The 144,179-nt window shown below is 35.3% G+C and overlaps 1 protein-coding gene across 2 annotated transcripts; it reads left to right on the forward strand.

Annotated features, from left to right (window-relative positions):
• Nucleotides 1-6,640: 6,640 nt before the first annotated feature.
• LOC145673522 (uncharacterized) lies at nucleotides 6,641-54,962 on the forward strand. 2 transcript variants are annotated; one of them, XM_081743300.1, is made up of 3 exons: nucleotides 6,641-6,821; nucleotides 21,691-22,243; nucleotides 51,130-54,962. In XM_081743300.1, exons 2-3 carry the CDS (start codon nucleotides 21,765-21,767, stop codon nucleotides 51,710-51,712), a joined length of 1,062 nt encoding a protein of 353 aa, XP_081599426.1. In that variant the 5' UTR covers nucleotides 6,641-6,821; nucleotides 21,691-21,764; the 3' UTR covers nucleotides 51,713-54,962. The 2 variants fall into 2 exon arrangements, with proteins under 2 accessions (XP_081599426.1, XP_081599425.1); XM_081743299.1 differs by lacking the exon at nucleotides 6,641-6,821 and adding an exon at nucleotides 6,849-7,140.
• The last annotated feature ends 89,217 nt before the right edge of the window (nucleotides 54,963-144,179 follow it).

Raw genomic sequence — 144,179 nt, forward strand, 5'->3', positions numbered from 1 at the left:
ATCAGTAATCTTGGTAAATGATTTCATCACATCACGCGTGTTTAGAAACTGCAGACAAGTAGCCATGATGATGTTGTCATGAATACTAACTCGAACGATGATGAAAAACTGATGACGTTGCATTATCATGTTCTGACGTGTACTATTGCACCACAATGTTGCCAGAGGTTTTTGCTCTAAACAGTTCCGGTTCTTTACTAATGAGTGCACAAACTTTTAAAAATGTCAAACCGAACTTTGAAACAAAAATTTAGAACAAAAAATCTTTGAAACAAAATTTTGAAACGAAAAAAATTCAAACAAAAAATTTCAAACGAAAAAAATTCAAACAAAATTTTGAAGCGAAAAAATTTTCAAACAAAATTTTGAAACAAAAAATTTCAAACAAAAAATATGGAAACGAAAAATTTCAAACAAAAAAATTTTAAACAAAATTTTCGAACAAAAATTTTCAAACAAAAAATTTCAAACGAAAAAAATTTTCAAACAAAAATTTCAAACGAAAAAATCCCAAACAAAATTTTGAAAATTTTCAAACAAACAATTTTTAAAACGAAAAATTTCAAACCAAAGTTTCAAACAAAAAAAATTCAAAAACTTTTTAAATGTTAAAACAAAACTGAATGCAGAAAAAGATTTAAAACTCATCAACCTATCAGATTGCACGAAAGATAGTGATCAACCAATCAGATTGCAGGAAAGATAGTGATCATCCAATCAAATTGCATTAACAATAACTTTGCTAGTGTCAGATTACATCACCTTATGATTAAATTTCAAACTGTTGTAGCACGTATTGCCTTTCGTCTATGAGTCATAAGATTCAATAAGGTTAGCTATCAGATTTCAAATCAATCACCACCAATGATCTTAGACTATGAGCTGTGACTAAAGTTCAATGTATTGTTTCAAATTTCGCACCTTATGTTAAAATTCTGTTTATCACCATTCCCAAATTTAAAGAATACTTCTCTTGATATACCTAAGTCTTAGAGTTAATCATATCATTATATGTTCAATAAGGTCAATAATGTCCGTCAATTGTTTACCTGAGTAGAACCAACTGTTTTCTAGAAGTGTGTGTGTACTCAAACTTAAGAAGTACCACAACAAAGGAAATGAATCCCTGTACACTACCTCATCAAGGACAATCACGTGGTACAACGTCTTGCTTACGTTTATATTTGGCGGGAATAATCAAAACCAATGACGCATTCTCAAATTATCCTACAAAGTTTCAATGTACCAATGTTCTGGACTCCTAATCCCATCATAGGTTAATAACTGATCACGTGATCATAATGATTTACCCAATGAATGAGATACTATCCAATTACCAATTATTGATATGACAATAAGAAATGTACCTCCTCCCAAAATTTAAGATTGGTACACAAATACACCTGTGTCTTATGAATAAGTAATAAATCCTGTACTTATTCAATAATAAAGCCGGTCAATAACCTTTAAATTTTGAATATTTGGTCATAAGAGGAACACCAATGGGTCCTAGAAAACGTTTACCAAAATTCCCAAATTTAAAAGGGAACATAAACATATAAAGGTAATAAACCATATAACGTGCTAAATAGGTGTCAATAAGCTCCGAAATTTGATTTTTTGTTAGTTCTTTACCCATGAAAGGGAACGATATGGACCATCCAAATTTATAGTGGTACATATTGAAGTCCTGTACTATGATACCAAATGCTTATATTAAACAATTTCTAAAACCGAGTGGATGAGCCAAGATACCCCTCCCAAATTTTTAAAGGGTGCGTCAATGTACCCATGTCTTATGATAGGAAATGAACCCATATACATGACCATATAACCATATAAGGTAATAGAACCTCATCAAAGGGGAGAAATTGGGCCAAAAACCAAACACGTGGTACAACGTATTGCTTATGTTTATATTTTGGCAATTTTGTACCCCTAAAAGGGAACGAGGTGGACCACCCAAATTTATCATGATACATGTTGAGGCATGTACTATGATACCGAATGCTCAAATTGGAAAATTTCCAAAATTTAAGGGGTTGGCCATGGTACCCCTTCCAAAAATTTAAAGGATGCATCAATGTACCCATGTCTTATAATAGGAAATGGACCAATATATACATGACAATATAACCATATAAGGTAATAGGACCTCATACAAGGGGATAAATTGAGCCAAAACCAAACACGTGGTTGTACTAAAATTTGGCAATTGTGTACCCATGAAAGGGAACGAGGTGGACCACCAAAATTTATAGTAATTTATATTAGGGTCCTATACTATAATACCAAACATATAAAAGGGACAATTTCCAAAATTAAAGGGGTGGGTCAAAGTACCCCTCCCGGGTGCACAAATGTACCTATGGCTTATGATAGGAAGTGAATCCCCATACGTGACCATATAACGTATAAGGTAATAGGACCTCGTCCAATGGAATAGATTAGGTAAAAAAACGAAACACGTGGTACAACGTATTGCTTACATTTATATTTTGGCAATTTTGTACCCCTAAAAGGGAACGAAATTACATTAATATATATTAGGGGCCTATACTATTATACCGAATGTTTAAATTGGGCAATTTCCAAAATTAAAGGGTGGTCCAAGGTACTCCTCCTGGGGGTGCATTAATATACCCATATCTTATGAAAGGTAATGAACCCCTGTATACGCCCATATAACGATATAGGATAATAACACCTCATCAAAGGTGTTAAATTAGGTCAAAAGACCAAACACGTGGTTGTACTAAAATTTGGCAATTGTGTACCCATGAAAGGGAACAAGGTGGACCACCCAAATTTATAGTGATACATACTAGGGCTCTATACTATTATACCAAATGTTGAAATTGGGCAATTTCTAAAATTGAAGGGGTGGGCCAAGGTACCCCTCCCGGGGGTGCACCAATATATCCATGTCTTATGAAAGGTAAAAGACTCCTGTATACGCTCATATAAACATATAAGGTAATAGGACCTCATCCAAGGGGATAAATTAGGTCAAAACCAAACACGTGGTACTACGTATTGCTTACGTTTATATTTTGGCAATTTGGTACCCCTAAAAGGGAACGAGGTGGACCATTCAAATTTATCATGATACATATTAGGGTCCTATACTATAATACCAAATGTTTAAATTGGGCAATTTCCAAAACTAAAGGGGTGGGCCAAGGTACCCCTCCCAAATTTTTCAATGGGTGCATTAATATACCCATGTCTTATGAAAGGTAATGGACCCCTGTATACGCCCATATAACTATATAGGGTAATAACACCTCATCCAAGGGGATAAATTAGGTCAGAAACCTCCGAAATGTGAATTTTTGGCAATTTTTTACCCATGAAAGGGAACGACATTGACCCCCAATACTGATAGAGGTACATACTGTGGTCCTAGGCTACCATACCAAATTTTTAGATTTGGCAATTTATAAAATTTAAGGGGTGGGCCAAGGTACCCCTCCCAAATTTTTCAAGGGGTGCATTAATATACCCATGTCTTATGAAAGGGAATGGACCCCTGTATACGCCCATATAACCATATAGGGTAATAACACCTCATCCAAGGGGATAAATTAGGTCAAAAGCCCCCGAAATTTGACTTTTTGGCAATTTTTTACCCATGAAAGGGAACGACATCGACACCCAATACTGATAGAGGTACATACTATGGTCCTAGGTTACCATACCAAATTTTTAGATTTGGCAATTTCCAAAATCTAAGGTGGGTGGTCCTATGTACCCCTGCCAAAATTTAGGGGGTGGGCCATGGTACCCCTGTCAAAATTTAGAGGGGGTGGTCCTATGTACCCCTTGGTCATTGACCCCCGCCAGGGACCATGGGTCCTCAGGCAGGGACCCAGGGGCCAAAAAGTGTCCTGAAGTAACCCCCTTACTACTCTCCTATTCCAATTTCCTGGTATATCAACAAACCAAAGCCACTACGACCCGTATTCTTCAACAAACCCGTCGTAATGCCTGGCGCCAATTTTGTTCCAACCTACGTTATGGTTCCTCTTTATCCTCCATTTGGAAATTTTACCGGTCCCTTCGTAACAAGACATGTCGTCCTCCCTCTGGTGAATCTATTTCCTCTCCCTGGCTTCGTCAATTCCATTCCCAGTTAGCACCATCCACATGTCTCTTCCCTCCTCTCTGGCTTTCTCCTCTATATTCTCCAGAACCATCAACTCCTATCCATCTTCCTTTCACTATGTCTGAACTTTCTCCCATCTTATCCCGTCTACCCAACTCCTCATCTGGCAAAGACGGTATACATTACCGCCACCTACAACATCTTCCTCCACTGTACCAGAACTTCCTACTCACCTTATATAACACTGTATGGTTTTCTGAACGAATTCCCCCTCCGTGGAAAGATTATGTTTTTATTCCCATCCTCAAACCCACAAAACAACCAGGTATCGCTGAACATTATCGTCCTATTGCCCTCTCCTCATGTCTTTTAAAGGTCTTCGAACATCTCCTGAAACAACGCCTCCAATGGTTCTGTGAACACCACCTTTTATTTTACAAACAACAATACGGCTGTCGACTAGGTTCCAGTGTTTCTGACTGTCTGTCTGTTCTTATCTCTGATATTTGGCTTGCTTTTTCCCGTACCCAGTTTGTTTTTGCCGTATTTATTGACCTTTCTCAGGCTTATGACTCTGTTCCCTTTATGATCTCATAGATATACTTTGGCAACAAGGCATTCCTTCGAAATATCTCCGCATCATTTACAACCTTCTGGTCCAACGTATCTTGTATCTTCGCCTCGGTTCCCAACTCTCTGAAGGTCGCAGCACTTCCCAAGGTCTTCCTCAAGGTTCTGTATTATCTCCTCTTTTGTTCAATCTCTTCCTGGCCCCGATTCTTCGCCAAACCAGTAACACTGTCCGGGTTCTTTCCTATTGTGATGATTTAGTCTTCTATATTACTTCTCCCTCCCCTCAACTAGCTATACCTCCACTCATTTCAGCTCTCACCACTTTCTCCACCTGGTGTTCTACACATGGCTTAAGAATAAACTGGACCAAAACTTTCTTTCTAGTCTTTACTCGCAAACGCTCTCCCGCCCTACCCTCCCTTACTTTCACCGGTATCACTCTTCCTCGCCGTCCTTCAGTTAAATACCTTGGAATCGTTTTAGACTCTTCTTCACGTTGGACCCACCATTATCATCTTCCACATCAAAAAACATCATCCTTCTTACGTTTAATTCGTTCTATTTCTGCTTCTACTTGGTCTACAGATTTTCGTATTCTCCTCCTGTTATATAAACAGGTTTACTTACCTATTTTAACGTATGGTGGTTTCTTTCTATCTCCATCTCCTCGAATCTTTCAAAAATTCCAATCCCTTCAATATACTACTCTCTGCCGTACTCTTAGTCTCCCTTCCACCACTGCTGCCACTGCGCTTTATTCTGAGACCCGAGTTCCACCTTTAGCAATTCACTTGAAACACCTCTCAAACAAATTGTCTTCAACGTTTCCAATTTACACGATCCTCTCTCCTCCCTAAACTCACTCTGCTTCGACAGCTTCATACAGGCCACAAACGTTCTCCATATCTCGCATCTCTCCCTTTCATATACTCCAGTTATCTAGATCTTGCACCACATCTATTACACATCCAGCGCACGCATACTCTCCCTTGCTACTTGCATGACTATCCAGTTCTTTCCCAATCTTTTTCTATAATTTTTCCCCCATACCCTTCTACCCACCTTTTCCCTCCCGCAACTTACCAACATTGCTTTTCCTCATCCATTCCTCCTCTCCCTCAGGACACTGTTCATTTGTACTGCGATGGTTCTGGCCAGGGCGTGCATTTGGGATCAGCCTTCTACGATTCCTCTCTTCAACAATGTTTCAGCTTTCAACTGCCCCATTATGTCTCTACCTTTCTAACTGAAGCTTATGCCTTGTTTGCGACTCTTCTTCACTCTCTTCAGCATCAGTATACATCTATCTGTATCGCCACTGATTCTAAATCTCTCCTCCAATCCTTACAATCTTCCCCCTGGACTTCAAAATCCTCCTGGATTCTTTATGAAATCCGTTTTCTTTTATACCGCCGGACTTCCCTCAACTATACTACTTGCTTAATTTGGTCCAAAGGCCATGTCAAAATCCTCGGGAATTCTCTTGCCGATGCCGCCGCCCGTTTCGGAGCCCTGGATGGCACTCCCATAGATCTTTCAGCCTCGCCTATTGACCTTTTTCCACGACTTATTACACTTCATTATCAACGCTGGACTGCTTATAATGCCTCCTGTACAAAGGCACGTTGGTACTGGTACCATCCTTGCTCTCTCCGCTCTCCATCTTGGTTTATTCAACATCCTTTCTCTCCCTCCTACCTCCATTTTCTGCTCCGTAACAGACTTCACATTCTGTATACTCCCCACCGCTTATATCTTCTCCGAAAACGTATTACTCCACTTTGTAATTGTGGTCTCGATACTGGCTCTATCGATCATCTCATTTTCTCTTGCCCTCTCTATCAACAATATCGCCCGCCATTTCTCTCTATTCTTCATAAGTTTCACGGTTCTGGCCCTTTTAATGTAGATTCGTTCATTTTCACCTTATCCTCACCTGTTCTTACTGCCTATTATCTTTATTTACAAAGAACTAAGTTATTTAGCATCTTATAAGCATCTCTCAAGATTCATCTCAATTCTTCGTCCTTTTCTTTTCATCATACCGTATATAATTGCCGGGAGAGCGATCTTCGCTAAGGCAAGTTACAACCGCAGAGGAAGACGAAGAGGGTGAAGATGCAGAAGAGTTGAGTATTAGGTAATTGCACTCGATCACATGGACAATTTACTTTTAATTTTAAAAACCTCCTTGTGAGATACACAAAAGTAATTTTAAATTTGCTGCTTATAGGATGTGTCTCTGAGGGTCATATTTTGTTAATTGTTACTGTTTTCGGAGAAAAAAAAAAAAAAAACAAGGAAATATTCTGACGTGAATTTAAATTATTTATAAATCAAGTTAGTGATTCACTGGAAAGATTTCTTACTCTTAACGGTCCCCGCGCTTCCCATTTAGGAAAGGACGAGAAACGCCATACTTTTAGGAATTATTCATTAAGTATCTAGCATGTTAAAAAGTAGGTAACAGAGTGAGTTCTAATTAGTTAATGAGTGATTCGAAATAAAATAAGATGTGTGTGTATTCTGCTCTCGTTGTGTTTTGAAGTTTGTTTTGCCCTTGTACTTAATGTATGAATATGTGTGGGGGCAATTGAACGCATATCGCACGTTCCGTGCACGTGGATACTTCTTACTGTTGTACTAGCTACAAAATTGATTCTATTTGGTGTACAAGTGGTAATACAACACATAAGAAACACAGATCACGCTGTATTCTGACTCCATATTGGTGTGTGAATACAACATGATCTGGGTTTCTTATGTGTTGTATTACCATTTATACATCAAATAGAATCAGTCTTGTAGCTAGTGCAACACTAAGAAGTATCCTCGTGCACCGGAGATGAGAAGTAGCTGTTCATGAGGATTACCTTCCATAGAATTTGTGGTGCAGTTTCGCTATAGGGATCCATGGATTGTAAAATGCACAGAAAAATGTGGGGAATTGTTTATCTTGCCCATTTTATTTCGCCAGCAGAATCCAACAAGCCGTTGCGGGTTTTCTAACCCGTTCCTACTCCTAGCTATACTACCCGTACTTCTACTACTACTTATACTATGGATGTGTATAGTAAAAACTGCAGGGAATATTTTCCGCTGAGATACATGGGAATATCCTACTTAATATAAATGAAATTTACAGTATCCACCAGAACTAATGGTTAAATAATAATTTTTAACTATTTAGTGGGTACACTATTCACAAAATAATATTGGGTTCAATAATAATAATAATAAAGAGGGTGGCTTTTCCTTTCTCTCCCGATCTTGCACGTGTAAGATCTTTGGTTTTCCTTACTTCAGAAAATACAGCTGAGCGAGTGAAAGCGGTTAGAAGGCCCGCAGGTCTCGTTGTGTTCTACCATTATCTCGAATCTTGAAGTGTTATCCGATAAGAAACTTAAATTTGCTTCTCTCATCACTTTTACTGTTAAGAGTGCTATGAGAATACTGTGTGCTGTGTAAAGGTTTACTGAAATGCGCGATCAAAAATCACTCAGTATTTCCTTCGAAGTCTTTGTATGTCTTAAAATTGAATATTGCTCACCTACATGGAATATGGGCTGTGCTTCAAATTTATTCCGTTTTGATTCTGTCCTTAATTTTTTTCCCTTGCCATTGCCAAACAAAGAGTTCCTTCAGTGCGTAGTCTTAAACAGAGCTCCTGAACAAACTCAATATTCAGACTACAGTGAATTAACACATATGCAGGCGGAGTTTCTTTTCCTTCATAAAATCATCAAAAGGAGAATTAGTTCCAAATTGGTGGTCTCCGTTCGCAACATTCACCTAATTTCCCGCTTTACTCACAGTTACTTGCATATGTAACACCTAGATTATCAATTATACAAAGTTCCTTATCCCTTAGGCTATCATCGTTGTATAATATTTTGTCAATGTTGATACTGACGGAAGATTATTTGAATACAATTTAAAGTCTCTGTAACTATGGTACATGTCCTATGTATATATAAGGGTGATTCCACGAAAAAGGGAAATTTTCACTTGGAAAATTTTTGTTCCGTTGATGGTCGCCTATTTCGAAAAAAATATCAGATGCACTTACTACTACTAAGTACATGTTAATTAGGTATTCAGCAGAGCTGAATCGTTATTGGTCTAGTAAATAAAAAATAATAAACTTTTCAGCACCCACGGAGTTGAGACCATAGGTCACGGAGTTGAGATTAGTTAACACGGAGTTGAAAACTGCTGTGGAGTTGAGAAACGTGATACATCTGGGTGATAAGTTTTGGTTTATAAGTGATTAAGCTTATAATTTACATAAAAATTGAAATAATTTTCCAATAGTTTTTGTAAGTTAGAATTATTCTCCTTATGTTGAATAAAATTCTAACAAAGTAGATGACACGTAATTTGTTATACAAAAATACTCCAGAAAATACTGCAAACATATGAAAATATATCTAATGAAGGTTCAAAAATTGAGTATATATATATATATATATATATATATATATATATGTGACGCAAATAAGAAAAAAGAAATACACATACACTTATCGAATATTGAAAAATTATTGCGCTTTCAATATGTTGACTATCATATGGAGAGGATAAACTTTTCACATCAGCTTACGAAACTGACGAAGTAGTCACTAAACCTGTCTATTGTCTACTTCATTTGTTTTCTGAGCTTATGTAAACCGTCCGTCTTCTCTGTGCGATCAAGTCAACACGTCGAAAGTGCAATACTTTTTCAACATTTGGTAAGTGTATTTGTATATTTGGTATATATACAAGGTGTTTCAAAACAATTCACACTCGTTTGGGAGCTGATTCCTGACACCAAGATAAGACGAAAAGTATAGACAACTGGGTGCACAAATGCTTCCTTTCGGAGTTATAGGCTGCCGAAAACATGAAAAAATGAACTTTAAAGGTCCATAGCTCCAAAACTATGAGACCTGCCGTAGTCGGGTCACGAATCCACTTAGGAACTAATATGTGCACTATCCAAAAATATGTTTCAGAATCCTGAGGTACTCACGAAGCAATTTTGATAGAGGGAGTTTGGCTACGGGCGTATAATCTGAAGTACTCACCAACTACTTCTATAAAAGTTGTTGTGGAAGTACCGCAAGATTCTGAAACATGGATATTTGGATAGCGCACATACTAATTCCTAAGTGAAGTCTGACCCGACTACGGTAGGTCCCATAGTTTTATGCTATGGACCTTTAAAGTTCATTTTTTTTTTCATGTTTTCGGCAGCCTATAACTGCGAAAGGAAGCATTTGTGCACCCAGATTGGTCTATACTTTTTATCTTATCTTGGTGTTAGGAATCACACCCTAAACATTGTCGGTATTGTTTTGAAACGCCCTGTATAATGCACACTAAATGACAGTGTAAGGCACTCATTTCTGTTTTCTTTGGATAATTCGATGTTATTTGTTAAGTAGCCCTCATTTTCCACTCCAATGAAGGAAATGTCTTGAGGAAACAGGGAAGGGCTGTTCTAGTCTACACAGAATGACAACTGCCAACGCTTTTTAAACGTCAGGTTTAGTAGGTCAGGAGAAATTTCTCCCGATCCGCGCCATAAAATTGACTGTCCGTACATTGCCCTCAGACTCTTCGACAATCCCTAAAAAGAAAACAATTAGCTGATCATAAGATTGAGACGTCAATAGGTTAAAAACAGATACCATCCATCTTGACTTGACTGAAGTTTTACCTCCGGCTACCTGACAGTCCCAAATCTGAACTTCCGCGAAACACTCCTTAAATGGGCTAGGACCCACCAGCCGGCCTTTGAGTGTGAATGACACGTGGTCAGCGTGTTGGCTCCTACGACCGTTGTGATGGTATGCGCGATCAGGTTTCAGTACATCTCTACTCAAATGAGTTTTTCAATTGCCTCACTGTGCGAAGTAAACACCATTAATTTTTGAGCTTCCACCGGGAAACAAACCCAGAACCACACACGAAAGGCGAGCATACTAGTCACTAGACCATAAACGAGCTTTATTTCTATCAATATTGAAAGAACAAATATCTGGAAGAGCATGAGCATAACAAAAACTATAGGATTCTCAACTCCGTGAACTTGTCTCAACACCGTGGATTCCTTAGTTTTCAGATGGACATGGAGTTGAGAAAATCGAATATAATTTATCTTTACCGGCCCACTTTTTAACCAATACATGTGAGTAATTGTGTACGAATTTTCTACGTTAAGGCGTATGTTCCTCAAGGAAAAGAAGGTATATACCATACAAATACATTCAGTAATAAATGCCATGGTGTTGAGTATCAATTAATATACGCACCTGCTTTCCACACACAAAAATATTTTTCCTATAGCTTTTAACACATGCACACAACTTTTTCTGTTCTTCAGTCAAACATGTCTGCCTTGTCTTCTTGTGGGTGTTGTCAATCTGGACGACCATGCTATCTGTTGAGAGCAATGATCATTTTTTCTATTGCCATGGAGTTGAGACGAAATAGAGGTGACAGAAACGAAGCATAGTCAAGCTTTCGAAAATAATCGTTATAAAGGTTTACTTTCCACAAAGCTGAAACATTGAAGTGTTCTCTTCCATTTAATTACCATTAAATGATGTTTGATTTGCGACTTCAGTTGTAATTTATTGATTAAAATCAGTCAACTGTAGTCTGTGACAGCCCACGGTGTTGAGAAATTGGGTAAAAATTAATTTTTTACATATGTTTCGTGTTACATTTGCAAACTGTTATACATGGCATACCTACTTTGTGACGGTTACCACCAAACAAAATAAAAATGAGGTGATTCTTTCTAGTAGTAGTTTGAAGAAATGCCCGTGACAGAAAATTTCCCTTTTTCGTGGAATCACCCATAAATATATCTCTAGTAATTCTTTTTATTTAATCTCTTTTCTTTTTTCCTGTTATATCTTATATACATGGATCTATTGTTTCAGTGTAAAGAACGCAATGATTTTTATCCGAAACATTTTAAATAAATGACAAAATATATCACAATTTAGACGAAAACGGGAAGGTTCTAGATTACTGGTCCCCCTTAGTTTCGTGTGGTACATCCAGGTATTATATGTTGGTTTTATAGAATTTCTGCACCCTTCTTGATTCTATTTATGCTTTCGGTTGGTGCATTTACAGTATATCGGTAGCCTAGCGTTACAGTTTTGTCGTTTTACAGATTTCATTAGGTTTCCGCATTTTTCACATTCGTAAGTTTGATTTTCACTCGGCATTAATCCTGTTTTGGAAGAAGTGTATGCATTTGCTATCTGTTCCGAACTTTTTCCCGAAGTTCGCAATTGTTAGATCTTCGATATAATCTATTGTGTTATTAGCACTGACTATTTTGTGAATGAGTTGCGTATGTCTTGAGTTTTTGGGTGGGTAATTGTGTGTGGGTTCGTAATATTGTTATTGGTTGAGTATATACGTCATTGTCATGTGATTTTTTTAAAAGTATTTTTTTGTTTGGTTTTTCTAATGAATATTTTATTATTGTCGGGGTAGGGGGCTTGCTTCCCTATATTTTTGAAGAATATTTTTACTCCCTTTTTGGAGAATATATTACGTTTTTAAAATAAGAATATGTTAGTTTTTTTCGGGGTTAAAGGGTTTTGCTCTATACGTGTGTAGAAATGTTTATTGTCGGGGGTTAGGGGGACTTGCCCCCCTATTCTTTGAAGAAGTATTGAACTTTAGCTTTAGAACTTGTGAAATAAAAGCACTTTAGGTTTTTTGAAATAGTCGAAGGTTGTCCTGCTATACTTGTATAGAAAATTGTGTTAGGGTGGAGCTTAGGGAGGTACGGGTCAATGGTCTAGGTGACACGGAAAATAAAAAAAAAAAAAAAAAAATAAAATAATTATTTTCTTCTGGTCATCTGATAATACAGTTTTTCGGCTCTTCTGGATCATCTATATCACTGACCCGCATCCAGGGAAAGGGGACCAGTAATCTAGAACCTTACCGACAAAAACGAGGTACTTCAGTCAGGAGACATGAAACTAGTTTGGGGATATTATAAATGCTATCCGGTAGTAGTAACAAACTACGATGTAAAACACAAACGAACTTGAGGTGAGTATATAACTAGTCCGTGGTTAGTAATCATTTCCTTTGAAGTACCAAAATTCACCTTACCGAAGACAATTTGGTCAAAGTTCAGGGCACCCCAAAAACAAAGTGACACCATTTATTCCTTTACCGAAAGCTTGAACTAACATCAATTAGTGACTTTCAGTGAAGGAAAACAAAATAAATAGTTTCGTTAAATTTTGGGTTAGTTACGATAATGGGCACAAGTTATGTCATAATCTTTCATCAAAACAGATGTTTTACTGAGCTGCGCGAGACAAACACATACAACATATTCATACGTGACATGAAAATAAATGTTTTTAGATATATGTTTTATGGCACCTGAAAAAATATCACTTGATGACATATGCAATTTAGTCATTCTTAACTTTCCTTTCGTTTGATTTTAACATAAACCAAAATTTATTCCACACTTATTGAGATTTTATTTTCACGAGCACCCAAGAAACATTACACTATTTCAAATACTTATTAATTGATCCAATTCAGCTTTTGGCCTTGGTAAAGGTTACGAACGCAAGAACCGGCAGAAAAAGGGCTGTGGAATATTCGAAAGTTTTACCTGTGGTGAGAATTCTTTTGCAGTTAATCACTTTGCTGCGCATAGATGGTCACTATTGTGTCTTCTGAAAACCTTGCTGATCGTGTGTATTCCTTCGGGTTACGGTGCTTTTCCTAACCTTAGCGGATCTTCAAGGCGAGGATAATCTAAAGCATTACATTATTAAAATCGTAATGCAAAGGACTTTTACGTTACTTAACCACTTTGTGGATTATTATCTTAAGTTTTTGTCTACGTTTCTTTTACTTATGATAACACAAGAGATTTTTTTTTCATCATGTAACAAAATGATATCATTTGGAATCCATGGTAAGTGAATATCACTACGAAGGGTCTATCCTGTTACCAACAAAGGATGAGGAGCGGATATATTGTTTCTGTTTGAGTTAGTTCCGTCGGAATTTAAACATTCTTGAAGTAAATATATGCTTCTGCCAAATAAATAACGTACACAAAATATAATTATTAATACTTATTCACGTGATAAGCTTGCAAATATCCCACTTAGTCAAATACTAATAATTAGGGCAATCAAAGCATAAAAATCAGTAAAAGCATAATGGAATTTTTCACCTATGGTTGATACCATATTTTTGATTTTGACCACTTTGCATATCCAAATTTGCTAATTTGATAAGCATAATAAAGAGTAATTTACAGAAATAAAGCATAAAGTATAATACTTAATGCCTTGTTCATGTGTACATTAAAGAAAAATTGTTAATATATTTTCTACCGAAGAACAGGAAAGATCAACAAAGGCTGTTATGAATGCTGTAAACAATGGAAATGAGCTGCCATTTGCGTTTACGCGTAGCAATGGAAAGTTCGAATTATTCCTCTCTCCGCACCTTCCGTTAGGAAGGATTCTTTTTGTTTCCTGACTGAAAAATGAAATTCCCATTTCAGAGTAGAAAGTAGTAATTTTTTGGCACTGTATGTTCTGCGTTCTTAAATATGAGAATCGTAATGTGCTGGTGCATGTTTCTTCTTCGAAACACAACCTATTTGGGACCAGTGTCCTATTTTTAGGACACTAGATATTTTATTTTTTATAAAAATGAAGAATAAGGTTTTCATGTTCTGCTAATTACAGGGAGCAATTGGAGACCTGTCATAATGCACTGTAATTTTTTATAGATTTTTCCTTTCCCTCTGTAAAAGACGGACGCTTAAATTTATCTGTGTAAGTCACTTTATTTGGGTATGTTTCGGGCAACGTTATTTTTTGTTTTTAATACAAGCAATGCATTTAATTTATATGTATTAGGCAGCAATAGGTACGCGTCAATCAGACTATAAAAAAGTTATTTTAGTTTTGTTATTACTTTCGGTGCTATAGATGTTGAAACATTAGTGTCATATAAATAGGACGCTGGTCCAAAGCAATATACTACTAAGTATTAAAAGCAAATGTATAGATAAACTGACGCCCTTGATTTTACGCGTTCTTACGCTTATCATTCATTGTTCAATACTTAAAAACTACAATTTTTTAATTTTCTCAATTGAAAAAATGAAATGAAATTTTGAGTTTTACGTCCCTTTTCTCAATTGAATGTAATTTGCATCTAAGCTTTAGTGTAACTACAGTAGAGAAATAAGTGGTAGAAAAAGAAAAGTGCTGAATAATAATGTTCAAATTTGAAAAAAAAAAAAAAAAAAAAAAAAAATACGCATCATACACAAAGCTTCTTCAAGTTGATGTACAAACTGACAGAAACTTGAGCGAACTGAAAGAGAATTGTTGTAAACAAATCACCTAAAGACTTATTCTTTTGTATTTTCAACAGTGACTCAGTGCAATATAGCTATAGTGAAGGAAACAGTTCGTTATGATGTACATACAAAGAACAATCATGATTTTCTGTTGTACGATAATAAAACTTGTTACAAGAATTTGATCTCTGCTATGGAAAGGATATGAAAATAAAGGAGAGTGCTAGCGACAATATACATCATGATAGAGAAGACGATTTTTCTTAAGACTCCAGAGTGGTTTTCAATATGCTAGATATTGTAAATGGTCCGAATAGTCATCTGCTATATTTTGAGATTTTTTTCGCAAGTAGAGATCTGCTAATACATCTTCGTGAATTGGGATTCAGAGCAACCGGTACTGTGCAAAGCAATCGTGTGTCTCATCATTCAGGATCCATTGACTGATTCAGGAGTTGAGTAAATACATATGCAGGGAGTTCATATGAATACAGATTAGACTGGGATGGTAAGTTCTCATTGCCAAATGGAATGACAATTGACGTGTTGTAATTGGCACAAATTCTGAGAACATACATCCGTTTCGTGAACGATGAGGTGGAGCCGACTACATCATGAGCATATTAGAATTGAGCAGCCTCATGTTATCCTACAATAACCATATGGGAGGTGTCGACTGCTTCAAAAACTTAGAATTGACATAAGATGCAAGAAGTGGTATTGGGTGATATTGTCACGAATTATTACCATGATGATCGTAAACTCATAATTATGTTTACGAAACCAACTCAGTTCAATATGGATCTTCTGACATTTACACGCAACATATCTGTATATCTATCATATATCAAGCTTGGTGGTCACCTCTTCAAATGTATTGAATAATGTACGTCTCGCTGGAAGTGGTTACTTCATTATGGAAAGGAAGACGTAAAGATGCCAATAGATGCACTTGAATACCAACCATTATCGTACTTTGAAAAGTGTTATGTCACATTGTGTTTCAAAGCGTTTCGTGAAATACCAACAAGGCAAAGAAAAATAAACTTTGAATCAAAGCCAAACACGTGTAACAAACTAGCACAGGTAGATCGAAATTACAAAATAGCAATTATCTGAACTTCAAACGTAACTGTTTAGTGTTCCAAATACTGGTATTTGTTTGTTATGTTTAGTTATGTGTCATATATATCTTATTTTGTATAATTTTGGTAAATAAACATCAATATAAAACACGCACGTATATATATATATATATATATATATATATATATATATATATATATATATATATAAATCAGGAAGACTTCGTGCTTCGATAGACCGGCGTGATCACTCAATGCCTTGAAGCACTTAGCGGTAAAAATATGAATTGCTTCACTCAAGCAATAGAATGCAATTAGTTAGGAATATGGCCTTTCTAGTATATCAGAAAGGACCAGCGTCCTATTTATAGGACAGGGCGTAAGTCACATCCGATGCGCAGGAAAAATCAAAATGTTATATTTTCGTGATACTTAGGCAATAATAAACTAAGTTGAATTCTTAAAGTGAAAGAAATCAAAAAAATAATAATTTGGTCCCAAATTGGTTAAGGGAAAATTGTATAAATGGGGTAGTATATTGTACTGATGTAATTTTTAGTAGGAAAAATGAAGTTTCATATACTTTTTTTAATGCTTGTGTAATAAAAACGAGTAACATAAAACACATATGTAATAGAAATGGGTGAAATGAAGTATAATTCAAGGAGCGGCATATTAAGGCATAATTTAGGAAACAGCACAAAAAAGCATAATGTAAGGAGAAATAAAGCATAATAATCAGCTGTATAAAACGTAAAGTTGGTTGCCCTACTAATTATTTTTCTAAAACAAACAAATTAAACGCAGGCTTCATTACAGTAGTTGGTATATTTCATAGGTGGGTGGATAAGAACTCGTTCTTGACTCAAAGGCTTTACCGAAGTTGCAGTAAAAGGGCAGACGAAATCCTCGGAAGAATGATTCAACAGGAAGGTTTTCCAATGATGAGAAATAAAATTGCGTGTACAGTGAGATCGAAATCCACAAAGCAAAATGCTTTTAGCATCATTTATTCCTTCATAAATAGCCAGTAAACAGCAGGAATAGTATATAACAGCCAGGCAGTTCGAACCTAGTGAAACCGTACGACAACTCAGGTGTGCGTCCGTAGGAAGAAGACTAGCATTCGCTCATACGCGATAACAGTAAAAGTATGAGAACAAGGTTTTCTGAAGAAAGCTCTGCCATATTCCTAGAGTAATGTTTAGTTGATTAAGGCCAGGTTTTTTCTAGTATGAAAAAGATTACAAGTTCGCTAATTTCTATTAATATTAGGTTGGGTGAGATTGTAAATATTTGGTCTCCTTGTTCCAAACATAAATTTTTCATATTAGAACTATTAGATCTCGAAACCTAGGAGTGCAAAAATTATGTACACTTATGTCCAAAATTACTGTTGCATATCTATAAATATGTTGTTGCAGAAATATAATTTGACAACGGATTCTCCCGATATTTCATATAATGTTGGTATGTGTATATTCGGCAGAGACATGTATGTGGAAAATTTCATGTGAAAAGAGCAGTAAATAAGAGCAATAAAACGAAAATTAAACTTTATTGTCTATTTAGCAACATTTTGTTTTACTCTATTTCGTATTTATAATTCTTTTCCAACGAAATTTACCACAAATATCCATTTCCCAATTATACACATAGTATTAGTATTAAAAGTACTCTGCAAAATAATTATCAAATTATATTCTTACGAGAAGACAGTTATAGATATACAATATTCATTTGGGACATGAGTGTACCATACATAGCTGCAGAGCTAAAGGTTTCCTCTTTCTTTTTGTATATAATGTTATATATTGGTAGAGTATGGCAATATTAGAAACTGCACTACGTATTAGACAAAATTGACATATAATAATATAACTAATAATTTAACAAGACAGACATGCAGGAACGAAGACATGTATTAGATTACATCTACTGTATTGTATTTATTAGTAACATTTTTTTTTTTTTTTAATTTTTCACTCTACACTGTATCGATTCACCATGTTAACTTTTGTCATAAATAACAAAAAAAAAAAAACAAGTTTCTTTAGATAGTTCGAATTTTGTGGTGGAGTTTTGTGTAAAGTATGTTTTCCTGAGGTCAGCTTAGTAATTGAATACGTTCGAAAGCTTTCTGAGTGAGGCCTTTCCTTTGTACAGTCACTCGCAAGTAATTTTCACATATTCAAAAGGAATAGTTTGCTGATTGTATTTCTGTTGTACAGTATACAAATATCAAACCAAATGATTTGAATGTATGAAATAGCTCTGCATGAAAAAGAATTCTGGCACCTCCCCCTAATTCCTGTTTCCCATTTATGAGTAAGACATCCACACATATATTTTCTCGACAATTTTGCCGTAAGAAAACATCAACATGGCTATCTGATACACCCATAAAACAGTGAAGAACGTTTCCGCATCACCTAGTAACTAAATTACACTACTTGAAATCTAAATATAATCCAAAATTGCTAGGATTTCTGTACAAATATGAAAGAGAACAAAATACATTTTGATTTGAAAGATGTTTCTGTGTGTCTTCGAAGTCTATATGTTCGGCCACTCTGTGTGTATACATAATTAGCACTCAGTGTTAATATGTCGTTCCAGTAAGTAACTGTAACAATTATGAATTCAGAATGATTCTCTCTGAGATTGGAAGAAATACTGGTAACCCTGATTAGGTCCTATCTGAAAAAAAAATCGGCTTTGGGGATTTGGTAGCTCTTTTAGGGGGCATTTACTGTGTCACGAAAAGAAACTTCTCTTACGGTTTTGGGAGAAGTTTATTTTTTATTTATTTATTTTTGAAAGTACCAAAAGTTATGTTTGACTCGCAACAATATTTGTAAAATACAAGTAAAATATTATTATTTATTTGTAAGTTAGTAAAACTGGCCGTGCCAATCGTAAAGAGGAAATAAAACGATTTATGTGAATAGGCCTCTATTTTTGTAAAATATATTTATATTGAAAAATTCACTCAGTAGAAACGTTATATAGTTCGGTTAATTTTAGAAAGAAATAGAATTTTTCGTTATCACCGATGTATCGATAGAACTGTTCAGTGTTATGATTTGGTGATATTGATGTTGATATTTTAAATATCGAAAAATATGATTACATCGCAAAACAAAAGTACTATGAGAGCAGATATCGTTTTGTGTCATGTTTCAATTCAGTAATGTCTATCGTCTACCTACGCACGCAATATGTTTGTTCTTTCAGTAATTTAAGGTAGGTACAGTATGTGATGTACTGTAAAAGGATTAAGTGAATATTTGTCCCATTACGTCCTATACAAGAGCTCTCTAGATGCACTTCGATTCGCGTCAGCGTCTTCTGGCGAGAGGTTCGTTAATTTCTGGTAAGGAGTCATGTTGTTAGTATCCATCATGAAGAGATAAATCCATATTTCATGTAACATTGGTACAAAAATGCACGCTATACATCCATACAACTAAAAGATACCATAAGTTACTCGAAAAAATTTCCAGTGAAAATTAAATAATGGAAAACTAAAAATACGGAAAAACGGCAAGACATGTGAATTTAAAGACGACAAGGAGGACAAAATAAATTTGAATAGTAGTTACTAGTTGTTATGTATTTGAGTCAAGACGAAATTTTGTAGAGGACATTTTAATTTGTCTTTAAAATATTAGAGTAGGTACTAAAACTGTGATCCATTTTTAAGTGGAAGGTATGTATCACATTGCTTTCTTATACTAATCTAGAATTATAAACTAGTAAGGTAATTTTAGTGTTGGCGATTTCTGTCTTTATGCAACAATGATCCTACGTTGAGAATTCGTAACTTTACTTATAAAGAAATTAAAAAAAAAAAAAAAAAACTCAAGAATCGCCCTGCGGGAAATAATAGCTATGGATAACAAAAACAAATATAATGTATATGAAAAAAATACTGCCTATAATATGTATGTATGTAAAGTACAAATGTATATTATGTTTGGCTTTAACAAGATGGAAAAAAAAGAAAATAACGGATTTTGGTCAGTATATCGTTATTTCGGTACATTTTTGTATTTTCGGTAATTAGGTATATTTATAGTTTTGTACGAGTTGTACGAAAATTTCGGATACTTTAAAATATTATTTGGTCTAGAAATTAATTCGTGCGGTTGGTGCGCACACATTGAAGCTGTAGTACAAACACAAAATACATAAATGCCTTAGGAAAAATATTGTCCATCGCTAGCCACCACTTTCGCCCATCTGTCAGGCAATGTACGGATTCCGTTGCGAAAGAAGTCCTCATCCTTGGAAGCGATCCAGTCAGAGACCCATGTTTCGATATCTTCTGAAGAAGTAAACCGCTGTCCAATCAAATCGTTGTTCATGCAATCGAACAAGTAGTAGTCCGAAGGAGCAACGTCTGGTGAATACGGCGGGTGGGGTAAAACTTCCCATCCGACATTTTCTAAATAGGTTTTGACCGGTTTTGCGACATGTGGGCGAGCGTTATCATGTTGAACAATAAGTTTATCATGTCTGTTCTCCCATTCTGGTCGTGTTCTGGCCAGAGCTTGCTTCAAACGCATTAATTGTCGTCGATAACGTTCTCCATTCATAGTTTCACCCGGTTGCAGCAGCTCATAGTACACCACACCTTTCATATCCCACCATATGTACAGCATAACCTTTGCACAGTGAATATCTCGTTTTGGTTGTGATGGACCTGGTTTCACCCAGGCCTTTTTTCGTTTAGGGTTCTCGTAATGGATCCACTTCTCATCACCCGTAATAATTCGATGCAGAAACCCCTTTCTGCTCTGTCGTTGAAGCAGCAATTCGCAAATGGTTTTTCGTCTTTCAACGTCTCTGTCTTTCAATTCATGTGGAACCCAATGTGACATCTTTTAAATCATTCCCATGGCTTTCAAGCGTTTGGAGACTGTTGTTTGATCAACGCCTAATGCTGCTGCAAGTTGTTCCTGCGTTTGACACGAATCCTGCTCGAGCAATGCTGTCAATTCTTCGTCTTGAAATTTTTTTGGCTGTCCAGCTCGCTCTTGGTCTGCCAAGCCGAAATCACCACTTCTAAACAGTGCAAACCACTTCTGACACGTTCGCTCAGCTAGAGCATGGTCACCATACACTTCCACCAAAATACGATGACTTTCAGTCGCACTTTTCTGCATGTTAAAGTAATGCAGCAGGGCACCCCGCAAAAACACTTTATCAGGCACAAATTGCGCCATGTTCACTTAACTACAAACTGGTGTTGTTGACGCTTTAATCCACTGCCCTATACTACGAACGATACGCGATGACAGGGGTTTGCAATACATGTGTGGATACACGGAACTGTGGGACGCTCCGTTCGTTGCGCCATCTCTTGTCCACGCGCACGAATTAATTCCTAGACCAAATAGTTTCAGTACATTTTACATCTTCAGTCTGATCCCAAATGATTTCTCTTACCAAATTTCATTTCATCTAAATGGAAATTATCGTTATTTTCTCGCGGCATGTTCATAAATTTTGTTTAAAGTAATAATATTCTTTTTTATTTTCAGATTTTTTTGTTTCCCTTTAACATTCAATACTGAACTTTAAAATCACCAATTTTAACTGTTTTTGTGGTTGCAAAATGTCTTTTCATTTTTTGAACTTGCCTAGTAATAAAGTTGAAGTGAAAACAGAAAACATGCCTATTAAAGTTGAAGTAAAAACAGAGAACGAGCCATTTGAGGGATGTAGCTATGTACTATGCGCTAGTAATAGTAATGATAATAAAGATCCTCTTGCAATACCTTTGGAATGTAAGGAACGAGAAAATGCAATGGAAGAAGAATATATCGCTTCAGTAAGTAATAAGGATAAAACAATATCAGATTGGAAACTAACTTCGGAAGAAATATGTCCCGCCAAGTGTTCATCACCTGCTGAAATACTTGTAAACAAGAAATGTTTCCAGTCTATCATCAGGCCAAAATCACCTGATTTTACTCACAACACGGAACAGTCAGGGAGTCACAACTTTGCCACTATTGTAGATCAGAACAGTCAGGAAGCAGACGTTGAGGAAAATGATGATCGAGAAGCAGGTGGCAATCCTGAGGACATCAGGTACGTTTAATGCGTTTATTTCACCACACCAGAGTTATGTCTATTTAAATATAGACAACTCTATACTGTGTCGTGCCTATTAAGCAGGGATGTACGTGTAAACAATGACACAGTACTAGTTGCTTCTATCTACTATCTGAAGTAGATAGGATACATTAAAACTACTATCTCCACCAACCTACTATTACTACGTAGGATTTTATATAACAACATGCGAAAGGTGATTGAAGCAATGATAACTTAGACTGTTAACTTTAAAGTATTCATTTATTAGATTATTGTTTAAGTAAAGTTTAGAGTTGGATGTTGTGATGTAAGTTATTAGATAAAATAGCTGAATCACATTTAATAAATCTGTTGGTGAATTAGTCATCTCTAGAATATCAGAGATGTATTATAACATACCTCGTTGAACTGGATTCGAACTCTTGGACTCGAAGTTCATTGTCTAAGTTCCTCACAGTGGATGGATGTCCGCTGGAAATTATTGTTGTCAACAGCTGGTTCCCAATAGCTGTTCTCCTGCCACTGATCCTTCTAACTGATCCAAACTGATGTACTCATGGATCTCCTACCACTGATCCTCATTCAGTCAAACATTACCTTTTTTTGTTCATCTCCATGATGACGAATTTGTTGTTGTTTCATTACAGATTCTGTAGCTCTTACATCTCTGTGCCGAAATTGTGCTGAATCACAATTTCTGCTGTTTCTCTCATTGATTACATTCTCCAGACAGTTTACGTCTGCGAAATTCACAATTTTACCTAATTTTGATAATGTGTACATGTTAACATAAATTTATACAACGTTTTACATTTTCTTGTTTTTCGTATTTGTTTATGTTCTTGTGACACTTGCAGACTCGTGTCTATTACTTCAAGAAAACAACAGTCATCAGCAATACGTAACCTGATGTTATCATATGTCTGTCTGCAACCTAATTATGTTCTTACAACAATTTAAATTATAAACAAAATCTTTACTATTTCCTTTTGAAGCCAATTAATAAAATTAAACGAATTTAGATATTAAAATATTCCAGAATTTTGGAGTACCGTGACACGCCCCCACTTTAAACTGAGGCATTTCCATGACGACTAGATCTTTCAAAAGATCGGCTTTCGGAGAACTCCCTGTATACGAAAATCTCCAAATTATTAATTCATGTAAAAATTACAGATATGATTTTTTTTTTAAAAAAATTGAAAGCCAAAATTGTCATATTCAGATTAAACAAAAACAAAAATTGATGGTTAATAATTCTCACGAATTTTTTTTTCAAAAGTTTAATTAATTCTTTTCTACTTATGAAGCCAAATATATTTGATAGCAGTACACTGCATTTATCTGCCATCTGTTGTAGTAACACAGAACTACTTGAAGTCTGTCTGTCTTCAACACGTTAATTATTGTTTCCATCCTAAGTCCTTTCTTAGGGAACTTGTAAATGATATATTCATATTTAATTTATACATACACACACACGATAACATACTTTTATGCACTTTCACTATAATTTTATCTTGATTTCACTAAACACACTAATACACCAACACCAAAACAGCATTATTGTTCCAACAAACTTGACCCAAATTGAGTTACATAGTTGGCAACTCTGTGTCAACGCTTTTATGTTAAAGTGATGATCTTAGCAAAAATTCCTTTTTCTTCTTCTCCTTCTCTCATTTCCGCTCAACCTTGACCAACTTGCGTATCCGTTCTACGTGTAAAACGTCCTTGTCCAACACATCTCGTTCCACGTCTATTCATGTCCACTCACTCTTACAGTTTTACTGCACTATTATGTAATAATACTATCTCAGTACTCGAAACTAAATTCACCAATTCTCAAATGTGATTATTTTAAAAAATAAGTGTGCATTTTTAATTATGTGATGTGTGATAACTTTACGTGTGTTACTGTGTTATATATTTTTTTTCACATCCTTCACTCTTATATACATCTCCTCTACCTATTACTGGTAAGTAACCTAATTTTATTATTTCCTATTACTTGTTATTATTTATTAAATTTAAACTTTATTTATAATTTGACAAGTTTCTTATTTTAAAATGTTTTTTATTAATATTATTATTTACGTCTCCCGTTACTTATTCTTTTAATTATCCTTATTATTAAATTACTCATTTTATTACCATTCACTGTACACAAAATATATTTATAGATTAGGGATTTTATTGATGCAGACTCGTATTTCCTCGAATCTGGGATTGGGCTTTTGATGGTAAATTGCGGCCCTCCTCGCAATTTCATCTACAAATACCATTTTGTATACAGCTACTTACTTATTTATTTAACTTTTAGTGGTTTCCTAGAACCCTTGTTATTACTATTTATGTATTTATTTATTTAAAAAAAATATTTAATTTAAATTTCCACTCTTCTTCATACTCAAAAATGTTTAATTATCTATTTATTTATTTAGTTCGTCAAAATAGGGTATATAATTGATAAAAATTGATATTTAGATGTTGTATCAACAATCAATAGTACTTATATCGTACTCTCTATGATTCTCAAATCTCGGTCATTAACTTCAACGTCTTTAGTCGCTGGCCTTGCAACATAAAAACTATTCAAGTTACCGTCACTTTCGGGTTTTAATTAATAATATAATAATAATTAATAATATAATATAATCATAATCTTAATAATAATATAATGTTAATAATGCTAAATAATAATTTTTTTATTTGCCAAATGGCCTAAGCTTTGAAACGGTACCTCTGATCAGTTATATAAACATGATTCTTCAATCCGTCTCTAAATGTTCTGTAACACTTAAGGGTTTCTCTGTAGACTGCATATAGCCAAGTCTTATTTTCCCCTAAATTATTTCTTAGTAAGCTTACTTTATTTATTTACTATTTCTATAGCTAGAGCTCTCTATATATCGCTTACTTCTCATTATTTCAACTAGTATTTATTCTTGCTTACTTATTTACTTATTTAGCTAGCTTTCTTTTTTTTCTTATTATTAGCATCAATAAAATATAATCATAATTCTTAATAATATAATAATAATAATTTTCACTTTCTGTTATAATAAAATTCTTCAAAATTAATCATAATCTTGACTGTCATGTCCGTAATGAAATATCTATTATTCTATTTTCCTATTAAATTAGCTATCTATTTCTCTATTATCTTTATTTATTTTCTACTCTCTTTCTCTTTCCAGATCTTTCCATCTCTCCTCTTTCTCATTTTCTCATTCCTGAATTAACTGCTCGTGATTAGTCTATTTTCTACCTTTCCTATTCCTAGAACTTAACTATTCTAACTTAACAGCTAGATAGCAAGCCTATTTTCTCTATTCTTATTTTCCTTAAACTTTCTAGATACTTAGCTAAATAGGTCAGATTCACACACAAAAAAAATTTCACCGCTTTGCAGAACGACAAGTGGGTAACTATTTCCTTCTCTGTACCGCCTTAATGTCGCCGAAGACTTATGTGTTATTTATAAATAAAAATTTTCGTGAGAGGTCTGGTAAACGCCCAATTCAACATCACGAAAATGTGATTTCTTACCTACCTAGATTTTTCTATCAAGATATTTCCTAATTATGTGAATATCTTTACTAAATTTTAAAACCTAATCACTAAACTTTTAATTTCATCAATCATTTTTTTTTTCATTCTATCTTGCCTTTATCTCTTCTTATTTATTATTATTATTCTCTTTTTTTTCAGATAGCTTCTTACTCATAACTATTTTCTTCTTTATTATCACATTATTTTAGTCATACTTAAAAACTTTAAATTCTCATTTATTTAATAATTCATTTGTTTATTATGCCGTAAAGACATATTACTTATCCAATTAAATTAAATTAAATTTCAATATTTTACTTCTTTTAAATTCATTTTTTAGTACTATAACTAATTCCTACACCTGTTTAAATCTTACTAAAATAATTATATGCAAATCCTTAACCCTTTACACTTAGATTATCGATATAATTATTCTTACTAGTAACTAACCTATTCTTAATACTAATTACAATTACTATGACTATAATATTACTTAACTACTTAAATATTACCTAATCCCATATCCTAAATATTACAAATATAACTAATAACTCTATATACATCTACTGAGTTTGCTAATAACTCGTCCATCTCCATATCTAAATATGAATATTTATCATAACATCCAAGCATTTCGCTGGATGAATAGCAATGATGACAGCACTGCTGCTTTAAAAACATTTCTGAAAGTAGTATGCGTAATTTTATCACCCCTTGAGGGCGGGTGGTGCGGGTTAATATACCCTTATGGCCTGTAGCCATGATTATAGCCTAGTAACTATACTCTTATTTAAACCTAATGACAACTTACTATCGTAACGGGAATCGAACCAACGGTCGCTTTTCACCATAATCATGATGGCTACTCAAACCTAACGCATGTTATTTATTAACTAAACTACTCTTGGCTTGCGACAGGTCGTAACTTATGCGCCATGTCAACTATTACTGATGTCAGGGATTGAACCAAAGATGCCTTTACTATACTACTGATAGACCTTGCTCTACTAGAATCGCTACACGGCATAAGCCTCACAGCATACTCCACCATGACAATCTAATTAATAATAACTATGAGACAACATATTATTAATAATAACTAACTATGTGAAGGAGAGTGACTCAATTAGAGTATGAGCGTTTATCTTTAAATAGTCATTTTATTGTAATATCTTTTTTAAGTCGTAGAGAGTAAGATGTTGTTATGTAAAATTTAAGTAAAAATGGTGAATCACATTTAATATAATATCGAGTCGGTACTCGAACCTATGGCTGCCTTCACCATTTCAATGGTGGTTTACTAAGCAATTTAAAATGCTATACCTCCCGAGAATCGAACCAAAGGTCGCCTCCACCATTTCAACCTCCTTGCGGGAGCGTATATCAACTTGATTAATAATCAATATGCGAAGGAGATTGAATAAATTAGAATATGACATTTAACTGTAAAGTATTCATTTATTAAGTTATTGTTTAAGTAAAGTTTAGAGTTGGATGTTGTGATGTAAGTTATTAGATAAAATAGCTGAATCACATTTAATAAATCTGTTGGTGAATTAGTCAACTCGAGAATATCAGAGATGTATTATAACATACCTCGTTGAACTGGATTCGAACTCCTGGACTCGAAGTTCATTGTCTAAGTTCCTCACAGTGGATGGATGTCCGCTGGAAATTATTGTTGTCAACAGCTGGTTCCCAATAGCTGTTCTCCTGCCACTGATCCTTCTAACTGATCCAAACTGATGTACTCATGGATCTCCTACCACTGATCCTCATTCAGTCAAACATTACCTTTTTATGTTCATCTCCATGATGACGAATTTGTTGTTGTTTCATTACAAATTCTGTAGCTCTTACATCTCTGTGCCGAAATTGTGCTGAATCACAATTTCTGCTGTTTCTCTCATTGACTACATTCTCCAGACTGTTTACGTCTGCGAAATTCACAATTTTACCTAATTTTGATAATGTGTACATGTTAACATAAATTTATACAACGTTTTACATTTTCTTGTTTTTCGTATTTGTTTATGTTCTTGTGACACTTGCAGACTCGTGTCTATTACTTCAAGAAAACAACAGTCATCAGCAATACGTAACCTGATGTTATCATATGTCTGTCTGCAACCTAATTATGTTCTTACAACAATTTAAATTATAAACAAAAACTTTACTATTTCCTTTTGAAGCCAATTAATAAAATTAAACGAATTTAGATATTAAAATATTCCAGAATTTTGGCGTACCGTGACAATATTTATTTTTATCACTTGCAATACATAGGTAAATATATCTTTTCAGTTTCACTTAAGCTGTCGTGAGTTATTGGAATTGGAAACGTTTGAGTACATAGAAGAACGCAATTTAATTCTTACAAAGCAATTACTTGAAGTGGTACTTGGTGATCTGCATGGGTGATATATTGTTGAAGGATCTGAACGAGTACAGATTACATGTGAAATATCTCCCTTGAATGATGCCTGTAGGGGACGTTGGGACCATTTGAAGGTCAGAATAAGGCACGCTCGGAAACACCACGAAACGTGGACAAACTTTGGAATAATGAAATTGTTTTGAGACTTGATATGTGTAGTAAGCTTAAAAGGTATCTGAATCCGAATCTGACATCAAATTTTTACAAATCAAAATGGCGGACTCAACATGGCAGACACAAACTACAAGAAGCAAGCTTTTCATCTGAAATTAGTCATATAGAGATATTTGACCTTGCGATTTATGCGTCAGAAACCAAAAGCAAATTTCAAAATGGTGGATCCAAGATGGCGAGCAAAACGTAAACACTGCTATGGAACGGAAAGCTATTCGATAAAAAATTTTCGTGGTCGAGGAGTACGAATCCAATAGTGAAAGGCAAAATGTAATACGGCGGACATAAGTTGCAAAAGTACAGAATAGACAGGTTTGTATCGAGTGAAGCCTAGACTCCTTCAAGCCAGATATTTCACATGTGAAGTGTACTCGGTGAGACTTTTCCAACGATATATAACGCATACTGATCCTCGAGTACCACTCGAAGTACTTTCGTAGTTAGACATTAACCAGATAAAAGTAGTTTATAGATTAAGTAGATAATATGTTTATTGAATTGTGGAAGGAGGTGGTAAGTGCAACAAGACTGATGTTTCTATTGACCAACTGACCTGGATACACGCATACCCTAATAATCCGGAGCTCTTTATTGCATATAAACTTATGTTCTTTCAATCAAATTTATTTACGTAAAAGACTGAAGATCAAGTGTTGCATGCATTTCTGGGTACATTCCTCACCAAGTCAAGTAAGTAATTTATTTAATTATTAGTTGGTATTCACATAGAGTTTCGTTTAAATAATCGTTACCATTTTGTGTTGCAAACAGACTTACGCTTTTTGTTTGTCCCTTAATCTTAAAATGTGAAATACGTTTGACAATTTTATACTTTTTTTTTTTTTTTTTGTCTAACTGGTAAAATATTAAAGTATTCAGTACTAGAGAATATTAGCCATACAAGTTCCAGGCGTTTTGTTACTTTATAATCTTTGTTTCAGGTTACAAGTCATTACATTGGGACGGTTTAAATTAATCTCGAAACATGTTTGTTATTTAGATATACTTGGCGGCACTTGGGTGGATTTATTTTTAGCTAATTGAACGTGTAAAACATCGAAATTAAATATCTCGTTGCCGTAAACGTCGCCAACACCTAGTGGCCCGGTAAATGTCGATCGTCGATATGGCGACGCGTCGAAGGATTCCAGCTAGTGCACCGGTAGTGGGAAATCTTCGTCAAGTCGGAGCAGATATCTAAAGTCTGGGTTAAAGTTACGACCTCGTAGCAGCGAGGACTTCATTTTGATGCGTGCTTCATCGATTCGTCACGTAGAATTGCAAAGGGACCGGCACGAATTATTGTAAGTCATGAGCATGCAATTATTAAATTTTTTCCTTACGATTTGTTACTAAAGTGAGCTCCGGGGGTCAAAACCAATCTTTGCCAGTACATCATGAAGTGAAAAATTTTGTTATATGTACGTACAATTTTATGAGTCTAGTTGGCAAATGTCGCCGATCATTAGAAACTAAACATGAGAGCACTAAGGGATAAAGTAAATACAGGCGTGCCATTTTGTAATAAAATCACATGGCTAATGCATTTTATCTTATCGTAAACTGATGTTGTCTAATATACATGGTTAAAGGAGCACTCTGAGTAAGTTTTTTTATAGCCTCCGTGGAAAAGTTGGAAAAACACAAGGCTGGTAATTATCAGGTTGCTGGTTCGCGCCCAGCGCAGGATTTTTTAACTTTTGTAAAAATGTCGTTAAACTCAGCTTAATGTAAACAAATTACACATACAGGCTATTTGACTTATTTTGGGAATAATTTTGTGATTCATTAGCGTTCCGTCGCGTCTCTGCCGGCTGTGATATAATTTTCAAGACGGAAGTGGGGCCATAGTGTATCATCGCTGCCGCCAAGATATTGCGAGATGTAGCTAGTTGACCATCGGTGGTCCAACGATGCTTACGGTTTGGGGGACTCTATTATACGTTCCAGCTGTTATGAGTAATTATTGCTCAGTGCGTAGTAAACATCATGCTTGGAACCCTTACGGTTACTTCTTATTATTTTATTATGACCATTTGTATCAGGTGTTGTGCCTTTTGCTGTTCCCGGGACTAATGAGGTGTATTGTTTGTAATTTGTTTATACTTAAGTTTGGACCTAAAAATATTTCCTCCATGTTTCTCAATCTTCAGATTTGTTTTTTAATTTCCAGTATTTTCTTCTAATTTTTAAATCATCCATCAGTTGCATTCTTCTTCCTGCTCCTCGCCTTCCTTTCGTCTTTCATTCTACAGTAGTATAAAGAAGACAATTTCTTCCCAAGGTGTCTCTAATTCAATTGGCCTTCCTACAAAGGAAACTGGCTAACTGCGAAATTTAGAATATGAGTTATACGTTCAATTAATTGTTATTCACGGTTGAAATTGTTTAGAATTGGAAACTACCTTTTGTGCAATTTCGCATACAATTCTCACACACTAAGGAAGAAGGCAATAAATTGTTATATGATCAGGTTCTGTAATCCTTATTTCTCTGAATTTCAATTGTAACAATATAACTCTTAGTGAAAAATTACGGATTTTCAAATCTTCAAGTTTGTCTCTATTAGCTCTAATAATAGGAACTTTTGAGGTTGTACTCTATGCATTTTCCTCCATAACATATTGATTTCATTCGTGTTAGCCGTATGGGAAATATTTTTCTCTACTCAACTTCTCTATAATATTTTTTCTATTCAAAGTAGTAGTACAGTTCACTTCGATATTTCTGATGATGACGATCTTCACTGGTTACTTATTGGATACGATTCACTTCGATATTTCTGATGATGACGATCTTCACTCGTTACTTATTGGATACGATTGTTCTGAGATCATTTTCTTTACAAGCCACCAGAAGGATATTTGAGTTTTTATTTGGTAAAATGTTTAGAAACGGAGTTAGCACAAAATTTCTCCTTTAATAAGTATTAAAATTCTTACTTATTCAGCAATAAGCGAAAAAACAAAATTAAGGAAATGTTTTGTCTTATTGGTGTTCCGTTCATTCTAACTTTCTAGATTTGCGCCGAGTTGGATAATCTCGTGTGCATTGAAGCTGCTTTAGGCTATCCAGCTCTAAACTTCAAACTATATCGCGCAACGGAAAGAATTATAAATAAATAAAAAAAAGTAAATAAAGTAATGGATTTGTACTAATGAAGAAAGAAGAAAAATGTAAAATGTCAGAACCTTACTCGCGCTCTAGTCAACCCGGGGAAGCACAGTTCTAGCAGGATAAAACTTGGGTTTATTTTCTTTCATACCAAACTTTAATCAGCATTTATAGTTGTTTATCTTACTAAGCAAGGGGAATAATTTTCTTTAATTTCAATGACAATTACTTGGATAAAGAACACAAACAAATTTTATCATTATTGAACTTACAATGTAGTAACTCTCCTTCCTCTGCGGGGAGAAAGAAGAAAACGTGTTAAAATTGTGTTTTGATGTAATTATTTATTAAGTGTTTATCTTTTCAATTTGAATATATCACAAAGTCCCAATAAAACCAACATTAAGGCACCTCTTAGATTTACAAAGTACGACTTCTGTTCAAGGTATAGTTAGTTAATTTAATAGAATTATAAAACGTTCGAATTTATTTAAGCAAATTCAACAAAAGCTTTCAAATTTCTAATATTCTGTGTTACATTCAGTAAGTCATAAATTTTCTTTATTTGTGGAATTAGTACTACAAGTGAATTTCACATTGAATATACTAAAATTTTGTTTCTGTTTAGTTTAAAGATTCCACATCGCAATTCAAATTTATAACATTAAGATTCAAGTAAAGAGGGATGATAAATTTCTTGGCCCGCTGACATATATAAGTAAACTATTACAAGCTTCATGTAATATTCAGTAGTGTTGTTTACAAAATTACGTACAATCCTTGCTCACTAGCTAATTAATGGCAGAACACAACATGGAACTTGCAGCGATGGAGATAGAGAATGGCCGTATCAAAAACTACACTGAAGAAATTGCAACTTTCATTGCGAGCTTGATAATTGTCCGTTTCAGGTGCAAAGCGTCTCTGCACACACACAATTTGTCAATTTAGTGAACTACTGCGCCCATAGCCTCTCATTCATTTAAGCTTCTAAATTAAATTTTAACCATAATCTTTCACGATTACTTATTCATAGCAACTGCCAAACTGCACACTATTGAGGCAAACAGGTTTCATAGAATTTCACTGTTAAGGAAGCTAATTTCCTAAGATGTCGGGTGAACTTATAACATAATGAATCAACTAACGTCACCCTACATTAATACAGTATAGCATCGTTACGGTGAACTCATCGAATAACAACATTTATGATCTTGCCACTTCGGAACCATACATCAATATTATTGACTCACTAACTAACCTAACCATAAAAAGTTTACCACACTACTAAATCTGAATTATAGTATAAAGAGGTACTAACCGTTACCAATTTAATACCTAAAAAGCGAAATATTCAGATAGGATTACGTAAGGTGGGCGCGAAGTGAGGGGGAGGGAATCGGATCCCATTTTGCCGGCGACATAATTATTCATAAAAAAATCCCAACCAAACTTTTCTATATTAACTATTTTGAGCTACAATAGCTAGGAACAGGGCAGAACATTAAGTTTCAATTTCTTCCCATTTTTTTTTTTTTTTACAACAACATTACAATTTAGCATAATTTCGTAAAATGTTAATGTCCTTATCAACGGTTACTTCTTCAGGGGTGCCCACAAGGGGGGGCTATGACGCAAACTGCGTCATTGAAATATTTGGGGGGGGGTTAAAATCTATATAAATATGTTTGATGGGGGGGGGGTAAAATTAATCGAAAAGAAGATTTTTTTTCATGGAAGAACACCTACGGATAGACAGTTGGGGGGGTGCGTCATGGACATAAGGGGGGGTGGGCACCACTGACTTCTTCATTAACTTCCAAAATTTTCCCCATTCATGAATATCAAAATGAAGGTTAGCTTTAGTTCCAGAATAGGAATTATTAGTGCATGTAACTTACAGCATCCTCCTGACAACCAGTTCTTTTACTATGAATTAAGTCTCTCCACATACAGTAAAAGGGTTACCGACGTATCACAAATTTGACCCTTTTACATTTTAAACTCTAGAAGTTAGTGGCTCTCTCTCCATTCAGCCACGACAGAAAGGGTTACTTTATAGAGCTACATGCTCTTCTTTTACAGTTGCGAACGCCAAATTAAACTTTGAATTACTGTTCCTGAACACTTAATTTTTAGCTACTGACCACCATATTTTCTTGCTCCGTATTTGCGAATCGCGCCTCTGTCCGCTTCTTCCTCGCAATCCTTACGTGAGATTGGTGCAAAATTTACCGGTATAAAATTCTAAACTTTTACTTCTTATTCAATAATATTTTATTTCGCATAAACTTCTTCCTGCTGCGATAATATTTTAAACACAGATTAAAAACAAAAATAATTCTCATTTCTTACCCATTTAATACGTTCTTCTTGGTACAGCTTTTTAAATTGGTTTAGTAAATGTTTTCTCGCTAGGGAGAGTACTATCACGAACTCTGACTATAAACAACTGAAACGCGCTTTGAGTCGGACTCAACGAAACGCGCTGTTTTGTGTCCTAAATTTTCTATAATATTTTCCTCCTTTTTGAAAATTATTATTATTATTATTAAATATGAGCGGAAAAGAGACCATCCCATTGGTCAGACAAGAAGATTAAGGCAAGAACGTGGTGTCCTTTAATTGACCTCGGCTGAGTTTGAGGCATTCCATGCAAAATAGCTTTTCATCTCTACAGTAACAAATAAGAAAAAATTATTCGAAGCCTCTGTGAGTAAGACACGCACAGACTTCGCTATTTCGACTCGAAATTACCTTACATATATACAAGCCAAACCATCGCTGTAGTGCATTATAGTCTATCAGTAATTTGTGTACTGTCGGGAACAGAAGCTGAAGTGTGAATTCATCTTGAAATAGAAACTAATAAAGGTCTTGTGAATTTTCCTTCTATTACTGTTTCGTTTGTAATATTCCACCTGGATTCTACGATTTCACTGGGAGTAACAAACCAGAGTGCTTCATACGAAATGGGAAAGTACATCATTTTGAAATGTTACTAAAGGCACTACCATTTCAGAAGCACTTGTATCTCTAAAACGTTTTTCAGCTGTTTTCGAAGAGATCAAAAGGGGTTTGCAGGTACTAATGTGTTTCGTATATGAAAAAAAGATATATGATGTCACCAAAACACGTTTGAATATCTGTTGCATATTTTAGCCTCGAAATTCGTGTAAGCTATTTGGGAACATAAAAACAGGTGAACTATTGTAATTTTTTCTATGTAAATCATATTCTGGAACTATTATTTTCAGGTTAATTATGTTACATATATGTGGAAATTACTATGATTTCAGATACAGTGCAGCCGCTGTCAGAGCAATGGATTAAAGTTTAGTGAGACAATACACAAATATGTATGGTTAACTGTAGGATTCTTTAGATGAAATCACTGGGCTTAAAAATGATTGGATTGGATTATATTTAAGTGTAGCGTCCAGTTGAGTTGCAGGGCTGTATGAGACGTGGACCTACAGCCCAAACTGTTATATGAACCACATGACCTCCCACTGGAAACGGAACCCGGGTCTTACCCGCGTACGCCAACTAGTGGGGGTTGTTAGCCAAGCGAGGATAATGAGAAGGAAGCTGCTCGATATAACTCTTCTCTAAATGAATCATACATATGTATATTAAAGTGATTCCTTTTGGAAGGTTATTAACGATATTTGTCCTTCAGTCTTCAAGTAAAATTTTCATTCATGCCAAAGAGTTTCTGCGTGCACTATCATTGTGTTTGTCATGTTTAAATATCTTTCCGATAACTCTACATATTCAATTCTAACACTTGTTCCATATTGGTTTTAGTTCCATTCTCGTATTTCTTTCCCGACATCAAGCAAAAATTCAAGCCTTTTACTACCCACAGAGTCAGTTAATTAGTAGAACTCCCCAACCTATTGGCTTCCGTTAGGTAAGATTCGTACGAAAACAATATTGTGCGAACAGAATGCTATAAATAGGAATGTAGCTTTCTGTTCCTTGTTTCTGGATACAGTGAACACTCTTTTGTTAAGGAGATCAATGCTAATTATGCGATAAAAGTGGTAGCAAGTTACGTCTTTCGTAGCTGTACACAATAATGGATATACATGTGGTAAAGATTTATATATGTAAGTTTTCCTTTCATTTCGTTGTAACAACTATTTTCATAAATTATTGATGTCATCATCTTAAGTTCCAATGCCTGTAATTATCTAATAATTTCCTATTTAATAATGTTATCTTAATCATTTTCTTTGCTGTGATTGGTTGTAGTTGAACTTACTACTTACAAGTTTTTAAAATGAACACAGTACTTCAGCATTTTTTGCATACACCAAAAATATATATTGTAAACATTCATACGTATTAATTTTCCTGTCTATTTTGTGATAACTCTACACAAAATTTCAAACGAGATATATTCATATATTTCCAATGGAGTAGATTCCTTATGTATTCTTGTATGCTAATGCCAATTTTCGGAGGAGATCACTTTTAGATATATTTAGAAACTCTTTTCTGTTACTTTTCTATAATCTTAATTAACTATACTTTTTCTCAAAAATGAAAAAGAAACATATATGCTATGTACAGACGAATTGTCCTAGGTTTTGACTACGTGTCTAATTTCAGACACTTTCCTATTTCTCTGTCTTATTGGTGGTGTTTTATCACTACAGACAAAGCAGCATTTAACTTTCATGTTGATCCATCCTGTGACGTTAATTTTGGTCAAATTTAGGATTGAATTGCGTTTCTTATTCAGTTATACGTTCAATTACTTGGTATTACTCGTAACTGCACCTCTAGTTACAACCTAGCCACATATTTTATGGTATGAATTTTTGCAGAGTTGGGGTCTGAAGACAACAAGTAACTCGTTAATGTTCCTGTCTTATCAATAAGACAGTTCTTTCTTAATTTCCTTTGTCCGTCTATGGCTGGATATCTGAATATATTATACTTTGACGTGAGAACTTTCCTGCTGACTTCCGCTTTATATATCCTCTTCTAAACCACTAGGCCACTTGAAATGTAAGATTGAATTGATTACTTTTGCTTATGCAACAACGATATTTTCAACGATACGTTATGCTCTTTTCCTGGTTTCCGAATTACACTGGAACTTGCGTAATTGGCTTGTAAAACTCTATAAAGCTTTTCAGGAAACCGCTCTTCAGCTAACCAAACACGTGTCGTGCGCACTACGCTTGTACTATTGTACAGACACCAGTATTACGAAGGCATAGTTTACAAAACAAATTTAAATGGGGAGGGGGTGAAATCATACTGAGAAAACACTGATATTAAACGTTCATTGTCGGAGGTCTGCACCGAGGAAAATTTCGTAACGTTTGGTGCGATATAGAATTTCCTCATTAGTCATCTCTTGAGAATGTCACTTGTCCGGAACCGGAAAATATCCGGACAATCCGGAAAATATAAAATAGCCAATAGTATCGAATGTCGAAATGTGACCTCAGATATTGCTAACGTCTTTCAAAGGCTGTGCTCCCTCAGTGTTTGAATAAGGGTTACGATTATGGGGAGTACGTGTTAATCCTTCACTCGTAAGTAGTTAACTTGTAATATTAAACAATGTTTATAATGTGTTTGAAACGAAAAAAATATATTGTATATTCCAAAATACAATATCCTATCTGTTGGTATATATATATATATATATATATATATATATATATATATATATATATATATATGGGTAGGTTTGTTTATGTGATACACTCTGTCTAGAAAAGAGCGTAATCACATAGGGTCGATCAGTTGGACAGGCCAGTCTCAATAAAACTAACTTCTTTATTTAGAAACGAGTCTACTGAACGGAAGAAAAACAATGTGTCATGAATACCATTCCGATGTGGCAGCCTGATTTCAGGCAGTGTTACAAAACTAACCTTATATTTGGTTCCACCTATTTTAGAAAGGAAGAGGACCTGAATTAAGGACCTTGTCGTTTAAAGCAACACGGTTTCCGTATCGGCAACATAATGTCAAGCTAGGGAAAATCAGCTATTTTCAAAAATAAAAAGTATGTTTTTTTCTTCTTTTAAATTGAAAAGTTTTGATTTTACTGGAAGATTGTCCTGACATTAAGTACTGGAGGAGTTGTATATATTAAGGACCCATAACGGGGAAATCTTGTTTTGAGAAAATTGCGTGTATACATTTTAAACACACACACACACACACATATATGTATTTAACGTTTGTACATGTGCACCCTACAAGAGAAACATATATTTAGTCTCTTTCTTCTACAAAGTACAAGGAAACTAAATGTTCGTTCCTCTATAAGTATGTATGTTTATAAAAAGGCTTTTATAAAACTTTTTTTTTTTTTGCGATTCTTGTGTATATGTATCAGAGCAGTGGTATGATACGTTTTGTGATAAATGAATAAAAGAGCATAATTTCAAAGTAAGGAACACACATAAAGTCAACAGAGCTATATATGTGTGTGTAACAATAATGCATTAAATTAGTCCATGTATTATGTAGATGCTGGAACTGGTCTTGTAACAATACTGTGTACCGGAAACAGTCAATACATTATTCGCAGCTGTTAAAATCTACGCACGAAGACCATACTCTCCATCCCCCATGTCTATCTTGACGGAATACTTACTCGTACCAAACAATAGCATCTTTTTCCACAAAGCGGATAAACTCCGTACCTATAGTTTCGTTAGGTAAATTCATTTGCAGTGGTTGACATTCTAATATAGTACCTCCAAACATATTCCACTTATTGCTACATCATTGTTTAGCCGTGATGTTGGAAATTTTCTTCTATATTTTTCCGGAAAAAGTTCCGTTATTAACAAATACCAGTGATCAAGTAATAATTCCTCAGTATTCATAAAATTGATTGAATTCATGTATAGAAATATTAAAAATTGAAAGATCGTTTAAAGAATCTGAAAATTTTCATGGCTGAGACAATTTTTAATACTATGTAGGAACAAGTGATACAATTTTTCATGAATCGAAGAATTGTCTGTCCTGTACAGTGATGAAAATGTTCAGAAAAATTTTGAAACGGAAAATTTTCCAATTACAAAAACATACTCCATTTATTCCTGCATCGTTATTTAACCGTGATGTGAGGTGGAAAATTTTCTTCTATAGAAACAAATGAAAGGAATTTTCATGAATCGGAAAATTTTCATCACTATGTTGAAACAAGTGAAAACACTTTTCATAATCCGGACAATTTTGGATATTATGTATAGTGATGTTTGGTGGAAAATTTTCCACTATATTTAACAGCAATTTCAGCTATAAAGTTCAATTCCTGTAGAGGAAAGTTAGAAACAAATTATCATTTTTCCAATTAGCTTTCGGAAACCAGAAAATTTTTTAATATTTCAAGTTGGGAATTAAAAATATACAGTGTTTCTCTCTCTCGCTCTCACTCTGTGTGTAAAGTACAGGGAACATACATCGAGATCGTAGAAAACAAATATCCCATTCCAGTATTTAAAATGTAACAAGAAATTGAAAGGAATTTTAAATTTCAGAAGCAAAAAATTCCACTAGTTTTTCACATGCAGGCCTGCCTATCTAATGAAATAACTACATAAAAGTTCCTTATGAAGATTGTTTTTGACAGAAATACATTAACAGAACAGAACAGAATGATTTTATTGTTTAGCACTCCTAACTCATATTGGAATTTTATATAATCAACATCTTAAAGCAGATATTTGTATTGTAAAACTAGCATTATTATGTATAGAAAAGTACTAGAAATAATGACGATTCGATAAAACAAGTAATATATATATATATATATATATATATATATATATAAAAGAAAAATGTTTTTATTTTGTAAATTAAAATGGAACTACTTGCTTTTAGAGCGCAGCGCTAATAGTGCAGCTTTTTATGTTTCTTTTATTATTTTATTGGAAGAACAACTACACAAAGCAACTTCCGATTTAGTTATATTTCACTTTCTTTACAGGATGAATATTTGAATAAATAAATGTTTATTTCCTGAAAATGGTCAGTATTTGCTTTCATGAGTTACTTAAACTCGAATTTTGGGTAGTCAAAAATTTACAGTAGGCGCATTACAGCCTTATGCATATTAAACTGACGAAATCTAATATTGTAAGCTCAAAGGTGGATTCTGAGGGAAGAACACATTGAAGTTTTTGAAACATTCTTGAAATGATGAATCGTTAGATTTTCACTTGATGAAACTTTTTAAGAAAATATTTATTACCAATAAATTTTACGGCTAAACAACGATGTAGGAAAGGGGAGTATGTTTTTATGAATCGGAAAATGTTTATGATTTTAATAAATTGAAATTTTAAATAATAGAATGGGATATTTGTACTCTAGGAACTCAATGTATGTTCTCTGCGCTTTGAATACATACTCACACACACACACACACAGAGAGAGAGGAGTTGAATCGAGTTGATTTTGAGTTTAACGTCTCTTTCAGCAACGAGACTATAGAAGGTGGGACCAACTGATAAACGTGAAATCCGAACTACATGAGCTCCCGCTGGGAATCGAAGCCAGGTCTTCCATGCCAACCGCTTAGCAACAAAGGAGTTCACAGATGAAGAGAGAGACAGAAACACTGTGTAAAATTTTACTTCCCAACTTGAAATATTAAAAAATTTTCCGGTTCCCGAAAGCTAATTGGAGATTTATAATTTGTTGCTGACTAACTTTCCTCTACAGAAATTCAATTTTGTAGCTGAGTGTGCAGTTAAATATAGTGGAAAATTTTCCACCTAACATCACTATACATAATATCCAAAATTGTCGGGTTTATGAAAAGTTTTTTCCACTTGTTTCTGCATCGTAATGAAAATTTTCCGATCTATGAAATTCCTTTCACTTGTTTCTACCGACCAATAAAACTTTCCGATTCACAAAAAGTTGTTTTACTTTTTGCTTCAAAATGATGAAAATTTTCCGACTCATAAAAATTTCTTCAATTTTTCCATATGACAGAAAATATGTCGATTCATGAAAAATTGTTACCTTTTTCCTACATAGTACTGAAAAGATTTACGTTACAGCCCAAGTAACGTACTTAATTGTCATTTATGCACTATTATATGCATTAGTAGTTAGAATACCACCTGATAGTTTGAAACAATGTCGCACACAAGAATGAATCTTGAAAGGGTTCGGGTTTTGATGGTTTACTTTTTGTTATATTTCTAAATCCATCCTTCCACTGTTTTCATGTTTTATCATAAAAGAAAAGAACTTTTCGCTAATTGCCTTAAGCATTTTTACGTATTTCTGAAGGATAAACACTTTTTCATCCTTGTCAGCTTTGGGGCAGCAAAAATCAAAATTCCTATGACACTGTTTGCAAGAATGATCTCTGACAAGAAGTATGTGTTTCATTGTAACACCAAATTTTATGGTAATCTAGAAGGAAAATATTAAGATGAGGATATTTGGCTGTCTCTTCTGTTTCTTGGGATTATACTCAAATTCGTGCTAGCACAATGCGATATGGTGAACACAATTCAAACAACAACCTCACCAACACGACTGCAGCAGATACTGGCTTTCGTGTCACAACGATCTCTATTCCTTTACAGCAGCATCAACACTTACGATATTGCAAAGAAATTTTGCTGACGTGTAAAATAAATAACAAAAGAATTTCAAAATGAAGTCTCTCTAAGAAGGAATTTTGCTGGTATTACAAAGAACTCTTCAATTTTGAAATAGTAACCCTAGGGTAACGGGAATTTATGCTTACCCATCACTATTGAATATGCGCCGTTCGGAATCAAACTTCGAATTGTAGGCCTTTATGAGACCATTGTCATTGATAATGAGCATGTTCGTCGCTGTAATTTTTCGTTAATTGGCCGGTGAAAATTCAAGCTTTTCCCTGGTCCTCAAGCTCACTAATACAATACAAGTAAATAAAATAAGAAATAAACACCAGGTTCTGTGGAATGTTTTTCAAATAGAACTGACTTTTTAAAGAAAGTCATCTGCCAAAAAGAAGGCAACTCCACATGCGTCTGCCCTCCTTACGTTCCGTTCGGTGAACTTTTTCATATATGTGTCACGAAAGTTTACTAGTTCCAAAAGTTTAAAGCTTAATATTAATGAAGTCGCGTTGTAGAAAAATTTGCTTTCAATGTATAACAATTTATGTGAGTGGTAGTTGTTGCTACCACTACTTGTGATCGAATAGGAAGCATAAACTATTGCAGGTGCACAATATATCCTGACAGGAAAACAAGTTCACATGCAACACCACGTTTAGAAAAGGATGATTCCACTTTCAATTAATCTGGATTACAACACACTGTAACAAACGCAGGCTATCGTATTATGTAGTTCGTTATTAATACGCACAAAGGAAGAACAATTAATTTTCAGAACGAAGTTTTGAGCAAGGTACTAAGAGTGACCTGAATTAAGAAATTTACGCCGCTATAAATACAGTTGATCCTTACTCACATGTTATTACACCAGTAACGAAATCGAAATGTCTAAGATAAGTGGGTCACGTCGTTTACATCAGTAATACGCATAAGGATTGTATAATTCTTATTAAACAGTTATCTAGCAGGTTTACAATGTCAAGAAACCAGAACAATATTATACAACAGTATCGTACTAAACTGGGTGATAGGAATCTAGGGTGGCTTGATTTAGTTGATGGCGATATTCAGAAAAAAAGTTGTATTTCTGAGGCTATGAACCATCGACTTCGGTTAATCGTGGGCTGAATGAGTTAAGTATATGACCCCTGTGTACTAATGTTTTACCGTAAAGTCTATATTCTATTTTCTTCAGGGTTTAACATTTCCTGCTAAAATTACACAGTGTAAATTACTATCGAAACTTCAGATGAAGGCCATTGCTGTTGCTTTATTCACCTCTTTTCGGTTTTCATTCATACTCTCGCAAATGTATGCACAATAAGTTCTTTATCTGTTTGTAGGCAGCGAATCATCCAAAAAGCGCATTGAAAGGTCAAATACGAGCATAAAAATGGGGTCCAAATTAGATTATGTTGAATACTGCAAGAACGAGAAAAGATATCGGAAAACGTTAAAGATACGAAATACTACTCAGTCGATGCAAGGCAATGAGATAGAACGAATCCATGCGAAGAAAAGAAAACATCCGGAAATGGAAAATTCACGCGTACAAGATTGTCACAATGTGCTACAAAGATGAGCGAAGAGGGTAGCAAGGAGCAGGAAGAAGCAAGGAACGAAAACAGGAAATATTACTCGTCACACGAGTCTCTGCATTCGTTTTGTAGTGGCGCTGCTGTTGTGTTTATGTTTTGGCACTGGGCGAAGGGAGTGGCGGGAGGGAAAGCAGGAATGTTTTTTTGTATTCGTTTATAGGGTTACCAGGACGTCTTACTACAACGTAATAGACGTTATGCCTCAGCTAGATCTTCCGCCGCTAAACACCCCCGTTTCCCTCATAGATTACAACATGCATATCATTTCCCTATTTTATTCTCCTGCCGGCACCATCAACACAGTGTTATGCGCTACTGAATGAAAATGTTCGTTTGCCCTTTTGACATTCGAGTAATAAATTAAGAGGGAAGGAAAGCGTTCCCGCACATTTCGTGGTCAACCGAACATACGGTATTTGTGCAGCCTCTCCTGTTTCTATGGCAACAGCGTAGATGTCTTCATATTCCATTCACTTAAATCAGAGGTGTGGCCAACGCACACCTTGAAATTAGATATTTCCAACTGCTGGCAAGGTTGGTTATTTGGACGGCTTTAGTGTAACTCCTGATCGTATTATCGGTAGAGTAGTAAAGTCTATAGACACAGTCCACTTGTTAGTGTTTTGTGTTGTTTGTGGTTTGTTGTGTTGTGTTGTTATCTTTTGTGTTAAAGTCATTATTGTAAATATAAGTGCAAAATAGAAACGCCAAATAAATCCCCACGCAATATAAGTCGGTCTGACACTAGAAGAACTACATGTAAAATATTGAAATTTTGTAGAGAAGAAAAATACACTGACTCATATTGCCATTAAATAAAGCAACAGAAAGAGCTGAGAGTGCGCTAGGCAATAGTGTGAGAACTGTTATTAAAATTAGTAAAGAGTGTAAAAGGGTAGAATTGTCTGGGCAAAAGATTTCTACTCCGGGTAAACGGCGACCGCAAGAGAAAAATTATTCACTCGATAGTTTTGAATAGTGTGTTGTGAGAAGAACATTTCTTGAATTTCGCGAAGCAAAGAATAAAATACCAACACACACACACAAAGAAAAAGCCGCAGTCAAAGAGAAAATCAATATTCAGGGGGAACATGATACTTATAAAGAGCTTGGGTTTCCGTTTTGCAAAGTGTAAGAATAGGCGGCTGGTTCTGATAGAGCTCGGGCATTCTTTTTGCGAACTGAAGTAAAACGAAAAGGGACCAAAGAAGCCAGTTGTGTATACTGATGAAACTTGGGTACATACGCACTATAGTATGAAAATATGTTGACAACATGAAGATATCCCTGGAGCTCATGAGAACAAAAGTGCAGGTCAGAGGGTTATCGTAGTTCATGCAGGGGGTGAAATGGGTTTCATTGAGGGGCCTGGACTTACATATTCCTCTAAATCGAAGTTAGAGGACTACCATGATGAACTTAATGGCAACATTTACAAGAAATGGCTGCAAGAAAAACTAATTCCAAACCTTCCACCAGATTGTATAGTTGTTTTTGATAATGCACCCTACCACACTGTACAGGAAAATAAAACGCTCACGAGTGCTAACAGGAAGAATGAAATTTTTATCTGGTTAAAAAATAATCTGTCGTGCCAGATCTCACCAAATGAGAGTTATTATCAATCGTGCGTCACAATAAACCAGAGCCCTTATACACTGTGGACAAAATCCATCAGGAGAAGGGGTTTACTGTTCTAAGGCTTCCACAGTAGCATTGTGACTTAAACCCAATAGAGCTCATTTGAAATATTTTAAAGCAGGAGATAGCCTTGAAAAACGTGGGCTTTATCTCATTGACGACGCTGAAGGAGCTGACTGAACTCTGCATAAGGGAAATTACAAAGGAGGACTGGATAACGCATGTAATCATATGAAGGAAATTCGAGAACAATATTAATGGCGTGGTGCTTCGATGGAAGAAGAGATAGAAAGAATCGAAGTCAATTTAGATTCAGATAATAGTGATGAAGAAGAGGTTGATATGTGTGCGGTTTCCGCCGAGAGTGATAGTGGAGGTGGTAGTGATGATAGCGATGATGATAATTTTCGTGGTAGCATCAGAGATACAGCTCACAGTGAAAGCTCAAGAGAAACCGCAAGTGAGGAGGAATGTGAAACATCTTTTTCAGGGTTTCAGCCTTTGTTTTTGTAAGGTGATTCTCATCTTGTTCTAAATGTAATAAAATTATGTGTATTCTTTTCACCTGGGTACGCTTGATATAGAGTATTTTATTAAATCATACTTGGCACAGTACGTATATTGAAAAACCCACAACTAACTTAGGCAGGGTGGCTGGTGCGACTAGGCCTTCCTCTTTAATAAGTGATATCAAGCATGGATTCTGCTTACATTCAGTTGAGGGGCATCATTTCAGTTTGCCAGCTCGAGGCAAGGTTCTTTATGGACATAAGAATTTCACGTTTTGTATTAGTATACTAGTACGCAATTTATCAAAATTAGTGGTGTAGCCGGGGAAGGGTTCGGGGGTTTGAACTTCCCCTCGAAATTTTTAAAAGGTTAACATAAAGACTAATATTGCATTTCCTGACTACATATTGCCAAAACTTTTCAGGAGAGGACCCCAAACCCCCCAAATGTGTAAGGATCATTAAGTTATAGACTAAAATTGTTTCCAGTTTACACATTGGCAAACTTTCTAGGAGGAGCCCGAAACGAAATCCTAGCTACGCCACTGATCAAGATATATGTGTTTCTTAAACTTAATGGGAAATTGCTTCCTGCCCCGGGCCGCGGCGGCTCAGTGGTAGAGCATTCACCTCTGGTGCATGAGGTCCCGGGTAAAAACTCTCCTACAAACACCGTATGCTTGGGTTTCCTCGGGATTCTTCCGTTTCCTCTCACTTTCTTCCTTTCACCATTTTCATTTATTTCTCATCACCACTGTCTCCTTTAGCCTAACCGGCATAAACGTCGGACGTAAAACAATTTCATTCCATTTTCTTGCTCCCTGTCCCCACCAAATAACGTCCCTGATTCAATATTGTCCAATTGTGATCCCCAATCTTACATGTTTGTTACAATTTATCACAAGAGACAGATATTGTACAGTAATGTTTGAAGACTTTTCTCAGAGGCTCTACTTTTAACCCTAGATAAGATTTCAACAATTTTTATGTACTGTATTCTTTTTTCTGGCTCGTGAAATGAAAATAAATATTTGATTTTTAAAACATATTGAGCTCCCGCTTAACCCAACTGTAAATGCACGCGATGTTGAAATGTGTAGTTCATGGTTTGATATCGCTTTTGAATCGCTATTTTCTGCTGCTGACCCATTATCATGAGGCAGTTGGGAACATATGTGAATTAAGAGGTAGGAAACTGGACGAGAAAGCCAGAAACAATGGCGGCTGAGATACGATAAACTGGCCACGCATCACCCAATTGAAAATGTTACGTATGGCCAGCCATAGCCCATTTTTGGGCTCTAGCCCCGGAACTTTCATTGCTTCATCTTCAACTAAAGACGAATGAGGAAAGTGTAACTTCCAGACAAAATGTCATCGGTGATACGTGGACTGTGTATCGCCATGTATTATTGTATATATTAGTCGATGCGTTTCTTCGGCATGGCGATTATTAGTTATATTTCTGCACATTAAGTTAATGCATCCGTGGAAATTAACTTATCAACATTCTAGATATTCAATGTTTGATTCCATGTCTACATATTCCTCGCAAAACGACTTGAAATATGTACACACTACTCTCACACAAATTTGATTCTGTTCATATCCTTTTGATTTTATCGAAAACTTGACCATAAAGGAAATCTCAAGAAACTAGTACCTCTGGCAACTCTGCCATTTTGCTCTTACCTGTTGTAAAGAAGGAAGGTAGTTCCCAACTTCGCAGCATGAAGAGAAAAATCAGGCGAGTAATACGTGTTTTTACTTTGGGTCCATACATCGATAGTATGCCAAAGACAGATTCATCTCAATGCGTGAAGACGGGAGAGTTCGCTGCAAAAATGCAAACGCATTAGTATAGGCAGCCAGCGATGCCACACTGCACAGTGGGTTGCGTAAGTATGGGAATCTCAGATTGAGTTGGAGAAAAAAATAATAAATGAAGGAATACCAGGTGAGATGATGTCGTACATCATGGTAGGTGCAGGCACTGTAATGTAAGAAAGAACGCGTTGAGGTTGAATACAGAAATAGGGGTGAAGAGTGAGAGAATGTCACGCAGTGTATGTAATACGAGCTAAAGTGCGCACGAAAACTTGCCAAACGAGAAGTGTAAAGCCAGTAATGTCTGTATGTCATTTTGGTGGATATGCTGGTGGAGGCTTGTCAGGCAACATAATATGTTCTAACAGCAGAAATGCTATGGAAAATTTACTCAAGAACGATGCTTTCAGCATCCTGGAAAGTCACATGACAAACGGACACATGTATGTTGACATTGAAGATCTATTATCAAGCAATAGATCAGATATCTCAATTATGCCTAGTGAAGATGAAATGGAGGAGTGAAATGGCCCAACCATCTTCAACGTACAGACAAGGTGGGTGAACAGGAGTGAGAGTGTCAACGTTGAAAATGAGTAAAAGGCACTATCATTATGTAAACCTGGAAAGAATAGAAAGCTACCTGGGAAAGCTGTACAGAAACACTTCAGTTGTGTCAAATGCCGTAGAGAACTATATAGGTGGAAGAAACAGATAACAGAAATTGGAATCAGACATGAAAAGCTATTCGTGATAAACTAAACTACGTATGAGAAATTTACGACAGTAAACCAGCGCATCCAATTGTACATGACACAGATTTGCAATGTCGGGCACTAGAAGCAAACCAAACAACGGCTATTGTTAATTTCAAAGCTTTAAAGAAATCATTATTGTGCTCTATGTACATCACGATATTGATTAACGCAAAGTCAGAAAATTTGTAACAGAATTACAAGGAAGGTCACGCAATTGTGCACATGCGCCAACACCTTGGTTCTAAATGTACCTTCTCTCATTACAGATCATGGCCAAGATAATTTAACAATACAAATCAAAGCAGCTTTACTTTGGAATTTCACTCGGGACGTTGTCTGGCGTTACGAGGCGAAAAGAATATCACAGCAAGAATGCAATCTCTACCGTTCATCGCACATAGCTGCGCAGTGCAGCCTGTTATATCTGCCATTGGAAAGTTATCTTCGCCCATGCTCCTAGTATTGAAAGAGCTTCATGGTCTGTTTGAGCCACGGATTGAAGAAACAATATGCTGCCCACAAAACTTATACATTTGTACATTTTCATACGTTAAAGCCACAAAAGAGATCATTAAGACGGGGGTTCCAATGGTGAACCAAGTTGAATGAACAAGTGGTACTATTATCCGACTCGTGCACGAGTTTTGATCGAGCTGACTTGGCAATAGTGCCACTGGACAGTAGTGCAGAAACACATATTTTCAGTTAGTGTCTCTTCCTGTCCTTACTTTCCTTTTCGCTCATCTTCGTAGCATTGTAAGAAAATTGTGCAGTGATTGGGCTATTTCCGAATGTTTTGCTTTCTTCGCACAGGTGCATTCTACCTCCTTACCTTGCGTTGACTATGGGTAGTGTATCATACATTAAATGCTTACCAATATATGTTATTTCTCGCTCTATTTTACATTATTTCATTTTGTTCCTATTTCATCCTTTCAATGCCCTTGTTCGCCGATATAAAATACGCATCACTTCTTGGGTATCTCTATATCTGTTCAATCTTATCAAAATTGGCATAACGGTATTACAGAGGGGTACACTTAGTGATGGGTAAATTCCCGGGAATATATTTTTCGGGAATATTCCCGCGAAGATTCCCAAAATGGGAATTTATGTACAATCAGATAGAAAATTGCATTCTATTACTACATTATAATTTCAAAGTTGAATTAATTTTTATATCACAGCATATTATCACTATTGTCCACAGAGGATTCTTTAAAATGTATATACTCTGAATGGTACTATGTTACTTTATTAACACTTTATTATATTTAGAGAATACGCATAAATGTATATTTATTTACAATATGTTTTATCAATTAAATATGTGTGAAAATATTATATAGTAAGACCTAATACTGTTAAACCACTAAACAGTTTAAATTTATATGTGGATGGATTTGCTCAACTTGACTCTATTACTGGTATTATAAAGACATTACATTTATAAATGTTATAAACCAGTTAGATTGGGTAAATGCTAGAAGATACATGTCTCACCAATTTATCAACATTTGCGCTTACAGATTTATGTTCAGAAAATTTTCAAGATACTTACTTATCTTTATATTTTAGCACGTAACCTTTCCTTCTACCTATTTCTCGATATTCCATACATTAATTCATATGTAAATGAAGTCCGAGTACCTCTTCAGAAATTCGAGTCAGAGAGAGGAGACAGACCGACGTCTATTACTAATGGTGGTTCAGGGTTTATTAATAGTACTTCATCTCTATTTCTACATAATTCTAAATTACTTTACAAAATGGTTCCTTTTCATTATTTATAAATTAGTACTTTGCTAATTTTGGCTGTTCTTTAGCATTGGGGCCCAGCTTTAGCACCTACTTTTTTGCGATATTTTATTCCGATGCCGTTGTTTTATGGTTTCATACGTTAAATTACGTTACCAACATTATATTCAGACTGCATTGCAAAGCGATCGTTAGCGAATGAAGGCGGGTTAGAGCCCCACATGGCACCTTGTTTTCTGTCTTCGTTACCAACAATTCACTTTCTTTTCTCACAAAAATCACTTCCACGTACTTTTCCGTTTTGTATAAATCCCCTACTGCCCTAAAAAAATTCTGTTCGATACTTTTTTGACTACTAGAACATCACTAACAAATCATTTCTTCGGTAAATCATCCTGCTTTTTGCTAGTTTTCGCCCCCCAATGCAAAAAAAAAAAAAAAAAAAATACTTTTTAGTGCAAATGCAAATGGAACTTAAAGTCTCACATTATTAGTTATATAAAGTACTGTCAAATAATTTTAAATTTTTTAACCTCCAAATTCTTTACAACCTAGAAGTAAATCATAATATATTAAAATGAAGTAATTAGTCATATGGTTATAATTTGGAACATAAAGTAAAGAAATGGAAATAAATTCCTTCCCGGGAATTTATAGGCCAGGAAAAAAATCCGGGAATTTTCCCATTTTTTAAATTCCTTCCCACCGGGAATATTCCCACTGCTCATCACTAGGTACACTGCGTTGTTCGTAAGGAGTGTCCACAAAGTTGGCCTCATTAACATTTTAGTGTAATAACTCCAGAATCAAACGTAATTTGAATGTGAATTAGGCAGGAATAATGTTTGGTAGTTTCAAAATTTTTCCGAAGAATAAGACTACCTCCTTTAGGTAACGGAACACATGAGGAACATGTGAATACCGTAACTCAGAAAAAATATGATTAAAAAACTTTGTTTTCCCTATAAGATTTCTCATATCCTATACCAGTAAACCTGCAGTTTTAGAGGTTACCCATGTTAAACATATCGAAACGTGTTTATTTTGTGTGTGTGTGTGATGTATATCGGTTTACAGCTGAAAATATTTAGCAACATCTGAATAACAACATAGTTTTCCAAAAATTTTTGGTACTGCGTGAAACAATAACCACTAAATTGCATCCAATGAGTGATGCATGTCTCTACATTACATGTTAATTTTGTATGGTGTCTGTATTTTATTACTAAGAATACTACGCAATTTGCCCATTTTATTCCATAAAGCGTAGAGCACTTGCCCACAAGTTTGCACTAAATATTTTATGTATCAAATTTCACCACCCTGCCATAATCCCTTTTAAGATACCGTCTTTTAGTGTACAATTTAAACCCGTACCATTACTCTTAGGAACTACATTGCAATGAACGTTAAAAAAATAAAAAAGAAATTATCCGTTTTAGTAAAAGTGCTGCCTCCAGTCTAAAATTTAATTTCAAGCGATTCACCAGTTTTTTGAGCTAATGATACAAGACCCAAATTTCAACTTCATGTATTGGAAAATAACGTGCTCATCGCCACTTTTGTCTTTCTAAATACTACTTCCCAAAAATTAGTTGCTCAGAGAACTTTCATTATAAATTATAAGGTTATGTGCTAAGGTATCTGTCTCTAACAAAAGAGACTAATGAGATAATTGTACTATTTTTGACTTACATTCTTGATACTTCTCGTCTCTTTATGATACCCATTTCAGTGATAGTAAAATAACAAAAACCTAGTTGAAAGTAGAAACTCAGCCTTTTACAAATAATTTTTCATAGTTTTTCATACTTTCCATTTACAGTTGAACCTTGTTTACTTTTAACGTATAAGGTATAACAATTTATTTTTTTTTTTCCAAAATACAGAGTTGAGAAACATTCTGAAAAGAGATTTATTAGAAAATCATACTTAGCAAAACATATGTTAATGCATACAGGTGCAAATCCTCATAAATGCCAAGAATGTGGAAAGGGATTTAGATCTAGTTCAAATTTGGCAAGACATCTGTTAATACATACAGACGAAAAACCTCACACGTGTTTAGAGTGTGGAAAGCGATTTAGCGAAAAGTCAAATTTACGAAGACACATGATATTACATACTCTTAAAGGAAACCACACTTGCCAAGAGTGTGGAAAATTATTTGCTGATAAGTCAAAATTGGCTACGCACATATTAATACATACTGGTGTAAAACCTTTTATATGCGAAAATTGTGGAAAGGGATTTAGCGTAAAGTCAGTTTTGGTAACACACATGTTAATTCATACAGGTGAGAGGCCTCACAGGTGCGGAGAGTGTGGAAAACGATTTAGAACTAAGTCAGATTTGGCAAAGCATACATTAATTCATACGGGTGAAAAACCTTATACGTGCCATCACTGTGAAAAAGAATTTAATCATAAGTCTCTCTTGGTAAATCACATATTTATACATACAGATGAATAACCTCACACATGTCTACAGTGTGGTCGAGGATTTATTAGAAAGTCATATTTGGCAACTCACATCTTAAGAAATATTTGTGGTAAACCTTATATGTGTCAAGACTGTGGAAAGGTATTCAAGAAAATGCCAGCTTTGGGAATACACAAGTTAATACCTACGGGTTGAAGGTCTTACATGTGTGACGGTTGCGGACAGGAACTCGGTGTTAAATCAGCTTTGGCAACACATATATTAAAACATATTCGTTAAAGAACACACACATGCCAAGCGTGTAAATAGGATCTTAATAAAGCGTCAAATTTCGGAACGTATTTGTTAACACTAACAGATGGATACCTGACACATGGTAAAAGTCTAGAAAATAAATTTAGCTTAAGGTCAAAATTACCAACTTATGTGTCAACAACAAACATGAAACAGATCAGACATGCCAGTGATGTAAAGCGCAATTTTAGCAAAAGCATAAGATAGGTGGACCACAAATTTGTTGCGAGAGAAGTATGGAAATGCTCGCTTATGTTACTAACTTTGTTCTGCGTATGATATTCCTAGAGTTAAGAACATTATAACAGCAAAGACGCGAGTAAAAATTTAGTTGAATTTCAAATATTGCAAAACAAGAGGTAAGACACACTCGCGAAAACATCATAAGCATCAGGATTCTTAGAAAAGAGTTGCTATAATATAAAATTTCAGTGTTGACTATAAACGATAAACTTCTGTCTTTCTCAACCCATATTATTAAGGATCTAAGTTTTTTTTTTTTTTTTGCTGTGTATTATAATTCGCAATTTTGTTCCACTATCTAGTATCCAAATGATACAATGGACGCGAAATTTTATCTCGGAATGTTGTAACTAACGCAAAATCTTATTTCCAAGCCACGTCGATTTGTAAGCAATACGAAACGTTATATTATTTAGATAGAAATTATTAATTCCACTAAGTTATTTTTAAAATTATGTTTACAGAGTTTTCAAGTCTATTACAATTATACAAGTACCGTACTTATACAGATTTTTTATTTAATTTCCCGCGCATTTTTGCTAATAAGATATAAAAAGTTTCAGGATACGTATACTTTTTCAAGTGGCAGGCATATACAGATGGTGATGCGAAAAATGGAAACACCTGTAGTTGGCAACACGTCAGATGTATGGGTTGGCAGTAGTGTCGTGGCGCCCGCAGCGTCGGACCGCTGGTGGTGGTGTGTCAGGTCGGTCTCCATACTACGTCAGGCGCAGTGTGCCGTGGCTGCAGCAAACGGAGGTAGTGTAAACTGGGAGAACTCTCAGATTTTCAAAGAGGGCAAATTGTTGGTGCGCGGTTATGTGGAGTGAGTGTGACGGCAGTGGCTACTGTGTTAGGTGTGTCGCGTGGGACAGTGTCGAAGGTGATGACGGCCTACACAACACACGGGAAAACCACATCGGGGAAGCGGAACAGGGAGCGGAAGAAAATCATGACTGACAGGTCACGCCGGGTATTAAAGCGCATTGTCACGCAGAACCGTCGTGCCCCTGCAAAGCAAGTGACGGAGGAACTCAATCACCACCTCCCCCACCCTTCTTCGACAATGACAGTCCGCCGCGAATAACATGACATGAACTTACAAGGTCGTGTTGCACGGGCCAAACCGCTCATCAGGGACCATAACGATTTCGCACGCCGCAAATGGAGCCGCGACCATGCAACTTGGACCGTTGAGGACTGGAAACGTGTGATATGGTGGGATGAGTCATCCTTCACCCTATTCCCAACAACGGGCCGTGTTTATGTGTGGAGAACGCCCAAAGAAGCTTATGATCTGGAGTGATGCTGTGGGCCCCCATATCATGGTTTTCATTGAGTCCTGTGGTCACACTTAGCGGACGAATCACTGCCAACGATTATGTCGCAATTTTAGGAGACCACTTGCATCCTATGGTCCGGATGTTGTTCCCGGACAATGACGCCATCTTCCAGGATGATAATGCACCCATTCACACAGCTGGCGTTGTTGCAGCGTGGTTTGAGGAACTTCGGGATGAAGTTCAACACCTCCCCTGGCCTGCCCAATCCCCAGATCTCAACATAATTGAACATCTGTGGCCCGTCTTGGAAACACGACTCCGGCGACGATTTCCACTTCCATCCTCTCTCACAGAACTGGCAGATGCCCTGCACTAGGAATGGTGTAAAATTCCACTTGGTACCATTCACGACCTCTATGCCTCCATCCCACGTCGCATCAAGGCTGTTCTGAGGGCGAAAGGTGGCCCGACACCATATTAATCTGATTAGTTGCAATTTCGTTCAGGTGTTTCCATTTCTCTGATCACCGACTGTATATGGTCATTACTATTCTGTCTTTTGACTGGGTTGAAAGAGTAAAACCTTGGGAATACGTTACTGAACGTACCACAGTAAGAACTGAGACACGTATTTGACACAGAAAAGGTTTGAGAATAAAATTTAAGAAAAAATACCACTTCTTACAATGGAACTCATCGTAAATTAATGCGTTGAACCATAAAATAAACTAAATTACTTGTATTGTTTTCTTTAAAAAAAAACTATCGTTTCCTAATTCAGTTATTGTAATATTTAGAAACGGATAAGTAATATTTTCTTGAATTTCAAAACTCCTTAACGTTTTTATTGCGTAGTCTGAATAATTTCTCAACGTCTTCTGGTTTGTTGAATTACATTTTAGAGATTTTTACGGCTTTGAGAATATATGACACGTGGACCCACAGCTTTGCATAGTATAAAATCAACATGACTACTCTGATCATATTACTACTAGTGAGCACACTTCAATCTTTTTTATAGCTTTCTGTCAGTGTTGGAATTACATTCGCAAATATGTAATGAAATTAGCAGTTTTTATCTGCTCGTTTGAAAGCATACGATTTGATATATTTTTTCATTGAACATCAGCGATCAACCATATAAATAAAAGAACCGGAAATAAATGAATAATAAAAACTGCATGTGCTACACGAGATTGATATTATGTAGATAATTTGCTAGTAATTTGGTTTGATTCTTTGTTAGGCCGCCAAGCTAATTTCCATTCATTTCTATAAAAAGTTTTTTTTTAATATATTGACTCTGTGTATTGTCAATTATCCTAGGATCTTTATGGATCCTCTACTACTTCGTTTTGCTTTTGATATATCAAGATATGGAAATAATTTGCTTCGATTCTGTGGTTTACCACACATAGTATTTCCCACTCATTTCCTTAAAAAAGTTTTTTTTATATATATATATATATTGACTGCGTTTATGGCCTGTTCTCGTAGGATCTCTATTTATCCCGTTTGAAAGATGATTGTATGTAGATAATTCGTTAGTAGTTTAGTTCAATTCTGTGGGAAGCCACTGATGGTAATTTCCATTCATTTGCATAAAACTTTTATATATATATATATATATATATATATATATATATATATATATATATATTGACTTTGTTTATTGTCCGTTTTCCTTAGGTACTTTTAATCCTCCACTTGTCGGATTTACTATGTAAAGAACATTATTGGTTTATAATTTGCTTGTAATTTGGTTTGATTCTGTGGGGTTCACTGATAGTATTTTCGACCCATTTGCATAAAAAAGGTAACTTTATATATATATATTGACTAGGTTTAGTGTCCGTTTTCGTAACATCTTTACAGATCCTTCACTTGTCCGTTTTACGCTTGAAAGACGATAGGATATAAATAATTTTCTAGTAATCTGGTTCGACTCTGTAGGTGTCTATTGACAGTGTTTTGGATTTATTCACATAAAAAAGTTATTTTCTAATATATTGACTCCGTTTATTGTCCGTTTTCGTAAGATCTTAACGAAACCTCCACTCTTCCGTTTCGTTTTTAAAACAAGGTAGTATGTATTTAATTTGCTAGTAATTCCGTCAGCTTCTATGTAAGGCCAGTGGTGGTAATTTCATTTCATTTGCATAAAAAGGTTTTTTTTATATATTGACTCCGTTTTTTGTCCGTTTTGGTAGAGCCTTTACCGTTCCTCCACCTGTTCGTTTAACGTCTCAAAGATGATAGTATGTAGATAATTTGCTAGTAATTTGGTTCGATTCTGTGCTGCGCTACTGATAATTATTAAAATTATTTTGCATAGGTAAGTCATTTTCTTATATGTTGACTCCCTTTATTTTCCATTTTCGCAGGATCTTTACGGATCCTCCACTTACACTTCTCACGTTTGAAAGATGATAGTATTTAAATAATATGCTAATAATTTGGTTTGGTTCTGTGGGAGCCGTTGGTAGTAATGTCGATTCGTTTGCATAAAAAAGTTATTTTTTTAATATATTTACTCCGTTTATTCTCCGTTTTCGTAGGATCTTCATGGATCCTCGACTTGTCCGTCTTACGTTTCAAAGGCGATAGCATGTAGATAATATGCTAGTTGCTTGGTTTGATTCTGTGTTGGGCCACTGATGGCAATTTCCATTCAATTAGTTTCTTATATATTGACTCCGTTTATTGACCTTTTTCGTAGGATGTTTACGGATCCTCAACTGTTCGTTTTACGCTTCAAAGATGATATTTTGTAGATAATTACCTAGTAATTTCGTTCGATTCTGTTTTGAGCCACTCATGGTAATTTCCAGTCATTGTCATAAATATTTTTTGATTGACTCCGTTTATTGTTCGTTTAAGCAGATTCTTTCCGGATTTTCCATTTTACGTTTGAAAGATGTTAGGATATATATAAATCGCTAGTAATTTGGTTTGATTCTGTGGTGGGCATTCGTAGTAATGTCGATTCATTTGCTTAAAAAAGTTATTTTTTAATATATTGACTCCGTTTATTCTCCGTTTTCGTGAGACGTTTAGGGATCCTCAACTTATCCGTTTTACGTTTGAAAGACGATAGTATAAAAATTAGCTAGTAGTTTAGTTTGATTTTGTGTTAGGCCACTGATGGTAATTTCCATTCACTTCCATAAAAAAAAGTTATTTTGTTATATTTTGACTCCGTTCATTGTCCTTATTCGTAGGATCTTTACGGATCCCCCACTAGTCCGTTTTCCTTTTGAAAGATAAAGGTATGTAGATAATTTGCTTCAATTCTGTGGTGGACCACTGATAGTAATTTCGACTCCTTGGTATAAAAAAGTTATTGTCTTATATATTGACTCTGTTTATTGTCTCTTTTCGTAGGGTGTTTTTGGATTCTCCACTTGTCCGTTTTCCGTTTGAAAGACGATTGTATGTAGATAATATTCTAGTAGTTTGGTTCGATTCTGTGGTGAGACACTGGTGGTAATTTCCATTCATTTGCAAAAAAAGTTATTTTTTTAATATTGATTCCTTTTATTGTCCCTTTTCGTGGGATCTTTATGGATCCCCCAATAGTCCGTTTTGCTTTTGAAAGATCATGGTAGTAGATAATTTGCTTCAATTCTGTGGTGGACGACTGATAGTAATTTCGACTCCTTGGCATAAAAAAGGTATTTTCTTATATATTGACTCTGTTTATTGTCTTTTCGTAGGATGTTTTCGGATCCCCCACTCGTCCGTTTTACGTTTGATAGATAATAGTATTTAGATATTTTGCTGGTATTTTGGTTCGATTCTGTGTTGGACCACTGTTAGTAATTTCCATTAATTTGCATAAAAAGAAGTTATATTTTATTATATTTATTCTGTTTATTGTCTCTTTTCACAGGATGTTTACGAATCCTCTACTTGTCCGTTTTCCGTTTGAAAAACGATTGTGTGTAGATAAGTTGCCAATAATTTGGTTCGATTATGTGTTGAGCCACTTGTGGTAATTTCCATTCATTTGCATAAAAGTTTTTTGTATATATTGATTCCGTTTATTGCCCGTTTTCGAAGGATATTTACCTGTCCTCCACTTGTTCGTTTTCCTTTTGAAAGATGATGGTAGTAGATAATTTTTTAGTAATTTGGTTCGATTCTGTGTTGGGCCACTGATGGTAATTTCCATTCATTTGCAAAAAAGAAGTTATTTTTTATATATATTAGCTTCATTTATTGTCCGTTTTCGTACGATCTTTACATATCCTTCTCTTGTACGCTTTACGTTTGAAAGACGACAGTATGTAGATAATTTGCTAGTAATTTGGTTTGATTTTGCGTGGGGCACTGATGGTAATTCGTATTGTTTTATGTAGAATAGATTTTTTATTCACTATTAAATATCTATGTTTGTTGTCAGTTTTCTTGGAGTCTTTAAGGCATATTCAGTTTTTCGTTTTACGCGTCAAAGATAATTATATGCAGATTATTTGTAGTCAATTTGGTTCGATTCTGTATTAAGGTAACCCAGTTATGTGTTTCCGTACCTAATTTAACGAACAAATTTTTTTGTATCACTGGCTACCCTGCTTTTGTAATTTTTTGGAGCTGGCGGAAGTCTGCCAAAATCACCGCGGTTAAAATAGTTTGCTGCGAAAAGGTTTTCTTTTAGTAACACGCATTTGGGGAGTTATTGGGGGGCATGACGGACATTGGCCCCCAAATTTTTGGTAAAAAAAATAAAAATGCGAAATATAAGAATGATACCTACCAAGATCTCCGAGACAACCAAAAGGTCTTTCTCCCAGCAGACAATTTCTAGCTCCGCCGCCTATGATAATACGACACTCTTGTTTACTTCGTACGTTATTTGTCTTTTCAGAAAGAAATTCGGTCTTGCAATCAAAAGAGAGCTTCATAACTAAATAATATATTATGTGAGAAATACTAAAAGTAGCAACTGTTCCACTGAACACTATCTCAAGGTTCCAGCCTCCGCCAAGTGAACTTTGTGGTGGACAAACACCGTGCTCGTGGGTTTTCTCGGGGTTCTCCCGTTTCCTCCCACTTTCTTCATTCCACCATTTCACTCATCTCTCATTATCACCGTCTCCTTTAGCCTAACCGGCATAACCGTGGGACGTAAAACTCAAAGATTTCATTTCATTTTTACTATCTCAACGTTAGCAGTAAATCATGCATTAGCAAACCTGTACAATACGAAGGAAACAGCAGTCATTCATCTCACACCTAACATAATCCATTATGCTTTATCAGTGCCGGATTTCACCATTGATAAGTAATATGTAATGCCCATTACGCATCACCATTCAACGTACGAAATTATATTTCATCTTAAGTTAATCTGGTTAGTAGCCAGTATTTTTGCGTCATTCAATTTACTCAATTCCACTATTTAATTCACAAAATCGAATTGTTCACCAACAACATCTATTGTTTATCGGACACACACACTGCAGCCTGTATAAACTAGTTCTGGAATGATCCCATTTGTGAAGTAAAATACATCACTTTGGCTTTATCGTATGCAGTACTACCAAACCTTTTAACCATATGCGTGTGTGCATGGAGGAATGAGGGGGCGAACGCCCCACCTAATGTTTTGGCATTTCTTTTTATTCGATTTTTTAAAATTTTCTGAGCCATTAAGGGTTATATTTCACTAAAACGGCCCTGAAAGACGTCTGTGATCAACGCTCTAAAAAGTTACATTTTGAACTTTGTAATACTCGACCAAAATTTCCAAATTTAAATATTTCAGTCTTTCTTCCGTTTGTTTCCTTCCAGCAATATATTAACACACACACACCTAACACAGTATCTGTAGGCGCCGACTTTAAAAGGGGGCAAAGCTTTCCTTTTCCCTCTCTCTAATCTAAAAGCAAAAAGATTTTGCTCTTATAATTTGAATGTAGAGTAAATTTCCTTTATCTCTTCTTCTTCAGTGTACACAGAGATTGTTTCCAAAATGTGTAAAGGGAATGTCGTAGGCTTTATCTATCTTCAGGATTGAAAATTCCGCAATTTGAGAACTTGAAATGCAAAAATGTGTCATTATAGGCAGCTTCCGACTGACAGCTTTCAATGAAACAAGGTATGACAACTATTTTTATCCTTCTCAACACAATACACTGCTGCTCCCTGTTGAGAAGAATCTCATAAATCTTTAAAACTTTCTGGTTGAAAGAAATTTCACCTTTCGGCATCTTCATCGCACATAGAGTACCCATGTTCAAAATGGGTCACGGATGACTAAAATCATACAGATATCGGCCTTTTTTTGTCACAGTTTCCCCTAATTATTGTTTGATTCCGTGACATTGAAACTAAGAACAAATATACCGTGTTTTCCTGGAATTTCTTAACTGGGCAACAGCACTTTTTTCACATTTCTAACTGGGTAGGTGCCTCATTTATCCTACTCATTACCAGTGCAACTGTTCGTGCAGTTTGTATGAGAGAAGAGTATGTAAAACGGAAGTATATATATCCCTCTTGAGTGTCAGGTTATAAGTCAAGTGTACACGATTGGGACAATGTGACTATGTCAACGTTGTCAACGACTATTGTGACTATACCATATATTTGCCAACAAATAATAATAATAATAAGAAGAAGAAGAAGAAGAAGAAGGGGCCGTTCAATATTTCGTAATCGTAATTTTGGCTATTTCAGACCCCTCTCCTCCTTGTAATCAAAAGTAACCAATCATCAGACCACTGTCTCTAATATTACGTAATCAAAAGATACAAATTACATTCTCAAAATATATTTTTGTGATTAAGTTACACTAAACTGTTCTAAAATATAGGTACAGGGTGCGGCAGGGCTCATAGCGTAATTTGACTTGCATAGTACAATGACGTACTGCATGAATGCGCGCCAGCTCGTGCCGCATTCGTGTACTAATGAGCTGCCATTTCGAGTGAGAGTGATATAGAGCGGTGGAGTGCACAGCATCGTGTCTTTGCTGTTGAAAGTTATTTCAATAATAATGACCCTCCAGCGTCTATTTCGGCAACATTCCAAGTTGGGACGTCATGGGAAGGTTCCAGATGGACGGACCATTGTGAGGTAGGTACGTGCATTTCGAACAACTGGTTCTGTTGCAAATGGCAAACCGGGAAGAAGTGCAAGAACTGTGCGGACATTAGAAGCCGTGGAAAATGTGCGGGCTGCAATATTGCGTAGCCCAAAAATATCTGCTCGTCGTCATTCGCAAACTGTGTATATGTCCGATCGCTCAGTCAGGAGAATATTGCACGAAGATCTCCATTTTCACCCATATAAGCTGCAGATTGTTCAGGAAATTAGGTCTCACGATTGGGTTTCACGAGAAACATCCTACTTAACCATGCGTGATCTACTTCGCCAAAATCCACGAATGATTTACACCATCCCGATATCAGATGAAGTTCATGTCGATTTGTGGTTCACTGAATAAAAGAATGTGTGTTATGGGAGTGATGTAAATTTCCCAACAACAGGTAGTCCGTTCTGTAGTTATGAAATACATAGAGTATCATTTGCAAAAATGCGTCCGTCGTTGTAATTAAAGATTGAAATGTTTCAGTTGTTAGTGCATCAGCTATAGGAATAATCTGTCGCTAGGTTTTTAACCAAATGGATAGAGTACGAAAAAAATCAACAGATGAGGAGTCTATTCCTCTTACAGGTTAGCTGTTTAGGTCATTGAATCGTTTCCCCCCACCCCAAAACGCTTTGAACATTCACTATTTTTCAACATTTACAGAAAATAAGCAAAAAAGTACACGCTTCCCCATACTCAGAAAATAACTTAGGATAATGTACAGCAATAGCTCTTAAAGCGGCTTTATTCTTTTCATTTATTATATCTAAAGCGCACATTATTATATCTAAAACACGCATTTATTTATACAGGGTATCGTGTTGCTATGATATTCCGCGACACAATTTGTCACCACCAGGAATGTCATGAATGGCCGTGAAACTTCCAGAGATGGTTATACACATAATTGCTTTCGTTCAACTTATTGGTATGAATGAATAATCAGTTAAAATTAATGAATGGACAGTAGCCTACGGTATTCTACCGATATTCTTTGAATTACTAACTCTGGTTTGATGTTTTTAAACACTGTTAGCAGTAACTTCTTGTATCGAAAAAAACAATATTGGTAAGGTGGACTAGCATAATATGACCATGCCATAGAGGAACGCAAGCAAATATCTACACCAAAATTTTCATTTCTGTGTCGTTTTTAGCTATTGAAATGTTAAAAGAACAATCACTTGCATTTAATCATGCACATTACGTTAGCTTAGGCCGCGCCTCCATTACTTCCAAATGCGATTGCGAATTTCCCAGCACGTGTAAGTAAATTGGAGTGCATTGACTAGTTTCGACCTGCCAATTGCGAAAACTGACGAAAAGATGCGAATGCGAACGATCCCAACATGCTGGGATTGTTCGTCCGAATTCGTGAGAATGGAGAGTCGTGTGCAGAGGAATTGAGCACTACATGAAAGAAGAAACTTTGTTTTGGTGACAGCAGACGTCGTTCTGAGGTTCGGAGTCAAAGAAATAAATCAAAATAAAGATGGAAATAGATGTTGATGCTTTAATAAATCGTGTTTCTGATTAAGTTCCATTGTGGAACCAAGCTCATCCAGATTACACAAACGACAGACACGTCGTGAATAAATTATGAGCAGACGTAAGACAGGAACTTTGAGTGGAAGATATGTGTATTTTCTTTTGTTTTGTATTTAAAATATGAAGATTTAATTAATACACGTATCGCAACATTTTATGCAATTTATATTCCGTTTTTGTTCCTCAAATAACGATTTTACGAATACATGAAACTATTGACAAAATTGTATGAAATAGCAAAAATGGGTATCGTTACTCATGGAGAAAATTTCTTAGAAAGTAGGTTGATTCTCTAAGTAGTGGCGGTTACCACGGAAGCATAATAATGACGAGAGCGACATTCACTTAATTTTGCACACAACGGAAATTAATAGATATTAATGCTATTTAGGCTCTCAAGACTTTAAGGTACGGATTTTCAGGCAAAAATATTTCACATTGAAGCTTTAAAAGAGAAATTGCAACTTGATTCGCATTCGTAAAACTTCGGATCTACTAGAGGCACATGAATTCGCATTAGCATTCGGAAACAATGTAGGCGCGCCAGTGTACGTTACCTTACGTGTAACATATTCGTCAGACTGCTACGAGAGCAGCTTGAAACCCTTCCTAACGAAGCAGAGCTTTATGTAAGGTTATTGTCGTTTACATAGACATAAATGCGTGTAACGTAAAGTAAGGCGAAATCGAAGTAGGTAAGAACGAAAGTCGAAATAGATTAGGCAAAATGGATTGAGCTTTTTCGTAGGTTTGGTAATGCAAGGATAAAATAGAATGCAAATGCAGTTAATTTCGAAAGTCGGCAGTATGAATTAAGTATATATATATTTTCTAGGTTTGATAGTGGAGGGGAGTAACTAAAGTTAAACCACGTTTAAAATCAGTAAATCCTATCTGGGAGTGAATACACATGGAAAAGTAAGTACGTTATCGTGGAGCTATTTACCAAGGCGAAAGGCGGCTGAATACAAGCAAGGAACGAAATGCCAGTAAGTGTACGTTAAGCTTTGAAAAATGGCCGTCTGCAATGATCGCAACGCCAATTGTGTGTAACTTAAAGGTAGGAAAAAACTAGCCCTGCGGGACTTCTAATCCCCTTCGCTCCCTCAGCTACGTTTCGTAACAGTAGTGGCCAAAATCTAGTGAAAAGATCCGTCCATAAATATAAATTTAGTAGAGTTGTCTCCTAAAGTAATAGCCCCTAATCTAACCCACCATAACCTTACTTTATATAATCTAATAATAAGAAAAAAAGCGAATTATAAAATTATATCATAACCTCAATTAACCTAATACAAACTAACCTAGCCTCCCCTAATTTACTAAATGAACCTAAACTAACCCAGATCTTAACATAAGTTAATGCAATATTGTAAACTCTATTCAACTTTAATATGTAAAGTGAAATTAGGAAAATTATAACAATTTCTTAGAAAATAACCTCACCACCTACAGCTACTTGAAGGCCAAATTTTCCAGGCACCACGTACGGTTTGATCCATTCTAGATTTCAAAACTATTTCTGTAGATTTTTCCATTCCCCTGTTATTCCCTTATGGCCTTTTTCTCGTTGAGTAGGTCAACGTTTTAAAGGTCTTCAAACTTTGAATTTACTCCCTTGTACTCGTACAACAAATAAAGCCACTTATACTATAGTGACTACTTTTACGCTTAACTAGGCGAACACTTCAATAGTATCAAAAACTCTAATCATTTTTAAATTCCAAACAATAATTCTTACCATTAAAATTCAGAAATTCCCTGCCGCACTTCTTTCCTGTAAAATTGACGGATTTTGCTATATTCTGGACCTACTCAACGAGACCTATTCCCCTTTTATATTCATCTCAATGACCAAAATTTCATTATTCTTTACGGTCTCACTTGCACAATAAAGCAACGTTTTTACTTCGAAGTATCGTATATATCAAAGTGATTTTCTGTAAGCACTGCTTAATGAAAACTCGTTTCAAATCATCACCAAAACAGGATTATAAAATAATAATCAAGTTATAAGACTATTTTTGAGAGAAGTTTCCGTAAGATTCATCTAGGAATTCGAGTTTAAGAAGAGCAGTAGTAGTCTGCTTAAATACCAGACCTTCCAATATACTATCAAAAGTACAAGAAGTAACTAATTATTGTATAGAATTTTCGTATTACACAATTTTATCTAAACTCCAAATAACACTATGTAGAATTCGCGATTTGTACGAAATTTAAGATTACTTAAGTATTAAATACAGTACCAAATAGTCGTCTATAAAATCTTATTAATATCAAATAAATACACATGTGAACACAGGCGAAACCCCAATCGTTGTCTGGTATGAACTTAACGGCCTACAAAAAACATGTTAAATTACAATTTGAAACTTACTTTATCCTCAAGTTCTTCAAGAATGTTTCCTATTTTTGCTGTCAAAAATTGAAAATGTTTGTAATATAATTAACTTGAACAGAATTCCACGCTTGCGCAGTTCCATTAGCTCACACAAGACTATCAGTTGATCGGACTAAGATTCTGACGTCATCTTTCTGAAACGTAGCCTGTCTTTCACGCCAGCCTCGATGTTTGCGACTCAGTGCGAAGGATTTGTAATCTAGGTGACATCGTAGTTGTTTGAATCCGTATACGAACAATTCCATACATGCGTCAGTTCGACAGCTAATTCTGTATGTGGTTTGGAGTTAGATATGCATTATGTGCTTTCAACTTGTTTCATAGTGCCATGTAAAGATATTAAAACAATGTAAGGAACTATCTCGACATGAAAAAGAAATATAGATTAGATGAAAATTATTTTTTTAGAAATGTACTTTTGTTTCCTTTTAAATTATACTAGACCAATATTTTTACAGTATATGCATATGATGAATATTTACGATCGCCCCCTCCCAGAAGAAGAAACTTTTTCATTTTATACATATAAATAAACCCCATCCCAGAGTTTGAAGCTTTTACAAGTATCTCTAAAAAGTAAAGGGTCCAAATGGATGAATAGAGTTGCGGGATGAGGCATAATGCACCTGATAGAGGATGTGAAAATATGTGTATGTGCTAAGTTATAGCGGCTGAGCGCCATAAGAAACGGAGGGGGAGGGGTCAAAGTTGATGGGAGTAGGGCTATGCTCTTATTTAAATACATGAAAAACTGTTGAATAATAAAAATAGTGAAAAATAGACAATGCAAACGGTAATAGTTTTACACATTGGCAAAAGAGGAATGGGCAGAGTAGATCACGAACCTCCGCCGCCATCTTGAAATTCGCCATTTTGAAATATGATATTTTTTAAAATGAAAAGATTGAGGGCTAGCTCGGGAGAGTAATGCTCCCGGAAGTAGAAACGAGAAAAACAGTTCTGATTGGTTGAAAAACAGTTCTGATTGGTTGGCGTTATCCACTTCTTGCCACGTTTTCTTAAAATAGAAATCAAACGCTTGCTGCTGTCGGCTTTCGTGGCCGAGTGGGTTAGCGCTATATGCTTGTAATAAAAGTCTCTTTTGGCGCGAGTTCAAACCCGGCCCGAGGAAAGTTTTTTTTTTTTTTTTTTACATTTTTATAACACTTATTAAATTAAAATAATATGAAAATAATGCTTAAAAAAGTGATTTATTTATTTTTGTGCAGATAAGTAGTTGTAGTACTTAGGGCCTATGCCCCTGTACTCCATGATATAGGGCTCGTTTTGTTCCCCTTGTACTTCATGATATAAATTTTGCGACCAACTTAAAACAACTGGCTAGGATAGCGCGTAAAACAGCTGGCTAGAGTAGCGCACGGAAAAACGTACTTCCGGGAGTATTACTCTCCCGAGCGGGTCGTAAAGATTGTCATGTGATATATCAATTAGGACCAGCATGGTCTCAAAATGTCAATTATGGACTTTATGTATAATTATCTGCACTTATTCGGAAGATTTAAGTTCATCTTTATTTACGAAAATATAGGGGAATGGTACTTGTGTATTGAAAGTTTAGATTTTCACGAAAACACGTGTACATTAGACATATCTACAAGCCAAGAAGAATAACAGTGAAATTTCATATCAAAGTAGTATATTATTACATTATTATTTCAGACATTACTTTCAATTTGCTTCGTATAGTGACGAAGAGAACTGTTCCGGTCTGGAAAAACCGCTTCCGCTTTGTTTTATTGTTTTTGTTTTTTCTTGCTCTTTTAGTGCAAAACAGTGTAAAGTTTATATAGCTAACTTTTCTTTAAATGACATTCTTACTAATATAAACCATAACACAATAAAAATCTGAAAGATTGGAATGCAATTATCACGTACTGTACGTAAACTATGTAGGTACTATATTTTTCACCACTTGCAATATTTTTCACTCAACTTTCTTTGTCCGCCTTCGTAAGTATTAGCAATTCTTTTGCCAATATGTAAAACTACCACCGTTTGCATTGCCTGCCTTTCACTATTTTTACGATTCAACAGTTTACTTGATGTATTTCAATAACATACCATAGCCCTTCTCCCACCAACTTTAACCCCCTCCCCCATCGTTCCTTATGACGCTCAGCCGCTATAACTTTCCACATACACATATTTTTAAATCCTCTATCAGGTGCACTATGTCTCATTCCGAAACTCGATTCATTCATTGGAACCCTTTAATTGTAAGTATCAGTATGACAATCCACCGCCCCCCAGATGTCGGTCATGGATACGCCCCTGCCACGAACACATGCTACAAACTAGCAAGCCTTTCCTGGTTTTTCTCGTAAGGTACGGAAAATCAAAAACGGGAAATTTTGGGGAAAAAATCAGAAAAATGGAAGACGGAGAATTTTACTGAAAACAAAATTTTCCAGACACTGCAAAACTGTTTCCGAAAACTATAGGGATGGACATCGTTTCTCAGATAGTCGGAATGGGTACATGGTAAATTTTCGGCAAAATATTTTAGGATATCTGAATAAATACGAAAAATTTTCCAATAATTGGAAAACGGAAAATCTTCTGGATAATTTAGAAACAGGAAAGTAATCGATAATCAGAAAATTTCTCGGAAAACGGAGTACCAGCAAAATTTTATTTTCAAAACCGAACAAAATTAGAAAATGGCCTTCCGTAAACTACGCACATAACTTTGATAACTATTTTTCAAATATATTATTCCCCTTCCTCTTATATACAGCATAGATATTTTTATACTAGGATTATACGTATCGAATAAATATCTGTAGAAGCCAATTGACATGTTTAGCAAAAGTTGATTTTAAACATACATTGTAGTATTCAGCAAAAGTTAAGAGATGCTAGTTGATTATATAGGAGATAATTTTCCAATTAACCAGCAACATATGCGGGAACCGTGTTACATCCACAGGACCGACACGGCGTAGGACCAACATGGCATACGACCGAAACGACATAGGATCCACACGGCACAGAACCCAAACAGCATAGGATCGACAGCAGAACCTTCATACGATCGAAATAATAAAAAATACATTATTTTATAATTATGCAATATTAAGTAACAATTATTTTCTTAAGGTTATACAGGAGAGAACCGTCATACAATCGAAACTGCATAGGAACGAAACGGCGTAAGATCGACACGGCATAGGACCGAAACAGCGTACGACCGACATTCTGTAGGGTGGTCAACACTTTCTGAATATATCAATATCGCATATCCGTCACCTTGAATTTGGGGATATAAAAAAATATAAGGATAAATAATTCTAAACGGTCTATTTTAATATATATATATATATATATATATATATATATATATATATATATATATAACGTGTATAAAAGTACTGTTCGTAATATATCCATGTCCCACACCTTTAATTTTTTGATATTAAAAAAATGACGCTAAATAACTCCAATAGTTGATTCGAGGTTTTCAATACCGAATAAATAATAGTATTTGTCTGATGTTTTTATAATGTAATTTTTTATGTATACTAAGTTGAAGTATGTACATGTAACTGCAATTTTAAAACTGTAGGATTAGAATTTGCGTTTGGAAATTTGGAATTTTTAAAGCGAAGCAATGCACGTATGTGAACTTGCCTCCTTTCAAATTTCGACTTGAAATCGGAAGCCAATCGTTTGTTTTTCGTTTGTTATTGAGTTTCTTGAATAAAAAAGTGGTATCTTTCTTAAAACGTAAAGAGGCTTTTACAAAATATAGTTGGTATATGGCCAAATTTACCCTTGTTCCTTCACTTAAAATTTTGATTGAAAATCAAAATCAAAGGTTTGATATGCGTATGCTATTAATTATTTTGAAAAATAATAGTCTGTTTCAAAAACATAAAGAGTCTTTTGAAGAGAAATGGGTGATGGAATTTCATATTGGCTCCACTTTAAAGTCTCGAATCAAAACCGAAGCTAAGCGTTTCTTATTGGATGTTTTTAAGAGCAAATCGCTTGTTTCAAAAAATTAGAAAAAGAGATTTACAAAATAAATTTAGAATGTGCTCAAATTCAATCTGATTCCTTTACTTACAAATTTCGATTCAAGACCAAAATCAGTCGTTTGATATGGATTTGTTGTTGCTTGTTTGGAAGAAAAAGTAATTTGATTCGAAAAACATAAGAATATATTTAAGAAATAATGTTGATGAAGGTGATTTGTTTCGGGGCGGGTTGCTTATTTTGAAGGAAAAATCACTTGTTTCAAAACAACCAGTAAAATATATCTATTTGCAGGATACATTTGGTGTCAACTTCATACTCTTTTTTCTGCTTTTAAATATCGATTCACTACACAAGATAATAACGTGTTTTCCTTTCTTATTGATTGGTTTGAAGAGAAAATAGTTTGTTTTGAAAATTATTAAGAGTCATTTACAAAATAAGGTTGGGTAGGCCAACTTTTTGGTGGTATTTCAAATTTCGATTCAAAAATCAAACAATCATTTATTTTTCGGTCGTTATTGATTGTTTTGAAGAAAAACTAAGAAGCAGTAAAGAAATTTTGATAGTAAATGTGGTCACCTTCACAGGGTCCCTGCACTTCAAATTTCGTTCAAAACATAAAACGGTTAAAATAATAAGAGAAACACAATCAGTACTCTACGCAAATGTCTAGGGGGTTCAGGGGCTTTAGGAACATAAGTTTATATAATATCAAGTGCTTATATATATAAACGTGCTAATATGATAAATGTGCTTACTTTTGCATAATACCTTGCTCAAGAGGGGTTTCAAAGTCCGAAATCCCTTTCCTTCAGTTATAAATCATTCGTTATCCAAATTGTACTTCTTGTACTGATTCAATTCTTAATTTCAAAGTTTAAAATTATATGTTATTGGAAAAGAGCACATATTTTATGACAGTACAAGGAAGTTTCTTGTTTTAACAATTGAAAGAAAGGAAAACACCAATAAAAGTAATAATAATACCTGACATGAATTCCGATTCGATAGTAAATCATATTTCATTATCTTATTTGAAACTTTGAGAAAATTGAAGCTCAACACCGAATACAAATTGGATAATAAGCAATGCTTTATAATTGCTTGATACATTACATTCATTATATTAACACAAATGATATCGAGAGAACGGTGACGAACGTGCATTAGGAACAAAACATATATGTGTTGTTACGGAATGAAATAATAGTTGAAGTGAATCGAAATTCAGTTGTTATTTAGTCTTCCTATTGTTTCTAAATACATAATTAAAAAAGACAGATTTAGATTTGTACTGTTATGAATGACATAGGTTTTAAGCGGCAATCTTGGATTCAAAGTAGCCATATACCTTTCAATTTGATTTGTGTTTATACTTTAACCCGCCATCATGTTCCACAAGATTATCGTAGAGAGTCGAAACTTGCTCCATCTTCTTTCATTTAACAACAGCTTTAAAACGATGTGCTACTTAATCTCCCTTGCCATTTGAAACTTTTGAATTGGACCTTAACTGGGATCCTGTGGGGGTCCTGGGACAAGACGTTTCAACTTAAATCGTTTGAATATAATGCCACACTTTGCAAATAATGCCATACGTCCTTTCCTGTTTTCACATTTGCCTCACCGTTTTCGATTTCTAGGGGTAACCACTGACTTTTCAATTAATTTTTTGTTTACATTTTGACCCGCCGCCATTTTGCACAGGGTTGTCATAGAGAGTCGAGACTTGCTCCATTTTCTTTCATTTAACAACAGCTTTCAAATGATATGCTACTTAACTCCCCTTGTTATTTGAAACTTTTGAGTTGAACCTCGTCTGGGACCCTGTGGGGAACCCTGGAACATACTATTTTACCCCAAACTGTGTGCCCTTGAAAATGGTGGGATTCGTGTTTGACGAGTTTTCCACTTACCCAACCGTTTCCGAACAAATTACCCGGTTCCAACTATTCTGGTAGTTTTGTAGCTTTTACACTAAAAAATATATTGTAACTCACGATATCCCGCCCGGTGGCACGTGTAACTTTGGGATTCGTCTAGTTATTGTAACATATGAAATGCAAGCACAATTGTCTCGTTCGGATCTCAGCGGAGCCAGTGTTGGGCAAAATCAATTGAAATCAATTGCAATTAATCAATCAATTGAAAGTAATTGCTCTGAAAATTAATTGCAATTGATTTCAATTTGTAATTGACAATTAATTTCGATTGCAATTGAATTCAATCATAAAATTTGCAATTAAATTTTCGTCAATTGTTAATTGTTAATTGGTCACAGGCAATTGAAAATTTTAATTGTTAATTGTCAATCGCAAAGGGTGCAATTGAAAAATTTAATTGTTAATTGCAATTGACAATTGAAACTTTTAATTGTTAATTGTAATTGTTAATTGCAATTGAAATCAGCAATTAAAAATGAAGACCAGAAGATGTGAGTATATTGTGTTGTCCACTTGTTACTGTTTTACATATTTCAAATAAGGTACTTATAAGAAATGCTGGATAACTACTATCCCTTCGCCAACCTGGGAAGAAAGCCGTGAAACTAAGTATTTTTTAAATATATTATGTTTATTGTTCTATCGCCCTCGAAAGAATTCTATATGCCCGTCATGCATACAATAGGAATGGGCACGAGCGAGTTTGAGCGAGTTTTCTTTAAAACTCGACTCGAAGCAGACATCTTTGAGCTCGACTCGAGAATTCGGTTCGAAAAATTTCCCCCAACTCGACTCGAATTCGGATCGAGTTTCCATCGAGTCGAGGCAAAACGAGCCAATTTGCGCTAAATCCTTTGTGTAGTTCCAAGTACTACTCTCTTCAAGTATCCTAGATAGACAATATAATTATCAATGATACTACTACTATTACTATAACTAAGTATTATTATACCACCATGTATCTATTTATATATAAACATGGAATATAGGCGGTTTGTATTTGAATACTAAAAATTAGTTGACTGTCGATCTCGGTCATCAAGAAATCTTCAGGAGGCAAGGACATCGGTCACGAGGTTCTAGGTTTGAGTTCAGGAGGAGCAAGTATTCGGGCTCGAGCCGAAAATTGTTAAAAGTTATAGGACTCCAGCCAAACATGTTCAAAACTGCTCGACCGGGGTTTAGGGTTGTCAACGACTCAAGCGGCTCGCTCACACCTCATTCACTTATCGAGCTGAATCGAGAAGTGCGCCGAGCCAACAGCTCATCCAACCGAGCCAGCTCGAGCCGAACCGAACCGAGCTGATTGCTTACTCCAACTGAGCCGGTTCGAGCCATCGGCTCAGTTAAGCTGACTCGAACCCAGCCTATGGACTCGTTTCAACGGAACTGGTTCGAGCCATTGGCTCCAATCGAGCCGAGTCGATGACTCACCTCTACCGAGCCGGCTCAAGCCATCGGTTCGACTGGGCTCATGGGTCATCCCAACTAAGCCAGCTCAACCTATACGCTCAGTTGAACCGAGCCGAGCCGGTTGACACCACTATCCCTTTGCATCTTTATTGCATCTTTTGTGTCGCTTTATGCGCGTATTCCCACATTTTGTGCGTCACCGGAAGTCGGTAAAAATGGACCTACAAATATGGCGGAACAAGCTATTGCTGTTCGTCACCAATGAATTTCGAAGTCGTTTCCTTCACATCGTGTTGTGCCGTTTTGTGCGTCTACTTCCACGTTTTGTCCGTCATGGGTAGTGGGTTAAAATGGGTTCCCAAGATAGGACGAAAATGAATCACTGTTTTGTCACTAACGAATTTCGAGGTCGCTTCTTTCGCATCGTTTAGTGCCAGTATCTTGCCGTTTTGAGCGCGTATTTTCACGTTTTGTTTGTCACCGGAAGTGGGTTAAAATGGGCTTCCAAGATGGGACGAAAATGACCAAGAGTTTCGCCACTATCGAATTTCGAGGTCGTTAATTTCACATCACGTACCCTTTTGTGCATCTATTTCCACGTTTTGTGCGTCACTGGAAGACGGTCAAAATGGGCTTCTAAGATGGGACGAAAATAACCAAGAGTTCCGCCACTATCGAATTTCGAAGTCATTAATTTCACATCGCGTACCCTTTTGTGCGCCTATTTCGACGTTTTGTGCGTCACTGGGAGACGCTCAAAATGGGCCTCAAAGGTGGGACGAAAATGGCCCATTGCTCCGCCACTATCGAATTTCGAGGTCCTTCCTTTCGCATCGACTAGTGATTTTGCGTGTCGTTTCGTTCCCCTATTTCCACGTTTTGTGCGTCACCGGAAGTATGTCAAAATGATCAGATAAAATAGCAATGTAAACATACTGAACAGCGGGAGAACAATTAGGAAACATTTCTAAAATTGGATATATTTTCTGTGAATATATATCCAACAACGTACATTTGTTTTCTTTGGGAAGGCCGATGGGCGCTGAATTTGGACGTAAACACTATCTGGAGTGTCACTATACATCTGAGCAACCCCGATAAATATGGATTCGACACAAATATTGTTCATTTTCTACTGCTTTTACATGTCCCGGTGAACGCCCCCTCAGACCCCCTTGGTTCGAATTGTGAAAAAAAAATTCTCTAAGCCCCAGCAGATACCGCGAAAACTATGAATGTGACACTAACATATGCCATTTTCTACTATCTTTTACATATCCCGGTAAAAGCCCCTATGATCCTTTGGTTCCAATTTTGAAAAAACGCCTCTGGGCCGCAGCCGATGGGGGCTGTATTTGGAAGTCAACGTCTGTGGAAGTATCACCATTCATCTCAGCGATAGCGAAAACTATGGATTTGACACTAATATCGGTCATTTTCCATTATTTTTACATGTCTCGCAATTCCCCACTCCCGGTGATTCCCGGCCCGCAAACAATGGTGGCTAAATTTGACAATCATCGCTAATGAAAGTATCACCATTGATCTCAGCGACCGCGAAAACTACGGATTTGACACTAATATCGTTCATTGTGGATTATTTTTACATGTCTCGTGATCCCCATTATAATGCCCCCCTTCCTTAGCTAATGGGGGCTAAATGTAAAGTAAGCGCGGTCTTGAGATTCACCATTAAGCTCAGCGACCCCGAAAACTATGAATTTGACATTAATATCGGTCGTTTTTTTAATTATTTTTACATGTCTCGGAACTCCCCCCCTCTGGTGACCCAAGAAGTTCCTTACCACCGTTTGTAAACGGAGCGTTAATGAAAAAACAAGCTATATATATATATATATATATATATATATATATATATATATATATATATATATATATATAAAGATTAGGGGAAGTCGTATGGTAGGTATGACCTTGATGGCATCTATCTTGAAATCCGCCATTTTGAATTAAGGCCAAGTTTTTTAAATAGGAATAGGTAATACGATACATAATTTCGGGCTATAATTTAATTAGGAAGGCAATGGTGAAGTTAGTTTTAAGATATGCCAATTTGGGTAAAAGTTACATGCATATTAATTGTTTACTAGCTGAACCTGCGCTCTCTACACAGCGTATCATTCGCATATCAGCATAAATCTCCTCATTCCTCACATCTGTACATGTCCCTTTACAGACACAAGTGAAAGACGTATTGATTAAAAAAGCCAAGGGGTATCATAAATGGGAGACGCACCGTTTGCAAGATTTGAGCCTACTTCCGGTTGGAGTTTCTAATTCATGTATGACCAGTGTTTTCTTTCTTCTTGCATGCAGTATGTAATAAGACAATACATTACATACACAATTAATTATAATGTCATTTATGTATGGTGTTCATTGGGCAAAACACTCCAAAAATAAAGGTTTATCTTAAACTGGAGAAATGGTTATCTTTGAGTTTCCATTAATATTTGGTCATGAAACAAACGCCTGAGACATATACAACCCCTATATACAAATATGTGGTGCTGAAATGTATAATGCGTAGGATGGGATGCTTTAGTTTTTTTTTTTTTTTAATTTCAACCCTTACAATGTACCCGTAAAATGTAATAAAGAAATAGTGTCCATGTTTTTTTTAATATTCAATTAGAACTGGACAATCTACATGAAATTTGCAATCGATCAGTGGAAACGTCATCTTTCTAGAGCCTGCAGTTTCCGAGATCTAATTGTCGAAAGGATTGACCACAAACAGATAACCGTCCACAACATCTATCTATTAAAATGCTACAATAGCAATTAAAAACGTTTTTTTAAGTGCTCGCCATAGGCTAGCTCCCTTTTAGAGGGCTACACCCTCTCTTAGGTGGGAGAAGTGAAGGTATTATGGTAAAGAGGTAAGAAATGGGTGGGCTGTGAGTAATTTATTTATTTATTTATTTATTACTAGAACTAGGACATTATTATCTTTTCGATCATAATCATACTTGAATAGTGAGTGTAGTTTTAATAACATACGAGCAGTAACATAATAACGAGTATAATTGAATACAACATAAATAAAAATATGGTAATTATATATATATATATATATATATATATATATATATATATATATATATATATATATAAGTGAGGAAGCAAAGCAAAACATGAGAACAATAGAAGTGTGAAAGGTAAGGTGAGATAGATTATATAAATAGATGAAAAGAAACGTTACTTTACATATATATGATTGTTATTAATAGGAAAATAAATAAGGAAATAACCAGACAGTATATTATAAGCAAAGAACATTAATGATCATAACGAAGGATTAGGTATAACACGCACGATACGTATAATATAGTAATGGGCGTGAATGATGTGGCGAGGTGCATACTCAGGACAACACGTGGTGATATTAGTTAGACAAATGAGCTTATCTTCAGCCCAGAGGCTGCTCTATTCAATGATGAAAACGAATGAGGCCCATGATAGTAAATAGTGGTAATCACTGTGCTGGAAATGATGGGTGAATGAGAGGAAGATGTTCATGAATAACGTAATCGGCGATGATAAGTAATGCGGGATCTAACGGTGGTAGAGTATAGTGATATAAGGTGGAGAGAAGCGAAAGTGGAGAATGATAGTAATGTTGAAGTGTTGGGTGAAGTGCTAAGTAACGCATTGTATCCTGAAGTAAAGGATGTTGGGTTTCGAAAGGTCTGGCAATACATGTTAGCCGCAGCTTTTCAAGAAAGTATTGTAAGGTCGGAAAGGTAATTTGGCGGAGTGTGTAATTAAAACAGTTATCGTGGGATATGAAAAGAACACGAGAAGCTGACTTCCAGTACGAGGACAAAACGTGTAAGTAGCCAGTAATGAAATTTAATGCAGAAATGATAGATTTACTCTTAAAACAGTTCTAAGCGATATAGCCCAAGGTTTATCCTATGCCTGGCGTGTTATTTCAAATCATTTTGCTAATATGATAATCTTTGTAAGTCAAACAAAATATATATTATTTTAAACTCTGGTTAGCGTGCGCGCCTTTGGCGTGGGAGGCCCGGGTTCGATTCCCGGCGGGAGCTCATGTGGTTCGGATTCCACGTTAATCAGTAGGTCCACGTCTATATAGTCTCGCTGCTAAACTGGACGTTAAACTCAAAATCAACTCATTTTAAACTCTGTTAAACTAACTTTTGTCACACACAGAGTTTGACCCTGGTTTAGCAGATACGCAGTAGTGACCAACAGATCCCCTTTTGATGTGTGTATACTTATGTAAATAAAATATCATCATTATATATTTTCTCACTTATTCCATTTTGCAGTTGTTAAATAAGATTAACAAATGGTTGTAAGAACTAATAGCGTTAGGGGCTTATCGCCCAGCCTTGTTAGGAAGAAGAAGCATATACAGTTTATTGCATTGCTGATAGCATACCCTACAGGGAAATTAAATCATAGGTCACTCTATCACTGTACTACCAAACCAAACTAGTAATATTCCAAGACAAGAACCATTGTCTTGTTCTACAAATAACACTAGACTAGTAAGTGATAACACAATACGTGTACAGAAACCAATACATAGTCATTCAGGATATAGCCAGCAAGTTATTCTAGAGGGCCTAGATTTTTACAAACTAAAAACAAATCAAAAGTTTCTTTCAAGATTATGAAAGAATTAATAACACATAGATACTAATGTATTTCAGAAGTACATATTATTATTATTATTATTATTATTATTATTATTATTATTATTATTATTATTATTAGTAGTAGTAGTAGTAGTAGTAGTAGTAGTAGTAGTAGTAGTAGTATATTTCATATATGCTACATTTCTGAGACTTGAGTCTTGATAGTACGTAAAATTAAAATCAAAGGTTATGTTACGGACGGCAAATCATGGCTTAACACCAAAAACACATTCCTGGCCGGGACCGGAGGTTAGTCTGTTTTATGTTTATTAAACGTGTTTAATAATTACAGCAAATGAAGGATGTTTATAATAGAATGTGAAATAATACAGTTGTAAAAGAATTAAACTACGTAAACATGTTAAAATAATTAAAAGAACCTAATTAATCAGCCACTTTGTACTCTCGTTTGCTTAACTGGATGAACCGAGGCCTAAAGGAAAAGAGTTTTCTGCCCAAATCTCATAAGCAGTGGGATATTTTAATATTATAGAAATTGACACTCCTTTCACTTAGAAGTGTAATTTTCAAGTTAAAATTTTTAGGGAGAACTTGATGCCCAGTTTAATGAAAAGCAAACACACCTGTGTGTAGAGCTACAAGATTCGAAGTATCTAAATCTTCAATGTGACCATTAGCGTGCGCAAAACATTGGGAATATAGTTTCCAGATCTAAAGTACCACCATATGGAATGTCGTCCGCCCCCTTCCTCTAAGAAAAGATAGCGTCATCGCATCGCATCGATGCGACGGGAAATAATTTACACGTAATTATTTTGTAAACACCTCTTCTGACATTTAATTGTTACACTTTACGAACATACACCTTACGAACGAGAGTCAAGAACAATATGGCGGAAGATCGTTGTGTTGATGTCGTATCAGCTGAAGATTTAACAAGAAAACTGGCGATCCTGTGTAAAAGGTGTCGAAAAAATGCTGTAGAAACGTTGATAATATTCCTAGTTTGTGTGATAACTGTATTATAAAGATTAATAACAAAACAGAGACAGTAACAAGGTCAAAAACGAAACGAGGGATGAGTACCCTAACAGCACAAGTAGTCCGTAGGACGTCCCATTATGATCCCGTACGAACCACAACGATCCTAAAAAATCCAGGATATAAATAGGTAATCCCAGGGAAGTCCCGCTTGGGACAGGCATGGGTATATATCCATGGGAATCCCATGGTTGTCCCGCAGGATGGTCACTAGCAATGGGAAATAGAAATTCACAAAATTATACGTATTTCTCTCACAACAAAAAAATATGTTTAAAAATCTGCAGAAAAGAAAATATAAAACATAAAATTTCGCCTGGTCCCGTGTTGTACTGCGCATACCGAACAGTCATTTGTTTGCCACAATTGCATTGTGGTTTGTGGTATTGGAGGGAATACATACATGCGGTTCAGCTTCGTGTAACGACTTGGTTGATTTTAAAGTACAGTGACTGCAGCATAATTGAATTCGGTAAGCGTGTGAAATGAAAATTTAGTGATTAAAAAAAAGGTAAAAATTAACATACCTCTAATAATTTCTGAACTTCTTTCATTAGTCAATGAATGTGTGTTGTTATTCTAGGTGTAAAAAAATGATGAAATTTAAGTATACGAACAGTCACCGCGGTAGAGAAGGACGCTCAATCTGATGCTCGTAGTATTCTTCACTTTTGATATTTCAAATAAATATCTAAAATGTTCTTACTGTTATTTCGTGCTGAAATTATCGCGTACAGTTTAATAATGTGCACACAAACTGATTTATCATAAAACCTGCATTGTAGGCCTACCTGATGTACCAAAACTAATAATCAGCCATTCAGTGTCCACAATCAGCCTCAGGGATTTTTTAAAGTTGTGCGTGGTAAAGCCAAAATGAGCAAATTTACTTTAGCAAAGTCAAGGTAACGGCTATATCAAATATATATCGTCAATTGTTTAGTAGATTTGGGGCACTAGTGTTACAAAACGCTTCTCAAAACATAGCTGAGCGACCGAAGGAACTTAGAAGCCCCGCAAGGCTCGTAGTTCTATACCTTTGAAGTGAAACATGATTGCCAGTGCCACCATTGTTTCTAGCCATTTCCCAAAGCTTAAGATACAACATTAGGCCTACTGCCATCTCGTTCCTTGCTTGTGTTCAGCCGCCTTTTGCCTTGCAAATAGTTCCACCATAACGGAATTTATGTATAAGCACAAAGAAAATTGCATTCTGTTACTATATTATAATTTCAAAGTTAAATTCGTCTTTATATCACAGTATTATTTTTACTGTTGCCCCTAGAAGAGTCTTTAAAATACAAATTCATAACGATGTTCTGTTATTTTATTAGTATTTTATTATATTTAGAGAGTACGCATAAATGGATGTTTACTTACAATAAGTTCTATGAGAGTAAATATTTTTCAAAAATGGTATAGTAAGTCCACATACTTTTAAACCGCTTAAAAGTTTAAATTTACATGTAAGTAGGTTTTCTATACTTGACTCTACAACTGATATTATAAACATATCAAATTTTTAAATGTTATAAACAAATTAGGTTGAGTAACTGTCACAATACACATGTCCCACCATTTTGTCAACATTTCCGCATAAATATGTATGTTCACAGTATTTCCAAAATATTTTCCTATCTTTATAATTTTGCATGTAACATTGCCACACACGACCTTTGTTCGTGCCCATTTCTCGAAACTTCATGTGTTAATTCACATGTAAGACAAGTCCGAGTAGCTCTTCAGAAATTCGAGTCAGAGAGAGCAAACAGACCGACGTCTATTACTAACGGTGGTTCAGGGTTTATTAATAGTAGGTAATCTCTATTTCTACATAATTCTACATTACTTTACAAAATGGATTCTTTTCATCATTTGTAAATTAGTACTTTGCTACTTTTGGCTATTGCTTAGGATTGGGGGAGGGGCACATTTTGCACCTACTTTTTTACGACATTCTATGCCGGTGAGGTTGTTTCATGGTTTCATACGTTAAGTTACCAACATTAAATTCAGACAGCACTGCCGAGCGAGCGTAAGGGAGTGAAGGCGTGTTTGAGCCCCACTGGGCACGTTGTTTTCTATCTTCGTTACCAACATTTCACTTTCTTTTCTCGCAGAAATACCTTCCACTTGCCTTTGCGGTTTGTACAAATTCCTTACTGCCCCCCCCCCAAAAAATGTGTTCGATACTCTCTTAACCACTTGAACACCACTATCAACTCATTTTTTCCGTAAATCATCCTACTTTTTGCTAGTTTTGGCCTCTCAATTACAATACTATTTAGTGCAAATGGAAATAGAACTTCAAAAAATCATATAATTTGTTATATAAAGTACCGTCAACGAATTTTAAATCTTTTAACCTCCAAATTCTATAAAACATAGAAGTAAATCATAATGTATTAAAATAAAGTAATTAATCATATGGTTCTTATAATTTGGGAAATAAAATAAAGAAATGGAAATAAATTCCTTCCCGCGAATTTATAGGCCAGTGAAAAAGACGGGAATATTCCCATTTTTAAATTCCTTCCCATCGAGAATATTCCCACTATCCATCACTAGTCCCATCTAAGCAGGATCAAATCAGGGGCGTCATTTATGGGGGCAATTCCCCCCCCAATAAAAGTTTGAGGCATATGTACACTTTAATAGATTGTCTAATAATATATTTGTAAAAAACATGAGTCTTATGTCAGTGGTGCTCTTGCCCCCCTCCAAGCTAGGTATGAAGTCATGCCCCTGGATCAAATTAGTCACTATCATTTCTCTCAGAGTGGGCAGAAATGCCATAACTGTAGTTAATAAATATATACAAGCCCACTAATGGTTGGCTTGATCGACGATGGTGTTTAATAAAGTCGGTGTCTTGATTGACGTCACATCCGGTATTTGTAGTCTGTGTATTTTGAATTTCAACTTCAGTAGTAGGCGCCGGTGAGTTAAGTCTTTCTAATGGTAAAGATATATCTAGACGTTTCGTTAGGCTTTTGTTTGCAGAACGGGATTTACAACAGATGAGGGACAAATAAATTATTATTGTTATTATTAGAAACCAAGGAAGCGAGAATAATCGGAATTAGAATCCGGAACATATTTCATAAAAAAAGAAGAAAATAGAGTGTCGCCGTCGGTAGATGAAAGTTACAGCCCGTGAAGGTCACGTGCTACAACATGAGTAAATCAACGTATGAATAAACTGCAGCAGGTACACGCTGTTATACTCACCTTTGGCGCGTGATTAGCGTGTGATAATCTGTTATGGTAGTTCAGTGCAGAAACACCACTTACCGTGTTATAAATTAATGACTGTGTTTGTTGTAATAAACTATGTACATTCCTCTACACATTTGATTTATTGGAATTACGTAGTTAGCTTACACAAGTGCATGCGCCATGAACTACTTGCACATTGTTCCCACTGTCACAAAAGTTTTACTCACAATCTTTACACTACTATATATTTGACAGACTATATATCTTATATATAAAAGAGAACGCACAAATCCTTTGTTCCCTCATCACGCTAATACGGCTGAACCAATTTCTTTTATTTTTGGGGGGTTATTAGGATTTGGACCCTAGATGGTTTTTATCATATCACTTTAATTTTTAATTGCCAGTGTCTTGAGATAATTGACCATTCAAGTGTCCATAACGTACAAATCCTTTGTTAGTTCATCATAGGTAAAAATAAACGTATTTATATGCAACTCGCATGACCGTGTCACTCGGCGGGTTAACATAAATGACAGGCGATATAATGTTAACATTTACTGCAATCTACTATGGTTTTTATCATATCACTTGAAAGCGAAAACTTCCGGGATGACCGCAGCGAAGCGGGGCGGGTTAACATAAATGACAGGCGATATAATGTTAAGATTTACTGCAATCTTCTATGGTTTTTATCATATCACTTGAAAGCGAAAAAGTAAAAATTATCTAAGTAACAAAGTTTATTGCGTTCCGGGGTGACCGCAGCGAAGCGGGGTGAACGCTGCTAGTCTGACATAATCTACGTTGTCTATATTTACTTTTCACAATAACACAGCCTTCGTTATAGCCCGGAGAACTTAATACTTTCAGTTTGCCTTTTTGCACATCAGTCGGCCGAAAACACCTACCATTCCTCTCTTCTTCTTCTTTCTCTTCTTCTTTTCTACCCGGTTAGTTTTTATTCTCTTGATACCGACTGAGTATTGTCCTCACCTACGGGTGTAGGTGTACTGCGACAAATGGTGCCCAGCGGGCTATTCCACGATGATCAATATATCCTCGTGGATTCGAACCCACACTCCTTACCGTGGATAAATACCTTTTAATATCTACTTTAGTGACACCCTGTATGAAACATAATGACATACTGCTAAACTAAGACATAAACATACTAACTTAAACGAACAAAAAACAAAGAAAAGACAAGCAAGGTACACGGAAAAATCAGTAATAACACACTATATATACAACTTATTTTCTGAACTGTCAGAACATTTACAAGATTTAAGTGTGTATATTTTCCCATTATTAACTTGTCTCTGTTTCTCCACAGATTTTCAGTAATTTCCAAGGTATTTACACTTTTGGTTCGATTCAAACAGTTCTCCATTTCGATGTGTGTTTGCTCACTAGATTTCCTCTTTCTTGACTTCCGTTTACCATATTTCGAACTTTTCCTTCTTGATCTACGATTAGGTTTACTGATATTAGTGATATAAGCACATACCGGCAAATTTTCTGACTTGTAGTTTAGTTGATTATTACCATCTGCAGGTAACGACTGTGAGAAACTCTCAACGTGCTCTTTGGACAAATCTTCATTCGTTGGTTCAATTGCTTCACAAGACACTGAAGGTTCGGGTTTCACTTCAGGCACAACTAGTGGATCAACTAGCTCTATACATTCCGGATGACAATCGGTATCTTCAAACTCACTCGGTAAGGTTTCATTCTCTACTGTCAGGACGAGCAGCCTTGAGGAATTTACTGGATCATTAGATATTATTTCTTCATTATCAACTTGCTCTTCCTTCACTTCCATTCTTTGCTGTTTTGGTTGAGGAACAAACATATTCTTCGTACAAATCTCGATCACATCATCATCAGGATCATCTCGCAACGCTCTTTCGCAAATATTATGGGCATAAACGTCGATCACAGTATCATCAGAATCATCTCGCAACTTGCAACTATCACTATTGACACGAAGAGAGTACGCTACTTCGTTGTCGTTATTAACGATTTCTGATTTGACAGTTACATTCCTTACGTGATTCTCTATGTTTGGCTGCCCAATACTGCTACTGGCTGCAACTTCCGTTTTGTCTGGATGAGCCTTCAATATATCACGATATTCACTAAGTAAATTAAATAATCTTCCTTTTTGGTCTTCATCTAAGGCTTCTGTATTCCGAACCACTTCTTTCAGCTCTTCTTCATTGGGCATGTCACACAATGGCTCGCATGACTTGTGCTTCTTCTCATTATGACACAGATAGACTTCTTCAGCGTTCTCTTCATCTAGTAACATAGGTATCATCTTGCATATACTATCATTTGTCAACGACTTCAACATTACAGTCTTATCTCGAAAATTTATAATGGCTCCTAACTTCTCCAGGGTATCTAATCCTAATAGCAAGTCCTGGCTCATATTTTTAACAACAAACACTCGTATATTCATTTCAATATCTTCGATGTTTGCCAAGATTTCAATTTGACCAAGAACTTTTCTACCTTTACCCGAGTAATCTACTAAAGTGATATCCGATGCAGGAAATAACCGAGGATGACACACATCATAACTCACCTTTTGCCACGATTCTTGAGTCATCAATGACACTTCACTTCCGGTGTCTAAGAGAGAGACTAATGTCACTCCGTTTACCTTAACCTTAATCTTTGAACTTGAGTGTACCACCTCTTCTACCAGTCCTTTATCATAATCATCTTCAACATCACTTCGTTCTTCGGGGTTACTCCTAGCATGTGAAAAGCACACTAGATATCTCTGCTGAGGGGCCCTAAGCCTTTCTGTGGGCGTGGGTTGCGGGCCTACCAACCCACGGTCGATGCATTTCCCGGTTGGTTGCCGTTTTTTCCTCTGATGTGTTCCGTCTGATTCCATTGTGCATGATGGGTTAAATTACTATTGTCCCTCAAAAGGCTATTAACCGCAGGTGGATCACATTGTCTGGATCTTACTTCAAACTGGTTCCTGATCTCTTCGTTCATCCCTTCTTCGGATGCCGATCCGTCACTCTTGTATCTTCTCCGCTGAAATCGTTTCCCCTTGCGTTTGTTGCCCCGCGTCGATTTCTTCTGCTGTTGGTAGCCTCCTTCCTCGTCACTTTGTGCAGTCCGCTTGCTAGGCTTGCTCTTCACAACTTGGTGCACACTAGGTTTAGGACTCGCTTTATGGTAACTCTTGTCTTGACGGTTCTTCATCTCACAATTTCGTAAAGACTCTACACGCTCGATAGTAGACAAAAATTCGGGGAAAGACTGCGCTGGTTTAATCACAAACACCTCACGGTATTTCCATGGTAGTAACGCAGTGACGTCTGATAACAGATACGTTTCCGATAACGTAGGACACAATTCACGCAACTTCTGAAACTGTTCAATTGGTTCACCCTTGGGTCAAACTTAGTGTTCTTATAAGCTGCTAACTTACTCGATATAACCTGAGTTGATTGAAACGTATCTAAAAGAGATATCTTGAATTCTTGATAAGTCTTAAATGGCTTGGGTTGTAGTTTGAACCACGACTGTGCCGGTTCGTCAAGTACTAATGGGATGATACTTAGTAACTGGGCATGGGACATATTCATAACTTTAGCTTCTTCTTCAATCTTGCTTAAAAATGACGATACCAAAGGACCGTTAAATTCACCTGAGAAGCGTGAAAGATGCTTGATATCACTCATTCTCAATAGCGTTACACTTCCACTGGAAACCTTTGAACACGGTAGTTCCTTATGGTTAATATTTTCTACGACTTTTCCTGGATAGACTCTTTTCTTTTTATTGGGTGTACCATTAAATGGTTGGTCATTGTTCCAATTGGGCATGTTTGGCGATTCGTCATTAGACCACACAGAAATACTCGGTCGTCCATCTTGGGTTATTGAATTTACTTCTGATATATTATGGTGTGATGATTCCTGTCTTCGGTGTTTTCTATTTCTACAACATCGTGAAAATAACTCATCTTGATTCGAAGAACCCTCTGAGTCACTGTCTGGGCTTGGATCAACGATTTGGTTCAATGGTCCCTCTGTCGCTTTCGATGTTTTGGGTAGTTCAACTTGGTGATTAACCATATGGTCAAATTTCTGCTTCAAATTTTGGATTTGTAGTTCCTGTTCACCTTGACGTTTCTGAATTTCCACCTGATTTACTTGCATCTCTTCCATGTCCTTCCTCATTGTCTGCTGCTGATCCTGCAGCTCGTTGCTAGTAGTCTTCAGTGTTTCCACTTCAATATACAATCGACTGACACCTTCTTGCACTGTTTGCATAATCTGACTTACTTCGTTTAATCCGGATCGTAAGCCTGCTATCTGCACTTCTGTAGTGTCACGGCAATCAGATATCTCTTCACGGAGTGTCTGTAATTGATTTTTCACCTCTTCTTGATTACTATTTAATTCAGCCTGCACTAACATAATGTCGGTACTCAAATCCTGTTGTAATGACTGTAACTTCACTGCTGTGTCTTCTTGGAATGACTTGAACTGGTCAGCCATGTCTTTGCGAATGTTTTCATTACCTTGTTGTAATGATTGTAACTTAACTGCTGTGTCGTCTTGGAATGACTTGAACTGGTCACCAATTTCTTTGCGAATGTTTTCATTACCTTGTTGTAGTGATTGCAACTTTACTGTTGCGTCTTGTTGAAATGAGTGTAACTGTTCGGCCATATCTTTCAGCAACACTTGAAGAATGTCCATGTTTTCTGTCGTTGTTTGGTTGTCTGCACTCGCCTCCATACTTACACTGTATAATTTACCACTTCTAAGCCTAATGTTGGCTTTAGTAACTTCGATGCACTGTCACACTAATACCGTTCAGATGTAAACACACTTATAGCACTAATTCACACGCGGATATGTGTGAGTTTTGAGTCGAACATAATCTTTATGTCGCCGTCGGTAGATGAAAGTTACAGCCCGTGAAGGTCACGTGCTACAACATGAGTAAATCAACGTATGAATAAACTGCAGCAGGTACACGCTGTTATACTCACCTTTGGCGCGTGATTAGCGTGTGATAATCTGTTATGGTAGTTCAGTGCAGAAACACCACTTACCGTGTTATAAATTAATGACTGTGTTTGTTGTAATAAACTATGTACATTCCTCTACACATTTGATTTATTGGAATTACGTAGTTAGCTTACACAAGTGCATGCGCCATGAACTACTTGCACACTGTTCCCACTGTCACAAAAGTTTTACTCACAATCTTTACACTACTATATATTTGACAGACTATATATCTGACATAATCTACGTTGTCTATATTTACTTTTCACAATAACACAGCCTTCGTTATAGCCCGGAGAACTTAATACTTTCAGTTTGCCTTTTTGCACATCAGTCGGCCGAAAACACCTACCATTCCTCTCTTCTTCTTCTTCCTCTTCTTCTTTTCTACCCGGTTAGTTTTTATTCTCTTGATACCGACTGAGTATTGTCCTCACCTACGGGTGTAGGTGTACTGCGACAAGAGAACGTGAATTTGTGGTCTCTCTGTATAAGGTTAGCAGAAGCCTGATTTCATGAACACTCTGTATAAGAAAACAAAAGTGACGTAATAAGCAATCATATAATCTGTATTGAAGAAGCGTTGTTAGAAACAAGAAAGTATTGTAGTTTGACTTTGCATGGATTAATGATTTTGGGAACTGAAAAAGAAAGAGAAAAAAGGTTGAGTTCGCAAGTTGGTAACTGATAGGAACTACTGATGCAATTTAAATAACAGAATGAGAAAAATTCTCTAAGCGAAACAAGAAGTACGATATTATGGGTGTTAGTGCATCTTTTCTGAGGACTAGCTCAGTAGAGTAATGCTCCCGGAAGTAGGAACGGAAAACACAGTTCTAATTGGTTGGCGTTATCTATGTCTTGCCACGTAGCATTCAAATAGCAGAATTCAGATCATTGTTGTTGCCGGCCCTCGTGGCCAAGTGGGCTAGCGCTGTGTGCTAGTAACGAAAACCTCTTTTGGCGTGAGTTCAAACCCGGCCCGAGGAAAGTTTTTTTAAACATTTTTTTTACATGTTTATAACACTTTTTAAATTAAAATAATACGAATATAATACTCAAAAATGTGATTTACTTACTGTTGTGCAGATAAGTAGTAGTAGTAGTAGGAACGGGTTAGAAGCCCCGCAGGGCTCGTTTTGTTCCCCTTGTACTAAATGATATAGATTTTGTGACCAACTTAAAACAACAGACTAGGATAGCGCGTAAAACAGCTAGCAAGAGTAGCGTGCGAAAAAACGTACCTCCGGGAGTATTACTCTCCCGAGCGGGTCGTCTTTTCTGTTGGTGTCTTCTTTCTTTTCTTCTGCTCCTGTTCCGGTCTGTACTCCTGGTAGGCTAAGTGCTTGGAAGTTATTATATATATTTTTTTTATTTGTGCCTGTGTCTTGTTAAATTTATATTCTCTCAGTTTGGTCCTTGTAAAATGGCTTCAAACGATCGACTCAGATATTCTATGTTCTGTTCCTGAATCTAGGATGTAGTTCCTCGCTGGACAAATTTGGATTAAGCTTCTCTTTTACTTCCGCTGGCCTTTCGTAGTAAGTGCTGAAGTGTTCCGGTAGACCATATTTCTTGTAGGAAAGTATACTAAAACAAGATCTCCTGGTTTTTAAGATGTTTGCCTGTGGCGTTTGTCGTAGAACTTCTTTTGTTTGTTACATACCTGCTCCAAATTGGTTTGCACTTTCTTCCCGATCGCTGTTAATTTATCCCTGTCATCTTGTATGCATTGTTTAGACTCTAAGGTGCGTTCTGTCGGGATCCTAGATTCATATCCAAATAATAAAAAAAAATCGATGCATATTTGGTCCCACCTTTTATATAAGTATTAATGCCAAAAATAAGGTGTGGTAGCCATTTCTTCCAATCCGTATGATACTCTTGTCCGAAATGAAACTACAACAAATTGTTACTTTTGTAGGCTACCTCGTAGTCTCATGGCTACAGCGTTCACCTTCGGCGCGTCTGGTTTGGAGTTCAAACCGTGCTGGGAGCCCAATGCCTCCGATTAAAACTGATGGTGATTTGGATGTTACTTTAAGCAATAGGTTCTGTCTCTATGTAACATCCCTATTGGAGAGGGACGCTGAACTTCCCAACAAACAGTTACTTTTGAATTCCTGTAATGTGAAGTTTAGACGCTGCTGACTTATTTAAATATTATGGCTATGGTTTATTAGTTCCATACATTTATAGGGCTGTATATTGTTCTTAAGTGCCCCGTCCCACGCATTCCTGCAGAGAAAAAGGAGGACACAAGTGTGATTTTGCGTAAGTTGAGAGACATTGTTCCCCAAGTTCTATTTACACAACCAACAAGGATATAATCCCATCCGTGAGAACTCGATTTAGCCCAAATTTTGCGATGTAGGTATATTTAGACATCAATGAGAATGGTAATGTTAATCTTTCGATTTGCCTTTGCTCTGTTGTAACCTTAGAGTTCTCGGTATTTCCATTTTCACAGGAATTTACTATATAGAAAAACATTGATTTAAAATTTAATATCTGGATTGTTTTCCTATATACTAAAATAAAAAAAAAGTTCAATTCCTGTGAAAATTTAACTTCCGAGACCGTAAAGAAGCAAAAGAGAATCGAACGATTGTCACCACCACTCTCAGTGATGACGACATACCTACATCACAAAGTTTGAACTCAATACAGGTCCCACGGTTGGGATTCTTTCCTTGTAAGTCAAGGTGCAAAATCGTCTTAACCTAGGTGGGGGAAGTTGATTTAAAAATCGGGAATAATGGAAAATAAGCAAAAGTTTACTATTTCGGAGACTTTGGTGGGGGAAAATCCCTCTAACCCAACTGTTATTTCGTACTCTAATTTAAGTCAAAGGTCAAACTTCAACTTTAAAGAGCATTATACATATTATTATCCAACAAGGTTCAATTTTTCACAGAAAATTCTGTTTTCCTTGTAAGTGTAACTACTACATCCGTTTAATTCGCTGCATTTTTTGTTTACATACCAGTATATTGCAAATATTCTTTTACAGAATAGTAACTTTTGTTGATTAGCCTTACGCCTGATGACCTATATAAACATTTGATCCTGTTTCACTTTTTCCGCACTAAAGATTGGAAACAATTATTAAATCGTTTTAATATAAGTATCTAATAGTTCATCCCCAGTAAAGGTTAAAACCTCTTCCTGCATTTGGCATCAATTGATGCCACATCTTTCGGCGGGAAATATGTACTTTATTGCATTGAAGTAGTATCTATCGCTGCTCGTTGGCAACGCTTGTTGCCCGGATGATACTTTGACGCGCCACTAGATGGCTGGAGCAGCCACAATCTGTAGAAAATTTTGGCGGGCTTCAGAGAACTGCCTGTTTTGCCACTTTGTGTGTCGCTCCGTTTTGTATTGTTTTTTTTTTTTCATTAGGAAGAGTCGGAACTGGAGGTAAGTAAAAATCATATTCTGAGACAATGGTATCCCTTTTTTCATATTATTATGTGTGTATTGTGTGATGGCATCAAATGATTCCTCTGTGCAGATAGGGTTCTGATCAGTCGCATATACTTGATAACCGCTTTGAAATATAAAATAGTATCTAAATATTATTTCTTGCCTACATTGTGTAACAATAGATATTTGAAACAATCGCAGAGCCATATAAAACGTATTTTCAGTGTCGTTGTCTAAACTTGTAACATGGGGGTCGCCAATAAATCACAATAAAATGCTACCTTCTTATGTGCTGACGGCATTTCTCTACAATAAACACGTAAAAACGTGAGACTGAGGAGAATAGGGAAACGAAGGAGTGTTTTGGGGCTTTGTACCAGCAAAACCTAAACTGTATTAGTAAATGTGCGTAGTTTTAGATTTAATTGTACATAGAATTTTCTCTGATATTGAAATTGTCTTGTACGAATCCTTGCCATACCACTTGGTTCACGATTGTTCATTGCAAAATTAGATAATAGCACATGTTTCAAGAAATAAAAGGCAAGATTGTAGCTTACTGACCCCCATGTAGTGCACCTATATGATATTTAATATTTTGAAAGTACAAAGGTCAATATATTATCAACTAATATTCCTAATAATATAAATAATTATGTTTGATTATTTCGAAAGCTCAACCTAAATTTCGTAACCTAAAGCCAATTATGGGTATGGGAGGGGCAGGGGCAGATATCTACTTCCTACCCAAACATAATATTTATTTTTGGCAGGTTCATTCTACACAAGTTTTAGAATTAAAATGCTCAATGGCGGACCTAGCCCGGGACCGGGGGTTCTAGGCCTCTCCTGTTTTTTGGGCTACAAAATTAAATGAAGTTAAAATACTTATAATAACCATAATTTTGAAATCTTGTAGTAGCATATAGGTGATAATGGGTTACATTCTGAGAGCATCTGCAAGACCTCGCAGTTATGAGCTTCTAGATCCACTACTGAAAATTCTATACATTTATTAGTAGCTACAATGCTCGTATGTTTACCCACTTGTACTTGAATGTTTATTATTTTTACAGCCTCTCCATGGCTCAAGGATTGGGGCAAGAAGAAATTGCGAGCATTCTGTGTTCAGAAGTCCCATCAGACTCTGAGGCTAGCTTCTGCAGTAGTGATGAAGATGAATTCCCGCCCAACGATTAGCGTCATGCTCCTTTTGAGGAGAATTTTGCTGAATCATGTGAAGATGAAAGCGGTCCTAATGTCCCTGAAGTGAGTGCTTCCCAAAACGATCAATCACAAATTACGATAGTAAATGATTCTGGAAATCAGGTGCCTTCGGCGACATCCCCAAGTAGCTCTGATGAGAATTCACGCCCCACATCACAAGATAATTCAATTTTTAGTGTGAGAGTGTCATCTAATTCTAAAAAAACGTTCTTTGATTTGGTTTGCTGGTAAAGATAATGATTACACAAATAATGTCTCTCCTTTCAGTGGACAGCGTAATATCAATATTCACGGAAACGACACGTATGATTACTTTGTACAGTTGTTCCCTGAGACATTGATGGAACACATTGTGACAGAAACCCAACGGTATGCTTTGCAACAATGTAAACATTCATTCAAGATCACTCTGAATGAACTAAAAACATTATTAGGGATTAATATAATGATGACATATATAAAATATCCAGACAGACGTATGTATTGGTCATTAGTTCAGAAATGTGAGAAGTGTGAGGAACAAGTGTGTAAGAAATGTGAGGAACCAGTGCGTCCAGAATGGATGGAGAACTTCCACACGAGACAGTGAAACGAACGGCAGACTATTGGCTGCATAGGTTTTTGTTCCTTTTCGGTAAAATCACTTTTCTGTATTCACATATTGTGTTGTTTATTAATTTTATGTAGCACTTTTTGGTATTCTTATATATATATGGGCTGGTAGGTAACCAGTTAGAAGATTTTAAATTAGCAATAAAAATATATAGCTAGTAAACGTTTGTGAAGAACTTTCAAGCGAGACAATGGAAGAAACAAAAACATACTATTCATGAACATTTTGCAGTGGACTTGTGTGCCTTTTTAGTAAAATAACTTTTTATATACACAGGTTATGTCATGTGTCAACTTTTATGTAGCAAGCTGTTTAAAACTGTAATACCTTTATTAAATGTACTTTTACTAATGTAAATGTTTTATAATTTATGAGAGTCAATCCTGAGGATGTCATCACTTTCATCCCATGAAAGGAATGGCAAGCACTATGGACTCACCTTGCTCAGGTATCTTCGGATATAATGTGCCTTTAGGAAGATCACCACATCATCGTCGTCATCATCGAAGAGGAAGATTGCAAATTATTTGTCAGTTTGTATCAGGGTACTGCCATCGGTTCATGCCAAGTCAAATATTCCTTAATTCCATGCTGGCAAAAACTGATGCCAGGTCCCTGGGACCCTGAGAGAGCAAAATTGATAGTTTTTTCCGACTTATAAGTATAAATATTAGTCTGAATACAACATGTCGATTATTTTTCAACGTTGGAACACATAGCATGCAGGAAGAGGTTGTGAGTCGAACTAATTTTTATTTTAAGGATAGAACGAAAATAATACTTACCTATTCCAAGTTATTTAACAAATAGTCAAGTCGCTGCTACACTACAATTCTTTTCATTCTTCAAGTCAACTTTGATGCATCTTCAGAAACCAACGTCGACCAACTTTTAATTACAACCATGTACAACTCAACACATAACTATAATAAATACAATTCAGAAATGGAAACTTTTCTTACTCCGTTATCACGTGACATAAAATGTAGTCAAAATTCTACAATTCCAGTGCGCTGCTTGAACACACCATCAAAGCGTTCTAGAGACACACTGTATCTCCTCTTCCCATCCCCAACTCTCTTCATGTCCAAAATACACAAAATAAACCCATACACCTGTGTGATTATTAGTGCGAAGAAGTTGCGACCCACTGCTGAGGGATGTTGTTTTTTTCAAGCTTTCGCATATTGACCGAAAGCCAGTGACTCATAGCGAAGGATGTTTTCAGTTACAATTCTAAAAATTACAGGAAGAAGTAAGCTTTTCGTCCGCCGATTAAGGTAAAAGTATGTTGTTTCTGAACACAAATGCATCTTTGCGGACAGAATAACCATAAATTATTTTTCTCTCGCAGCAAGGGTTATTTGCACATGAAGCATTACAAAACTGAGTCTCACGCTCAAGGAAATGCTAACAATTCAAAGAAGCGTGGCCAATACTATAAATGATTATAATAAAAGTAAAGTTTAATTTAACACTCCAAAGTACATTATAAAATACAGGGACTTATGCAGAGTCGTTTTGACGTGTGATTACTCTCATACTAAAGATTTCGACTAACAGATGTTTCCTGTAGTAGTCAGCCCTTTAGTATGACACTAATTATATGTCAAAACGACTCTGCATAAGGCGGACAATTTCTTGCAACATTTTAGTCAGTGTTCGAATTAAACTTCCGAACGAGAGGGAGATGCATATGCATTGTCACTATAAATGTAGAATGCGAAAATATATCCCAGGCAGGGATGTTATGTTACTTCTGTGATACAAGCCGGACATACATTTTTATGAAACGGGAACTTCCCCGGCATCCCCCGTTAATTCGAACTATGATTTTAGTTAGGGGGTCCGCAGAAAATTTAGGGCGGGATGAGCCCATCCTATCCCCCTCTGCCTACGAGCCTGATTTGAAACCATATCTATTCTGTCCTAAATGCTTATACACATTAGACTCTGAATCTCTTCACTGCTACAGTTGAATTGTGTTCTTAACATTACAAGAAATACTTAACTTAAATGCCAAAGAGTTCAATTTTTTGGCTTTATTTTTTGTGTTTAATGTAATTCAAGAGGACGCCTTTCTTTCCTTCCGGGCATGCACACATTCATAGAGAAATTCCACAGAATGTGGCCATTTCTTTAAACAGAAGAGAAATAATTATCTTCACCCTTTGTGCGAGAAAGAGATTTCTAAAGGAAAACAAACATTTTCATCTAAAAGTATGGCGATAAACTCGAAATATGGTTATCTTTGCCCTTACTTGAGTGAAGTTGAATTTTGGAATTATTAGACATCTTTCTCCTCTTCGGTTGCTTAATGCTAGCAACAAAAGAAAGGAAATGAATAAAACGATAAAGATAACTAACATTGCCATCACAGCGCAATTTTGTAGGAAGTTTACTCAGGAAGGTTATTGATGGTAATCTAACAGGATACAAACTCAATCATAACTTCACAATGAGAGGAATATTAGTCAGTAATTACGGATGTTTGGGAAATGCTATGATACATGACATTGCATCATCCGTAACGTGTATATGTATTATGCATCGTATTTTGAGTGCGGCACTTGCTAAGAGCCAATGAGAAGGCAAAAGGGCAATAGGTTTCCATATTTAGGGAACTGACGCAATGTATGGTCTGATTATCATGCGGTTTGGGTGTGTCCCTTGAAAATACTTAAAAAGGGCCTCAGGGCCTCCTGTTGTTGATTCTGTTAGCGGATTGATTCGGACATCAGTACGAAGTTCATCGACGAGCAACTTGTTACACAGCTATACGAGACTCCAGTCAAGGTATGTAACAGAAATTAACATATCACCAATTTCACTTATAGGGATGTCATATCACACTTCAAAATGATTTGCCTGTCCACCGTAAAACTTTCAAGATTAAGACAGTTGTCGCATATTGTATTTCATCTTCCATCTCCAACAACTTATATAACAGAAAATCTGGCTTGTTAATCGATCTATATTAAGGTATCAAACTATCCAAGAACTATAAGATATCAAATTACTCTTGTTGAATCATTCAATTAAATGTTGTTGTATATTACCATTTTAGTTATGTAATAAACTTACTTTTTAGAAATAATGGTGTCATTTCCCCTAGGTTAATCCACTTTTCCCATGCAAATCATGGTGTAATTTGATTATAGTACTTTTTGTGACACCCACTAACTTATAGTGCGAGCAGATCTCATCTTTATGTGGAATAAAACGAGCTAAGTAATCAAAAGGAGACCTGCACATCGTCACAAAAGTAAGATAATAGATGCGCATTTTATGACAAATGCACTCGATAGATTTATTATTTGATTATAAACAGGAGGATAATAGAAAATAGTCAAAGTTATTACTGAAATTTAGTAACACATTCACTTTGAATTTACTGCTATATTTAACAATTATGCAAAACAAGAAACTGTGATAGGACTGTTATTTCTCAAATTATTTTTTTTTCAAGAGGTGTGTTACAGTCTCATCCTAAGAATATAATCCTCCTACTGTAAATCTGACGAACAAAGATCACGAAGACACGCTTTTCGTTTACGTCTAATCCCAAACTTGACCACGAAACGTTTCCAAAAACGGAGCTGTAAAATAAGGCATTCTGTCCGAAATCATGAAACTAAACAAGAGTGTTTTCTGAAAAAAGCTTGCATGCATTTTATTTAATTTCCAACGTTCACTTGCGTCAGAATTGCCATTTATAGTTCCCTCTCACTTCTCACATGTTTTAGAAAACTTTTAACTGTTGTGATTTAAATTTTAATGGTCAGTTTGTTATTGTTTACGTGTAATATATCAAATATGGATAGTGATATTTTTGACTTGTTTCATCTACTAATATAGACAATTCATGATAAAATATTGGAATTTGTGAATTTTGGTAGCAGTACTTGTGCATCAATTACTTAACTGTGTGTATTTTCGTTACCGCATTAAAAAAAAAAAAAAGAATACCATCAACAAGTAATGTAAGCCTGGTCCATTAAAAAAGATTTTCCACAATTAGAATACCAGTTAATTGTAGATGATGATAGATAGTATGTTCCCTGAAATATGAGACCAAAAGTAACTAGGGCGTCCATTTTATACTTCCGCAATTTGTTATGCTTAAATACCGAAAATGTTATAGTAAAATGTCTATCTGTTCGTGAGCAGGTACGTAACAGTGTGGGAACAGTGAGAAATATCTGAACTTTTCGAATTTATAAAGGAAATAAGAGAAAATTGCTGTGCCCCCATAAGGCGGTGCGTTAACAAAATAACATTACAGATTTCATAACGCATAGCTTTTTGATACGCCGCCTTCAAATTTCACATTAATTAACAAAAAATACCTTTTTCTCGTATCTTCCTACTAAGGATATATATGGTGATTTCTTTTTCTTTCTTTCTCTCTTTTTCTTTGGAAAGGAGCTGTAGCCCCATATAAGTCACTGACCATGCAAGGAGCATTGAGATATTAATTCTGTGACATTTGTAAATAATCTGACGCTCACTGGAATTTCAGAAGCAAAATTTGGATTTTTTAAAATAAAGATCCATCATTTAATGCTTCGCCCTCTGTGCCTCTTAAGGCGGCGCGCTACCAAAATAATATTCCAGATTTCCTAAAAGCATACTCTTTTCCTACAATGACGCCAAATTTTACATTAATGAATAAAAAAATACCTTCTTCTCGTATGTCCCTACTAAGGATATTAATGTTGATTTTTTTTATTTTTGAAAGGGGGCTGTAGCCCCATTATCAGTCTCTCTTACATGTAAGGATCATTGGAGCATTAATTCTGTAACATTTGTGATTAATCTGACGCTTACTGGCATTCCGAAAATAAATTTTGGGATTTTGGTTTCATCACCCACCACTTTTTTCGCCCATTGCCCCCCCCCCCCCAAAAAAGAGGCCCTTCCCAAAATAATGTTTGAGACGGCTTTACTAGCTTTGTGAATGAGTGTTTTGCATTTTGCAACAAATAGAACTCATTTTCCCCAAAATCTTTACGAATAATTATTGGAGAAAACTGCTTGCAAAATTTAACATTGAATCTCTCATAAGGAAAATGAACTTTCCTGTGTACACCCCTAAAAGGTGGGTGAAACAGCAATTTTCTTTTATTTTCATTATAAATTCGGAAAATTCAGATATTTCTCAATAAAATTAACAAAATTTACATCAATAGTATGAAAACTTCATCTTCTCCTAGTGCTGTAGAAAATTATATATATTAATATATATATATATATATATTAGTTTTAGAATTTTTGATGGGGATTGATTGCCACACGTTTTATAATCTTAAGATATTTGAATACTTGGAAGTTTTAACATTTGAATTATCAAATCTCCAGTAATAATAATAATTATTTCGTAAAAGATATAAAGTTAGTAGCTCATTATCGCTCAGGTCATACAATCACAAGCAGAAACTTGACACTTGGCAAGAATATTGCGGTTTGTTTAGTGCTGCACACAAGAGGAGGAATGAATTTCTCATCTCATATCTAAAAAAATCGAGACAAGAATTAACATTTTAAATTCGAGACGGAGCATTATTAATTGAAATTATCGTTTTGCTTTGGAGAAGAGAATCGAGGCGAGACGAAAACTATCGTAAAAATTTCTCGTTTTATCTCGATTCTCTAAGTATTGTATGCCCATTCATTTATGAACAATTGCTTTGTAGATGAATTTTATATGCTTTTTTGTTAGTATGTATTTTGGTGCTCATCGAATTATGATCTGTATAGGTATTTTTGTAGCAAAGGTTTAGTAATCCTTTTTGCATATCCTATCAACAATATTCAGTTATATTTATCGCAGTTACTTTTCTTTAAAATGTACAGTAGAATAACTTTTCCATTGAACTTTAGTGGAATGACCACGTTTATTATTTGGGTAGTGGGGGGAACGTAGGAAGAATTCCGTCCTAGAGGTTTAGTCCTCTCCGCAAAATCACGACTTTTCTGTAAGTTTAGCCTAGGTTTAGGGCAACTTTAAAAATGTTCTTCTTCTTCTTCTTCTTCTTCTTCTTCTTCTTCTTCTTCTTATTATTATTATTATTATTATTATTATTATTATTATTATTATTATTATTGGATGCTTAGATCGATCAATCAATGTATCAATCTTTCTATTGATACCTAATCCCAATCTTTTATTATTACTAGAAAGTCAATTATGCGTGTTCCAATATTGTGGGGTTTCAATAAAGTATGTAGTCAGTCAAAATAAAAAAAAAATGGAAGCATTGGATAAGATTATGAATAGAATGAATTATGTGAATAATCAGATTTCGCATTTCCCATATAAAATATAGAGAAACATCTGTATTTTCTTTAATCCATCATTTGGCTTCATTAGAATGGAATATGATCTGCGTGAATAATAAAATAATAACTTATCAATAAATAAATGATTAAAAATTGATGGAATCTTTATTTATGGAGGAAGCATTGAGTAGACCTATGCGTTGAATACAATTTCATTCTTCAGTGTAACTGCGTTATAGCAAATAGCCACATCAATAATTTGTAAGTATAGCTGCAGCAACATGCTTTTTTGCTTTTAAGTAGCCCGTTCGAAATCTTACGATACAAGATGCGTGAGTTATACAAAGAATTGTCGACAGAAAACTAGTCCACCAAATTCGAGGCTTGAATCTCTCAATTGCTTGGACTTGGGGAAATAAAACAAATAGAATGTGGTGGGAACGTAGGCTAGACATTACTCTTCTATGAGGATGTACCAATCAGACTAATTATATATATATATATATATATATATATATATATATATATATATATATATATATATATATATATATATATATATATATATATATATATATATATATAGTTCTAATTTTTTAAATAAGAATATGGTAATAATAGAAAGAGGTTTTTAGATTAGCTTTTCAAATTATTTCTTCTGGCGAACTTTAACTTCAGGGCTGCCGTTGCTCACTGCTAAAGCGTCCACCTGTGGTGCGCAGTAGTCATCGTTTGATACCAGTTGCCTTCAAAGCGCTTTTTGATGGACAAAGTATAATGTATATTGTTTCTCTCGAGGTTATCTCTTTCCTTCCCACTTTTCTTTATTGGACAATTTCTTTCAGTATCATCCATTATTATCTCTTTTAGCCTACGAGCAAAAACTTTAACTGAGAAAATAACGATTTTCTATTTGTTTTCTTAGGGTTGCACATAAAGACACTGGCATCGGAAAGGAGAATAGTTCATTCACTCAAGTGGAGAAGAGTTTACTCAGCAATTGTTGTTCATCCTTGGGTAAAGATGATAAATCATTTTCTTTCGGAGACTATGAAGTGATTGTTTTAACTTCAAATGCATCTCCTGACATGAAAACAAACTTCCTGTCTGTGTATTCGGTTCTGAAATTGCATGGATGTGAAACGAAAGAATATGCGGTCTTAGTAATTCAAACTTCATGGGTTAGGAAAGGTGTATCCCATAAAGAAGGACTACGCATATGCAATATGGGCCTTGGTATAGAATAAGGATGCGTTACGGAGACTCATGGTTATGAAAGTAACATCAGTGGGTCATTCATTTTTTCGAATATTACTAACTTAGCCTGTGAAAGTACAATTTTTATAAATGTAGCAAATGTAAATGTTCTGAATTTAAATCTTATTACTAGAAGGACAGAGAAGTAAGATTCGTAAAGCTTCAGAAAACCGTATAAAAAATTTAATTCATTATGTATGTTTTCTTCCTTTGGCTTCTATGAATAAAATATGTGTTTACGAAGTGAATTTCCACATGAGCCACGACTGGAGCCCATAACAGTAGGGGTTCAATACCCGGCAGAGCTCATAATGCCCGTTATTGTGAAGGGTGCTACTCATGCCTGTATATATGTTATGTTTCAAAGAAAGCTTCAGAAGTATTCTTATCTTTTTGTTTCGAAATTAACGGATTATATTCTTCCCTTCCAGTTAGATTTAATATTTCAGATTCCTATCAGATTATAGATATCCTAGATGATGATTTATTTTTAAGAAAAATATATTGTCGGTTCTAGTTTTTTTTTCCGTTTCAATCTTGTTTCAAGCAGAGCTCTCCGAACTGCCCGTGACACCACGATAACGTCATCATTTTTTAGAAATTTATTGTTCTAAACGTTACTCTCATTCCTCTAAAACGGATGAAAATTGTTGTTAACTATGAAGTGTGTGCTTTTTAAACGTATTTGAAGGAATACGAGAAGAACCTCAGTTCCACAATTACAAATATTAATATAATCGGAACTGATTTTTTCTATTAGTATCGTTTTATTAGCTACCACATACAAACCAACCAAATCTCACTTCTCTATTGCCTTCTACGTTTGTTACTTCTTGATCACACATAATCTTCTACTGCTCTAAGCAAAACTGAGGCTTGGAGAAACTAGACCTTATTAGAGGTATGCACGAGGTCGGGAAGAGCCCGCGGGCCGGAGTCGGACCTACAAACTATATACCACTTCCGGCTCTGGCCGGGCTCGGCCAGTAAATTTTCAATGGATAGATATTTTAGCTTTATGACTGTTTGGTTGCAGTCTAGCGTTCCTTTTTTTCGCACCGAGGCCATATGAGAGATTGAATTCGAACCAGTGTAACACACAGAAATTTTAAATATGCCGCACGCGTGCAGCAAACATGCGCTCCCCAGCCACTCGAGTAGCCATGAGAGCTACGAACACTACTGCTTTCCAAATGAAACAATATTGTATTATTGTTTTTTTTTTATTATTTTCTCTCACCGAGCTAGATCTTAGGACCATGCTCACCGAAGGCGCACAATCTAGCCACTAGACACGGATATTTTTTTTAATTATTTTTCATTTCCAATTGCTTATGTTGGAAACGCACACTAAACTAAAACAAGTTAAAAAAGAAAAGTATCTATTTGGCGTTCCAATCTTGCAAAAATTACTTTTCTCAACTGTGAGTTTTACCAGCTGCTCTGCCCAAGATAATGTTTACAAATTAACTATAACACAAAGTTCGCACAGAGTAAAAATTATCACCAGTATTCGTTTCTACAACAATCGTCAACTCTTTTGATAGTGGTGAAGTGTTTCCTTCTTCAAGAATATGGAGAAGTAATCATCTTGAAGTTTTTATGCTCTCAATCATCCAAGTGATGGAACCGGAGAAATTTCAAAGTTCTAACAGTGAAGGAAAGTACTTATTTTAGAACATTAATGTACTTATTAAGCACTTTCCCTTTTCAATTTATGTTACATGAGAACTATTTCTAATAAGATTACAATATAAAATCTATATTTTAATTCTAATAGGAATAGACTTCATTGTTCACCAATATTATTCTGTTCTTACTTATATCTCACAGGATAATAAATATCTTCCGATAATAGTGGAACAATCAGATTATCCTTGTATAATACTAATTGCGTATCAACTTTCTCTATGGAATTTTAACATAAAATTAGGGTATACGATATAGGAGTTAAACTTTATACTGTTTATTTCATTATGTATCATTAACAAATAACATTTTAATTCATGTAGTATTAGCTACAAGGGAACATACTTTATACATAACGCTTACTCTACACTTAAGTTAATCTCATACCACAAATCAATCAAAATGAAGAATTTTATAAGCAATATGCTATCATTACGAAATTCTAACATCATTTTACTTACTTGAAATTCTAATCTCTGATAATACAATACACTTATCTTCCGGTTCTCCCTGGAGCCTTGTTAACGTAGGATAAAATAGGAGAGAAACTGACGAAACATTTGAGAAATAAAACGGAGATGTGGGTCCATGAACAAGGCACCAATAGAGAGAGAGAGAGAGAGACGAAAGATAAGACATTTTCCGAAATCAGAATTTCAAGACAGAAAGAAACAAGAAATGAGCTGATATCTTAAGATACAAATGATTACTAAATCCAGGATCTCAATGGGTGTACAACGTATTGTTTAACAAATTTAAGAAAGAACTTGGAGACTCTTATTAACTGACGACCCCAGCTTTAATTTCTTAGGGAGGTAAAGGAGGGGCACAAACATTTTAGGAAGAGGCGGCTATTTTTAAATACCAAAAGTTATATTTTAATATATTTGACATATATTACAGTACGATGTGTATTACGTTGTTATTTCAATATTATACCGAATAAGTACAAATTAAAATTATTTCAAGTAAAATTCAGTAGTCTATATAACCAATTAGAAGCGGCAATGGTGTTTGAACGTCATTGTTTGAACATTTCGAAAGATAATGAATGTTTTTTCTATTTATTTGGGTTTGTAATAGCCCATAAATTCTATGGTGAGGCAGATGACGCTGATGGGCTAAGGGATTGTCAACGAATTTTCCCACTGTCATTTATTCATTTACACCTAAGATTGCTACTTTTTAATTATATATATATATATATATATATATATATATATATATATATATATATATGTACACTCATGCATTGATCAACTATAACATTCTAGTTTATGCGTTTATTTGCTTCGGCTCTTCTGATCTTAAGATATAAGTGAATCATTAAGAACAAATAATGAAGAAACTAAATCTACCTGATTGATAACAATAAGAAATGATATAAATGCAATGAGCCGATCAGTACGGTACAGTATACCTACTTTTGGGTCATATCTATCTATCTATCTATCTATCTATCTATCTATCTATCTATATATATATATATATATATATATATATATATATATATATATATATATATATATATATATACAGACATATATTACCGCTTCTCTGGGTTTAAATGAAAATTTAAATACACAACTCCATATCTCATGTGTTCAGTACGAGTGAAATGTGCTGTTTTCGTTTTTAATGGCATTGATTTACATGGCATCAGATAGATCATTGACTATCTGGGTGACCCAGGAAACCATGGATCACACTAATATGGGTCATTTTCAATCATATATCTATATCTATATCCAGTGGCGTATTTAGGGGGGTGGCTTCTGGGCTTAAATGTTATTAAGCCCCCCCCCCGAAATCTTACTTACGTTAGTAAAGTAAATGAAATATCTTGCAGAATTTTCACATTTCCAGGCAAAGCCCCTCCCGAAACAAATCGTAAATACGCCACTGTCTATATCTATATATATATCTATACGGTATATCTATCAATCTATATATATATATATATATATATATATATTCCCCTCCCCATGTTGCTGGCGATGGCATCGGAAGTGTCATCGTTCATCTCACCCACCTCAAAAAATGTGGATTCAGCACTAATATCAGTCATTTTCGACCATTTTTAAATATCTCTTCCTCCCCGTTCCCCAAGTTTCGGGATTGAATTTAAATTTAAACGGGATCGAAAGTTTACTGTTCAACTAAGTGACCAAGAAAACTATAAATTCGACACTGATAGTGGCCATTTTCGATCATCTCTCTCTCTCTCTCTCTCTCTATATATATATATATATATATATATATATATATATATATCCCTCCCAATTTTGGATTTAAACATGATCGGAAATGTCACTGTTTATCTGAATGATCCCGAAAACTATGGATTAGACACTAATTATGGTTATTTTCGATTATTATTATATATAATTCCCCTCCTTTCCTCCGTGCTACAGCACACGGCAGTAGAATTGTCATTGTTAATCTCAGCTACTCCTAAAACTATGGATTCGATACTAATATTAGCCATTTTCGATCGTTTATTCCCCTCCCATACGTTGTACCTTCCCCTCACCAACTATCAGGGCTGCACTAGGCTTGAAACAGAATCAGAAGTGTCACTGTTTCTCGCATGGTCTCCGAAAACTATGAATTCAACACTAATATCGGTCATTTTTGATCATTTTTTTAAAAAATTCTCTCTCCCCCTCTTCTATGGTATATATAGCTTTACCTCCTCCATGCTGCGGCGAATGGCACCAGAATTCTCATGGTTAATATCAGCTACTCCTAAAACTATGTATTCGAGACTAATATTAGTCATTTTCGATCATTTTTAAGTGTTTGTTCCCTCCCCTTTATTCACTATCAGGGCTGAACTTCGATTGAAACATTATCAGAAGTGTCAGTGTTTCTCTCATGGACCCCGAAAACTATGGACTGCATACTAATATCGGTCATTTTTGATCATTTTTAAATTTATCTCCGCCCTCCCTTACATTGCATCGTCAAAGTAAATAGCCTAAAGTAATCCCTGCCCCTAAGCTCATATATGTTGAAAATTTGAGATCGTTCGGGTGGTACAAGAGAGATGAAGTCACACAAATGATTTAAGTTGTTAATAATATTAAATCTTCGAATAGTAGGGATGGATATTACCTGTCAAACGACTTTGTTAAATGGGTAATTAATTTTATTGCACGCCTACTCTCAGTCAATGGTGCCGACTTTACAAAATTTATGTGGGTGCATCTCAATGGCGGGACGTTTAGCCTATATGTTTTCAGGTCTCGATATTTGATTTATTTGTAGTTCTAGTCTTTTATGAACACTGTCATAAAGAGCTGTCCTATAATAAAATAAATATGCTGGTTCTATAAAGATAAGTTGGGGCTGCCCTAACTCAGTCAGTAGTAACATGGTTGACTTAAACGCAAGAGGAACAGGTTCAAATTCGGGTCCAAACTAAAAATCTCTTAGGTGCCGGAGCCCCGGAGCACCAACGTAGTCGGCGCGCATGCTCAGTCTGTTTTAATAGGAATCTTATGGAAAATATATTCCCCTAATTCGCCGAAAATATGTGAATTTCTACCTGTATTTAAAAAGGTGTTCCCAGATATGCTTTCAATTATAGTCTAATATCCTTAAGACGAATATTCTCCAAGGTTATTGAGACAGTAGTGAAAGAACAAGTTATTAACTACTTATATGAGTATAATATCATGTTGGGTTTAGGGTAGGCAAGTTTACTGTTCATGCCTAGATATGTTAATAAGAACAATATGTAGAATAAATAAAAATAAAGAACTACCACTTGCTGAATTTTATGATCTTAGCAAACCATTTGCAATCTACTTTCTCACTTGAGTACTGGGTCCTGGAATAATACCTAAAGAAACAGTGGATAAAAACCTCGTTCAGAGTTCATGTCCTGTTCAAGCACAAATTCATAAAAGTAGAAAATAAGTACTAAGACATGGATAGCCTCAGTCATTCGGAAATAAAAGTTTAGCTGCATTTTACCTCCACGCATATGTATGCATATATACGACTAGCGAGCTGATAGTTCCGCCAGTATTTGTATACACATAAATGAAAAAATAGCTTACACAAATTCGAATTATATATATACCGGGTGGTTCAATAAGAACGTACCAGGCCTATATCGCAGCTAATACTGCACGTACACCCTTCAAACAAAACATTACATCACCAAATCCTATGTGTAGAATGCAATAAAAATAGTAGCGAGACCAGTGGCGTCTCGTGAATACCTCCAACGGGGTACAACTTCAAAATTTGCAATGGAAAGTGGTATAACTGTTGGAATCGATCGAAAGGGCATTAAATGTAAGTCAACTTTTAGAGCACAAATTTTGCCATATAATTTCCCATTTTGCCGCTAGAGGTGTTGTTGCAGACTTGTATAGGACTACCCGTAAGAGGCCTTTATCTCAGCTAATAATGCACAAATAATTGAACTGTACAAACAATTGAACAACTAAATCGTATGTGTAGAATGCAATAAAAATAGTAGCGACACCAGTGGCGTATCGTGAATATCTCCAACGCGGGTGGTCTGCAAAATCTGACATGGAAACAGGGGTTGGTTGTGCCTCCATTGAAACAAGCGCACAATGGGAGAAACGTCGAGAGGAAACACCCTCGCACCATCTGACTTTCACCTAGCAATGCGACTGTGTTGCTGCCAACGAGGAAGAAATATACCAAGGTGTTTCCTCTCGACGTTTCTCCCATTGTGCGCTTCTTTCAATGGAGGCACAACCATCCCATGTTCCCATGTCAAATTTTGCAGATGACCCTCGTTGGAGATATTCACAATACGCCACTGGTTCCACTACTATTTTTATTGCATTATACACATACGATTTGGTAGTTTAATTGTTTGTTTGACGGCTCTATGTGCATTATTAACTGAAATAAAGGCCAGCTACGGGTACTCAGATACAAGTCTGCAACAACGTCTTTAGCGGCTAAATGGGAAAGGATATGACAAAGTTTGTCCTCTAAAAGTTGTCTTACATTTAATGTCCTTTCGAACGATTCGAACACTTATACCATTTTCCATTGCAAATATTGAAGTTGCCCCCCGTTGGAGGTATTCACGAGACGCCACTGGTCTCGCTACTATCTTTATTGCATTCTACACATAGGATTTGGTAATTCATTTTTTTTTGTTTGAAGGCTCTACGTGCTGTATAAGCTGTGATATAGGCCTGGTACGTTCTTATTGAATCACCCGGCATATATTTATATATAGAAAGGAAAGATACTGATGAGTATACATAAATTCAAACTTGGTAAAGCACGAATGCTTGAGTGAGCAACATAGCACACACAGTTTTGAAATATGGAACGCTTAATACCACGTACAACAAGAAAGAATATACATATGGAAAACAAACTTTGAATATATGATAGCCCTTAACATAGTTATTTTTTACGATGCGCACATTAGAACACTATTCACTGGAATATCTAGTTTTCACTATTAAACAAGGTAGTGAATACCAGGGAGGGTGGCTTGAGGTATTGAAGGTGCTACATGCCTTTCCTTTTGAATAACAGACGCGAACGCCTGACCATGAACGACATTCGTGAATATCACGAGAGAACGTCTTTAGTTGGCAATATCTTTTAGGATTTGCTCCGAAAGGATCATAAAATTTATATTCATATTCCATGGGAATGTAGGTATGGTATATTAAGTAGTCCTGGCAACATGTCTTTTTGTCCCTGTGAAAGTGAAATTTATTATTGAGGCGAAGTAAGTGTTGCGGATCAACTTCAAAAATTCAGTTTATACCTAATGTATATCTTGTATATTATTCCAATGGAAAATAGTTTAATTGAGAACAATAAAGATTGGCAATTCTGGAGATTAAGTTTTCCACCTGCAATTCACATGGAATGTAAGCGTTACTCCCATGAGAGATTAGATGACAAAGCGTCAGTATAAAGATGTTGGCACCTGGTCTGTCAATGTATGAATTTCATGTTTGAAAGTGTTTCTAAACATTGATAATCAGTTATATGGAAAGTACACACAAAATAGTTCTAGTAGCCAAAATCGTGAGTTGTAACTTAACAAACGATAAAAGGTTTGATTCTCTGAAGTAGTCTGTTAATTAGATAAGCATTTAGTTCAGTAAATACTGTTTTTGCACTATTCTCGGCGTCAACAGATCTGGAGCACACCTGCGTCCAAAAGAAAGAAAACGTTTTCTGCTGTAAAGTGTCCAGAACGAAGATTTTTTTTTCACTTGAATAAAATATTAATTTTCCATGATGCTTTGAAGTCCGCGAAAATATAGTTTGTCCAATAAGTAATTGTATGGTGGACATGACGGTCACAGAATGGCGTTCCGCATGGGTCTAACTTATTCTAAATAAACGAAGTAATGTATTGAGAATCCTAAATAAACGGTTTTTGAATATTGAGTTCAACAATTTTGAATTATTTTTCTTATATAGCGAATTTGCTTCTTTTTCTTCTGGTGGTGAGTAGTCCATATTTATATTTTTCTATGGCTTGTTTTTATTTTTATTCGTTCCATGTAAAACAGTCTAATTCTGTCTACAGAAATGCCCTGATTTCGTATTTTAAATGTTGCAGATAACTTCACACAATATAGATTAGGATTTAATTTTTCGAGCATTTTTGCTGGTCCATGATATGAGGAACTGAGCATTCATCCTGCCCACATTTTCTTGAAGGGAAATAGACAAAATTTGTCACCTGGGTCGTGAATTGTCTGGTAATGTCGCTTATCGTAAGATTTGTTCTGATTCAGATAAGCCTGCATTAACTTCGCTTTAATTCTATTCCTTTTTTTGATAACTTTATCCACTTTGATGACGTCTTTACACCCTAAGGTACATTCAGCCACTGTACGTGGTTCTTGTCTGAATAACATGCAACTTGAATACTTCGTGCCAGTTTGCATGCATGTGTTAATGGCGAATGTGACATGTGGAAGTCAATTTTGGCACATTGTTTCATACTCAATGAACAAAGCATTTTAAACTCCAGAAATTTCTTCGATGTTACACCACTTTCTTTTAAGTGGTTGTATGCAGGTGAGTATTTATAGGTGAAATCAAATTTTTGTACCAATCTTTAAAGTATCGCTGTACTATGTATTGGATGTTGGCCAAAACACAAAGAATGAAATGTGCCAAATCGCTAGTTTATTGTTCTAGAAAATTTTAGATGTTTTTGTAGTAATAGAGTCAGATATATTTTCGACAACATACCCAAAAGAAAATTCAGTAGGAACAAGAATTACATTAATACTGAGTAACGGAAACTAAATTAATATAATTTTGTTAGTATTTCCTAAATTAAAGCGTTACTAGTAATTGCAACGTAACTTGATTTTATTTGATGAATGGTAAAAAGTAAGTTAGTGCTGTGATTTGATTCTCTCTTTTATTTAACTTCTCTTTAAATATACATATCAAAGGAATTTCTCAGATAGTAATTAAATCGTTTCAAATATAAAGAGTATTACTTTATCTAATCTCCATTTTACCTCCATTTTACAATCACTAAAGTATTAAGAGCCCCTAATTTACCTTGACCAAAATAAAACAGTATACTGTTACTTAAGGTAAAATAAATTGTGGCAAAAGAAACATTAAAATATTAATAAGAAAGTTAATAGTTCTATCGCGCTGTTAAAATGTTGAATTATTTAGAACTCCTTCCAATAAATAGAATTTCATCACAGGAGTCTCAGGAATCTACATATATCATGAGTGTTATTTCTCATACAGGTTAGTATTTTAATAGATAGCTTGACTCAATAAAAACTATAGTTACCGTTTATACAAAACCTCAGTAATTATAGGGCTAGCTCAGGAGAGTAATGCTCCCGGAAGTAGGAAAGAAAAACACAGTTCTGATTGGTTGGCGTTATCCATTTCTTGCCATGTTGCATTCAAATAGCAGAAATCAAACGATTGTTGTCGTCGATCTTCGTGGCCGAGTGGGCTAGCGCTATATGCTAGTAATAATGATTCAAGATGGCGTCCAAGAGTAGTGGTGTAAATTCTAAAGCTGTTGATAAAAACAAGATAAAGTGTGATGAAACGTGCGGTAAGTGTAAGAGAAATGTTAAAAATGGCATTTTGTGTGTATCATGTGACAAATGGTTCCATTTCAAGTGTGGAAATATCAATAATGGTGACAGAAATCATAAAATGAAGGAACAGCTCGAGTGGTTTTGCCCAACATGCACAGAACATGGTGGACCAGTAAACATTGATACTTCTACTTGCGATACCGATATTTGCTAGAAATTATACGTGTTCTACAGGAAGACTTAAAACTACTAAAAATAGAAAATGAAACTTTACATCAAAGAGTTAAAGCAGTAGAGCTAAACCTTGAGAAGAAAAATCCATCGAAGTTTGAGTGGTTAAAAGTAAGTACTAGACAAAGGTGGTATATATTTCATAGAGGAATGACGCCAGAGTTTCCATTAGTGTGTAAAAATAAATTTAGTGTTCTACAGAATGTTGACTGTGAAACTATGAACAACTCAAAGTGTTTGAAACAGAACGGAATCAACAGTAAAAGAAGGACAATGAATAACGCCAAACTTACAGTGAATCCGACCTTCAGGGTGGTAGACAAGAAAATAAGTGCAAGGAATAAACCTGGAACAGAACCTCAAGTTTTTGTATATGCGGATAGCAATGGGAGGGGTCTAGCTGAGCAAATGAACCTCAATCTAAAACACGAATTAAAGGCACAAGGAACCATTAAGCCTGGAGCAAAAAGTGCAGAGGTATTAAGTGAAACTAACCCTAAAATTGCAAATAAGAAGAAAAACTATGCTGTAATGTTAACCGGTAAAAATGATGTGGCTTGTAACCAAGGAAATTAAGTTATAAAGAAAATTAGAGGTAAGCTTACTGAGCTAAATTACTGTAAAGTAGTAGTGGTAAATATTCCAAATAGGTATGACCTTATGGAAGAATCATGTGTAAATCAAGCTACTAAGGTCACTAACATGAAGCTACAATCTTTGTGTAAACACTTCAGAAATGTGAAAATGGTAGATGTAAGTAAATTTGGTAGAGAAATGTTCACAAGGCATGGTTTGCATTTAAATAAAAGGGGAAAAGAATTGTTAAGCAATGAAATTTGTGATGTAATTAACAGTGATATGAGTAATACATCTAGGTCTCAAGCAGCGTTGCCAATACCTTGGGAAGTAACTCAAAGTAAGAAGAATGTGGACGAGGGCACCTCTTTTTTAGTTCAAGGGTAAATTTAACACAGCGAGTAGGCTTACGTATCTTTCATCAAAATGTACAAGAATTTTCCATTGGGAAAAAATTAACGATGGAAATTTTGTTGACGGAAACTCTGAAAGATGTAGATATTATTTGTATAACCGAACATTGGTGTGCACAAACCAATATAGAAACTATAAATTTACAAAATTTCAAGCTAGCAAGTAGTTTGTGTCGAGAAAAGAAAACAAGGGGTGGTTCAAGCATTTTTGTAAAACATAGTTTAAAATTTAAAGAATGCACTAAGTTTAAACATGTAAACAAGGAAAAAAAATTGAATGTTCTATTTTGGAGCTACCAGTGGAAAAAATTGTAATAATCTGTATATATAGGACACCGGATAGTGAAGTTGAAATTTTTGTGCGTAACTTAGAAGTAATACTCTCACATCATAGTTGTACTAAATACAGCCCAGTAATAGTAGATCTAAATATGGATTTTTTGAAACATATTGATGGAAAGATAAAAACATTATTGGGTACGTTTAATTTAAAACATTTAATAAATAAACCTACTAGGATAACTCCAGTCAGTATATCAGCACTAGGTCAGATTATTCTAAACTGTGACCACTTGAGCTCAAGCGCGCAAGTGATTAGTACCGGATTTTCTAATCACGAAGCTCATATTGCTGAAATATGTGATAAACGCTTCTCTGTAACTCAAAAGTGTAAGAAATATAGTGTAAGAACTTTCAAAGTTACAAGGGTATTCAGTAATCAGAATATCAATTATTTCAATTATTTACTTAGTCACGAAACATGGGAAGGTGTAATTTCATTAAACAACGCAAATGATATATATATAATGAATTCATAAAAATTTTTGCTTACTATTTTGATATAGCTTTTCCTAAAATGAAACTTGTGTTAAAATCCCAAAAGAAGGGACAATGGATTACTCCTGAAGTACTAAAAGCAAGTGCTACAAACATAAATTTACATAAACTTAGTAAGGTTTTTAAAACAGGTTGTGCAAAGTCCTACTATAAACAACATAAAAAAATACAAGAAACTAATTAGAACGACTAAAAGGAACTACTACCAACTTAAACTTGCTTATGCATCGAATAAAACTAAAACCATGTGGAACATTATAAATAAAGAACTAAATGGTGGCAAAGAGACACCATATATGGATACAATAATACATGAAGGGAACAGTGTATCAGACCCAAGGGAAAAAGCAGAAATATTTAATATTTTTTTAATAAATGTTGTCGCAAAAATTATGGATGATGACAAAGTAAATAAATGTAAACAGAATGGCCAGAAAGTAGTTACTGTATATAATTTTAAACAAAGTTCAAATAAATGTGAAAAAACAATCTTTCTACAGCCAGTATCAGAAGATGAAATAGCAAATATAATAAAATCTCTCAAAAACAAAAATACAGCTGGAATTGATGAAATCTCAGATAATTTATTGAAAAGATGTTTCAATCAGGTGACAAAGCCACTTTGTCATTTAGCAAATATATCACTTACAAATGGCGAGTATCCAGAAAAGTTAAAAATTGCGAAAGTTAAGCCCTTGTTTAAAAAAGGTGAAAAGCAAAACATAGATAACTACAGACCAATATCTCTCCTATCTGTCGTTGGAAAAGTTTTGGAAAAATATGTATAACAAGGTAATTAATTTTTTATTGAAAGAAAATGTTATCTCAACAAGACAACATGGCTTCCTTAAAGGTCGCTCTGCAAACACGGCAATATTTAATTTCATTGAGAAAGGAAGAAATATTGTAGATAAGAAAGGAAACTGTATAGGAATCTTTCTTGATTTGTCTAAAGCTTTCGATACAGTACAACACAGTTTACTTTTGAACAAACTGGAGAACTGTGGAATACGTGGTAAAGCAAGGGACTGGTCGTACTTAAAAAAATTTAGGCAAGTCGTAGAAATAACGCATAAGAATAATAACATTGTAGAAAGCTATTTATCAGATGAATTATATATAAAACACGGAATTCCACAAGGATCTATTCTAGGGCCATTGCTCTTCCTTTTATATATTAATGATTTTGAAAAAAGCATATCTTCGGCAGATGTCAGACTTTTCGCTGACGATACCACTCTGGTAGTGAGTGGAAAAAATGAAAAATTATTGGAACAGAATGCTAGGCAAACACTAAGTGAAGTATCTCTTTGGATGAAAAACCATAATCTCTTTGTTAATGTTGAAAAATCCATTGCTATAAATTTTCATAACAAGTGCAGTAAACCAATATACCCTAACCTATATCTGAACCAAAATAAAATTAATTATACAACACACTGTTCGTTTTCAGGTCTTGCTATAGATCATAACCTGACATGGGAATTTCATATAGTCAGTTATTAATAAATTAAATAGAATATGTTATGCACTAAGGATTATTAGAAAGAAGGTAAATTTAAAATTAGCTAAAACCTTGTACCATTCGTGTTTTAACTCTATTTTTCAATATGGTATCATGTTCTGGGAAATTCAAGTCAGAGATTTAATGTTTTCAAAATTCAGAAGAAAGCTATAAGAATACTTTGTGATAAGAAGCCGAATTTTTCTTGTAGACATTTGTTTAGACATTTGTTTAAGGATGTCAATATACTTCCTCTGGATAGTTTATATTTGTATCGTCTCTTTTTGTATTTGAAAGAACACTCATCGGCATTCGTAACAAATAGGAATGTACATAATCATAATACGCGAAATAAGAATGATTTTCATTTGTGCAATCACCGGTCAGCAATGTATCAAAAAAGTGTAAGTTATGGTGGTGTTAAGTTGTACAACATGTTGCCTATTGATATAAAGTATGAAGAAAATATGAAAAGGTTCAGACAAAAGTTAAAATTATTTCTATTAAAAAATTCTTGTTATACGATTGAGGAGTACGTAAATATCATGACAAGGTAATGTTACTTTATTTTACTCATGTAATTTTTTTTTACATATGACGCATGTTACAATTACTTGAGGACATTCCTCGTACTTGTAAGTTCATACAAAAGAAATAAATACAATACAATACAATAAAAATATCTTTTGGTGTGAGTTCAAACCCGGCCCGAGGAGTTTTTTTTTACATTATTATAACATTTTTTAAATTAAAATAATATGAAAATAATACTCAAAAAAGTGATTTACTTACTTTTGTGTAGGTAAGTTAGTAGTAGCAGGAACGGGCTAGAAGCCCCTTGTACTCCGTGATATAGGGCTCCTTTTGTTTCCCTTGTACTCCATGATATAAATTTTGTGAACAACTTGAAACATCTGGCTAGGATAGCGCGTAAAACAGCTGGCTAGAGTAGCGCGCGAAAAACGTACTTCCGGGAGCATTACTTTCCCGAGCGGGTCGTGTAATTATTAGAGTAGGACCAATAAACAATTTAATGACTTCCCCGCCCCTACACACCTAGTGTATTTAAGGCCCCTCCAAACTTCTGTGGCTGCTTACGGAAATGCTACAGATATACCTAATTATTCTAAATTTTTTGTAAATATTCCTGAGAAACATTTCAGTCGTTCGTATTCATACTTCCACACATAATATGTAGGAGATAAGAAGTTTATATGAATATAACTGTGCATATATCAATGCATACAATAATAATATGTGAATGTATGTATGTAACTTATGTTTATGACTCAGTTCAAAAAAAAAAAAATACACAAATTATTTTGACAGTACAGAACTGCGGTCTAGTGTTTTCTTCCTTGAGAAAAATCCATCTCTACCCTCAAGAAAAGTGAAATCGAATTGGACGGGCTGGCGAAAATGGGGACCTGGAAAAGAAACAGATATCAAAGGAAGGGAAAATTTGTGGTTGCTGAGCTGCACATGCTTCTATAACACCCAGAGGATGAAAGTTATTTTGTACGAATTATGTTCGTTCACCAATCAAAATAGTATTACATTATGTAAGCCATTTCATAGTAGCACTTACTCCCTCTTCCAATATTACAAAATTCTAGTTCAAATTATAGTATACATCACTTAAAAATACAAACACGGAAACACACTGTAATACACTCCCGCAGCAGGTCAAGAGTCAAGTAGGATGCTTCTATATCCACACGTCAAAGACCAATCTTGCGCTCTCTCTAGAGATGTGTTGTTTCCAGAAACTAAGCACGCATATATATTGCTATCTATCCAACAAAAACGAATAACACTAAAAATAACAAAATTCCAAAGACTCTCATAGAATGTATCGAAAGCCTCCAAGAGTAGAAAGGATATGAAGAAAATGTATCACTTGAGGATTCACAGATCTTTTGATTTTGTACTGTATAACAGAATCTCAGTCCTATAAACGATAACGGGAGGCATTGAATTCATCAGTTAAATAAAAACTTACAACAATGTAAAGAATAAAACGTAATAAAATTTCCGTCTTCAGATTTACAGTTTATTTTATTAAATACTAAATTACAGTATATCAAAGTTTTAGAAGAAACGATAAAGGGAGAGGAATTTACTTCCTCTACAATAATTAAAAGCTTACAAGAATGGAAAAGGCAAATTTTACTAAAATTTTCACCTGGAACTTCGTAGATTATCTCTCTCTGTACTAACTGACAGAATGTTGTGCTTTAGAAGAAAAACGATAATGGAAGAGGCATCGCATTCCTACACAATAATTAAACGCTTACAACATTGGAAAGGTTGAAAACTCGAAAACTTTCCAATTTGGGATCCCTAGATTACTTCACTCTGTACTAAATGCCAGAATTTCAAAGCCTTGGAACAAACGATAACCTGAGAGGGATAGAATTCCTCCGCAAGAGTTAGTTGAACTAAATAATGAACAGTCAACAATTCTTTCGTTTTGAAAATCTGCACGGACAATTGCATATAAACGTTATCTTCAAATAGGCTGAAAATGATGAACATAATTAGGATTCATGGAATATATTTGTAGTTTATTCTACATATTAATTTATAATTAAAAGTTAGGAAGAGCCAACGCCATATGCTATCACATGAACGACCTCTTTTTGCTTTACATTATTCTTAACTTCTGTGTAAGATACATAATGCATATTGTAAGCGTGTAATTTCGAATATTACTTTACTTATTGTACCGGCAGCATTATGTTTTTGAGTGTGATGTCACAAACAATTTCAACTGCTACATTTCGGAAAATTTTCTAGAAGTCACTAATATTATCGTTAACCTTTGGCATAAGAATGTCGTCCCTTAAGTTTTAGTTCACAAATTTCATTTATACGAAAACTATTCCTTTAAATATCTTTCTACTCCCATAGGAAGTACCTGGATTGTTATTGGTATGACTTACCGTGTAATTCTTCATACTATATTTTTAGGTAAACACCTTGCAACAATACAAACATATTTTACCTTTAAGACGCACAACCATACCCAAAATGCAACTGCATAGTCTATGTGTCAACATATGAAGTTTGAAAAGTGACTCTGAACACAATATTTTACTACATTAAATACAGTGTAATAATTTATACGCACGACCGAACCTGTTGATTTCCAAAATTGTATTAACTCGTTAACACCCAGTGTACATTTAAAGTTAAAGTTATCTTTTGGTTCACAGAGTGCTCCATATATGTCGCTGCCTTGTAAAAACTCCTAAATGTAATCACTGTGGTCTCATTGTTAAACTGAAATCCATACTTGTGTTTTAAACTTTGAAATGAAAAAGATATAAACGACACTTTCTCCTTAACAGTCAACCTTTTTTAATTTCGCCATGTTTTTTTCAGAAAATTTGCAATAATTCTGTAAAAAGAACAATTGTTTTTAATAATCAAGATATGTCTGTAATGTCTCTGTAGTGGGTTTAGTAGTTTTAATGCAGTATTCACTTTTCTTGTATGCTAGTGCGATAGGGAGAAAGAAAGGTGACCCTCGAAAGGTACACTGGTCACTAACGATAGCAGTTTGAGATTTCGGTCTTTATAATATATATATGAAGCATATTGTGTGCACTATTAATAGCACAAACAGCAGTTTGGTTTGATATAACACATTCGGTGATGTTTTATAATGTCTAGCACAAGCCAGGTTTCTCACCAGCGTCGCCTCCTATCATCGCAAGAAGTTTTAGATTAATTAGAAACCTTTTCTGTGGATAATGAGTGTGATACAATTGATGTGACTTTCCTCACAGCTCGGGCTGATGCTCATAGATGAAGAAGAAGTTGACGATGAATGATTCCGAGAATGCAGAGGACGTTCCAAAACGTAAGAATAAAATTTCGCAAAGTGACCTCTCTCAAAGTGGAAGAAAGGAGATACTGTGTATGCAAGTAACTGGGAAGGTTAATGTACACATGGAGCTGAAGAAAGGTTTCAGAAGATGAAGAGAGAACTTGAAAATCTTTCGGCCTACGAAATATTTTGTTTGTTTATAACCGATGAAGTATTTGAACATATTGCTGAGCAGGCAAATCTACACGCTGGGCAGAAAAACAATCTTGAGTTCAGTGTTACTGCTGAGTTGATAGGAATTTAATTTTTATTTTACTCTTATCGTTCTGTGTCATATGACAACTGTCTAGGAATGCAAAAAATGTGATATATACCTATGCTGAGAAAAAGACTTTCAAAGAATTTCATACAAAGTAGAAGGCCCCTTGAAAGTATGTAATGTTAAAAAATGTCTCCGTAAGAGCCCAGCGAACCTTTTAATATACACATCTGTATCTCCGGAAGGGTATAAGATATTATCCTGAATAAACACATATGTTCAAATTATAGTGTTCTTAATACGTATACAAAGTTCCATTAAAATATATTCTCTTGGGCGTTAAGGAGTTAAATGCCTCGTAAAAATCAATGATGTGATGTGCTTATTTACCTGTATGAATACGCATGTGGTGCCTCAGGTAACATCTTTGTGTAAACGCCTTGCCACACACAGAACAGGAGTGTATTTTTAAAGTATCTGTATGAATAGACTCATGCCTTTTCCAGTTAGTTCTATTGATAAATCCCCATCCGCAATGGGCACATGAAAACGGCTTCTCACCTGTGTGTGTACGAATGTGTTCTTTCAAAGTGCATCCTCGAGTAAACGCCTTACCACAATACATGCACGAATGGGATTTCTCACCTCTACGTTTGGTCCTGTGTGTCTTCGAACTACTTTGTACACCAAAGGCTTTCACATGTTGAGGGCGGGATTGTGGCGACACACCACATTGATTTGGTATTTGGATTATGGGATTCATCCTTTTGTTTCGCATCTGCTGGTCACTGGTATTCGTTTTATTGGATCTTGTCAATTTAGATTTTTTGTAAAGCGCTCTGTCACGTAAAGATGACTATGAATTTAATCTGAAAAGGTTCCAAAGGTGAGTATTACGCAACTCAAAAGAACATAATCGACCATCACTGTATTTAATCTACATATTTAGATTAAATCGACATGTTTTTTACTCTGGTTTACCTAAAATTAATGTTAACTTATCAAAAGAAATAATTGTACAGAAGCTCAATACTAACCCAAAAACACAGCTCATCGTAATATGTATCTTGTGCATGATAAAAGGTAAATTAAGACTTAGATTGTTTAGTTGAATATTAATAACAGAAAGTTATCTATAGACACTTAAGTTTGGAAAAAGCATCATGTCACCCAATCAACGATATTATCTTAGAAAGAAATTTTTTTGTTAGTGTTGTATGTTTTAACATTTTACTGTGTATATTACCTTACCAAAATTCACTTTCTCACACTATAAAAAATAAAGCGCATTTGTATGAAAAAAATGTTCTGCATACACACGTATTTATTTCCCTTTTATTAATATACAGGTTTGTCCAGATCTCTCTCTCTTTTCTCTCTTTTTTTTAATCAGTTGATAATTCTACTAGTATTATTCTGTGTCAAAGTTATAGGCGACAATTAATAAATAATTGAGATTTGGATAAATTGTTTACTTACAAAGGAAAATAACTCTTCATAACCCTACAAATATTTAAGAACTATATAATAATACGTTTTGGACGCTGGGATAATTATGGTTTCCACAGAATTTGGATTCCGATTAGCAGAGAAATTATGACTCTCCTGGTTTTGGTTCCCAGTGAGAATAAATGGTTTTATCCCGTTTTCCAGGCTTAATGTATATTAAGAAATTGATAATTCTTAAACGAAAGATTAGTCTCTGGTTCGTTCGGAAATACTAACAAGGCCGACTATATAGTCACTGGGCTACATAGTTCGGAACGCAGAGTTCGTATCAGAACATATGGGTAATGTATGTTAAAGACTGATTCTGATTGCCCCACTAGTGTCGATATAGCTCACAAGGGAACATCTTATATTGATAGTAGCATGGCCGAATCAAACCATGTGCAATCGATAGAGGTGTCAAGAAAAGTGAGAAATTCAAAGTTTTACGGGCCGACACCCAAAAACACAAGAGATAGAGGAAAGAAAAATCTAGAATCATGTGAAGTTAGCAATGCAAAAGATACACTGATATAGAAAGAACTTCAAAATGATTAAAGAAATAAAAATGACATTTACACAACAGTATAGTAAGCAAACATTGTACCTACAGACATGCTCAATAAGATATGTAATGCAGTGTTGCCAACTAAGCACAAAATGAAGTTTTGTTAAATGGCACGGAACACAAATTATAACATGTAGAAAATCTAACAATGAGTTGTACCATATCTGTGTAGTCATGATGTACAGTGTTGCCAACATTTGAAGTCCTACATGAATCTCGGATGTAGAAGAGTACGTAAACTATCAACATACTACGGAGCGCTCTAGCAACACCAACACTGAAAAATTGACCACCAATGATGTGTGAGGTGATACAATATCATGTGCCTCAGGAAAGTTACCCTGCTAATTAACTGTCAATCTAAGAGCATGCATAATTTCAGTTTTGTGTGTTGTGTTTGATACTATTCTGATTTTCCTCTTGGACAAACCTGCTTCTCCATTGTGCTTCGTCCCTTATTTTCGTACTTCAGTGATTATTTTCTTGTTTGTCTTCCCATATTTGGTTTTAACTAGTTTGAATCGTGCACTGTATGTTCTCTTCTACATCCGAGATTCATATAGGAATTCATATAGGCCTACTTTCAAACGTTGGCAATACTGTACATCATGACTTCACAGGTATGGTTCTACTCATAATTAGATATATATAAGTATTGCTTGCAAATGATACGTAAAATTTAGATTTTGTAGTTTTAACTGACAATAGTTACAATTCAGTACGCAAACACTTCACTCTAAATTTCAAATTGAAACATATAATGGTATGTCAATTTGATTGATTCTCAGATGATAAACCAATTTGTATACTAGGTTCATTAATTATGTTTCGCACTATTTCCACGGAAGTCGCGGGCGACTGGTTGGAGTTTACTGCTTCATCCGTCACTCTCGATCCCACTGACCATTTAGATGATTTTGGGAGAAGAAGAAGAAAGTTCCTTGGTGAGTCCTATGATGAGTATTTGTCTTCAGAACAATAGGTTATCCTTGGCGTTCCATTTGAAATTATGATGAATTTCTCCCTTTTAAGAATTGACTTGCAGTTAATTTTTATAAGTGCTTGTGGTTCCTTTAAGAAGGAATGATTTCATCATGTACAATTTTCATGGGCGGTGTTAGGAATTGTCTGCTTGGGGGCAGACCTGTTGGTCACCCTCGGACCTGTGGAATATTTTCTAGAAGATTGTAGATACGAAGAATCCAATTTTAACCGTTTTCTTTGATCATTTGGACATGGCTCGTAGCCGTCTTGGTGGTATTTTTTATTCAAAAAGTTGGGGAACAATTCCTCTCTTGGCCCGCAATAGCTATACCTAAGAGTACTTTGCATTACTGCACTCTTAAAAATTTTCTTGCTCAGAAATGAGAAAAATGTATGTTCAAAACAAAATAAGTAATTTTTACTCATATTTGAGGAAAAATGTCTCATTATTTCCAAATGTGTTTTCATTTATGAGCTCAAGGCAAATTTTCAGGTTCCCATTTATGAGATTTTCTCACTTCTTAAAAATGAGAATGGAATAGTGCGTGATTTTCAATATCATAGATGATTTAAAAAACAACGATAAAAATCTTACCGAAATAATATTACTATGTTTTACTAGGGAGTAATATTATTAGGGCTTAATTACTATTCAGGAAAGGAGATAAAGGATTTCAGCTGTAGCAGAGTGCGAATGGATATGAGTACGCAGTAGGTGATGCAGCTGAGGTGGCGTATGAATACACGTCATGTGACAGCGGCGAGGAGCAGCGTACATATCAACTTTCGAACGTAAGTTTGGGTGAATTGTAAACACTACCATAGACTAAAAGTTACTGTAGTATACTGTAGTATAGTAAAAGTAGGCCTACTGTAGTGTAGAACGCTGACCCCCCCCTCATACAGATTATATAGGCTATAGCAGTCAGGTTGGCTCTTTATGTATCAAAGCTCAGTACTCAATTTACATAATAACGAGTGCAGCAATAACAAGTGAAGGCGGGTTAGAGCCCCGTAGTAAACGTTGTTTTCTATATTACAATAGAACGGGGAGGCATGTCAATGTTTTACACCCTTCGTCATTCGTTATAATGTGCAAAATAGCTTATGTACGGAAACATAGAATACATAAGTCATCTGTGTAGTTAGAAACAGCGTTACAAAAGTGTGATTTATTATTATGGAATTGTAATACAAAGGTACTTTGTACTGATCACCTAGCATAGCTTGGCGCCTCCGTTCTTTCACTAAAAGTAATCGTTTTAATGACACGCGTTTGCTGGTTATTTATGACATAGTACTGTACGCATTTGCTCTTGATTTAACGTAGAGGCTGCGGTAGCTCAGTGGTAGAGCGCTAACTTCTGGTGCGATGAGGCCCTTGGTTTGATCCCAGGATTTCCAGCTCGCGGCAAGTGGGCTTGCTGGTGGATAAACACAGTGTGCATGGGTTTTCTCGGGGTTCTCCCATTTCTTCCCACTTTCTTCATTCCACTATTTTTTCATTCTCATCATAATCGTCTCCTTTAGCCTATCCAACACAACTGTGGGAAGTAAAACTCAAAGATTTCATTTATTTTTTTTTAACCCAACGTCCCAGAATTGTGCTCCAAGGCTAAGAGAGACAGTGATAGAGATGGATAATAATGGTGTAATGAAAATGTGGAATTACGTTTCTTGGCAGTTTTTGCATGGTTTGTGACCTTGTTTCCAATCTGAATTGAATCCTAGCAGTGGCGTTTCAGCACATTTATGAGGGGCACAAACTGTCGCATTCCCCTGCAGTAATGAAGAAGATGGAAGGTAGGGGGTGATTCCTGGAGCTCCGGACCTTCCCCGAAATCGCTACTTTTATGTAAATTTTATCTAATTTTAGGTACAATTTTACATGTTTTAATACAATTTGTCCTCGTATTGAACTTGGAGCATCTCCGAAATAAATTCCTGCGTGCGTTTCTTGTAGGAGGAAACTGAAAAATCCTGGAAAACCCACGAACACGGTGTTTCTCATGTAGGTAACTTTTTTTATGGTAAAGAAGTAGGCATATTGGACTGCGACAACTCAGTGGTAGAATTAAACTCCGATGCATGGGGTCCCTAGTTTGATTCCACCTCCGTCAAGTGGGCAGTGTGAGTAAACATATTATGTATGTTTGCTCGGGATTCCCTCACTTTCTTCATTACAGCATTTTCGCTCATGATCATCATAACGTCTCCCTGAGCCTCGTAGCGTAAGCGTGGGACGTTACACTCCAGCAGAAATTGTTCTGTTATTCTGAAGTAGACGGATAATTCTTGAATCTGAATTATCAAGAAGTTCGTATAATATTGGATCAAACGGGACAATCTTGAGTAAACCACGTCGATGAAAAAGAAAAGTCTTGAGAAAGTGGACAGTGATGAAAAGAAAAATGTTCAACTGTCTGATGCAGTAGGGATAAGTAACGCACCTAAAATACAAGTCATCGTGGTATTCGTGGAATTTTCATGAATTGAAGTGAAGATTAAAATGTTATGTTTTAAAAAATATCTATAACTGTAGGTGTTTATTTAATATAAATTCTGGGTGTACTAATAGTTTGAATTTTTTTGCAGGTTTATATTTTGTTTATATTCTTTTTCGTCTTCTCGTATTTGAGAACCCTGTTTCTGTGCACCGTTTCTCGCTTTTGAGGGAGATATTTCTCAAATCTTTTTGAGAAATGTGTTTCTCAAAATTGGGGCTATACGTCTCATTTCCTCAAATGTTACTTTCTCAATTTTAAGAAAAAATACATTTTTTCTCAAATTTGAGAAAGCATTTGCACCCTCAGAAATGAGACATAATTCCTCGCATTTGAGTCATTATTTCTCAAAATGATTTGAGAAAATCGAAATCTCACTTTTAAGAATGTATTACTCGGTGCACAGATAAGAAACGGATGTTCTCAAATACGAGGAATATTTTCTCGAATTTAAGAAACCATTTTTAACAGTGTGCTTCACTTCAAACTTACTGCATTACTGCTTCACTTGGAGACGTATTTCACAACACTTTCAGTATAAATGTATATAATAAAATATTCGTTGTATATATTTTACTTACGTCCGTTTTAAGATGGGCACACTTTCCGGAGTTACATATTGAAGTAACCATTTGTACTGGTACGAGGATTTTACTATATATTTTTCGCAACATCGTTTCTTCGCTGCTTTGCGCTTACGTTCTAAAGTCAGAATAAGTTGCTTATTTCGACCGTGTGGTTGTGGTTCTCCTCGAAAGCAAAAGTCCCCGTTTTATTTACCACGCCATTCACTGATGCAATAGCTAAAATTTATTACGATTTTATAAGTTGGCATGCACTTAGAGACTAATTTTATCCTTTTCAGCAAATAAGAAGTGAAAAAGCAAAAAGCGATTTTTAACGAGGATAAGTGTACTTACTCATGAATATATATGTTTGTACATAAGCGAAGCGAAAATTTCCACGAATTTCTCAATACGGAGTATACGTTAAAATTTAAAAGTTAAATTTTAACTCTTCGAACCACTCTGAGAGTTTCGTTTATGTTTTGGAAAGCAAAATAACACCCTGATTAGTAGTTACAACAGCGATTTCAATAGAGCATGATGCAGAATTCTGCTTTTCATAAAATCAAACACGCCATTTCGCAATTCTAATCTCTTTAATTGTCTCTTCCATTTCTCCTCTGTTTTTTGTAGTACTTAACTGCATCACATGCAATGAAAGTCAAAAATAAATAATAAGATGCAATACCAAAAATACATTTCCAGATATTGTGTTAATTGCAATTTTCCAGTGCATTTCGAATAGGATAAACAATTTCCATATTAAAAAAATGAATAATGGGAAACTAACCAAACCTTTCTCATACTCAACTTACCATTATATTCGCAGCTTTTCCTGCGTTCTAATATGATTCCAAATATCCGAGTCACAGAAAGCGTCTGCATATATCCGCTCAAAATATCCGAGTCTTTTCATCATTATGTTCAAAGGGGCCCACAGAAAGAAGGCAAAGTGAACTTAGTTGGTCTTTTTGCACAGAGTTAGGAAACTCAATAAATATTGCGTACCAAATAACTCATAATTTTTATTCACCACAAACTATATTATTTTTTAAAATGAACTTTATTTTTGTCTTACTTGCTCTAAGGTAATATACACTCTTAAAAATTTTCTTGCTCAGAAATGAGAAAAATGTATGTTCAAAACAAAATAAGTAATTTTTACTCATATTTGAGGAAAAATGTCTCATTATTTCCAAATGTGTTTTCATTTATGAGCTCAAGGCAAATTTTCAGGTTCCCATTTATGAGATTTTCTCACTTCTTAAAAATGAGAATGGAATAGTGCGTGATTTTCAATATCATAGATGATTTAAAAAACAACGATAAAAATCTTACCGAAATAATATTACTATGTTTTACTAGGGAGTAATATTATTAGGGCTTAATTACTATTCAGGAAAGGAGATAAAGGATTTCAGCTGTAGCAGAGTGCGAATGGATATGAGTACGCAGTAGGTGATGCAGCTGAGGTGGCGTATGAATACACGTCATGTGACAGCGGCGAGGAGCAGCGTACATATCAACTTTCGAACGTAAGTTTGGGTGAATTGTAAACACTACCATAGACTAAAAGTTACTGTAGTATACTGTAGTATAGTAAAAGTAGGCCTACTGTAGTGTAGAACGCTGACCCCCCCCCCTCATACAGATTATATAGGCTATAGCAGTCAGGTTGGCTCTTTATGTATCAAAGCTCAGTACTCAATTTACATAATAACGAGTGCAGCAATAACAAGTGAAGGCGGGTTAGAGCCCCGTAGTAAACGTTGTTTTCTATATTACAATAGAACGGGGAGGCATGTCAATGTTTTACACCCTTCGTCATTCGTTATAATGTGCAAAATAGCTTATGTACGGAAACATAGAATACATAAGTCATCTGTGTAGTTAGAAACAGCGTTACAAAAGTGTGATTTATTATTATGGAATTGTAATACAAAGGTACTTTGTACTGATCACCTAGCATAGCTTGGCGCCTCCGTTCTTTCACTAAAAGTAATCGTTTTAATGACACGCGTTTGCTGGTTATTTATGACATAGTACTGTACGCATTTGCTCTTGATTTAACGTAGAGGCTGCGGTAGCTCAGTGGTAGAGCGCTAACTTCTGGTGCGATGAGGCCCTTGGTTTGATCCCAGGATTTCCAGCTCGCGGCAAGTGGGCTTGCTGGTGGATAAACACAGTGTGCATGGGTTTTCTCGGGGTTCTCCCATTTCTTCCCACTTTCTTCATTCCACTATTTTTTCATTCTCATCATAATCGTCTCCTTTAGCCTATCCAACACAACTGTGGGAAGTAAAACTCAAAGATTTCATTTATTTTTTTTTAACCCAACGTCCCAGAATTGTGCTCCAAGGCTAAGAGAGACAGTGATAGAGATGGATAATAATGGTGTAATGAAAATGTGGAATTACGTTTCTTGGCAGTTTTTGCATGGTTTGTGACCTTGTTTCCAATCTGAATTGAATCCTAGCAGTGGCGTTTCAGCACATTTATGAGGGGCACAAACTGTCGCATTCCCCTGCAGTAATGAAGAAGATGGAAGGTAGGGGGTGATTCCTGGAGCTCCGGACCTTCCCCGAAATCGCTACTTTTATGTAAATTTTATCTAATTTTAGGTACAATTTTACATGTTTTAATACAATTTGTCCTCGTATTGAACTTGGAGCATCTCCGAAATAAATTCCTGCGTGCGTTTCTTGTAGGAGGAAACTGAAAAATCCTGGAAAACCCACGAACACGGTGTTTCTCATGTAGGTAACTTTTTTTATGGTAAAGAAGTAGGCATATTGGACTGCGACAACTCAGTGGTAGAATTAAACTCCGATGCATGGGGTCCCTAGTTTGATTCCACCTCCGTCAAGTGGGCAGTGTGAGTAAACATATTATGTATGTTTGCTCGGGATTCCCTCACTTTCTTCATTACAGCATTTTCGCTCATGATCATCATAACGTCTCCCTGAGCCTCGTAGCGTAAGCGTGGGACGTTACACTCCAGCAGAAATTGTTCTGTTATTCTGAAGTAGACGGATAATTCTTGAATCTGAATTATCAAGAAGTTCGTATAATATTGGATCAAACGGGACAATCTTGAGTAAACCACGTCGATGAAAAAGAAAAGTCTTGAGAAAGTGGACAGTGATGAAAAGAAAAATGTTCAACTGTCTGATGCAGTAGGGATAAGTAACGCACCTAAAATACAAGTCATCGTGGTATTCGTGGAATTTTCATGAATTGAAGTGAAGATTAAAATGTTATGTTTTAAAAAATATCTATAACTGTAGGTGTTTATTTAATATAAATTCTGGGTGTACTAATAGTTTGAATTTTTTTGCAGGTTTATATTTTGTTTATATTCTTTTTCGTCTTCTCGTATTTGAGAACCCTGTTTCTGTGCACCGTTTCTCGCTTTTGAGGGAGATATTTCTCAAATCTTTTTGAGAAATGTGTTTCTCAAAATTGGGGCTATACGTCTCATTTCCTCAAATGTTACTTTCTCAATTTTAAGAAAAAATACATTTTTTCTCAAATTTGAGAAAGCATTTGCACCCTCAGAAATGAGACATAATTCCTCGCATTTGAGTCATTATTTCTCAAAATGATTTGAGAAAATCGAAATCTCACTTTTAAGAATGTATTACTCGGTGCACAGATAAGAAACGGATGTTCTCAAATACGAGGAATATTTTCTCGAATTTAAGAAACCATTTTTAACAGTGTAAGCTGCAAAGTGTCTTAATGAACATATTCTTTCCGCTAACCAAAATAACTGTAATTAGCTACATTTTCCAAGTGCCTAATACTTGGAGTACATACCAACGCATTGGTCCCATATTACTTGGCAAAAGACGAGTGAACATTCCTTCATTTTCAAAGGTTTCTCACTGATTTTACGTGATCCTATATTGCCTAACAAATGCAAATTCCAGAGTTTGTAAAACTATATTTGCAAGTGGCTACAGTACGATGTGCTTTGAAACAGTACTTCAGGGCCTCACATTTCTGTATGGAGTTGGACATCATTCAATGTTATTTTTCGATTTTTTACTTAAAATCTACGTTAGTTTCAGTCAACTTTTGTTAATATTAGGATTATTATGCTCTACTTTTCTGCGCCATTGTAAAAGTATGGACCGCTAATTTTTATCTTTTCAGAAAAAAATCTATATTATACATTGCCGAAAAATAAATCTGTAAAAGCATGAAACTCTTATCCAATTGGAACCACATTTATTCCACAGACACAATATAGGAATGATATCAGTTGTAAGGGCCTGACCTGACCTAACTTTTGATTGGGGCCACCATGGACCATAGTGGAAGAATCAGGGATGCTTTGTCCCCGGGATTGTGTCACCTATTGAAATTTTGCTTATGCTTATTCAGGGGCCATGCACGCTGGTGCGAATGAGTCACAGGTACCTTGGACCGGCTATGACGTCATTGAATTGGGAGTTTTGGATCAGATCTTATGATGATTCTTTCAAATTACTAAAAAGTTGGTCTTGATGATTCATTACGTTATGGAATAGTACAGGTTTACGAATGCTTTTTTATTTTCGTTCCCTTTTACGGCATAAAATTTGGAGGTTGTTATCCCTTTGATGAGATGGACTAACACTGGTGCAAATGAAATCTTTAGTTTTTCGTCCAACGGTTATGCCGGTTAGGCTAAAGGAGACGGTGACGATGAGAAATGAATAAATTGGTGGGAGAAAATTGGAGTATCCCGAGCATAATGTTGCCCACCACAAAACTACTTTCGCGGGGTTTCAACCAGGGACCCCCATACAGCAGAGGTGAACGCTCTACCATTGAGCCACCGCACCCCTACTGGTATGAATGAATTAGAGGTATTTGGTGCGAACTAATATGTTCGTTTGGCGTCACTGAACTGGAATTTTTAGCTTGGAGGTTATGATGGTATTTTTCGTTCCCTTGTATGGGTATAAAATTATTAAAACAAGGTTTGATCTCTTTCTTGACGATCTATTACATTATGAATTAGTAGACCCAGTAATAGTATAAATTAGTATTAGTATTAATATGAAACTCGAAAACTTTGGATTTTTTCCGTGGCTAACCGGTTAGCGTATGTGCCTTTAACGTGGGAGACCAGGGTTCGATTCCCGGAACGAGCTCATGCGGATTGGATTTCACGTTAATTAGTAGGTTTTATCCTCGCTGCTGAACGGGAAGTTAAACTCAAAATCAACTTAACTCGAAAACTTTGGGGGGAATACTTGATTTTGATTAAGGGATAGTTTTCATTCACGGGACTTATGGGACTCGAACCACGATATTCAATTCCACGATAATCAAAAAGTGTGTCCAGGAAAGCATAAAAGAGGGGGAGGGGCGATCCCGGACCTGGTTAACAACAATAATTTATATCGTATTCGTTTGTGGGTTAAATAAAACTGTTGGAAACATTTAAAAAGTTTCTTCGTGTATTGACTTATAATCATATGTTGAAAAGGAAACGTCAGCTATATCGTGTTACCTATGCTTACGTATTCGTTGTCATAGTATCGTTGGCATTGTTTGCTCGAACAAATACGGTGTTTAATTGTCAAATAGTGTGTAATGGTTTACTTTGAAAAAAATATATTAATTCTTTGAGAAGGAGAAAAGGGATGAGATGAGGTTATTTTGGACCTAGTTAGTACCTATCGTTTTCGTCTGTGACGTCACATTTACTTTTCGCTTAAATCTGATTGGTTCATTGTAATAACCATTAATCTACTTATGTAACGAGATAACATTGAGGAGTTATTTCTTATGACAAAACAAGAACATATATATGTAATGGTTTACTTTGAAAGAATATATTCATTCCTAGAGAAGGTAAAAGAGGGAAGTGATGAGCTGACTTCGAACCTAGTTACTAACTTTTGTTTCCATTCGTGGATAAATAATAATGACGTTACATTTACTCTTTGCTTAAATCTGATTAGTTCATTGTAATAACTCTTACAAAACATTGTTATTGGTTTGAACGATTTTAAACATTCAGCGTTTGTATTTAGTTTAATTAGTAAGGACTTAGCTGATGGAAAACTGTTCCGACAGTACTTGTTATATGTTGTTTAGGTTCATGATTAAAATGTTCTCAATATTGTGTAATATTTCTAAGCTTGATTGGTTCTTTATTACAGTATATGGATGCGTATAGGCTTTTATAGAGCAAGGGTACATGGACGATGATTGGTACTAACTTTTTGTGGGTTAATTTGGCAGAACCAAAGTCATGGTCCCCAGAACTAATGTTAGTATTTGATCACCTAAAATTGCTAAAGATATAATTTGGGAAGGTTTCTAGCCTCATGTATTCTCTTTATTACGTTATAGATATGCACGGTCTATATTTAGTCTCCGAAGGTCATGAGTTTGATTCTCGATGAAAGTTTATATCACTTTGATATTAACTTAAATTCTTGTGCTGTTTAGGATTTATGCACGATATAGACGTTGTCTGAGCTCTTCAAAGTAGACTTTGCTGTTACTTTATTTACATATAATGAGGATATGCGTACCTAAATGCACTTCTCTTAAGCTTTTTGATAAGAGAGAACCACGATATTTTAAGGTTACCTTCTTGGTCTTGGTGTTAGTTCGTGTAATTTATATCTTAATTAACATTGACGGTTTAGTTAAAATCATCTCAAAATATTTTAGCCAAAATTTTTCAGTGAGTGCAAAAAAGGGAGATTGTTTCACGGTTAACCGCCAAACGTAATCCGGTCTTGAACTATTCGATTAAAATTATCGGTGTTTAACTATTCGATTAACAAATAAACGGTTTTTCACAATTCAATTAAATTTTGAGACCACTAATTTCCAGTTATTACAAAAGTTCAAGTGAAAATTTGAAACTATTTTTTTTAACTCAAATTTTTCAAATCAAAAATATTCAAACTGAAATTTTCGAATTAAAAATATCAAACTAAACTTTTCGAACAAACAAGTTGAAATCATTATTTTCGAATTCAAATTTTGAAACAAAAGAAATCAAACTGAAATTTTCGAAATATAAACATCGAACAAAAATTTGAAATAAAACTTGTCGAATTCAACTTTTCAAACCAAACAATTTCACACAAATATTTTGAACTAGAAATTCTAAACTAAAATTTTCGAATCAAAACATTTCAAACCAATTTTTAGAATTAGAAAGTTGAAACTAAAATTTTCGAACAAAAGAAATTGAAATAAAGCTTTTCGAATTCATTTTTTTCAAACCACACAATTTCACACTGAAATTTTTGAACTAGAAATTTTAAATTAAAATTTTCGAAAAATGAAATCAAAATTTTCGAACCAAAACATTTCAGTCCAAATTTTTGAACTAGAAAGTTGAAACTAAAATTTTCGAATTGAAATTTTTGAAACCAAACAGTTTCACACTAAAATTTTTGAACTAGAAATTGTAAGCTAAAATTTTCGAAAAATGAAATCAAAATTTTCGAACCAAAACATTTCAGTCCAAATTTTTGAACTAGAAAGTTGAAACTAAAATGTTCGAATTCAAATTTTTGAAACCAAACAGTTTCATACTGAGATTTTTGAACTAGAAATTTTAAGCTAAAATTTTTCGAAAAATGGAATCAAAATTTTCAAACCAAAACATTTCAATCCAAATTTTAGAACTAGAAAGTGGAAACTAAAATTTTCGAATTAAAAGTTTCAACCTGTTTTCGAAGTAAAAATTTTTATAACGAAATTTTCAAATGTAATTTTTGGACCTAAAATTTCAAACCAAAATTGTCGAACTGAAAGTTAAAGTTTCGAACAAAAGAAATAATTCGAAATTTTCAAACAAACTTCTTGAAAATATTTAACCATAGCCGTTTACTGATTTTAAAATTTTAATTGTCTTGAAGAAATATTTGGGACAGTTTTGAGCGATGAACCGTTTGGTAAACCATTGCCAGACCGGGACAATGATATTGCTTGAAATGAAGTTTAATCAAGCTTTATTTCATCAGACAGTACTAACTTACGATCCGTTTTAGTGCATTTTTGTTTCAGATCAACGGCCAACTATAATTGGACTTTTTTTTTCGTATCATCATGAAAGCACGCAAAGCTTCTTAGAACGGTTACAGACGTTACGCTACGTAAAAACCCTAATCCCTACCACAGAACAAACATAAACGCATATTTTTCAAGACCTTGAATCGAACCTGGGACCATTTTCAGAGAAGGTTACTTACCACCTCTGCTGTAATAACAAAGTACAACTCAAGATAGCTTGAATGGTTGGATTTCGTAATGAAATTAAATGCGATTTCCTGTGGCATGGTCGGTTAAGATGAATTGTGCAAGTGTCAGCATCAATTGTACTTCCTTGAGAACAATAACGTTTCATGGAAAGACTGACGAATGAAGTTTACGCACTGTTGTGAAACAGCGATCTATAATAGTAGACACTTACCGCGAACGGCACAACACTGGTATCGTATCTGAGGGAAGAAATCAAAGTAACATCACAAACACGTTTTCAAGAAATCCTATTGCAGAACACGAAGCAAACTGAGCTTTGAATGATGACGCAAAACAAAACTGCAAATGCTGCATTCTTTACCTGTGACGAAACTGAATGATTTCAAGTGCAAAATCAAGATTTCTTTAAATTGAAAGTCGATCAGTTTACAGTATAATATTGTTTCAAGAGATTGGCTGGGTCGATTGATCTTATCAGATGGGAATCGCTGTGGTAAGTAACCTTCTCTTAAAATAGTCCCAGGTTCGAATCAAGGTCTTGAAAAATATGCGTTTATGTTTGTTCTATGGTAGGGATTCGGGTTTTTACGTAGCGTAACGCCTGTAACCGTTCTAAGAAGCTTTGCGTGCTTTCATGATGATACCAAAAAGAAAGAAGTCCGATTATGGTTAGCCGTTGATCTGAAACAAAAAAGCACTAAAACGAATCGTAAGTTAATACTGTCTGATGAAATAAAGCTTGATTAAACTTCATTTCAAGCAATATCATTCTCTCGGTCTGGCTATGGCTTACCAAACGATTCATCTCTTAAAACTTAGTCCCAAATATTTCTTCAAGACAATTAAAATTCTACAATCAGTAAACGGCTATGGTTAAATATTTTCAAGAAGTTTGTGTGAAAATTTCGAATTATTTCTTTTGTTCGAAACTTTAACTTTCAGTTCGACAATTTTGGTTTGAAATTTTAGGTCCAAAAATTACATTTGAAAATTTCGTTATAAAAATTTTTAGTTCGAAAACGAGTTGAAACTTTTAATTCGAAAATTTTAGTTTCCACTTTCTAGTTCTAAAAGTTGAATTGAAATGTTTTGGTTCGAAAATTTTGATTCCATTTTTCGAAAAATTTTAGCTTAAAATTTCTAGTTCAAAAATTTCAGTGAAACTGTTTGGTTTCAAAAGTTTGAATTCGAACATTCTAGTTTCAACTTTCTAGTTCAAAAATTTGGACTGAAATGTTTTGGTTCGAAAATTTCGATTTCATTTTTCGAAAATTTTAGCTTAAAAATTACAGTGAAACTGTTTGGTTTCAAAAATTTGAATTCGAATATTTTAGTTTCAACTTTCTAGTTCAAAAATTTGGACTGAAATGTTTTGGTTCGAAAATTGTGATTTCATTTTTCGAAAATTTTATTTTAAATTTCTAGTTCAAAAATTTCAGTTTGAAATTGTGTGGTTTGAAAAAAATTGAACTCGAAAAGTTTTATTTCATTTTTTTGTTCGAAAATTTTAGTTTCAACTTTCTAGTTCTAAAAATTGGTTTGAAGTGTTTTGATTCGAAAATTTTAGTCTAGAATTTCTAGTTCAAAATATTTGTGTGAAATTGTTTAAATGAAAAGTTGAATTCGAAAAGTTTTATTTCAAATTTTTGTTCGAAAATTTTGGTTCGATGGTTATAATTCAAAAATTTCAGTTTCATTTCTTTTGTTTGAAAATTTGAATTCGAAAATAATGATTTCAACTTGTTTGTTCGAAAAGTTTAGTTTGATGTTTTTAATTCGAAAATTTCAGTTTGAATATTTTTGATTTGAAAAATTTGAGTTTGGAAAAAATTTAGTTTCAAATTTTCACTTGATCTTTTGTAATAACTGGAAATTAGTGTTCTCAAAATTTAATCGAATAGTTAAAAACCGTTTATTTGTTAATCGAATAGTTAAAAAACGGATAACGTTTGGGGGTTAACCGTGAAACAATTCCCTCTTTGCACTCACTGAAAAATTTTGGCTAAAATATTTTGAGATGATTTTAACTAAACCGTCAATGTTAATTAAGATATAAATTACACGAACTAACACCAAGACCAAGAAGGTAACCTTAAAGTATCGTGGTTCTCTCTTATCAAAAAGCTTAAGAGGAGTGCATTTAGGTACGCATATCCTCATTATATGTAAATAAAGTAACAGCAAAGTCTACTGTGAAGAGCTCAGACAACATCTATATAGAGCATAAATCCTAAACAGCACAAGAATTTAAGTTAATATCAAAGTGATATAAACTTTCATCGAGAATCAAACTCATGACCTTCGGAGACTAAATATAGACCGTGCATATCTATAACGTAATAAAGAGAATACATGAGGCTAGAAATCTTCCCAAATTATATCTTTAGCAATTTTAGGTGATCAAATACTAACATTAGTTCTGGGGACCATGACTTTGGTTCTGCCGAATTAACCCACAAAAAGTTGGCACCAATCACGTTCGTCCATGTAACATTGCTCTATAAAAGCCTATACGCATCCATATACTGTAATAAAGAACCAATCAAGCTTAGAAATATTACACAATATTGAGAACATTTTAATCATGAACCTAAACAACATATAACAAGCATATAACAAGTACTGTCGGAACAGTTTTCCATCAGCTAAGCCCTTACCAATTAAACTAAATACAAACGCTGAATCGTTCAAACCAATAACAATGTTTTGTAAGAGTTATTACAATGAACTAATCAGATTTAAGCAAAGAGTAAATGTAACGTCATTATTATTTATCCACGAACGGAAACAAAAGGTAGTAACAAGGTTCGAAGTCAGCTCATCACTTCCCTCTTTTACCTTCTCTAGGAATGAATACATTCCTTCAAAGTAATGTTCTTTTTTTGTCATAAGAAATAACTCCTCAATGTTGTCTCGTTACATAAGTAGATTAATCGTTATTACAATGAACCAATCAGATTTAAGCGAAAAGTAAATGTGACGTCACAGACGAAAACGATAGGTACTAACTAGGTCCAAAATAACCTTATCTCATCCCTTTTCTCCTTCTCAAAGAATGAATATATTTTTTCAAAGTAAACCATTACACACTATTTGACAATTAAACACCGTATTTGTTCGAGCAAACAATGCCAACGATAGTGTGAGAACGAATACGTAAGCATAGGTAACACGATATAGCTGACGTTTCGTTTTCAACATATGATTATAAGTCAGTATACGAAGAAACTTTTTAAATATTTCCAACAGTTTTATTTAACCCACAAATGAATACGATATAAATTATGGTTGTTAACCTGGTCCGGGGTCGCCCCTCCCCCTCTTTTATGCGTCTCAATAAATGTATGCTTTCCTGGACACACTTTTTGACTATCGTGGAATTGAATATCGTGGTTCGAGTCCCATAAGTCCCGTGAATGAAAACTATACCTTAATCAAAATCAAGTATTCCTCCCAAAGTTTTCGAGTTAAGTTGATTTTGAGTTTAACTTCCCGTTTAGCAGCGAGGATAAAACCTACTACTTAACGTGAAATCCGATCCACATAAGCTCCTTCCGGGAATCGAACCCTGGTCTCCCACGTTAAAGGCACATACGCTAACCGGTTAGCCACGGAAAAAATCCAAAGTTTTCGAGTTTCATATTAATACTAATACTAATTTATACTATTACTGCGTCTAATAATTCATATTGTAATAGATCGTCAAGAAAGAGATCAAACCTTGTTTTAGTAATTTTATACCCATAAAAGGGAACGAAAAATACCATCGTAACCTCCAAGCTAAAAACCCCAGTTCAGTGACGTCAAACGAACATATTAGTTCGCACCAAATACCTCTAATTCATTCATACCAGTAGAGGTGAGGTGGTTCAGTGGTAGAGCGTTCACCTCTGCTGTATTTGGGTCCCTGGTTCAAACCCCGCGAAAGTAGTTTTGTGGTGGGCAACATTATGCTCGGGATACTCCAATTTTCTCCCACCAATTTATTCATTTCTCATCGTCACAGTCTCCTTTAGCCTAAACGGCATAGGCGTGGGACGTAAAACTAAAGATTTCCTTTGCACCAGTGTTTGTCCATCTTATCAAAGGGATAACAACCAATAAAAAAGTAATCCTCCTAAAGTTTTCGAGTTAAGTTGATTTTGAGTTTAACGTCCCGTTCAGCAGCAAAAATAGAACCTACTACTTTGCGTGAAATCCGAACCGCATGAGCTCCTTCCGGGAATCGAACCCTGGTCTCCCACGTTAAAGACGCATACGCTAACCGGTTAGTCACGATGGAACTCCAAAATTTTCGAGTTTCATATTAATGCTAATACTAATTTATACTATTACTGGGTCTACTAATTCATAATGTAATAGGTCATCAAGAAAGATATCAAACCTTGTTTTGGTAATTTTATACCCATAAAAGGGAACGAAAACCATCATAAGCTCCAAGCTAAAAATCCCAGTTTAGTGACGTCAAACGAACATATTAGCTCGAACAAAATACCTCTAATTCATTCATACCAGTAGAGGTGCGGTGGCTCAGTGGTAGAGCGTTCACCTCTGCTGTATGTGGTCCCTGATTCAAATCCCGCGAAAATAGTTTTGTGGTGGGCAACATTATGCTCAGGATACTCCAATTTTCTCCCACACTTGCATTCATTTCTCATCGTCACCGTCTCCTTTAGCATAACAGTGGGACGTAAAACTAATGATTTCATTTTCACCAGTGTTAGTCCATCTCATCAAAGGGATAACAATCTCCAAATTTTATGCCATAAAAGGGAGCGAAAATAAAAAAGCATTCGTAAACCTGTACTATTTCATAACGTAATGAATCATCAAGACCATATTTTTAGTAATTTGAAAGAATCATCGTAACCTCTGATCCAAAACTCCCAATTCAATGACGTCATAGCCGGTCCAAGGTACCTGTGACTCATTCGCACCAGCGTGCATGGCCCCTGAATAAGCATAAGCAAAATTTCAATAGGTGACGCAATCCCGAGGCCAAAGAACCCTGAATAATCCACTATGGTCCATGGTGGCCCCAAAATTGGATATCAAAAGTTAGGTCAGGTCAGGCCCTTACTACTATATCAAATGGTTACATGTACTCAACATGTACAGTGGTTTGGTAATGACATGTATACCATTACACTGCCACCCTCAAATTAGTACCGTGTACAGCCTCCACGGACAGCAATGCAGGCACGGAGTCTTGGATGCATTTAACCATAGAGATGACGGATTCGGTACTCTGATATATTCTACCAGGCCTGCACCAACTGGTTGCGGAAATCAGCAACGGTTGCGAATGGACTGGGAGCAGTTGTCATTTGTCGAGCCATCATATACTATACATGATCGATAGGATACAGGTATACGGAGCGTGCTGAACAGTGGCGCTGTGACACCTTGGAGAGCATGTTCGGTTGGACGGGTAGTATGTGGCCGAGCATTATTTTGCTGAAATTATACATGACTCTTCTGTCTCAATAAAGGCAGTAGTACAGGTTGCACCATATGTTGCGCTTACACACATGTTGCCACATGTTAAGAGGCACTTGTTAATATCCCATACACAAACACAAAAGGCAAACGGGAGTTGTAGCTGATTTCACCCCGGATAACATTTGGGGTGGGAGCACTGCGTCTTTCACGAACGCACTGTGGAGTAGATGATCTCCAGGTTGACATTGCACTTGCATTTTACCATCAATTGCACACGCATGGTTCGACTTTAATTGTTGAACACAACGCAGTACTATTACTCCCTTAGGTCCGAGCCCAATCCGGCCCGAACGTACCTAGGCTCGGCCCAGCCCGGGCCCGAAAAGTTTTGAAGATTTTCGGCCTGAGCCCGGCCCGATAAGTTTTTCAAAATTCTTGGCCCAAGCCCGGCCCGGGCCCGATAAATTTTAAAAGTTTTTGGCCCGACCCCGGCCCGATAATTTTTAAAAAAAAATTAGCTCGAACCCCAATCTTTCTCAAACTTTAGTACTAAATTTGACCTAAACCTCAGAAACATTTTCTAAACTCTGGTTCACAACCTGACGCTTGCCTCCCGAATGGTACCATTGCGTACTAGAACTTTGCCTGTCATCGAGAGAACAAAAACTCCATTCCCTGTAACAAAAATCTAATTAATTGATTTTTAGCATAAAGTGAAGATGGCAATATTGAAGGGGTGGCGACAGGCAAAACATTCCCACCCCTTCTTGTTATATTTTGAGTTCAGTGAAGATCAAGGTCAGAGATCAATTTACCGCATAATGCCTGCAATCCTCTATAGTGAAAGTGGAGCCGCTAAGCAACACAAACTGTAAATAGCTATTCCATCCTTTGTAACATTTTTCACGGACACACTTCTTCAACGTTTGGCTTTATTCCAATTATCGTTTAACGATAGTCAATAATTATTAAAGAATTGCAATTGATCGGCCCCAGCCCGGCCCGACCTGAAGAGAAATCAGTTTCGGCCAGCCCATGCCCGGCCCGGCCCAAAGAAATAACAGTGTCGGCCCGCCCAAGCCCGGCCCGACCCAAAGGAACAGCAGAGAAGGCCCGCCCAAGCCCGGCCCGGCGGACCAGGACCGGCCCGTGCAGGTCTCTAGCAGATGTGCAATTAGTGTGTACGCCCGCCCAAGGTCCTGCTGCTAGGAATTTGTTCTCAATAGTACATATCCACGCTTGCTCGAATGTTGGAAGTGGTAAATATGGACTGCCTGAAAATGCTGCCCTCAGAATATTGACCTTCGCGTACATCCGTGCTATAAGGACGTCCAGAAACTTCTTTGCGAGTTTGGGAATGGGTTGATATTGTATCAATCCACCTCAAGTAGTCGAATGGATGTGGCTCGACATTTTCTTATTTTTAAAAAATCTGATATTTGATGTGCGGTTTCTTTACTATGTCGTTAGTTCAAAAAAAAACTATTATTTTCAGTTTAGTGACTTTAGGGTTGGAGTGGCAGCCATATTTGTTTTCAAAGATGCGCCATTCGATGGTGTAAGGGTTGCCAAATCTGAAGTACCTCAGCTTCTAGTTGTACTATCGATGTAGAGCAAAAACCAAAATAGTCAATAGATAGTAAGGTACAAGACTTGTATCAGCCATTATCGTTCATGGTTTATAGCGGGGCGAAAGCTAGGTTTGATCAAGTAGGTCACTGACGTTAAAAGTTTCGAGTTATGCAGACAGTTCTTGTAAAAAGGCAAATAAGCAGGAAAGTGAGCTTCTATAGATAAGAGTCTGATAAGTGAAGTACTAATTCACGAAGTGTCAATACTCAGACGTGTCTCCTTGTTTTATAGAAATTATTAAATATTTACAAAACATGCGTACTCCTATAACCGGTCGAGTAAACAGAACAAACTTTACAAATCTCGTATAGACACGAAATAAGGTACATTCACTTTGATAGAACATTTTTAACAGCCAGACATTTCATTTTGGAACGGGTTTCACTGTTGCGTTTTCTAAAAGTTAATGGCACAATTGCTATCTAATCTTCTACAGCTAGTATTTTTTTTTCCTTTTCATCTTAATTTTCGGAGAGGTTTGGACTAATGATCGTCCGGCTATGCCATTGTTAGCAGCGCTTATATCGTGCAGATAGCCGGTAGTGTTTGCATTTCATATTTTGGTGGAAATTAAAAATTAATTATAAAATCTATCTACATAATTATATAGTTCTTAGAAAAAAAACACTCACTGCATACTGTGTCGTCGAACGTCTTCCGTTCTAAATAAATAAGTTTTAAATTCAATTATGATCTCATTTACCTACATCGCGAACTAAGAAAGAACGAAGTTTATTTTACAAATATCTCAAGACCTACTGTAAAATTCTTCGAATCTTGAGTCTTCTCGTCCGCATGGACAAAAGCTTCTTTCGAAGTAGGTTATTATAATAAGCGAAGAGAGAATTATGCACAAACGAAAAAATTCATTGACACACAGGTGTCAATGTTTATAAGGGAGACATTCACCAACGCGTTACTTGTGTTAAAATATGACTTTGTTTATTTTTTCATACCTACTTTTCGTGCAACGAAGGCAGTCTCTTACTTACATTCGCCCAAACTCAATATGTTGCAACCTAGCATCGAATGTTATGCTTAGATTACATTCCATTTTATAATTCATGTCTTCACACTTTACTTTGTGGATTTCTGCCACTAGTGAAGATTTATTTGTAACGAGCGTTACAGTCATTAAGGTCAACAGAAAGTTACGACCACTAACGAATGTACACGCACACACACACACACAAACACACACACACACACACATATATATATATATATATATATATATATATATATACAATAATAGAAATGAAATATTACCTTTGAAGGTTAGGTCCATTTGTACCATCTATTTCGCTCACTAATATATTTGACAATGTTTCAAATGCTTCCAAGAAAATTACAAATGGTTTTCTTTTCAACGTCTCACTACACTCTGTTAAATTAATTTCATCGTCCTTGACTTGAGGCTCAGGTTTCACAGAGGAAAGGAATTTCGAAGTCAAAGTTGGAGCGACTTGGTGGATTACGGGATATCCTTCTCCCACTATCAACATCTTGGATTCATTGTTACGCATGGATGTAACATCAGTCTCATTATATAAATTTTCTTCGATAGAACAGTCGTTACTTTCAGCTTTACAGATAATTTCAGATAGCATAGAAATTAATTCACATGTAACTTTGTACTCATCTCCCATCACTATAATTACGGCAACTAGTGGTTTATCTCAATGTAAAAGTAATTCAAATATTTAATTTACAGATAGCATTCCTGGGTAACGAAAGTTAAATCTCCCGAAGAACCTAAGAAAAAAAGAAAACATAAAACAATATATTTAGTTTACCACAAAAGTTTGGCATACAATTGAAAGTTATATCGCCAATGTGTTACTTACTAAATCGCCTGGTAGAGGGCAGTACATAATATTGCATATTGTGAAAAAGATTCAGGTTTGATAGTCATAATTGGAGACGTCATTAGAGGCAATACATGTGTCATAGTTTCGTTACCAGTGTCAACAAATTTCGTAAAAATCATGTGTCATGATAATTTAGAGATGACGCATGAAAAGTGTAATATTGTATCCTGTGTAATAATTTTAAGGGGACATTTTCCTGTTTTAAATGTATAATAATAATACACATAATCATGGTTTGTTCACTCAGAAAGATTATACTGGCTATATGTTTGAATAACATAGTTTTTTTTTACAACACTCAATAAATCATTACAAAAGAATTAATTATTCACTTTTCTTGCTTGATTTTCTCCGCAATCAATTGTCGAGGATACATGACGCAAGAGTATGGTCTATTACTCATTTCTATTTGTACTGAAATAATGTTTCATGTTAGTATCAAACATATACTTAATTATAAGGTGTTTAAAGTTAGAAATATGCATCGCAAATATTCCTGAATTCCATGTGAAGAAAATATTTCTTGTTTCAAATGTGATTTTTGTGGAAAAAAATATATATTTTTTTTAGTGCATGGCCAATATTTACAAAATCCCACACATTTGTCTTTTAAATATTATCATCTTTTCGTGGTAGGCACACATGAATTATAAAAGAATGAAGAAATCCTGGAGTGATAGGTAAAATCTACTCAGTGAAGCTAGATTACAGACGAAGTTAGTTTTTATAACTTTATGTACCGAACCCTATTGTTGTTAGTACCAAGATACAAAGTTATTCACTTAGAATAAGGATTAGTAATGAGCCGTACGAAGGCATGTCCTTCCAAAATTAGGAAAAGAAATGCTGCCACTCTTCTCGTGACATTCCAAAAATAAAATTTAAAAAACACCCACTTTTGATAGATTGACGTAAAGTAGCTGACGCTACCCGATAATACTCCCGATTTAGTTATGGATCTAGTGATGGGTAAATTCCCGGGAAGATATTTTTCGGGAATATTTCCAGGGAAGATTCCCAAAAATGGGATATTTCCGGGAATTTATGTACAATCACAAAGAAAGTTGCATTCTATTACTATATTACGATTTCAAAGCTAATTTCGTTTTTATATCACAGTATATAATTACTGTTGACCCACAGAAGTCTTCAAAATGACAATCTGAACGGTATTATGTTATTTTATTATTTATTATGTTATTTTGTATTTAGAGAATACGCATAAATGTATATTTATTTACAATATGTTCTATGCAAGTAAATAGTTGGAGAAAAACTGGTATAGTAAGTCTACTTACTTTTGAACCACTAAACAGTTTAAATTTATATGTAAGTGGATTTTCTAAACTTGACTCTGCTACTGATATTATAAACATATTGGACTTTTAAATTTTACAAAGAAGTTAGATTGGGTAACTGCCACAAGACACATGTCCTACTATTTTATTAAAATTTGCGCTTAAATATTGATGTTTACAATATTTGCAAAATACTGACTTATCTTTATAATTTTGCACGTAACATTGCCGCATAGGACTTTTCTTCCTACCCATTCCTCGAAATTTCATGCGTTAATTTACATGTAAGAGAAGTCCGAGTACCTCTTCGGAAATTCGAGTCAGAGAGAGGAAACAGAACGACGTCTATTACTAACGGTAGTTTAGAGTTTATTAATAGTACTTCATATCTATTCCTACATAATTTCTACTTTACTTTAAAAAATGGTCCCTTTTCATCATTTGTAAATTAGCATTTTGCTACCTTTTAGTGCAAATGGAAATAGAACTTACAAAATCATATTAGTTATATAAAGTACAGTTAACGAATTCTTAATTTTGTAAGATCCAAATTATTTAAAAGCTAGAAGTAAATCATAATAAATGAAAATAAACTAATTACTCATATGGTTCTTATAATTTGGAAGATAAAGTAAAGAAATGGAAATAAATTCCTTCCCGGTAATTTATATGCTAGGGGAAAAAAACCGGGAATATTCCCATTTTTTATTTTTCTTCCCACCGGGAATATTCCCACTGCCCATCACTAGGTGGATCTAGCCCGGGGACGGGAGGTCCTAGGCCCCCAGTTTTTTTGGATGATGAAAATAATCAAAGTTCTTATTTTTGAAAGTTAAAATAAACTCAATATGTATCTAATATAATCTTGGTTCTGGCTGGCCCGCCATTTTTCTTTCTAGAGTCGCCACTGGTTACTCCTGTTCGTGGGTATTTGCAAGAAAAAGGTGGAAAATGTTTCGAATTGCGAAGGATGATAAAGAAAGCTGGTGTTTATTTTTCTTCTTCTCTATGTTTTTCTGTTTTACCAACTTCAAATGATCTTTTATACAAAAAATATTGTTCTGTCTATAAATACTTTACTCAACATCTTATCTTCTAGTGCACAGTATTCTTACCACAATGTCTGTTTATTTTCCTACAACTCCAAGAAACAAATTTGTATTAATTTTATACTCTATATATAACAACGTACAGTCTCGGACACATGTGTATAGGGCCTCGGCAGGATCCTCACTTGAGGGGAGTCATCTTTCCTTCCTTACGCATCCTCAAATGGATACGGGATTATAATTATTATTAGTAGTAGTAGTAGAAGAAGAAGAAGAAGAAAAATAAGTTTTATAACCTTTCCGATGTGGTGTGGCTATTCTTCATAAAGCTGTTCATTTACACGTGGTAATAGAGCCCCAAAGTAGGACGTGTTTTTTTTTCTTTATGATGCAATAACTAGTCAAACGACTAACAGAGGCCTCAGCATGATTTTATAAAAATCAGTATCTTTTTGGCATTCATGGGGCTCCAACGCACATTTACAATAATATGATGCTGGAGCCCCATTCTTCATATTGCTGAAATATATTCTTACTAGGCCCCAAACAGGACTTTATAATACTGTTAGTTTCATTCCAATAATGGAAGCCCAAGACTATGTTCAATGCTGGGGGCCACCGAACTCTGCGAAGGGAACAAAGTACAAGTAAATAAGCACCAACATAGTAGACATGTTTCATCTTACTTTCTATATTCTTCAATTCTCTCATTCTCATATATGGATTTAGAGAGGGCACCAATAGAGATTCCTGCCCTCATGCCCTGGCAAATCGGAGCCTGATAACGTACTTCAGACAGTATTTTGCTTCTTTTAAGCGAAGTGGTTATATTGGTTGTTCCAAAAGTATGCCTCAACATGTTTCTATTCTATGATTCTCTTAGCGATTACCCTCAGTAATCGAATGTCTGATCTTTGTTATGATTATTAGTAATGTGGGAAACACAAGGAAACGTAATACAATACAATTCATAATGCGCAGATCATATCTTCACCGTCTCCTTTAGCCTAACTGGTATAACCATGGGACGTGAAACTTACAGATTTCATTTAATTTTTTGATATACAACATTAATGCCATACAAATTAAGCTTCCTCTTCAAATGAAGGTTTCTCTGAACACAAAGTGCGATATGTTGATAAGTTTCAGGAGAGTTTTCTGACATCAGGTTCCAAATCGCTGAAGAACTATTAATTTGAAACCTGCAAGTCAAGTATTTACTTGAGATAAATATATTCTTACTTGACAACCATCGTTGTCTTCCACTTGTAAAGTGTTCTTTCTTAACTTTTTAATCCTGAAAGAAAGGCGTACCTAACATACTAGTTTCTAAATTTTTAATTACATACCCAAAAACTTGAAACAATGTTCCATTGATGTTTAAGTTTAATATCTAAATTTGTCAATACCATTGTCAACAGGACCAACAAAACCTGAAAGTAAAATATCAGTAGCAGACATAACCTTTGCCAAAGGAAATTTACCTTTAATTTTTAAGCACGCGTCGTAGTCAGACATCTTTCTCACTGCCTGAATATATAGTACACTCCAACTCTATGCCTGCAATGCAACCTTATACTTTATAGTTGAAAGCTTTTCGAGGGATTCAACGTTAAATGCATGATTGCGCCTCCTAGTGACCTACCGTTATTATGCAGTTTCGATGGTTTGAACTTCCTACTGCTTTATCACTGCGGCCCTTCACAAACACATTTTTATTGCAGGTTAGACGACGGATGGTAAATATGTAATGCTTGAGAACATGCGAAAGTACTGCACACAACTTATACAATCATTTGATGTGTTTCGATTCTGACCAATCAAAGATTAGGGCAGGAGATTTGTACATCCTATGAAACTCCTTCATTCAGGCGTTATGAGTACCGACGAAACAATCAAATAAACTTCGCTAATGAATCAGTTCGAATCACAGCAACACATTGGATTGTTTCAGTTAGCGTTCCACAAGGCAGATTTCTGAACAAATTATGTATCTTTAGAATCGCCCGTTGAGTTTGCTTTTTCCTTTCGTTATGTGAACTGTTCCCTTGACGGATGCAACGCAATTCCGCATATAAAATTTTCATTAAGTAATCCTTTGGCCTGCGTCATTTTTCCATAGAATAGAAGAAAAACAATCATCAATTTTCATTACTAACCTATCATTATTGAGAAAAAATAATGGTTAATTTTAACTAACAAACCAAGTAGTTATTGCAAAGCAGTTTTTTCTGTTACTTGCGATAGATTTCATTTCGTACCTTAATATTGGTTGCTAATAATGTACTTAACGCGATGAAATGCTCATATACTCATTCTTTGCATACAAACTTCCTAGTTGAATCCCTCGAATAGTTCTCAACCCTAGAGGAATTTTATTAGCTTGTTGCAGTCAGCATTAATTGAACCTTCAAATAGGATGACTATTTTCCCTGCAGGCGAGTGTTTTC

Source organism: Thermobia domestica, chromosome 16, assembly GCF_964235325.1.
Source record: "Thermobia domestica chromosome 16, izTheDome1.hap1.1, whole genome shotgun sequence".
Taxonomy (NCBI): Eukaryota; Metazoa; Arthropoda; class Insecta; order Zygentoma; family Lepismatidae; genus Thermobia; species Thermobia domestica.

Coding starts and splice junctions, on each gene's coding strand:
- LOC145673522 (XM_081743300.1), top strand. CDS start 21,765: ATGTCTTTTCATTTTTTGAACTTGCCTAGTAATAAAGTTGAAGTGAAA. Junction 22,244..51,129: donor GGCAATCCTGAGGACATCAG/GTACGTTTAATG, acceptor TCCAAAATACAG/AGTTGAGAAACATTCTGAAA.